At 47.8% G+C, this 134892-nt stretch overlaps 7 protein-coding genes across 15 annotated transcripts; 3 read left to right on the forward strand and 4 right to left on the reverse strand.

The window, feature by feature from the left end:
• The first annotated feature begins 1067 nt into the window (after positions 1 to 1067).
• On the forward strand, positions 1068 to 39023 carry ZDHHC18 (zinc finger DHHC-type palmitoyltransferase 18). Of its 6 annotated transcripts, none has more exons than XM_049878396.1 (10): positions 1068 to 1465; positions 11342 to 11502; positions 26233 to 26382; positions 27917 to 28054; positions 28165 to 28213; positions 28848 to 28950; positions 30434 to 30546; positions 31374 to 31473; positions 33836 to 33913; positions 38196 to 38232. In XM_049878396.1, exons 1-9 carry the CDS (start codon positions 1149 to 1151, stop codon positions 33875 to 33877), a joined length of 1173 nt encoding a protein of 390 aa, XP_049734353.1. In that variant the 5' UTR covers positions 1068 to 1148; the 3' UTR covers positions 33878 to 33913; positions 38196 to 38232. The 6 variants fall into 6 exon arrangements, with proteins under 6 accessions (XP_049734353.1, XP_049734352.1, XP_049734350.1 ...); XM_049878395.1 differs by lacking the exon at positions 38196 to 38232 and adding an exon at positions 34458 to 34510; XM_049878393.1 differs by lacking the exon at positions 33836 to 33913 and having other exon boundaries at positions 38196 to 39023.
• Positions 39024 to 39408: 385 nt separating this feature from the next.
• On the forward strand, positions 39409 to 40941 carry SFN (stratifin). The gene has a single exon (XM_049875910.1). It carries the CDS (start codon positions 39539 to 39541, stop codon positions 40283 to 40285), a length of 747 nt encoding a protein of 248 aa, XP_049731867.1. The 5' UTR covers positions 39409 to 39538; the 3' UTR covers positions 40286 to 40941.
• Positions 40942 to 47965: 7024 nt separating this feature from the next.
• Positions 47966 to 60108, reverse strand: GPN2 (GPN-loop GTPase 2). The gene is made up of 5 exons (XM_049878400.1): positions 58812 to 60108; positions 58106 to 58262; positions 56176 to 56336; positions 54809 to 54939; positions 47966 to 51105 (listed from the first exon to the last, which is right to left on the reverse strand). Exons 1-5 carry the CDS (start codon positions 59220 to 59222, stop codon positions 51033 to 51035), a joined length of 933 nt encoding a protein of 310 aa, XP_049734357.1. The 5' UTR covers positions 59223 to 60108; the 3' UTR covers positions 47966 to 51032.
• Positions 60109 to 60133: 25 nt separating this feature from the next.
• Positions 60134 to 66807, reverse strand: GPATCH3 (G-patch domain containing 3). Its single transcript, XM_049878398.1, has 7 exons — positions 66343 to 66807; positions 64244 to 64668; positions 62509 to 62683; positions 62097 to 62156; positions 61392 to 61513; positions 61155 to 61282; positions 60134 to 60354 (listed from the first exon to the last, which is right to left on the reverse strand). The coding sequence occupies exons 1-7, from the start codon at positions 66791 to 66793 to the stop codon at positions 60138 to 60140; spliced, it is 1578 nt and encodes a 525-aa protein (XP_049734355.1). The 5' UTR covers positions 66794 to 66807; the 3' UTR covers positions 60134 to 60137.
• Positions 66808 to 81352: 14545 nt separating this feature from the next.
• NR0B2 (nuclear receptor subfamily 0 group B member 2) lies at positions 81353 to 83469 on the reverse strand. The gene is made up of 2 exons (XM_049875911.1): positions 82902 to 83469; positions 81353 to 81902 (listed from the first exon to the last, which is right to left on the reverse strand). Exons 1-2 carry the CDS (start codon positions 83440 to 83442, stop codon positions 81661 to 81663), a joined length of 783 nt encoding a protein of 260 aa, XP_049731868.1. The 5' UTR covers positions 83443 to 83469; the 3' UTR covers positions 81353 to 81660.
• A 16646-nt stretch (positions 83470 to 100115) lies between these two features.
• NUDC (nuclear distribution C, dynein complex regulator) lies at positions 100116 to 115712 on the forward strand. Its single transcript, XM_049878405.1, has 9 exons — positions 100116 to 100307; positions 103199 to 103276; positions 112335 to 112538; positions 112634 to 112699; positions 113464 to 113586; positions 113680 to 113874; positions 114733 to 114816; positions 114913 to 115031; positions 115445 to 115712. The coding sequence occupies exons 1-9, from the start codon at positions 100227 to 100229 to the stop codon at positions 115494 to 115496; spliced, it is 1002 nt and encodes a 333-aa protein (XP_049734362.1). The 5' UTR covers positions 100116 to 100226; the 3' UTR covers positions 115497 to 115712.
• Positions 115713 to 115817: 105 nt separating this feature from the next.
• KDF1 (keratinocyte differentiation factor 1) lies at positions 115818 to 128340 on the reverse strand. Of its 4 annotated transcripts, none has more exons than XM_049878403.1 (4): positions 128276 to 128340; positions 119680 to 120749; positions 119023 to 119097; positions 115818 to 118495 (listed from the first exon to the last, which is right to left on the reverse strand). In XM_049878403.1, exons 2-4 carry the CDS (start codon positions 120716 to 120718, stop codon positions 118413 to 118415), a joined length of 1197 nt encoding a protein of 398 aa, XP_049734360.1. In that variant the 5' UTR covers positions 120719 to 120749; positions 128276 to 128340; the 3' UTR covers positions 115818 to 118412. The 4 variants fall into 4 exon arrangements, with proteins under 4 accessions (XP_049734360.1, XP_049734359.1, XP_049734358.1 ...); XM_049878402.1 differs by having other exon boundaries at positions 128215 to 128293; XM_049878401.1 differs by lacking the exon at positions 128276 to 128340 and adding an exon at positions 127610 to 128000.
• Positions 128341 to 134892: the final 6552 nt, after the last annotated feature.

Here is a 134892-nt window from a genome sequence, read left to right on the forward strand (position 1 = left end):
AGTGTGCATGAGTTACTTGAGTCAAGTACACTATCCCCCTCCACCTCCTAAGCCAGAATTCCTCGGCTACAGGCTAAGAGCAGGACTTCCCAAGACAGGACCTAGGACAGCAGGAGGGAAGTGAGTGGGCAAAGACTTAAGCAGAGCCCAGGGCAGACCGGGTGATGGGCCAAGGATGGTGCTGCTGGAACCATTGGAGTGAATGAGTCTTGCTGGCTGCTACAGACTCCTAAGCCATCACCCCAGAAAGTTTTCCTACCATATATATATATGTGCACATACATTTGATAAATGATCAACTTAGTCCCCCATTATCAGAAGGAAGCAATTGATAGCAGAAGAAAACTAAAATAATGTGTGTCGTTGTAAGCTTCTACCTTTGTGTAATTTGTTACACAGCAATGGAAAACCTAGAATTCCTGAAAACATCGGAGTCCTCATGCATGAACTCTTACATTAGGTGATACCTAGGAAACTCTAGGTCTGAGTGAAATCCCAGAACTTTGTCCAGGGCACAGAGCTGGGTGAGGAAGGCCAGAAGGCGTACGCCACACCCACTGGGCACTCTGAACTTCAAGGCAGCAGTTAAGAGGCCTCTGGCTTTCAAAGCAGATGAGCCTCCCCACCTCACTGCCTCCCAACACGCCTGTCCAGTCAGGCCTCAGAGACCAGGGAAGCCTGGCCCTGGAATTACAAACTGCCAGAGGTAGATCACGAAGTCCAAAGCACGAATCTCTCAGCGCTTGGCAGAGTGCATAGGGACACAGTGGATGCCCAACAAATGGTTTGATCGAAAAAGGGCAGAAAGAGCCTTCGAGTGCTCATCTGCTGCCCCCCTCGTTGTGCAGAAGGAAAAGGGCGGCTCAGGAAGCGGCAGGGCCTGGCCAGGGTCCCGCAGCCGGTCAGGGCGGAAAGGCCAGGCCTCGGGTCGGTGGGCACCCGGCCGGGCGCCATGGCGGGCCCAGGCGGAGGGGGCGCTGCGGCAGGAGGCCGGCGCGCGACGGCAGCGGGCGGGGCGGAGCCGAACGGCGCGGGGCCGCCCCCAGCGAGCAAGCGCCGCGCGCCGCCGCCTCCACTCCGCTGCTCTGCCCGGTCCCGGTGCGGCCCGGCCGGCCCGGGGGCGCGGAGCCGAGGCCGCGGCCGGCTGCATGAAGGACTGCGAGTACCAGCAGATCAGCCCCGGGGCCGCCCCGCCGCCCGCCTCCCCCGGGGCTCACCGCCCCGGTCCCGCCGCGCCCCCCGGCCCGGGCCCCGGCCCCCAGCCGTCCGCCGCCCCCGCCCCGGCGCGCTGGAGCAGCAGCGGCAGCGGGAGCCTCGGCCGCCGCCCTCGGCGCAAGTGGGAGGTGTTCCCCGGCCGCAACCGCTTCTACTGCGGCGGCCGCCTCATGCTGGCCGGCCACGGCGGCGTCTTCGCGCTCACGCTGCTGCTCATCCTCACCACCACGGTCCTCTTCTTCGTCTTCGAGTGAGTTCGGGAGCGCCCCGCGCCCCGCCCCTCTCAGGGGCCCCAACCCCTCGGGTCCCCTCCACCCCCTGCCGGTCACCCCCATACTGCCCCCTCCCCCCTTTTTGCCAGGCACTGCATCTTCCCTGGTCCCCAGCCGCGCACTCAGTCCTCCTGGGGCGCTCCACCCTTCCCAACCCTGCCAGGCACCCTCCTCGCCCCTGCGCCTCTACGCATTTGCCCTTTGGCCTCTCCTGGTCACCTCTACCCGTCCCAGCCACCCCATCCTCTCTGGCCCTGTCCCGGCACCCCCACCCTCACCTGCCCTTCCTTGGCACCCTGCCCCTGCCAGGAATCATATCTTCCCATGGCACTCCACAACCTACTATCCTCTCTGCCCTCTCAGAATCTGCTCCCCAGGCCTTCCTGGCTCCTCTTCTTCACCTGCCCCTCAGACCATTTCTTGCCCATCCCCCAAACTTCTTTTGTATCTTTTCTTTATATCCGTTCCAGGCAGCTTCTAAATTTCTCCCTTGTCTTTTGGCTACATACACCCACACCATAAATTTCCTAGCCATCTTCCCCTTTCCTTCCAGGGTCCCCTCTGTCATCTCTTTACTGTCAGACCCTCTCTGTTTTCTTTCAGTCATTCTCACCTAAGGCATATTCTCTCAAACATCTCTCAGCCTCTGAGGCCTCCCTTCCCTCCACATCACCTTCCTTAGTTTCTCCAGAGCTTTCTGTCCTTCTTTCAGTACCCCCAGGCACCTCCCAGTCCCCTGCTCCCACCTCCTGACCTCCTGGCTTTCTCTCTCTTCTCAAAGTTCTGGAGCATCCTTCTGGCCTGTGCATGTCACGAACAGCTGCAATGCCTTGTTATTTTTTAAGAGTGAGTCCAGAGTGCTTTCATGTGACAGGTCATATTTGTCACCACAGGTTTCTGACCTCTCGATCTCCACAGTGAGCCGGGGTTGGCCCATTGGAGGACAGTATCTCCATTTCATTGATGGAGGGATGGATTTATTACTTTACCTGGGTCATATAATTGTATCAAAAGTTTTCCACCCCATCCTGTCTCTGGCTTGAGCCACCTGCTACATGATTACTTATAAAAACCCGGAACCCAGTGCTATCGAGTCAATTCCGGCTCATAGCGACCCTATAGGACAGAGTAGAATTGTCCCGTAGAGTTTCCAAGGAGCACCTGGTGGGTTTGAACTGCCCACCTCTTGGTTAGCAACCATAGCACTTAACCACTACACCACCAGGGTTTCCTGATTACTTATACACACACACATATACACACGAGCACACCCTGCCCCTGTGCTGGGTGAACCCCATCTTCTCCCTAGTTCTTTCCATCCTTTGTGATCATCTTCCTTCATTATACAATGTGGTCAAGAATTCTATCTTGGGAGCAAACAGATCTGGTTCAAATCCCAGCTCACCACTCACTAACAGTGTGACTTCTGGGAAGCCTCTTCACCTCTCACAGTCTCAGTCTCCTCACCTGTAGAATGGGGTTTATAACGGTACCTACCTCCTAAGGTTGTCATGAGGGTAGCATGAGGTAATGCATGTGAAGCTCTCAGCCCAGTAACAAGCACTTACTGCTGGCTGCTGTTATTACTGCTTGTCTTTATCAAAGGCATGTAACTGAGGTAGGGCTGCCACAAATACACCAGCCCCTAGGTGCTCTCTGCCAGATTGTGTATCCTCAACCTTGGGTTTCACTTTGAAACATGGTAAAGACTTCCTGTGCATTGGCTTCGCCCTTTCACCAGACACTCTGCCGTTCCTTTCAGAGTCAGGGTGGATGAAGAGTTCAGGAATGATTTGACAAGCTGATGGGGAGCTCCCAGCCCCCAGAAGGGTCCCTGGGCTGAGTTTCAGATCCACCTCACCTGGCCGCCCATGTGGGGGTTTAGAAGTGTCTTCTTATCCAGTATCCCCATTTCTGAGCAAGAGGTGCAAGGGCTGCAGCCAAGGCAGGAGGAAGTGGTACTTGTTGTGGTTGGACCCCCATGATCCTGCAGGATGGGATTCGTTCAGTTCAAGAGCAGGGCCTTCCGGGCTGAGTGGGTATCTTCACTGGTGACTGATTTGTTCCCAAAGAGGGAGGAAGCAAGACTTCTGGGTTCCCGAAAGGCTATGAATCGCCTTGCCTTTTGTCTCCACTCCATGTTACTTGGGGTGGTGGACTTTGTAGGAGGGTTTGAGTTTGGGCCAAGAGTGCTCACCTGGGCCTGGGCTGGGGTGAAACCGCAGCAGAATCTGGTGTGGCGGGAGTGCTCTTGGTGAGGGCAGGGAAGCTAGGTGGTCACTCATACTCCCCCATTGCTCTGCAAGAAGGCGAAGGTGGCCATTCCTGCCATGAATGGTTTTGCTTCATGGTTCGTTGTATTATCATGCAGGGCTCCCAGCTTCTGCCGTACTTCCTAGTCCCACAGAGCAGCCAGAGTGAACCTTTAATTCTAAGTCAGATCCTCCTTGGCTTCCCATCTCTCCCACTCCCCCAGTAAGAGCCAAAGCCCTGATGATTTACTTCCCTCTGGCCCCTGCTCCCTCTTCATCCCTGTCCTCTTCCACTCACCCCTGCCCATTCCCCTCCAGCCACATTGGCTTCCTTATACACTCCTACCTTAGGGCCTTTGCTCTGCTTGGAATACTGTAGAAATGCCTTCTCATCCTCGACCCTGTGCTGCTGCACCCATTTAGTCATGTTGTTTTGTGGGCATGTCTAATCTTTGGCTGAAGGGTGAATCTCAGGAGTGAACTTCAGCACTGAGTTAAAAAGGTGTCTGGAGGCCATACTCCCAGGGTTTCTACAGTCTCTGTCAGACCAGTAAGTCTGGTCTTTTTTTGTGAGTTAGAATTGTGTTCTACATTTTTCTCCAGCTCTGTCCAGGACACTCTATTGTGATCCATGTCAGAGCAGTCCATGGTGGTAGCCGAGCACCATCTAGTTATGCTGGACTCAGTCTGGTGGGGGCTGTGGTAGTTGTGGTCCATTAGTGCTTTGAACTAATCTTTCCCATGTGTCTTTGGTTTTCCTCATTCTTCCTTGCTCTAGATGGAGTGGGACCACTGGAGTATCTGAATTGGCCCCTCCGAAGCTTTTAAGACCCCAGACACTACTCACCAAAGTAGGATGTAGAACATTTTCTTTCTAAACTATTTTACGCCAATTGAGCTAGAAGTCCCCAGAGAGTGTGGTTCTGCACCTTAACTATCTTGCCCATTCATATGCATATTGCCTTGGGCCTCTGACTGGGTGGAACCAGTAGACCGAGGCTCCCTATCCATCATTCTGCTTGTCTGGCCTGGCTTTTCTCCCCTCAGCTGCAGCATAATCTTCCCTTCAGCCATTACAGACAACCACCAAAGCAACCATCCAAGAATCAAAAATTTCACTTCCCAAACCCCTGCTTTCTTTTACAAAGTCCCATGCTTTTATGAGTCTGGAGCCATTGCAGAGAACCCTGCTTCTGATGCCAACTATAAAAATGGCATGGCGGTGGTGTCTGACCTCCTTTAACTTCACAAGGGGGAAGGAGAATCAAGATCAACAGTCCAGGGCTGATTGCTATGAAGCAGAGGTCAGATATGCCTTCTCTCTCTGCCATCTGTACCAACTCTGAGAACAACTGTCCCTCCTTGCTCAACTTCTCTGATGGGTTTGATAATTCATTGCAGTGGCCACACAGAGCTCACAGACAATACTCACGACTATGGGGTTTATTAGGGAAGTAACAGGTTACAATCCAGGCCCAGGAACACTCAAGGATACAGTTCTTCCATCAGGAGAGCCTCTTCCCAGCTGTGTTAGCAGGCATGCCTCTCCCTGGCATTAGGCCTCTGCCCAAAGTCATTCAGCTTTCTCTCTCTGGGCCAGGAAGCCCACCATGCCATCTCTTGGTGCCACCGCTTCTCACCATTTTCAAGCCTCTGGGGTGGCTCATTTCAAGCCCAGCAGAATGGCAAAACCGATCAGTCCCTTTGGTGAGCTACAATTACCATATCTACACAGTCCCGCCCAATCACTGGGGTGGGAGTTACAAGACCATGGCTAGAAAGACTACACAAAGGTGATCCATCACACCGCAAATACCCTACCTTAGGTTTGTTGTTGTTAGGTGCAGCTGTGTTGATTCCAACTCATAGAGATCCTATATACAACAGAACGAAACATTGCCTGGTCCTGCACCATCCTCACGGTTGTAATGTTTGAGCTCATTGTTGTAGCACTGTGTCAGTCCATCTGTCGAGGGTCATCCTCTTTTTCACTGGCCCTCTACCAAGCATGATGTACTTCTCCAGTGAGTGGTCCCTCCAGATAACACATCCAAAGTAAGTGAGATGAAGCCTTGACATTCTTGCTTCTAATGGGCATTCTGGCTGTATTTCTCCCAAGATTGATTTATTTGTTCTTCTGGCAGTCCATGGTTGTCTTAGTCATCTAGTGCTGCTATAACAAATACCACAAGTGAGTGGTTTTAACAAACAAATTTATTTTCTCACAGTTTAGGAGGCTAGAATTCAGGGCACCAGCTCAAGCAGGGGAAGCATTCTCTGTCAGCTCTGAGGGAAGGTCCTTGTCTCTTCGGCTTCTGTTTCCTGGTACCTTGGAAATCTCCGTGTGGCTTGGCATCAGTCTTCCCCCATCTCTGCTTCTCTTTGCTTCCTTGTTTACTCTTTTTTATATCTCGAAAGAAATTGACTCAAGACACCCCCTATACTAATCCTGCCTCGTTTACGTAACAAAGAAAACCCATTCCCAAATAACATTATAACTGCAGGCATAGAGGCTAGGATTTACAGGACATATTTTGGGGGGACACAATTCAATCCATAACGATGGTATATTCAGTATTCTTTACCAACACCATAATTTAAATGCATCAATTCTTTGGTTTTCCTTATTCATTGTCCAGCTTTTGCATGCATGTAAGGCAATTTAAAATACCACAGTTTTGGGTCAGGTGCATCTTAGTCCTCAAGGTGACATCTTGGCTTTTGAACACTTTAAAGAGGCCTTTTGCAGCAGGTTTGCCCAATATGTCATATTTTCTCCATTTATCATGATGTTACTTATCGGTCCTGTTGTGAGGATTTTTGTTTTCCTTATGTCGAGGTGTAATCCATACTGCAGGCTGTAGTCTTTGATCTTTATCAGCAAGTGCTTCAAGTCCTCTGCACTTTCAGCAAGCAAGGTTTTGTCATCTGCATGTTGCAGGTTGTTAATGAGTCTTCCTCCAATCCTGATGCCAGGTTCTTCTTCATATAGTCCACCATGCAGATTAAATGAGTATGTTGAAAGGATACAACCCTGACACACACGTTTCCTGACTTTAAACCGTGAAGTATCCCTGTGTTCTGTTTGAATGACTGCCTCTTGGCCTATGTACAGGTTCCTCATGAGCACAATTAAGTGTTCTGGAATTCCCATTCTTCACAATGTTATCCATAATTTGTTACGATCCACGTAGTCGAATGCCTCTGCGTAGTCAGCAAAACACAGGTAAACGTCTTTCTGGTTTTCTCAGCTTTCAGCCGAGATCCATCTGACATCAGCAATGATATCCCTTGTTCCACGTCCTCTTCTGAATCCGGCTTGAATTTCTGGCAGTTTCTAGTTGATGTACTGCTGCTGCCACTTTTGAATGATCTTTAGGAAAATTTTACTCAAGTGTGATATTAATGATATTGTTCAATAATTTTTGCATTCTGTTGATCACCTCTCTTTGGAATGGGCATGTATATGGATCTTTCTCAGTTGGCCAGGTAGCTGTCTTCCAAATTTCTTGGCATAGACGAATGAGCGCATCCAGAGTTGCATCCATTTGCTGAAACATCTCAGTTGGTATTCCGTCAATTCCTGGAGCCTTGTTTTTTGCCAGTGCCTTCAGTGAAGCTTAGACTTTTTCCTTCAGCACCATTCATTCTTGATTATATGCTACCTCCTGAAATGGTTGAACATCGACCAATTCTTTTTGGTACAGTAACTGTGTATATTTCTTCCATCTTCTTTTGATGCTTTCTGCATCGTTCAACATTTTGTCCGTAAAATCCTTCAGTATTACAACTTGAAGCTTTATCATTTCTTCAGTCCTTTCAGCTTAAGAAATGCTGAGCACGTTCTTCCCTTTTGGTTTTCTAACTCCAGGTCTTTGGATGTTCCATTATAATACTTTGCTTTGTCTTTTTGAGCTGCCCTTTGAAATCTTCTGTTCAGCTCTTATACTTTATCATTTATTCTGTTCATTTTAGCTACTCTAGTTTCAGAGTCTCTTCTGCTACCCATTTCGGTCTTTGCTTTCGTTCCTGTCTTTTTAATGACCTTTTGCTTTCTTCATGTCATCCCACAACTCATCTGGCGCTACTCAGAATGAGAAGAAACAGCTGCAAACATCCCTTAGTAATCAGAGCGTGGAATATATGAAGTATGAATCAAGGAAAATTGAAAGTTGTCAAAAATGAAATGGAACACTTGAAGATCGATATCTTAGGCATTAGTGAGCTGAAATGGATTGGTATTGGCCTTTTTGAATTGGACAATCATATGTCTACTGTGCCAGGAATGACAAATTGAAGAGGAACAGTGTCTCATTCATTGTCAAAAAGAACATTTCAAGATCCACCCTGAAGGATAACACTGTCAGTGACAGGCTAACATCCATAAGCTTACAAGGAAAACCAGTTAATATGACTATTATTCAAATTTATGCACCCACCACTAATGCCAAAGATGAAGAAATTAAAGATTTTTACTAACTTCTGCAGTCTGAAATTGATCAAACATACAATCAGGATGCACCGATAATTACTAGTGATTGAAACGCGAAAGTTGGAAACAAAGAAGAAGGATCAGTAGTTGGAAAATATGACTTTGGTGATAGAAATGCCAGAGAGCGCATGGTAGAATTTTTTAAGGCCAATGACTTACTCATTTGAAATACCTTTTTTCAACAATATGAACGGTGAGTATACACATTGACTTCATCTGATGGAATACACAGGAATCAAATTGATATTGTCTGTGGAAACAGACGATGAAGAAACTCAATATCATCAGTCAGAACAAGGCCAGGGGCCAACTGTGGAACAGACCGTCAATTGCTCATGTACAAGTTCAAGTTGAAGCTGAAAAGTCTGTGAGAGCCAAATTACAACCTTGAGTGTATCTGCCCTGAATTTAGAGACTATCTCAAGAGTAGATTTGACACTTTCCCTAGTAGCACTATAAAAAGCAAACCACCCCCTCTCTCCTATCCCCTCTACCCTGATTTATTGTTTTCCGAAGCACCTGCTACCATCTGACATCCTGTATATGTACTTGTTTGTTTCTTGCCTGTCTTTCTCCATGAGAGCAGGGCTTTGTTTTGTTCACTGCTGTATCTTCAGTGCCTGGAACAGTGCCTGGTATGCAGTAGGTGCTCAGTACAGTAAATATTTGTGAATGAGTTAATGGGCAGAGCATATGCTGGGAGCCCAGAGATCCCAGTCCTGTCTTTGGCTGGCTAGGTGCCCTTGGACCTGGCTTTGGCCCTTGGAGTCCCCCTCTGTGTAATCAGGCACAGGACTCGCTGGTTCCTGAGGTCCCTACTGGTCTCAGATGTCAAGTTTCCTCTGTCCTTCAAGAAGTCTAGTTGTACAGGAACTGGTCGTGCTGCCATGTTGTGACACTGGCTAGTTCCATTTGAGCATCAGGCCCAAGGACCACTAAGATGTGTCAAGCAGAGTGTGGCCTGCTTGGAGCCCTTTTCTCGGCCATCTCTGCTCCTCAGGGAATGTGTCTCTAGAGGCCAGAGCCTCAGGCAGTGGAGGCTCCAGAAACGGTGCCTAGGTGCTCACAGGGCCCTCCACTGGGTGTGGTGGTTTGGACCCTGCTACTGTGCCAGTCTTTAGGCCCAGACACTGAAACCTTAGGCTACTAGACCCATGACTGGCTGTGGCCTCCCAGCAGCAGTCATCTCCCAGCTAGCAGCCCCTCCCCCATTAGTGCCACACTGGCTCTGGGAAAGAAGGTAGCAAAGGACAGAGGTTAACAGTAAGTATGATGCAGAAGTCAGACCTGGCTTGAATCCCCGCTTCAACACTCCTGAGCTGTGTGACCTTGGGCAGCTTACTTAAGCTCTCTGAGCTTCAGTTCCCTCATCTATAAAGTGGGGAGCATACCTCAGAGGGTTGTGGTGAGGATTTAATGAGAAAGTCCATGGAAAGCGTTTAGCATAGTACCTGGCACATAGTAATTATTCTGTACTTCAGATATTATTAATAATGACTTATTAATTAAGGCAGTATCTGGCACATACTAAGCCTTCAAAAGATGGTAGGTATTTTTCCGTCCCCTGGCACCAGGGGAAAACGATCTTCATTCATTCAACAATTACTTATTGGGTATCTTCTTGGTGCCAGGTACTGTGCAATGTGCTGGGAATAGTGAACAAGAGTGGTAGTCTTTCCCCTCAGAGGAGTTTATGCTGTAATAGGAGAGACACAGCCAGACCCTAAACGGGCAAGTAAGTAAGTGAAATTTATAAAAAATGCTATGCAGGAAAGAAAAAGCACATTGTGGTAGAACATTGCGGAGAGGCCTGCTTTGTAGAGTTGTCAGGGAAGGTCTTTCTGAGGAGGGAAGAGCATTCCAGAGAGAAGGAACTTCAAGTGCAAGGGCCCTGAGATGGGAAAGAACTAGACTTGTTCCAGGAACTGTCGCGAGGCCAGTGTGGCGGGAAGCAGCAGGGCAAGAAGAGAGTTGTGTGGAATGAGGCTGGAGGAGCCTTTGGTAGGGTCCAGGTCATGCCTGGCTTACAAGGCCGTGGTGGGGAGTTTGGATTTTATGCAGAATATAATGAGAAGCATTGGCAGGTTTTAAGCAGGGACATGCCATGATCTGACCAACACTTCCAACAGGCAGCTCTGGCTTCTGGATGGACAGTGGAGTGGCAATTAGACCTGATAGATTTGCTTCATCACAAAAGCCACACCCCTACCAGTGTCCAAGACTTTTAGAATGTTCCAACCCTAAGATGAAGGAGGAGTGGGGGGCCCTGTCATAGGCAGCCTGTCTGGTAGAAGAGGAGGCGCGACCATCTGGCAGACATAGGCTATTCCCCAAGCCAACTAGGGCCAGAGAGAACTGCCTTGGGGACATCAGTCCTTGGGTGACAGTGGCAGTGGCCGAATCATGCTGTTTCCCACCCTTCACCTGGGTGGCCCCTACTCATTCTTCAGATTTCAGCTTAGGCGTTATCTCCTTCAGCGAGCCCTTCCTGGCTGTCCCACTGCCTTTCCCTCCCCAGTTATAGCATAAATGCTTGGTCCACAGTATGCTTCCCTCTCTCCCAGTTACAGCAGCCGTCACCTTGTGTGGCAATTCCCATTTCCTTGTATGTTTTTTTCCACTAGACCATAAGCCACACTGGGGAGGACCTCTTTTTCGCTGTTATTATTCCCACTGCTTATTGAAAGTGTTGCCTAGCATTTAAAGTAATTTCTGTAGAAATATTTGTGGAGTGAATGAATGAATGAACATCGTCAGGGATGGTTCATCTCAAGTGCCAGTCCAGTTAATTGGTAGTGGCTGCCTGATGCTCTGTGTTTAGGATTCTGAAGTGGCAGCTAAGTGTAGGGGTTAAGAGTGCTGAGGTCTACTAGTCACATCTGTTGTGGGCTCAGGGGCAAAGTGCAAGGATCAATTAGTGATGTCTGCTCCCAGCACTTGTAGGAGGAGTGACAGCACTCACCAAAGGGCTTAAGCTCAGCCTCAGGGAGAAGCTCTAGTCAAGAATGTGGTGGTGTTTGCTGGGAGGAGAACACTGGTCTAGACCTGTAGCCATGTGCCCAGTGAGCCCTTGGGGTTCTGCTGACCTGTTTCTCCCTCTCTCATTCCAGCTGTCCTTTCCTGGCCAGCAACCTGACCCTCGCCATCCCCATCATCGCCGCCATCCTTCTCTTCTTCGTCATGAGCTGCCTGCTACAGACGAGTTTCACTGACCCTGGGATCCTGCCCCGGGCCACTGTCTGTGAGGCAGCTGCCCTGGAGAAACAGATCGGTGAGTCTCCCTACTTCCACACTCCACAGCTTCACGTTCCCTTACTGGAAGAGGCCTGATTTCCTTTTCTCAGCTGTGTTGGAAACTAGGGACACAGCAGTGAGCAAGCCAGGCTGGAGCTGATGTGGTGTGGAGGGAGACAGATGTTAAACAAATGAGCAAATAAATAAACAAGAAATATAGCAAGCAAAGATCACGATGGCAGCAACCACATGCTGAGTGCTTACGGGGGGTCTGGCACTGTTTTACATGTTCTCATTTGTTGTTGTTGTTAGGTGCCATCAAGTTGATTTCAACTCATAGCAACCATATGTGACAGAGCAGAACTGCCCCATGGGGTCTTCTTGGCTGTAATCTTTACAGGAGCACATCTCCAGGTCTTTCTCCTACAGAGCCACTGGGTGTGTTTGAACAGACAACCTTTCAGTTAGCAGCTGAGTGCTTAACCACTGCAACATCAGGGCTCCTTATGATCTCATTTAATCTCCCATTAATTCTATGAGGTAGGTACTGTTGTTACTCTCAGCTTACAGGGAGGTTAGGTAAATGGTCTAAGCTCACACAGTGGGAGGAAGAGCTGGGATGAGACCCAGGCAGTCTGACCAGAGCCCCTGCTCTAAACACTTCACTATACACTTACCCATTCGCTCTTCAAACATGTATTGAGCCCCTACTATGTGTCAGCGCTTTTCTAGGACGAGGTGACATGAGCCCTGAATGGTGCAGAGGGGCTGGTAGTATGAGGATCTGGGACAGAGTGTTCCAGGCAGAGGGAGCAGTAGAGGCAAACGCCCGCAGTGGGAACAGGTTGGGTGTGTTTGAGGAATGGCAGGAAGGCCAGCGTGGTCTCCAGGTGACCCTCATTTCCTCCCAGACTATTGTGTGGATTCCCCGGGGTGGCAGGGCACTGGGGCCAGGGCCTTAATCTCAGCTTGCTCCACCCCAGCTCCTTCCTGCTGAGAAATGACGTGGGTATTTGCACACCTTGGGGGTTTCCGGCCAGTGGTTGACTCCTTCCCCTAACAGGGTGGCTTTCAGACAGGCTTTTAAATACCCAGCTAGCCTGAAGAAATCCAGTGGCCTGTAGACGTCAGAGCTCTGCTGTATCCATCACAGGAAATTATCTCGCTAATTCTCTGGAGCTTGGGGGGTGGGGGGCGGGGAAGAGGAGGTTCCCTTCTGTTCATTGTCTCATTCTGCTCAGGCCTGGCCTCTGCCACACCCTCAGTTGCTGTCTTCCTCTTGCCTACATCCAGCTTCCTTCCCTCTTGCACCTCTGGGCCTCTTGGCCCCCCAGATTCTGCCCCTTGAGAATCCCACAGTCTGACCTGGGCTGGTCTGCCTGGCAGTTGGGAAGGCTCAGATGGCTGCCCTGTTTCTCCTCCCTGTCAGGTCAGGGCTAATCATGAGGCAGGATTATTGTCCAGCTCAGCCTGGGCAGAATCCTGGCTACCTAGGATCCTCTGGTGTCCTGTGAGCTGTTTGAGTAATGACAACAGTAATCCCTGTGTTTGGGGGAAGCTTGACCAGGCCCTGAGTGCTTCTCACCCATTATCCCTGCAAATCCTCACAACCTGGAGAATTTAACCCTGTTAACCTGTTATGCTGATGAAAAAACTGAGGCAGATGATGCCACAGCCAGGGAGCACAGGAATGTTTGTCTCTAGACCCCCAAGCCGCTTGCTTTCTCCTGAGTTGGTGGCACTGGCACATCCCCAATCTATATGTGCCCACGCCCTCTTTTTCATTCTTATGTTTGACTTTAGTGTCCCTTTCTCTGGGAGCCTCCATGACCCCATGTTGGGTCAGACCCTCAATCGCATGTTCCTAGAGCACCCTGTGCTGCGTGGTGGTCCTTATGGCGAGGCCGGAGCAGGTCTCTGCGGCATCTGCCTGCCTTCTTGCTGCACAGGGAAGGTATGGACTGTGCGTCATGTTCACCTCATCTGCCACGTGGGAGACTCAGGGACTATTGGCCAAATGGATGAATGAATAACTGAAGAATGGATGAGCCCCTTTGCAGACCTTTCTTGCTGTCTTGAGGTGATTTGTTTAGAGAAAATTGGAACTTTTCCCAGTTAGGTATTATGAATCTGTTCATTTATGTGCTGATTGTCTATGCTGATTTCTGACAGCAGGGGAAAGGGGCACAAAAATGGCCCTGTGAATACTCCCTCTGGTGGTTTCCAGTCCAGTTCAGGCCGAGGTGGAAAGCCTGATTGGCAGCCATAAGTGATACCAGGCTTTGGAAGAGGATTGGGGGAATCAGGAGTATATGTCAGCTAGAGGCCTTGGGGAGGCTTCATGGAGAGGTGGTACTGGAGCCTTAAAGCTTGGGTGGAATTCAGGCATGGGAAGATGTGTGAAGAGAGCCCTCCAGGCAGATGGAACACAAAAAAGAGAGTACAGAAGTGGGAAGGAAGAGGGACAGGCATGGACCATTGAGCAGGTTGTTTGGCTGGAACACCAGGCATACTTCAGAGAATTGGGGAAATTGTGGCTGGGCCCTGACTTGTAGGGCCCTGAATGCCAGGGCCTTTGACTTTCCTTTTAGAATAATTGCCACACCTGAAAAATGGCATATTTGGGGGCTTTGGATTCTCAGGCTTGAGCAGGAACCAAATTTTGCAGTGTGGCCAGAGGGCTTCTAACCAAGGTGAAACATATTTTCATGAGAAGGACTGAGGTCACTGAGCCTTTTGAGAAGGTTGGGGGCCAGCTCTTAGGCGGGTGGTAGTGGTCATATAAACATGGCACTGATCACCTGGGCCTGGGCACGTGCAGGCATTGTGGGTTTCTCACTTCCGCCCTAGAGGCCAGCAACTCCAGCCCAACAGGGTTCTGGCCCAGGGCTCCCACTTGCAGGGACTGTTGGAGGTAGGGCGACTAACTGGACCCAGTTTGCCCCGGACTATCCCAGTTTTGGCACTGAAAATCCCACTTCCCAGGAAATCCCTCAGTTCCAGGCCAACTAGTCCAGTTAGTCACCCTTTACTATGACCTGACCTGTCAACCGGTAGGCCATGCCGCTGGAGCACCGTGTAGGTCACACAGAGCCGCAGCACTCTGGGCAGCTGGAGAAGAAGTAGGAGATGAGAACATTGCCCCCAAGAAGCTTCCAGCCTGATGGGAGATGGTAGAGATATCCAAGTCCAAGTGACAGATGCTCATCTAGACACAGTCAGCTACAGTCTGTGTAACAGATACAAAAGTTGCCTCTCCCCTCTGCTTCCACACAACAGGTCACAAACCCCCGTCCTGTCTGCTTCCAGGATGTCCCCCCTGGATTCTCGTCCTCCTGAAGCCCGCTACCTAGGCAGACGTGCCTCATTAACTACCTGGATCCGCTCAGGGTTCTGCCCACCAGCCCCTCCACCCTGGTCTCTCCCTTCTGTCAGAGTTGTCTCTCCAAGACCCAGATTTGGCTTCCTTGGCTTGGAGTTTAGGTGATGACTCAAGTGCCTTCAGCCTTGTTTCCGGAATATCAGTCATTGAAATGTATTTTTAAAGGAAAATTTGTATCGCCCATGTAAGTGGAAAGCCAGGATTGCTTGCCCTGAATAGAAGATAATCATAAAAACAAAAACATAACAATGTGACTGAATTCTTGCTGGTTACAGTTGCCTGTGGAAAGTAGTCAATTTGAGGCTATGCAGTTAGCAAGTGTGACATATTAAGGTGGAGACTTTCTCTTTAATTGAGTCAGAGGACTGAAGGGAAATTGAAAAGGGAATAACTTTCCCACCACGTGATTCAATGTTGCTTAATGTCATGGGGAGGAAACAAATCGTCTCCCACCTTCCCTTTGCTCGCCCACAGGGGTCAGAGTCCTGCTCAGGCACTCTTGCCTGGCAGACAGTGAGACCCTGGGCAGTGGGCTCCCAGCCGGCCCTTCCCACCTCATCTCCCACCACTCCCCAGCACCCTCCAGCCACTCCTGACAGCCGCAGCCCCCAGGCACACTATGCACAGAAATGCCTCTGCCTCTGCTTTGCACATATGTCCTGTTCCTGCCCTGGTGAGCCTGGCATCTCATTCTTTCTGATCCAGCTTAGTTGCCACTGCTTCTTTTGTAGCTTTCCTCAACTCTGCCTCCCTGCCCTGACCCCACATAACGAGTTGCCATCAAGTTGATTCCAACTTAATGGCGACCCCATGTATGTCAGAGTAGAACTGTGCTCCATAGGTTTTCAATGGCTACTTTTTCAGAATTAGATTGCCAGGACTTTCTTATGAGGCATGTCTGGGTAGATTCAAACCTCCAATCTTCCAGTTAGCAGCTGAATGTATTAACTATTTGCACTACCCAGGACTCTCACACCCCACGTGTTCCCCTCCCGCCCCCCTAGTATTCTCAAGATATTGTGTATATACAACAATAATACCATTAATTGGCTAGTTATAGGCTAGACCTTTAAGTAATTATTACCAATTTTAGAAGTAAGGAAACAGTCAGAGAGGCTGCGTAGCTTCCTCAAAGTCACAAAGCTAACAAGTGGCTGAGCTAGGTTTCAAAATCAGACCAGGCTGGCCCCAGTGTCACCACGCCACGGTGACTCACAGTGGCTGTTACACTGACTCTGTAATTATCCACTTCTTGTCTGTCTCTGCCCTGAGGCTGAGCTCTTCCTGGCTTCCCAGGCCTGACACCAAGCCTGGTGTGCGGCAGAGGCTCTGTAAACCTCTAGAGTTAACAAGAGCGGTCAGGTGCAGGTTTCAGTGACCCAATACTCACAGCCTGGGCACAGTGGCTGACCTTGAGCTGGCTCATCACCAAGCTCATGAGCCTGTAGGGAGACCACAGCTCTGCAGTTGTTTCCTCCACAGGTGGCCACAATGGAAGGGCAGAGGGCAGTCAGGGCCCAGCAGAGGGGCACAGATCACAGGCTTTCCCTCACTAAAGCCATTTCGGTAGAGTGTGGCCAGCCCCAAGGGCTTCTGCGTAAGCCACCGGGCTTCAGTGACAGCCCTAGCCCTTCAGGCTCTGATGGCAAAATGCCTGCACGCTCCTCTCTGAGGGCTGTCCTCCAGGGTAAAGAGGCCCACAGCATGCCTGTAGCATCAGGAGGAGGGCTTGGGAAAATTCATTCGCTTCTCACAGCCACTCAGTAAGGATCAGCCTTTCTCCTCCGGCATCACCTACCCAGGGTCTTTGGTCTCCCACCTGGGAGGCAGCAGGGGGCCTCAACAGCTGTGGGGGCACCTGTCACTTCTTGGGGAAGAGAGTGACATAGCCGAAAGGGCCCTGGAGTAGATCTTACATTCCTTTAGGGGAGGTGGCGCAAATGGTTACGTGGTTGGCTGCTAACCTCACTCTTCCCCCACCGCCCAGAGTTGTCTCAGAAGACAACTCTGGTGATCTGCTTCCAGAAGGCCACAGCTATGAAAACCCTGTGGAGCATAGTTCTACTGTGCAACACATGGGGTTGCCATGAGTCAGAACTGACTCAAGGGCAACTGGTTTTAGCATCTCTTGGTATCACTCCCTCCTTCCTTCCTTCATTTCTTCAACAAATATTTTCTTACCATCTGTGGTGTGCCAGGCAGGCACATGTACTTTCCCGTTACTTCTCCCCTCACCTGCCACTCCCAGGCCTAGTTCAGCACCCTGCACATAGTAGGTGCTCATGCTTGAAAGAATGAACAAATGAATGCCTTGGAAGACAGGGTTCTAATTTCAGTTTCACCTTGTACTAGTGGAGTGAACTTGGTTTCTCCATCTGTAAAATGTGTTTTTATCCCCTTGCTCAGCCCAGTGGATTCGTTTGTGAATCCAGTGAGGCAGGGAATGTCAATACACTGAGAATCATTTTGCTCTATTGAAACCTAAGAGATGTGAGCCTTTTGGTCAGGAATAGCAAATAGATTTGTTCTAGGCACTAACAAACTGCCATTGGCCGTGGCTGCCAGGAGGATTGGGTTGAGGAGAGTTCTGAGGGCAGATCCAGGCTGTGATTGGTCAGCACTGTCGGCTGTTGCTTGTCCGTTCTGCCATGCAATCAGGCTCAAGGACCCTGCAACTGGGAATTTTCATTCAGCATCTGGGTGGCACTCTTGCTCCAGTGCAACACCTTCTCCTTCTCAGCCTTCCCAACCCTCGGCAGCCTGGGGAAGTTGAACATGGAAAGCTTCACTTCCTCTTTCTTTTTGCCTTAGTTCCAAACAGGAGGAAGCCTGTCTTAGTCATCTAGTGCTGCTGTAACAGAAATACCACAAGTGGATGACCTGAACAAACAGAAGTTTATTCTCTTACAGTTTAGTAGGCTAGAAGTCCGAATTCAAGGTGTCAGCTCCAGGGGAAGGTTTTTTCTGTTGGCTCTGGAGGAAGGTTCTTGTCATCAGTCTTCCCCTGGACTAGGAGCTTCTCCTTGCAGGAACCCAGAATCCAAAGGACGTGTTCTGCTCCCAGTGCTGCATTCTTGGTGGTATGAGGTCTCCCTGTCTGTCTGCTGACTCCTCTCTTTTATATCTCAAAAGAGATTGGCTCCAGACACCGTCCAATCTTGTAGATTGAGTCCTACCTCATTAACAGAACTGCCACCCATCCCACCTCATTAACATCACAGAGTTAGGATTTAAAACACACGAAAATCACATCAGATGACAAATGGTGGACAATACTAGGAATCATGGCCTAGCCAAATACACATATGTTTTGGGGGTACATTTCAATCCGTGACAGAGCCTGACGGTGGGAGGCCAGAGCGCGTGGGTGGGAGTCCCCTCCCTGGCTTGAGGAGAGGCTTAGGCTGGTGTCTTGCCTGGGCAGGGCCTGTGGGAATCCAGTGAGGACTTCCAGTAACTTCTGTCTCAGTGCTGAAGAGGGTGGTTGGTGGCTTGTGTTCCGAAGGTTTCTTTGTAAATAGTTTTGTGGAATATAGTGTTTCATGGAAACAACAATAATGGCTAATATTTATTAAGCTCTTGTCAGGTGCTAGACAATTTGCTAAACCCATTCTGTGAATTCTCCCCTAATCCTCCCACTGGCTCTGTCAAGTGAATTCAGTTATGCCTCATTTTATTTCTGTAGCAGATGAAGGCACAGAGAAGTTAAGTGACTTGACCAACGTCACATAGTTAATAAGTAGTTGGGCCCAGATTCATACCCACATCTCTGTCTGGCTCCAAAGCCTATGCCCAAGCCCTGGGGAGATAGCAGTAGGTGGGAGGCCAGGAACTGGAACCCCAGGGGCTATGGGGCAGAATTAGGAGTTTGGTTTCAAATTACATCAACAGCTTTGGAAAGAGCTGGGGGGTCCTGTGCATGCTGGAGTATTACAGTGGGAACTGTTAGGACAAATGTCAGTGGCTCTCATGAATCTAGGGCTGGGCTCACGGCCGTCCTCACAGCATCTCATTCAGCTCTCACCACAACCTTATGAGGTTGAAACTGTGGTATCCCCGTTTTACAGATGAGGAGACTGAGGCTCAGAGAGGTGAAGGGACTTCTTAAGTAGCAAGTAGGTAGCAGAACCAGGATTTGAACAGCTGTAAATAAGCACTTACCAAGTGCCAGTTCCTTTACATGCACTAAGCCTCTCCTCAAGCCAGGGAGGGGACTCCCACCCACGCGCTCTGGCCTCCCACCGTCAGGCTCTGTCACGGATTGAACTGTACCCCCAAAACATATGTGTATTTGGCTAGGCCATGATTCCTAGTATTGTCCACCATTTGTCATCTGATGTGATTTTCGTGTGTTTTAAATCCTAACTCTGTGATGTTAATGAGGTGGGATGGGTGGCAGTTCTGTTAATGAGGTAGGACTCAATCTACAAGATTGGACGGTGTCTGGAGCCAATCTCTTTTGAGATATAAAAGAGAGGAGTCAGCAGACAGACAGGGAGACCTCATACCACCAAGAATGCAGCACTGGGAGCAGAACACGTCCTTTGGATTCTGGGTTCCTGCAAGGAGAAGCTCCTAGTCCAGGGGAAGACTGATGACAAGAACCTTCCTCCATGCACTATTTCTGATCCTTACAACCCTTTAAAGTAGTTGTTATTTATCTGCTTTTACAGATGAGAACTGACTCAGAGAGGTTAAGTAACTTCTCCAAGGGTACCAGCTCATAAATGGAAGGGTCGGGATTTGAACCCTAGGCCTACCTGTGTCCAAAGTGTGTTTTCTCTCCTCTTTGCCTGCTGCTTTCTGGTTCATAGGCCTAAGACTGCCTATTTATTACACTGTCCCTGCTCTCAGGGGTGCACAGTCTGGTTGGAGAGACAAGGTACACACACAGAAGTCCTGTCACAACGCGACACTGAGCAGTGAGTGTGCACAAGGCAGGAGAGCTCACTGCAGCTGAAGTGTCAGGAGCCGTGGGAGGCCAGGCAGGGCTGAGTTGGGTCCTGGTGAGCAGAGAACAGGAGGGGCCAAGGCATGGCAGGAGCAGGGGCAGGAAGACCACGGTACCAGGGACTCGTGGGGGAAGCATAGTGGGAGAAGCAGGGGAAGGGAGGTTGGTCCCAATTGTGGGGGGCTCTAAATGTCAGGACAAGAAGTTTGTCCTTTATCTGGATTTTTAGGGGAGACCAGTGTTTTGAGCTAGGAAGTGACTCGAAAGGGAAGTTTAAAGGAATGCAGCAGTGTGTGCAAGGTGGGCTGAAAGGCAGAATGACTGGGAGCAGGGAGCCTTCTTGGAAGGCTGTGCAGTGACAAGGGCCTGAGCTGGGCGGGGCCTTGGGGGTGGAGGGTGAAAGATTGTGAAGAAAGAACCTGACCAGACCTGGTAACCGGCCAGGCAGGGATGAGGGAGAAGGAAGGGCTCTGTAGAGACTCCAGACTGGGCCCCCTGGCTCTGCCACTCACTGGCTATGTGACCTTGAGCAAAGCCCCTAACCTCTCTGGGCCTCTGTTTTCTATTTGTAAACTGAAGTGTTGGAATAGATAGAGTCAGTGAAGTTATTGACTACCTACCATATGTCAGGAGCCCTGGTGGCACAGTGGTTAAGAGCTCAGCTTCTAACCAAAAGGTCAGCAGTCCAAATCCACCAGCTGCTCCTTGGAAATCTTGTGGGGCAGTTCTACTCTGTCCTGTAGGGTAACTATGAGTTGAAAACAACTCAGCAGCGATGGGTTTAGTTTTTTTGTTTTTGTTTTTATTATGTGTCAGGAGCTGTGTTATATGGTATCTGAGGTTCCTTCTAGCTCTTAGACCCAGGCAGGGATAAACAACACCCATCATGACTCTTTAAGATTTACAAGCCTCAAGCACAGTCTTTCGAAACCTGGGTTCACATTATAGTTCTGACATTTACTAGCCGTGTATCCTTGGCCAAATCACTTAAACTCTCTGAGCAAGTTTCCTTAGAGATGATGGTGATAGTCATACCTGGTGGGGATGTTGTCAGAATTAAACGAGGTGATGTGTGTGAAGTGCTGAGCACATAGTAGGTACTTAGTGAAGTATTCTCTTTTTCATTCCTCCTCCCTTATTTCTCAGTAATTCTATGAGCTAGTAATAACAGCACACACTTATGAAGCATTTGGCTTATGCCACTTCACATATATTAACTCATTTAATCCTCACAACAGCCCTATGAGGAGGGTACTATTATTATCCCCATTTTAGTGACTGAGGAAGCAGAGGCACATGGAGGTTAAATGATTTGCTCCGTCGTACATCTAGCAAATGGTATCATTAGGGAAACCCGACTAGTAAGAGGCGGATCCAGGATTCATGCACCGTTCTACTTGTTTCACAGATGAGAAAACTGAGGCTCAGAGAAGTTTATTTGACTTCAGCTTCACACACAGCCAGCCAGTGGTGAAGCCAGGTTTCAGAGTGGATTCATCTGTCTCTAAGCTCCCTGCCCTTCACCATGCTGCTGGTTTTAAAGGGAGATGGGTAGATGCTTCATTCCATTTTAAACATGCTGTGGTTGAGGTGATGCCGAAACTGCCCAGCAAAATCTCTATTTGGTGATTGGAAATGTGAGACTGGAGTCTGTTTGCTTCACTGCTGTATGCCAAGCACCTAGCGTAGTGCCTGGCACATGGTAGGTCCTCAGTAAATAATTATTAGAGGTAAGTGGCCAAATCGGAGATACTATCTGGGGAGTCAGTCCTGTGGAATCCATGGCTGGGAGAATGGCTGAGGGCTGGAGATCATACAGGTTGCCCTGTGTGACTCTCTGACATCTGTCTGGAAAGGGGCTGCTGCTTTGGGGACCTTGGTCCTCTGGGGTACGGAGAGGCCTACTTGGTACATACGACAGACCTACCTGGCCAAGACACCAGCTGCATGACCTTGGACATGTTACTTAAAGCTTTCTTTGTCTCATTTTTTTTTTCTTGTTAGGTGCCAAATCATAGCGACCCTACGTACAAATAGGACAAAACGCTGCCGAGTCCTACGCCATCCTCGTAATCGTTGCTATGTTTGAGGCCATTGTTGCGGCCCCTGTGTCAAATCACCTTATTGAGGGTCTTCCTCGTTTTCGCCGACTCTCTGCTTTACCAAGCGTGATGTCCTTCTCCAGGGACTGGTCCCTCCTGTTAACATGTCCAAAGTATGTGAAGTCTTGCTGTCCTCGCTTTTAAGGAGCATTCTGGCTGTACTTCTTCCAAGACAGATTTGTTCATTCTTCTGGCAGTCCATCGTATATTCAGTATTCTTTGCCAACACCGTAATTCAAAGGCATCAGTTCTTCTTTGGTCTTCCTTATTCATTGTCCAGCTTTCACATGCATATGAAAAAAAATGGCTAAGGTCCGGCACGCCTTCATCCTCATAGTGTGACATCTTTGCTTTTTAACACTTTAAAGAAGTCTTTTGGAGCGGATTTGCTCAATGCAGTATGTCATTTGATTTCTTGACTGCCGCTTCCATGGGCATTGATTATGGATCCAAGTAAAATGAAATCCTTCACAACTGTCACATCTTTCTCCGTTTATCATGATGTTGCTCATTGGTCCAGTTGTGAGGAGTTTTGTTTTCTTTATGTTGAGGTGCAATCCATACTGAAGGCTGTGGTCTTTGACCTTCATTGGTAAGTGCTTCAAGTCTTCTTCACTTTCAGCAAGCAAGGTTGTGTTATCTGCATGTTATTGCAGGTTGTTAATGAGTCTTCCTCCAATCCTGATACCGTGTTCTTTTTCATATAGTCCAGCTTCTCTGGTTATTTGCTCAGCATACAGATTGAATAAGTGTGGTGAGAGGATACAACCCTGATGCACATATTCCCTGATTTTAAACCACATGGCATCCCCTTATTCTGTTCGAATGACTGCCTCTTGAGCTATGTACAGGTTCCTCATGAGCACAATTAAGTGTTCCGGAATTCCCAGTCTTCCCAATGTTATCCATAATTTGTTATGATCCACACAGTGGAATGCCTTTGCATAGTCAGTTAAACACAGGTAAATATCTTTCTGGTATTCTCTAAACTTGGCGTGAATTTCTGACAGTTCCCTGTTGATGTACTGGGGCAGCCATTTTTGAATTATCTTCAGCAAAATTTTACTTGCATATGATATTGTCTGATAATTTTTGCATTCCTTTGGATTACCTTTTTTTGGAATGGGCATAAATATGGATCTCTTCCGGTTGGTTGGCCAGTGGCTGTATTCCTGATTTCTTGGCAGAGATGAGTGAGCACATCCAGCTTTGTATCTGTTTGTGAAACATCTTGATTGATATTCCGTCAATTCCTGGAGCCTTGTTTTTCGCCAATACCTTCAGTGCAGCACGGACTTCTTCCTTCAGTGCCATTGGTTCTTGATCATATGCTAATCTCCTGAAATGGTTGAATGTCGGCCAGTTCTTTTTGGTAGTGACTCTGTATTCTTTCCATCTTCTTTTGATGCTTCCTGCGTCATTCAATATTTTGCCCATAGAATCCTTCAGTATTGCAACTGGAGGCTTGAATTGTTTCTTCACCTCTTTCAGCTTGAGAAATGCTGAGCATATTCTTCCCTTTTGATTTTCTAACTCGAAGTCTTTGCACATTTTGTTGTCATATTTTACTTTGTCTTCTCCAGCTGCCCTTTGAAATCTGTTCACATCTTTTAGTTCATCATTTCTTCCTTTTGCTTTAGCTACCCTATGTTCAAGAGCAAGTTTGAGAGTCTCTTCTGACATCCATTTTTGTCTTATTTTTTTTTCTTTCCTGTCTTTTTAATGACCTTTTGCTTTCTTCAAGTATGATGTTAGGGAGTTGTGGGATAACATCAAGGACAGACTGAATTCACAGACTGAATATACATGTAATCAGTGCCCAGATCAAGAAACAGCACATGACTGGTGTCCAAGGAGCCCCCTGGTGCCCTTTCCAATCACTGTCACCCCTCCAAGGGTAACCATGGTGCTGACTTCTAATCATAGATTAGTTTTGTCTGTTTTAGAGCATTTAGGGTCTGATTTCTTCACTTGACCTGGCCTTTATGAGATTCATTCATATTGCTGTGTGTAGCTGAGGATCGTTCATTTTCATTGCTGTATAGAATTCCATTGTGTGAATAGAAACCCCCTTGCCATCAAGTTGATTTCAACTCATAGCAACCCCATAGGACAGAGTAGAACTGCCCCATAGGGTTTCTAAGGCTGTAGTCTTTACGGAAGCAGACTGCCACATCTTTCTCCTGCGGAGTGGGTGGTGGGTTGGAACCACTGACCTTACAGCTGAGAGCTTAACCACTGCACCACTAGGGGTCTTTTGTGTGAATATACTGTCCTTTTTTAATCTATTCTATTATTGATGGGCATAGATACTTCCAGTTCTGGCTGTTATTAGAATTGCTACTGTGAACATTCTTGTACAAGTCTTTTGGCTCATATCATACCATGCACATGTCTGTTGGGTAGCTACCTAGGAGTGCCTAGGAGGGGGCATTCATGGATATGACATGCTCGGCTTTGGTAGTTATTGCCAAATAGTTTTCCAAGGTGGTCATACGAGAGTTTTTTACATTTTCACCAACTCTTGTGTCCGTCACCCCCCCCTTTTTTTTATTTTTCATTTTAGCCATTCTGGTGCTTGTGTAGTGGTAACATATTATGGTTTCAATTTGCATTTCCTGATGACCAGTGAAGGTGAGCACCTCTTCATGTGCTTATTGGCCATTTGGATATCCTCTTTCATCTTTTTTCTATTCAGGTCTGACTTTTTCTGTATATATTCTGGATGGAAGTCCTTTGTCAGATAAACATATTATAAATATCTTCTCCTTTGAAGGTCACATTTTTATTCTTTTAATGATGTGTTTAGAGGAACAGAAGTTCTTAATTTGAGTATTATCCAGTTTATCAAATTGTTCTTTTATGATTAACTCCTTTGTGTCTTCAAAAGGAGTCTTTGTCTACTCCAAAGTCACAAAGACGTTCTCCTATTTTTCTTATGCAAAACTTTGTTATTATATCTTTCTTATTTAGAGTTGCAGTCCATCTGGAATTGAATTTTGTGTGTGGTGTAAGGCAGGGGTATACATGTACTTTTCCCATGTATATATCCAGTGGACCAGCACTGTATATTGTGAAAGACCATCCTCCTTCCTGCAGTGTTGCCCTTGTCATAAACCATATGATCTTGTAGCTGTAGGTCTGTTTCTGGATTCTCTCTCTGTTACATTGGTCAGTGTTTTCACCCTCGCACCAAAACCAGGTTGTCGTAAGTACTATACCTTTATTATAGGTATTGATACATGGTGGGCCAAGTCCTGTGGCTTTATTCCTCTTTGTCAAGAGTACCTTGGCTATTCTTGGCCGTTTGCATTTCTGTATGAATTTTAGGATGAGTTTGTCAATTTCCACAAGAAACCTACTAAGATTTTCTTATCAGGACTGTGTTGAAACTACAGATTAATTTAGAAGGAATGAATTCCTTTACAATATTAAGGGAAGAATTAGTATGACGAATTCCTATACATTACCTGTCTAGATTCAGCAGTTGTCGATAGTGTGTCGTATTTGTTCTACACACACACATGCACATATATTTTGTTTGTTTGTTCTTATTAAACCCCATCATAGTAAATTACAGTCATCATAGACACTTTTCCCATGAACGTTTCAACATGTCTCTTCAAAATCTCAGGATAGTCTCCTCCATACCACAATTCCATTTTCACACACTGGAAAATTATTCCCTAATTTCTAGTCTATAATCAAATTTCCTCACTTGCCCTCCAAATATCTTTTGTTGTTCTGAGTTTTTTTTCCCCCAAAAAAAAATCCAGGCAAGGGTCATGCATTGCATCTGTTATGCCCCCAAAATCTCTTAATTTACAACCATCTCTCCTCTCTTATTATAAGTGACATTGACTTTGTGTAGAGATCAGGCCAGTGGTCTTGCAGGTGTTCCACATTCTAGATTTGTCTGATTGTCTCCTCGTGGTGTTATTTACGTTGTTTCCCCACCCCCGAACCTCCTGGAAACTGAAACTTACATGTGGCCTTGATTTGATTCTGATAAACCTCACTAAACCTTCCTGGGGTTTCCTTCTCTGCTAGCCCTTCTCAGAGTGAGTTGTGTTAAGGGCAGCAGGCAGGAGAGTGGGTATGTAAAGCTTTAGTGCCTGCACACAGCAAATGCTCAGTACAAGTACATGGTAGCAGCTCTTACTGCTTATCCCTGCCTTAGACCAGGCATCTTACCCCAATGTTTGTTCCCAGGAAATAGGTTCCCTAAGGCTTCTCCTGTCCCAGCCAGGCAGCAGAGGCTTCGCTGCAGCTGGGGCTCCTGGCTTTGTGCTGCCTTGACCATCCCCCACCTTTCTCTCCTCCCACCTTCAGACAACACGGGCAGTTCCACGTACCGGCCGCCCCCTCGGACCCGAGAGGTCATGATCAATGGGCAGATGGTGAAGCTGAAGTACTGCTTCACCTGCAAGATGTTTAGGCCACCCCGGACCTCACACTGCAGTGTCTGCGACAACTGTGTGGGTGAGTGGGAGCCAGCGGGTTGGGATGCAGTGTGAGGATCCCTGAGAGAGACCAGATCCTGGGGATGAGGGGCCAAGGGGGAGACAGTCTGAAATATCCAGGGCTGGGCAGGAAGTCTGATTCCCCCAGATTTTCTCTACCTGAGGAAGGTGAGGGGCTCTGAATATGGCCAGAGGTGTCCTGGCTTCAGCTCAGGGTTGGTGGATTCCTTTCCCCCAGTTCTGATGTGTGGGGCGGACACAGAGAGGCTCTGAACCCCTTCTCCCAGGCTCAGCCTGGTCCCCAGTAGGTCCAAGTTTCCAAGAACCAGAGGCTAGGGCAGTAACACTCCAGATGTGTTTGGGCTGAGAAGAGAACGCTGTACCATCTGGTGGCCCAGGGCCAACCATACTAAAGGACTTTGATCAGATTCCCAGGGTTTGGAAGGGACAAGAATCTAGGAACAGAGGAGTTTAAGCTGGAGAGGTGTAGAGAATGTAACCAGGGTTGGGATCTCGGCTCCTGTCCCCACCTGCAGTGGTTGCTGGGGAACCAAATTCTGTTTGGTCCCCTCTCCCCATTCTCCAGAGGCCATGTGGCTCCTATGGGGACTGGGGGTGGCCCCTGGGAGGGTGTTGTAAGAGAAACGCTGTGTGCGAGGACTGGGGAGCTGAACCATGGTGACTGTGCACAGTTCTTAGGGCGGTGAGCTCATGAGGCCAGCTCAACAAGAGAACAGTAGGGAACACCCATGACGGCAGGCCGTGGAGTGGGTGACTCAGTGGGCATCATTCATCCCTGAGAATCTGCTCCACCCACCCCCTGCAAAGGGCGCTAGCCCTGGCATAAGATCTCCAATGGGCCTGTGACCCACATTCCTACAGGGGACTTTCCTCACTAGTCTGGGTGTGACTCCACTTCCGGAGACATAGCACTGCTGTGAGCTCAGCCCTCTGACCTGGCCCAGCAATGCTGCTGCTCCAGGAGTTACCTAGCGGCCCAGTCCCTGCCCTGGCCTCTAGTTACAGAGAAGAGACGGTTCATTGGCTGTCTGTGTATGGCCGAGGTAGCAGGTCAGGCGACATGTACTTTTTGTGGGTCTTCTCTGTACCAGGCCCTGGGGCTTCAGCATGGTTTGAGGCCAACACAGCCACCACCCCGTGGAGCTTATAATCAAGCAGGGGTAATTGGCCAACTCATCAATGTTAAAAACACACACGGGCACAGTGCTGCCAGAGAAGTGCCAGGGCAACAGGGGCAGATGACGGGCCCCCACCTCGCCTGGGGTCAGAGCCTCTCTTAGGAAATGGCTTTGAAGCTGAGACATGAAGGAGGAATCTCTGTTCACCAGGTAAAGAGACAGGAGAAGCAGTGTGAGCCAGTGGGAACAAGTGTACAAAGGGCCAGCAGCAGGGTGTGTCCAAGGAACTGAGAGTTGGCTAGTGTGGAGAGAGTGAATGGGGTGGGAACACCCCAGCTGGGGGTGAGGCCTCCAAGCACCTGTGCTGGCTGTAGGCCAGACAGATACTAACCGTCTCCCCTTGTCCTTTTCCAGAACGGTTTGACCATCACTGCCCCTGGGTGGGCAACTGTGTGGGAAGACGGAACTACCGCTTCTTCTACGCATTTATTCTCTCCCTCTCATTCCTGACAGCCTTCATCTTCGCCTGCGTGGTCACCCACCTGACATTGCGTGAGTCGGGGGAGGGGGGCAGGAGGAGCAGACCAGCTGGCACTGCCAAATCAAGGGGCTGTGGTCACCACCTGTCTGAGCTGTGTCCCCTCCTGTTTCTTCCTTCCCAGGCTCTCAGAGAAGCAACTTCCTCTCTACTCTGAAGGAGACACCAGCGAGATATCCTTTGTCAGCTAGTTGGCGCCCTGGTGGAAACACGAGGCCCCATCACTGTGGCGGGTCCCCACGTCTCATCTGTAAACACAGGGGATTGGTGTAGAACGCATGCTTGTCCAATAGAGTCCAGTACACCAGCTGCTTCTGTTCACAGTACTCTGTGCTGATCCTTACTGGTCCATTGCGGGATCAGGGTGGCCACTCCCAATACTCCGTGCGGATCCTAAATGGCATATTATGGGGCCAGGGTGGCCAAGAGCTCTCAGGAGTCACAGTCCTCTCTTCAGAGGCTTGGGAGAGAGCATGTCCTTTAAGACACCACCAAGCTACCTAGAACATGTCATTCCTGCAGTTCTTTGTGTCTCATTTCCCTCTGCCACACAGCACCTTGGTCTCATCCTTCTTTTGAGGGTGGCTCCCACACCCTCCTTAAGGCTCAGGAGATGAGCCTTCTGAGAAGTGGCAAATGAGCTAGAGGAAGGGCTTGGTTACAAAACATTTCTCCTTTCTGGGGAAATAGTTCCATAGGAGGCTAGGTGAGAAAGGCCAACCACGATCAGCTCCCAGGCCCAGGGGAGGCTCCTTGCCCCACACCCGCAGCTCTGACCCCCATGTGAGTCCTTGACTTCCTGCCCACTGTGCTGGAGCTGGTGATCTGCTTCTTCTCCATCTGGTCCATCCTGGGCCTCTCAGGGTTTCACACTTACCTCGTTGCCTCCAACCTGACAACGAACGAAGATGTGAGTAAGGCTGGAGTGGGCGCCTTGCTCCTGGGCAGGATCCTCTGAAGGAGGCAGGGCTGAGGGAGGCAGTAGCTGCCATGGTGCAGCCCTGACCCAGAGACTGCTGGGAAAACATGGGCGGAGGCATGAGGCAGCCACATTTCTCCTTCCAGGGTCACAACTTCTGGGGCTCCTACGTGCCTTGGACCCTCAGTGCTGGTGCTGAAGGCCCCAAGTTGCTTTTCTCCACAACCCCATGAGGGGTGGCACACACACCATAACAGTCATTGTGTGTGGCCAGCACATTACTGTTTACAGAGTTCATTCAGCTCCCGTCATCTCTTTGGGGCATTTTGCCAACCCTGAGGCAGAAGTAATGGGGGTGCATTTTCCTCATTTGACACATGAGTGACTTGTCCCAAGGTCACATGACTTGGAAGGGGCAGAGCCAGGATTGATGCCCAGAAGTCACGACCATGTTTTCTGTGCTCTGTCACGCTGCACTTAGAGCCAGCAGAGACTTGACTGTTCTCAGGATGTCCCTAGGGCTCCCAGAGGTATCCCTATAGAAGGGAACAGCCAGGACAGGACAGTGGGTCTCCATTGACACTCCCTACCTGCTGTTACACAGACCTCCACCAACAAGCATTGTTTGAGCACCCACTGTGTGCTTAGCCCTGGGCAAGACCTGACCTCCCCTGGCCATCTTCGCAAACAATAGAAAAGCAAATGAGAGTATCTCTTCCAGAGGTCACCATCTGATGCAGATCAGAGACCTACCATCTGGTAGAAAATACATTCTTTGACCTTCACCTCTCATTCTGGGAAACTGAACCCACATGACAGTGTGTCATGAGCTGGGTGATGGGTAAGGAGCAAAAATGACATCAACCAGCATCTTCCACAGTGGTTTCCTGGATCCTGATTCTATAAGATGTTATTAGGGGCTACACGCAAAGGGGCATTGTGGCCACATTAGTTCAGAGCACTGGGTTAGAGTCAAGCGGGTATTCTTTACTGCAAACTCCACAGCATCTTCAGTAGCTGACTGCACAGAGCTAGGATGGCCAGGATCTCATTTAAGGCTCCAGCAAGGCTGTCAGAGAGTTGGTATCATTGCTCCTGTTTCTCAAATGAGGATTGAGACTTAGTGATGATCTGTCCGGGGACATACAGCTGGTTGGTGGCAGGGCCAACGTTCACAGCCAGGTCAGCCTGAGCCCTCTGCCCTTGTACTGCCCTTCCTCTTGGGTGGCTGGCCAGGGGAAGGGAAGATTCACCCAAAAAGTTTTGTGAAAGCTTCTCTTTAGCTCTGCTCTGTCTTCTGTCCTAGTTGGGGGCTTCCTAATCTGTACAGGGTCCCCCACATCCTCACTGAATGGCCCTGGGTTAAAGTCATGTCCTCTTGTAGTCTAACCAGCTTTCCCCAGCCTCTAGACCTCCCTCCTAGAAAAGTGAAGCAAAGGGAGGTACCTGACCCAGGCCGCCTCCTTGCTTGTAGATCAAAGGCTCGTGGTCCAGCAAGAGGGGCGGTGAGGCCTCCATCAACCCGTACAGCCATAAAAGTGTTATCGCCAACTGCTGTGCTGTGCTCTGCGGCCCCCTACCTCCCAGGTAAGCAAGAGAGAAAGGCCACAGTGTTTGGCCTGGCAATGGGGGATGGCCCTATGAGGTCCCACTCGTCTCAGAGAGGGTCTGGGTATGAGCTGACCCCCCCCCCCCACACCACAGACACCCTCTGTCAGCGATCCTCTGGTGACGGCACTCAGGGCCTTTGTCAGATAAAAGTTTTGTGGAGATTTGTAATTTTTAATCCCATGTGCTCATTGTAGAAAAAGTTAAACACAAAATTTTAGAAAGAAGTGGATTAGATATTACATGTAATCCTACCCACCAGGGATAACTACAATAAAAATTCTGGCCAAGCTTGAGCAACGCTGCCCTTCTGGTGCCTTAACTGGGTGGGGCCTCCACCCTCTATCCTGGCAGATAACCGAGGTGGCTCAGCCCTGCTGGAAAGCGCCCTGTGTCCATCCTGACACCAGGGGGCGCCAGAGTGCCAGAACGGAAGTTAACTTACAGACCACACTGCTGAACTAAGACTTCACCACAGACTCCCCCCAACACCCCTGCCACCCATCCTGCCTTGGGGAGAGACACAGTAGAAATCTCACTGTCCCCAAATGCCCTTTCATTGCTTTAGACAGGTGGATCAATCCAAATAAACTGTGGCCAACAGCGAGGTGACGAAAGGGTAAAGAGAGACCTTCTAGAAAGGCAGGGTCTTGAATCTCCAAGTTGAGAGCAGCTCCCTTGTCCTCAGACTTTCTGGGGCTGGGACTTTTCCTTGAGTGGACCCTGTCCTCTGCCCTCTGGGCTGCTCCAGTAGTGACTGTGGTGTTGGACAGAGCCCTCATGTGTCCCTGCTTTGTGTTTGGAAGCCTGATTGACCGGAGGGGATTTGTGCAGTCTGACACGGTGCTGCCCTCGCCCATCAGAAGTGAAGAACCAGCCTGCGGAGCCAAGCCTGATGCCAGCATGGTAGGAGGCCATCCTTGAATGGGGCTCAGTACTTGCCACCTGCTGGCCTGTCTGCCCTTCCGCACTCACCTGCTGCCCTCTACACCTGCTGGGACCCTCCCCATTCCGCCTGAGGGAAGCAGAGCTGCCAAAGACTCAAGTCTTTTCGTATTTATTTCCCACCTCTCCCCAAACTGTTCCGTGGCTGTACCTTCTGCTCCCCAAACCCAGGTCCCCATGGCCTTGGGCACTAGATTCCCCCAGCTGATCAGTGGCAGGAATGACGAGAGAGGCCAGAGCCTCTGAAAGCCACCAAGGGGACCACGCCTGGTCTCTGCCTGTGCCAGGATGAGCCCTATGTGAATGAGGGTGTGAGCTGAGGGCAAAGCCGCCCAGTCAGGAGAGCTCCTGGAGCCTTTCTAAGCCAGGTCCTCGGGGCGAAAGGTGGGATAATGAGCAAAGTCAGCTCTGGACAATGGGCTGGGCTGTGGGAGAGGAACCCTCCAAGCCTCCGCGGGCTGCTTTGGTGTGTGGGCTTCTTGATTCTTTTTGTGATATATATATATATATATATTTTTTTTTGTATTGAGTTGGCCAATGAGATAGAGCTGGGGTTCCAGGTAGAGAGGGTAGAATTGGGAGTGGGAGGGCAGCCGTCTATGTCAGAGGAAGCTGAACCAGTCAGCCAGCCAGGCACCCAAAGCCTCAGCTCCTTTGCAGTTCCTGGGCAGTGCACTAGGAAGGGGGCCTTGTCCTCCCCCTGCCTATGGAGGGCTCTCCAAGGGATCCTAGCCGGCCCACTCCACGTCCCTCCCAAGTCAGGCCTGGGCTCCGGCAGGTTATAATCATGCTGGCAATACTTGAAACGGGTTTATTAATGCTGGATATTTTGCACAATTCTATAGACCTCTTTTCTACATAGCATTTTTTAAATAGAAGGAAGAAAAAAAAAAAAAGCCACATTGCTGTCTGTGTAGTGCCAGGTTAAAGGTTATCAGAAAACAAGTTGGTTTTAATAACTTTATTACAGGAGACCTTCTGGCTATGAGTGAGCGAGTGTGTGTGTGCATCTGTGTGTGCCCGTGCACGAATGTGGCTGGCTCCCCCTTCCCCACATCCCCTGGGCTGCCCCCTCCCCGCTGGGCCCCTTGGGTGACAGGCGGCAGCAGTGGAGCGGCCTGTGCCATGGGGGTGGAAAGCATGTGCATTGGTTTCTAGAGATTCCTGGTTCCCCCTGGGGCTCAGCCCCCACCCTCCTATTCGACTTCAGACAACCAGCAGGGGGGACTCTGCCACCACCCCACCACCACCCAGCCCCCAGGTTACGCTTCCAGCTGAGACCTGCCCAGACAGGCTGAGGCAGGGCGTGGTGGGTGGGGTGATGGCAGTATGGGGAGTGGCTGCCATCCTACAAGCCACACATCCCCCTCCCAGATCTGAGGATGGGACCTAGTACCAGGGACTAGAGATCAAGGTGTCTGCTAGCTGGGGGCTTCCATCCAGAGAAGAGGAAGGAAGGGGTGGTGGCCAAGGCCAGTGAAGATTGGCCTAAACCTAGGCTTGAAACTCATAGGATGTCCTTCTCTACTGGGAGCTATAGTGTCTTATCAAAATAGATAGAAAATTGTCCCTATGTCTCCCTCCTTTGCCCTTTAAGTGGGTGACACCCTTGGAAAGTGACACAGGAAGCCCCCAGATCTTGCCCTTCTTCACTCCAGAGGCTAGTGTGTCATAGGGCTGGGAAATGGCAGCCACAGAGGAACCTGTCTGGGAGAAACAGCTTCTCCCCAGCCTCAGTGCCCTGGGTCATCGCTGCTGCAGTGGCCCTGGGAGGTGGGGAGGGGGCCCCACCTGTCTTTTATTTAAGCCAGTATTCTTTGTTCCTTGCCTGTAATAAAACTTTTGTTTTTAAGAGTTGATTTGCTTTGGTTTGGTTTTTATTTGCTTTTCCTTTGCTGAGGCCCCAGCTGACAACCCTCTGTTCTTTCAGCCAAACTTGGGTCTTTCCTGGGGAGACAGAGAGAGGCAAGCAACCTGGCGATGTGACCAAAGTTCCCACCTCACTGGTGCTCTCTCTGGTGGAGGCAGAGCAGGGAGGGCTGCAGCTGGGCCCCCATGGGTGTGAGAGATGGGCTCATCCTGTCCCCTGTTCATCTCCTCCACCTTCCCCTGCCTCGGGGGCTTAGAGACCCTCAAGCTCATCTTCCCCGCTGCCTTTCCTCCTAATTCCCACTTACTTGTCCAGCTAAAAAAAAAAAAAAATTATGAGACAGTAGATTCCAATTTGAGAGCAGGACCTCCCCAGCTACCCCCCACCACCTGGGCAGCAGGGCCTGTTCAGACAACTCGTAACACTGGCCCACCTCTCTGGTATCTTCCCCAGGAGGACACCTGTCAGGATTTTGCCATCTCCTGCACAGCCTGAGGGGAGCTAACAGGCCCCTTTGCAGAGGGTTAGCTGGTAAGACTGTATCTCTCCTGTTGGCCAGCACTGCCCACTCCCCTCACACGCCATCTCATCCTCATCGCATGCTCACCAACCCCATGGATCCCACTCATCTGTCTGGTGTGTGGTGTGGTGTGGTGTGTATGCTGGCGGTGGTAGGACCCCCAGGGCTGCCCCCTAAGCAGGAGGGTCAGGGTGGAGGGGCAAGGCTAAGCGCCCAGCCCCATTCTGGACTGAGGAAATATCTTCACACACCCGCTCTCCAACTGGAGCAGGAGGTCAAGGGTGAGGCTGGGGTACCTGCTCTGAGGTGCTTGGGCCTGTTCTGGTGACGTCCTGGTGTGCAGGGTCCCTCGGTCACTAACACTCCTGCGTCCTGGCTTTCTATCCCTGCTGAGCTTTCTCACCTGCCTGTTTTCTCTCCTGCTTCGTTGCCTGCTGCCCCAGCCCTGGCCCTTCTCTGGTGGAGAGGCAGGTACTATGGCAGGCCTCCTCTTGCCTCTCAATCCCGCTAACCCTCTCTCTTCTCCTTCTTTGCTGCCCTGCCGGGGATCTCCAGTGTTTGCTGGGGCTTAAGGACCTCCTGAGGACCGCTGCTCTCTGCCTCTCCAGGAGTGGCCTGGGGGGAGCCAGGCATCCGGCACCTCTACCTGTCTAACCTGTGGCCCATCTCCACCGTCTGTGCCTACAGGGTCTGCTCCCTAGCCTGCCCCACAAGTTTGCTCTCTAGGGCCCCTCCCATAGGGGCCAGGGGCTGGCCTCTTTGCCCCTGCCCCCACTCCATGCCAGTCAGAGTGTAGAAAGCCATATGCAGCTGTCAGCACAGTGCAGGCACCCTGCTGAGACTCTCCCTCCACACCTCTGCTTTACTCCCTCTTCCCCAGATTGGAAAGATGTCAAGACTAGGAATCTTGCCTTACAGCCTGACCCCCGCACTAAGTAAAATAAAAAGAAACAGGTATAGCCATAGTCAAGCTGAGCAGGTTTCTTCAGGAGCCCTCTGGGGTGTTGATGACGCTGCTGAACAAGTTTGGTGACTGCTCTAAGCACAACTGACTTGCCGCTGTTCCCACGGCCCACTCCACCCCCACCACCTGGAGTAGGTAGGAAGCCAGGAGGCTGCTGCCCCTGTGCTCCAGGCGCTGGGGTTGAATGAGCCCTGCATCACCCAAGCTCTGCTTTGCCCCTGTTCTCCAGAGGAACTAGAGGAAGCAGGCCAAGCTAGGGAATCAGCTGAGCCCAGGGCTGGGGGCTGCTTATCTGCTGTCCTGTACCCTGCACCTTTTTTTTAACCAAAATAAAGATTCCCCTCTTCTTGCCATGTCCTCGCTGTCTGGTGCCACCTTCACTTTGGGCCTGGGGTGGGGCCTGCAGTGGGTATGGAGGAGAACACCTGGCTTACCTCACCTCGAGCTTTGTTCCAGCCTGTCAGTGCTGCTCTGTACTAGGCTCTGGAGAGTAAAAAAAGAGAAACAATGAAGCCAGAAGGAACAAGGGAGGGGTGGCCTTTGCCCCTCCAGAACTCCTGGTCACGGTTCTAGAGACCACCCAACCCCCAGCCTTAGCTGACCTCTGAACTCTGAAAGGGCCCAGCCCAGGCTGAGACAGAAGGATTAACTCCTTTGTAACTGTCAAACACCCCTGAACTGAGCCCAGCCCAGGGTAAAAATCTCACGGAGCCGTCTCTCTCCAGCAGCCGCTCCGCATTGAGACACACACACACAGTGTGCCAAGAGCTAAAAAATAATTACAGCTACCAGCTACCAAGGACTCGGCAAGTGCCAGGCCCGTTTTCTCACCTTAACCTGTGGGGAAGGTAGTGTCAGCCTTTTTACAGATGAGGGAACTAAGGCTCAGGGAAGTCACAGGACTTACCCAGGATCACCCAGCTGATAAAGCACCCAGTCCAGGATTTGAACCTGATCTCTGCCCAATCTCTGACCTGTCTGCACTACCTGAGGAATGAATGAGGCTTCTCCAGGAGGATGAGCATCTCAGGGGGAGAAACCCTAAAAGAGAAGTCAGAGCCGGCAAGGGGCTGAGAGGTAATACGGGCTGGCCTCTTCATTGTACTGACTGGATAGCTGAGGCCCAGAGGCAGGAAGGGACTTGCCCAAGGCCTGTAACAGAGCTGGGATGCAGTTCCACACCCTGACCACATTCCATTGTCTTTCCCCAAATTCCAGTCTTCTAGAGTGGATTGGTCTAGGAGATATGGGGTCCTTTAAACCATAGTGCCTTGAGGAGAAAGAGAACAGCTGAAGTCACTTAAAATTTATCCAGTGTTCCCACCCAAAGGCAACTAATGCCATAAGCTCTTGGCTGGATAACTCTGGCTCACAACTCACCAGGGGAAGAAGATGCCATAGCCCCCTCTGGTCACCTATTGAGTTTGATCATTCCATGACAAAAATGTCCTAGAAAATTCTTTCTGGAATCTGACCAGAATCCCTCTTGCTACAATGAGAGAGCCCTGTCCTCTGTTCTCAGTGAAGTTAAATAGCAACTGGTTGCTGGGTTTGTGTGTCACAACCCTTCAAAGTCTGTTATTACCAGCTAAGAAGAATTGGTTGTGGGCCCAGAGGCCTTGAGCCTGCCGGTGGGATGGACGCTATGCAGAGGGGTGGGGAGGTGGGCAGGATGAGGAAAGCCCCTTTGGGCTGCAGCCCCAGCTCCTATTCTGCTGACTCAGGTGGCTGACTGTGGAGCTCTGTGCCCTGCCAGGGCCTGCTGCCTCCTGCCCACCTGGGCTCCTAGACTTGGGAAATGGAGGCCCGGAGGCAAAGGGAGGTGCCTGAGACAGGAACTGAGTCAGGATCAACAGGCCAGAGCCGGCCAGAGGTATCAGGCAGCAAGGCTCCCAGATTCCTCTATGAGCTTCAGCAGATGGGGGCCAGGAGTGAAGGGGCTTCCCTTCCCCCTCTCAGGGCTGTGCTGAGGGCATGGAGCTTGTGGTGAACCACCACCAGGTCTCCTGGTTTAGGTGGTGAGGAGAGAATGCTCCCTCTCTGGATATAGAAACAGCTCCAAAGTTCCTAGACGTGCCAGGCTCTGCCTTCGAGCTTCCTAGTGTACCAAGATCTCCAGCTTTCCCCTAGGACTTGGGAAAGCCCAAGCTGGCTGATGAGTGCCAAGTAAGGTCCTTGAATGTCCTAGATGGTGAAGGAGAAGGCAGGGCTGAGCACATCTGACCACTTATCCATCTTGAGAGGGGAGCCTGTGGGCAAACCCTTTTTACCCCCATGGACACCCGGCTGGACAGGGTCTGGTCTTCAGCAGAGGCCTGGTTTGGGGCCCTTCCTCATTTCATAGAATCCTGCTCCATGTTAGTGCTTTGTGTGTATGTTTACAATAAAGCTGGCTGAGTTTTTTCACATAATAATAGTTACCATCCACTCTGCTAAGTGCTTCGATGAACTCATTTGAACCTCAGAAGTCCCATTTTACATGTATAGAAACTGAAGCTCACCTAGGTTAAGTAACTTGACCAAGGCCACACAGCTTATACGAATTGAGCCTAGGCAGTCCCATTCCAAAGATTCTAGACTCTCTCATTAAAAAAAAAAAAAAATGTTCATGATTGAAAATTTGGAGAGAATAGGAAAATCAAAAGGAAAAAGAATCACTCAGCATCACTACCTAAAGATGCCGTCTGTAAGCTGCTGTTTTGGTACATTTCCTTGCCATCGTCTTTTGTGTCAGTGCTTTGATTTAAGCAAAAGCCTTTGGGAGGTCAAACCTAAGTTCCCTGCCGCCTCCTTAGAAAATCTGTAGCATCAGCCTTGGCATGTCTCTACTCTCCCTCGTGGCAAAGAGGCAGAGCTCAACTTTGGGCCTCAGAGTTCTGGCCTAAGTTTCCCTCCAGGAGGGGAAGGTGGGTGTTCAGACACTAAGAGGAACCAGGGGAGGCCCAGGCCTATGAAATGGTCTGGCTTCAAGGATTAGGCTGGTAGAATCCCTGAAAGGGAAGCCCCACCCCAGACTCCCGTCTGAGCTTTGGCTAGGGGTAGGACAGATAAGCAGGAACCCACCCTCATAGGCTCAGCGCCAATACCCTTAGGTGAAACTCTTGGCTGACTCAAGGACAGGGGCCCACTGAGCAGGGATAGAAGGTTGGCAAGGGAGAAGTCTCCATCTCTGAGACCTCTGTCAGGGGTCAGAGGTGGGGCCCTGGGCAGTGGCACAGGGAAACTTCTGAGAGGCAGGTTTGGGGAGACAGCACTCAGCTGGGATTTCTGCCCCATAAACCAAAATGGTATATGTCACCACCACCTTCTCAGCCTATCTTTCTCCTCAGGTTGCCGGCATCCCCCCTGCGGGACCAAACAGGCCTGAGCACCCAGGTGGCCTGCTTCCCAACCTCTGACAGAAGGCAGGCTGAGTCAAGCAGGAAAGTGGGACAGCCAAGGAGCTGGGCCCCCACCCTCCATGAGCCCCACTGATACATGATGGCAGGCAGCTTCAGGAGGGGGGGGCATCTGGCCTGCCATCGAGAGCCAGAGGGTAAATCCTCAAACAAGTGGCAACAGGCCACTGACTTGAAAGAGAAAATTGTGCTGTGATGGGGAAGGTGTCTGACAAACCTACTGGGTGACTAATTACAAAGGCTGGGTTGGAGCGTCAGTGGCCGCTTCTTAAATACCTCATTAAGTGGCACCTTGAAAGCTGCCCACCCCTGCATTCTGGGAATTCAGAGGGGACAGGACCCTGAGGAGCAGGGATGGATTACCCAATAAGCAAAGTACACACAGGCTTACTTATGCTTACTTACTAATCTGTAGTGCACAATTTACATGGATTTCACCACATTAAAGAGCTGTGTGACCCTGAGCTAATCTCACCCTTCTCTTATACTCAGTTTTCCCATCTCTAAAGTGGGAATAATAATCACAGTGCTGCACATTTCACAGAAGGGTACCAAAAAAACAAACCAAACCCACTCCCCTCGACTCGATTCCGACTCATAGTGACCCTACAGGGTAGGGTAGGAGTGCCCTGTAGAGTTTCCAAGGAGCACCTGGTCGATTCAAACTGCTGACCTGTTCGTTAGCAGCCATAGCACTGAACCACTACGCCACCAGGGTTTCCCACAGAAGGGTAAAAAAGGGATTAAATTAGGTTGTGGCTGTGAAGATGCTTGGGAATCTCTACAGCCCTACCGAAGCATGAGTTACCTCACCTGAACCAAGGGGGAAACATGTCCAGCAGGATTAGGAGCCTCATTCTCTTGAACCTGGCTTATGGGTGCTTCGGTGGCTAGAAGGTCACTACGAAGGAGGATCCGATTTGAGAAACTGGGGAGCTACCTAACATGGGCATGTAATGGCAACCCTGAACAGAGGGGGCAGCCAGGAGCCCAGAAAGGTGCCTATGCAGGTGGGGCCCACGCCCACATTTCTGACGCTGACTGTCCTGATGACTCACCCCCTTTTACCTTTAAGGAAGAGCCGGAAAGGGTGTGGAGAGGAGAGGGAGGCAGGTCCAGGGCCCCAGTCCCACCCCCTACCCCTCCCCACCCTCCTCTGGGCCAGGCCACCCAGCCAAAAGGCAGGCACAGAGCAGGAGAGCCACAGAGCCCAGTCCGGCATTGGTCCTGAGGCAGCCAGTTAGCTCGCCACCTGTCCATCTGTCCCTAGAGCCATGGAGAGAGCCAGCCTGATCCAGAAGGCCAAGTTGGCAGAGCAGGCCGAGCGCTATGAGGACATGGCAGCCTTCATGAAGGGAGCCGTGGAGAAGGGTGAGGAACTATCCTGCGAAGAGCGCAACCTGCTCTCAGTGGCCTACAAGAACGTGGTGGGTGGCCAGAGGGCTGCCTGGAGGGTCCTGTCCAGCATCGAGCAAAAAAGCAACGAGGAGGGCTCAGAAGAAAAGGGCCCTGAGGTGCGAGAGTACCGGGACAAGGTGGAGACTGAGCTCCGGGGTGTATGCGACACTGTGCTGGGCCTGCTGGACTCCCACCTCATCAAGGAGGCTGGTGATGCTGAGGGCCGGGTCTTCTACCTGAAGATGAAAGGTGACTACTACCGCTACCTGGCCGAGGTGGCCACAGGTGACGACAAGAAGCGCATTATCAACGCAGCTCGGGCAGCCTACCAAGAGGCCATGGACATCAGCAAGAAGGAGATGCCACCCACCAACCCCATCCGCCTGGGCCTGGCACTGAACTTTTCTGTCTTCCACTATGAGATTGCCAACGTCCCTGAGGAGGCCATCTCGCTGGCCAAGACCACCTTTGATGAGGCCATGGCTGACCTGCACACTCTCAGCGAGGACTCCTACAAAGACAGCACCCTCATCATGCAGCTGCTGCGAGACAATCTGACGCTGTGGACGGCCGACAGTGCTGGGGAAGAGGGGGGCGAGGCTCCGGAGGAGCCCCAGAGCTGAGCCACGCCTGCGACCTGCCCTGCCCTGCCCGCTCCAGCCCCCACCCCCTGCAGAGAGGACTAGTGTGGGGTGGGAAGCCTGCTCCTTCTCCCTGAGTGCTTTGCCCCCAGCTCAGGAAGGCTCCGTGGAGAGGGACCGGCAGAGCTGAAGCCACCTGGAGCCAGAATATCCCACACTTCATGTGCTGTCAGGTGCTCTGACCGCTGGTCACCCCACCCGCTCCTGCTCTCTGCACCCCCTTTCTCCCGCCCTGCCCGGGAGCCGGGCCTCTTCGTCTCCCCTCCTGCCTCCCTTCTGCCCCAAGATCTTAGGAATTGAGGAGTGTCCCACCCTTGTGGCTGAGAGCTGGACTGTATGGTGGAGGCTGGGATGAGTGTGTGTCTGTGTGACTGAGTGTGTGAGAGTAAGACCAAGGATGGGAGAGAGGGAAAGCATGTCTGCTGGGTGTGACCATGTTTCCTCTCAATAAAGTTCCCCTGTGACATTCCTCCTGTCTTCCAGTTATTGGCCGTGGGCTGGGACTGGGATTGGTGTATAGTCTACGAGTCCCTGACTTTGGACCTTTGACTTAGAGTCCTGACCTCCCATGGGGCTGGCTCATGACCCACAGGTGGGACTTTGGGAGCAGTGACTCCAAAGGAGAGCCCGGGGTTCAGCTCTCTCCAACAGGGTGACCTTGGGCTGGTCCCCGCTGGGACAGGTGAACGCAAAGGCTGCGCGGCGACTCTGGCTGAGGAGAGGTGAGTGGGTGCTGCAGCGCACGAGGCCGGAGAGCTCAACCTGAGAGGGCGTGAGTCTCAGGGCAGCGACGCTGGGGGACGCTGCGGTGAGCGGCACTGAGGACCCCACGTCCGAAAGCGGAAAGGAGTCCCAACAAGGGCCCAGCTCTAAGCGGAGGGAGGACGACCTGAGGCAGGGCTACGAGGCCGCCATGAAAACCCCAGATCTGAGGAGAGGCGGACGCCCCCCCCAGCCCTCGGAGATGGGGACAAAATGACACGGGGCTGGCAGGAAAAACGCAGAGCTGCGGGGAACCGAGGCCGGTCCAAACCGACCGCGCCCGCCGTCGCCGCACCATGCAGCAGCAGCACGCCAGGGCCTGCGACCGCTTCGCGCACTCCCGCCCCTCAGCCGGCGGCTGGAGGCGGGGCCGCGGCCAAGCCTGCCCAGTCACAGGAGGAAGCTGACAAGGGTACCGCCCCTAGGGCCCAATTGGCCAGTGAGGAGTGGGTGGCGGAGCGCGGGCGGCACGACCTCGTGCTGCCCCCCGGGGCCCAGCGGAAGCTGCTACGCGCTGACTGAGAGGCGCTCCCCACCCGCCCAGCCCCGAGGGGCGGTGCTTTCTCGGTTTCACTTAAACGAGTTGTCACCTGCCCAGCCCGAGAACTGGGCTCTCAGAGCAGCGGGACGGGACGGGACGGGGAGGGGCGGGGTGGAAAGTGCAGTTCCAGCCCTTTGAGTCATCTGCACAGCCGGCGGTGCCTGGACCGGGGCTGGCGGGCAGGATCAGCTGAGTCCCCGGGTCCAGCCCTTCGGCTGGAAAAAGTCACCAAATCGCCCCCACCACACCCCAGAGTCCAGGCAGCCCTGAACTGGTCTCTAGGAGACTTGAATCGTGCCCCTGACTGGCTGTGCGAACTTGGATAAGCCACTGTACCTTCCTGAGCCTCAGTTTCCTCGTTTGTAACATAAGGGGCTTGCCCTAAAGGCTGTGTAACTCAATAAAAGTGAAAAATGTGGGTTCTGGAGTCAGACTGTCTGAGTTTGCATTCTGGCCTGCCTTGGGCAAGGCTTTTAACCTGGCTCACGTTTGTGCCCTCATCTGTAAAAAAGTGGGAGTTAAAAACGGTACCCTCCTCTTAGAATTGCTGTGCAGTTTCATAAAATAAGTGCACACAAAGTGCCATAGTACACGTTCAACAAATATTAGCTGGTATTAATCCAGCGTCAACGGTCTAGCATTTGTCGCACAATTCTGTGCCAAAAGCAAAATAATCAGGCCTTAGCCCTGAGGAGCAGCTTTACTGCCAAAGCTGACTTGCATGCTCGCTGGACCACTGAGAACGCTGGTTGGCCTGACATCAACGGGTGGCTCCTCCAACTGGCAAGATTGCTGGAACTCAGTCAGCCTCATCAAGTTCCTTCCCCAGAGTTGAAGTTTGGCCACATCACGGAACTCAAGTGAAGGACTCTCATCAGAGCTAATTCTACAGGGGAAGCTGGCAGGCCCACTTTGGTGCCTTCTGGGTCCCCGGTTTTCTCCTTTTTTTCCTGAAGATGTGCTGGGTTTGTTTCAAGGTTCCAAACCAGGCAGAAACTCTTATGGCAAGTGACTCCCCCAAAGCTTTGGAGGTGACCCGGTTTCTCTCACCAGACAGGTCTGGTGACTTTCTCTTAACGGGGCTGGTCCTGAGAAAGGAACTTCTTTCTTCCATTTCAGTCTCTAGCATCTGCCTTTTGGACTTTAGAGAACTCTGACATGGTTGGCCTATAATGGGGAAATAAATGAGCTACCTTAAGGCAGCATGTTGGTACTGAAAGATTTCAAAGGCAGTGGTGTGGACTGGCACATCACCAGATCAGATGGTTGTTAGGGTGGGCTAGATGCAAGCTGGTTTAGGTACCAACTTTGACCATAAGTGTCCCAGACCTTTTGTCCATGATGCATTAGAAAAAAATCTTCTCTCTCTAGAGCTAGAATCTTTTTTACTTTTACCCAAGGTGGGGTCTCAATGAGCATTTCTTGCCATCTTTTCCTGGCCTAGATTTGACATTTAAAACGCTTCTGTCTCACTGCTACTGAGTTGCTGTTAGGTGGTGTTGAGTTGGTTCTGACTCACAGCGACCCAATGTACAACAGAATGAAACACTACCTAGTCCTGTGCCATCCTCACACTGATACTAAGTACCAACCAAAAAGATAAACTCATTGCTGTTGAGTGGATTCCCGCTCATAGTGACCCTATAGGACAAAGTTAAACTGCCCCATAGGGTTTCCAAGAAGTGGCTGGTGGATTCAAACCACTGACTTTTTGGTTAGCAGCTGAGCTCTTAATCACTGCAGCACCAGGGGTTCCTACTGGGTACAGGGGTCTTTTAAAGGGTGATGAAATGTTCCGGATATAGATAGTGGTGAAAGTTGCACAACTTTGTAAATATATCCCAAATTACTGAATTGTATGCTTTAGAAGCGCGAATTTTATGATATGTGAACGATATCTTCATTAAAAAAAAAGAAAATCAGTGCCAGAGGCGAAGCATATAAGAATACTAAGTTCCACTGGAAATTTCATGGTGGCTGTCTTGGTCATTTAGTGCTGCTATAACAGAAATATCACAGGTGGATGGCTTTAACAAAGAGAAGTTTATTCTGTCATGGTCCAGTAGGCTAGAAGTCCAAATTCAGGGTGCCAGCTCTAGGGGAAGCCTTCCTCTCTCTGTCAGTAGGAAGGTCCTTGTGATGTATCAGCCTTCCCTTGGTCTGGGACCATCTCAGCGCAGGAACCTCAGGTCCAAAGAACATGCTCAGCTCCTGGCACTGCTTTCTTGGTGGTATGAGGTCTCCATGTCTCTCTGTTCACTTCTCTCTTTTATATCTCAAAAGAGATTGGCTTAAGACATTATCTAATCTTGTAGATCTCATCAATATAACTGCCATTAATCCATCTCATTACAACATAGTGATAGGATTTACAATACAAAGGGAAATCACATCAGTGACAAAAGGGTAGAAAATCATACAATACTGGGAAACATGACCTACCCAAGTGGACAGATATTTTTAGGGGACACAATTCAATCCATGACAGTGGCCATTCTCCCCTTCTCACTATTCTCTCCACTTGATCACTTTTTTTTTTTAACCTTTTTCAAATTTCAGAGCCCTGGTGGCTCAGTGGTTCAGAGCTGGGTGGCTAACCAAAAGGTCGGTAGTTTGAATCTACCAGCTACTCCTTGGAAACCCTATGGGGAAGTTCTACTCTGTCCTATAGGGTCGCTATAAGTCAGAATCAACTTGAGGCAACGGGTTTGGTTTCCTTCAAATTGCAGGTCAAAACTTGACTAGCCACTTTTCCTCTCCTTTTAACATACAGAGCTTTGGCTATACTAATCCTTTACGTTTATGTAGATATTTATTCAGCTATGATTTTGTATCTACCTATTCTGCCTCTGGGTTTATAGCTACATCCCGGGATTATTTCTTATCTCCTCAATTACGGAGCTCCCCAAGAATGAAACTTTGTCCCATGCTTCTGCCTTTCTTCCCACAGTGACTCCAGCAAAGCTTTGTGTACAAGACGATACTCAGAACTTAGGTTTAAAACTATCCTTCCAAATGCTTGGAAGAAAGGTTTAGTGCCAGTCCAGCTCTTCTGCTGTGAAAATTGAAATACAGCTGGTTCTGGAATGAGGCACGGCTCCTAGTCAGAGGTTGGGCTCACAAAGATTGCAGCAACCCCAGCCCTATCCTTTTTGTGCTACCAGATTGTGGTCCAGGAAATGGAGCCCAGGGCCTGCAAAGATCTTCTCCCAAGAGGATTTGTTGAGTGGTATGAGGAACACTTGCAACCTAAAATTCTCTAGAAAAGGTATTTACTCTTTCTCGTATCTATAGTTACTTCAGACAACAAAGTCCAAATTGGCTCTGTAGATCCACAGGAGGTGACAGGCCAAGACTGCCTTCTCAGAATCAGCCAGGCATCCTACGGGGCCAAGGTATGGGGTCAGACAGGCCACTGTGGCTCCTTCCAGAAAGGCCAGATACTTCTCCCCCTCACACACATATCCAATGTCTTCTCAGAGAAGTTTCTGATTTCAGTTGCCTGTGCCAACATTGCTCTTCTGACCAATAGTGCCCTACTCCTGCCTCTTCCTAGAGAATACAGTAATAAAAGCAGCTGGCATGACTACTGTGTGTCAGGCAGTTTCATACCTTAATCCTCACAGCAACAGGCATTATCATCTTTGTTTTGCATATGAGGAGACTAAGGCTAAAAAAAAAAAGGCTAGGAGCGGCTAAATAACCTACTAACCAAGGTTATACAAACACTTAAACATGCTCAGGGAGAACTGGGTCAGACTCCAAGCCCATGCTTTTAGAACTACAGAGGTTATTTTCAAACTGCTCAGAGGATTCCCTAGAAGTTTCCCAGTGGTTAGGGTTTCCCCTGTTTCCACATACTTGGCTAAAATAGCCACACATATGTCTGTTTTGCATATTGTAGTTTCATGAACTAAAAATAAGTTTGAAAAGAACCACATTCTGCTATGCTGCCCTGCTCCGTTCCTGGACTTTCTAAGAATCAAGAAAGCCTCCTTACTCTGCTCCAGGGCCCAGCAGATAGGAACGGCCTTAAATGGCAGTGGACCAATTTCCTGGCTCATCCACCAAGTTCAGGCTGCCATTACCTGGTTCCAATCCCTTTAAGTTCTTCACCCTGTTCACAGAGTCCACCCCCACACGCCAAATCCTTGCTGTGTGTGGGGGGTAGGGCGGGCAAATTTCTGCAGGGGAGGTCCTCATCTCCTCAGAAACACCCACCCCCCATCCCCAGCTACCCACTGAGTCAAGAGCCAGGAATGTCTGTAGGAGCAGCAGACAGGTATGTCGCCCTGGGGGTGTCAGAGGCTGATGCATCTCTCATCTCCACCCAATCTTCTCTGTAGCATTCTCTGGGAAGTTTAACTCTTTATTTGTCCAGAGATAAAAGAGGGAAATCCCTATTCATGTGACTAGGTATAGCATTGGATACCTCAGATTACGGCATTCAATAAATATTTGTTAGGAGGGAAGGGAGGGAGGGAGGAAGGGAGGGAGGAAGGGAGGAAGGGAGGAAGGGAGGAAGGGAGGGAGGGAGGGAGGGAGGGAGGAAGGGAGGGAGGGAGGAAGGGAGGGAGGAAGGGAGGAAGGGAGGGAGGGAGGGAGGGAGGAAGGAAGGAAGGAAGGAAGGAAGGAAGGAAGGAAGGAAGAAGGCAGGCACATTTTCCCCTTTCTTCCTCCAGAGAAAAACTTACCTGAAATTTCTTTGTCAGACTGTAGAGGAGACTGGCTTTTAGCTTAGCATACATTATGTGGCCTATGGTGTGACTTTGTGAGTTGGGGGCTGGCTAAAAGAGGACACAAATTTAAATTGTCCTGACACCATTGAGGTATGAATAATCTAAGACTCTTCCTTCTAAAGGAGAAAGGAAGAAGAGGTGGGCAGCCCAGAATAGGCTGGGTGAGGGCTCAACAGCCAGGAGCAATAAAGGAGAAAGAAAAGGAAGGAGGTGGGGGGAGAGGGGCTCCTCTGCTTGTCAGAGAATTTCCAGTCTAGGATTCTGAGATAATTGGGCCTCCCCACTGCTTTGAAAAACAGGGTGGGCCTTGGTAATGTTGGGGTGAGTTTGAAGCCTCTCCCCTTCCCCTCCCAGGAGTGTTGGGAAGGGACAGAAAATCCCTAAAATCTACCTTCCCTTCCTCTTTCTTACATACCCTAATGAAATCAGACTTCCTATTCTCAGCCAACTGTGGGTATTTTGGGAATTCAGAAACAGCTGAGAGCAGAATGGGTGTGTTTCAGGTCTGTGGACTTTAGGGCCCTACCTCTAACCTAAGCTTCTTTGTCTAGGCTGGAAGCCTTCCCAATTACCTGTGCTCCCTGAGTTAGGAATACTATCTTCTCGTCTCCAATTCAACTCAAGGAAACACCTGTATCCTAACATCAGTGGTTACCAGTGATGACCAAAAAGGTCCTTCTAAGGCACTCCAGAAGTTATTTACAATTACCCAGTGAGGTCTGTAAGCGAGAGGACCACCTTCATACACTGTCAGTGAAAGGGTGAAGTCACTTTTCTGGAAAGCATTTTGGCAATATGAATAAAAGCTATTTCATTTGTAGAACTTTATCATAAAGAAAAAATAAGAGACTCAACGATTTGGATATAAAGATGTTAATCGCAGTACTATTTACAGTAGCAAAAAATTGGTAATGACTTATAAATAGGTTAAGCATGGAAGTCTGGATAGGTAAACAATGTTATAGCCATACAATGAATTATTATTATGTAGGCATTCTAAAGTAGGCATTCTAAAGGTGTCTCTCTCCACACACACACACACACTTGTTGCAAGAGAAGAAAGGAAATTTTATATTTATGTATCTCTTTTAAATGGGCTAAATGCCCTGGATTGGCACTTTTTAATGCCACATTCCACTTTAAAATGATATATAATTCAAGGCAACTAGTATGGAATGGAAACCCTGGTGGTGTAGTGGTTAAGTGCTACAGCTGCTAACCAAGAGGTCAGCAGTTCGAATCTACCAGGCGCTCCTTGGAAACTATGGGGCAGTTCTACTGTTCTATAGGGTGGCTATGAGTCAGAATCGACTTGACAGCAGTGGGTTTGGTTTGTTTTTTTTTAGTGGAACATTTTCAGTGAAAGAAAATCTTGTTTTGAGTCTATAAATTTCAAGCATCATAAATGGTCCTTTGTCCCACCAACTCCGGATCTAAAACAATCAACAAAACATTTGCTTTAAATCCTAGAGAAATATAAAACTTTCTAGAAAAAAAAAATTTTTTTTAAGCAGTAACTCCTTCCTCCCCCCCCCCCCCACTGCCCCCCAGTTCCTGGTTACCACTAATCTGCTTTTGTCTAAGTCTTTATACTTTTTTAAAATAATTTTTATTGTGCTTTAAGTGAAAGTTTACAAATTCAGTCTCTCCCACAAAAACCCATACACACCTTGCTACATACTCCCAATTACTCTCCCCCTAATGAGACAGCCCACTCTCTCCCTCCACTCTCTTTTCGTGTCCATTTCGCCAGCTTCTAACCCCCTCCACCCTCTCATCTCCCTTCCAGGCAGGAGATGCCAACATAGTCTCAAGTGTCCACCTGATCCAAGAAGCTCACTCCTCACCAGCATCCCTCTCCAACCCATTGTTCAGTCCAATTCCTGTCTGAAGAGTTGGCTTCCGGAATGGTTCCTGTCCTGGGCCAACAGAAGGTCTGGGGGCCATGACCACCAGGGTCCTTCTAGTCCCAGACCATTAAGTCTGGTCTTATGAGAATTTGGGGTCTGCATCCCACTGCTCTCCTGCTCCCTCAGGGGTTCTCTGTTGTGTTCCCTGTCAGGGCAGTCATCAGTTGTAGCCAGGCACCATCTAGTTCTGGTCTCAGGATGATGCAGTCACTGGTTCATGTGGTTGTGGCCCTTTCTGTCTCTTGGGCTAGTAATCGCCTTGTGTCCTTGGTGTTCTTCATTCTCCTCTGATCCAGGTGGGTTGAGACCAATTGATGCATCTTAGATGGCTGCTCGCTAGCGTTTAAGACCCCAGACACCACTCTTCAAAGTGGGATGCAGAATGTTTTCTTAATAGGTTTTATTACGCCAATTTTAAGTCTTTATATTTTTAATTGCATACCATATTAACTGAAAAAAGCAAATCACGAAGTAATTATAAAATATCCCACATATATATCCTGTATCCCTACATATGTACAGAAAAATAAAACAAGGAAGTAGGCTATGTATTTATATATATAAAAGTACATTAGAGGTTACAAATATTAGTGATTATTTCTGTGTCATGGTATTATGTATGACTTATAGTTTTCTCTTCAATTTCCAAAACAAAAAGAAGCCTTCAGAATGGTTGCCCTGTGGTGGCCATGTTGGAAGATGGTCTTTCACCCCCCATGTCTCAGCCTAAACAGGCTTCGCCAGGAACCCAGCCCTTTCTCCCTCCTGCATTGTGCCGTTCCCTCCCCATCATGTAGGTGTATGCACAAGTGAACAGAAATCTACTTTGATATCAGTGGGAGGCAAACGGAAGCTATTTACCAGAGAAGGAAACACCCTGTTGTCACACTAAGGCCTGAAAATAATGTTGTGGACTATTCCCATTCTTCTCCACTCCATGATTGCAGAGAATAAATGCTGAGGATGCTTGGATACAAGGTCATGAAGCTCTACTGACGCCGTCTAGTCCCCACGCCTGCTTTGCTTTGGTGCGAGCGAGGGCCTCGGTGAGGGGTGCACATCAAAATCTGTGACCACAGCACCCATCTCACACCCTAGCTGATGAAGGATTTGTCCAGCAGTCTGGGCGTCAGCATTCCTGGGCTCCAGGCTCCATAAATGACTCACAGCCAGCCCCAGGCTGCACCTCTTGGCCTCAGTTTCCCGGGCTTGCTCTGTTGACACTCTCCACCTACTGTGCGGGGCGTTAATAGGGCTGACGTGCTTTGAACTCAGATGAAAGAGGCTATGGGGACAGCACCCCAGTTATTATCCCCCGTACAGCCAGGCGTGGGAGCTGAGGTCGCGGCTTTTATACTGTTCCGGGCGCAGGAGCCTCCTCAGAGCCCCTTCACTCTTCTGCCTTGTGCTCTGGCTTCCAAAACTGGGAGGCAAAGCTGTCACCCCCACCCCAATGCCACTTCAGAACAGATTTTACTAAACTGAATTCTCCAAGTGCCCAAACCATCAGTGAATGATCTTCCTCTTGACTTAATGCAGCCATGCTTCCCAGATGCCTAGATTCTTTCTCCTGGTTGGCTACAAAATCTTGGGGATAAGAACTGTGACTTTTCACCAGCAAGTGTATCAAAGGAGGGACACTCGCAATTAGGAAGTCAGCAGAGTGGGCTAGGGGACGGCCAGGCTGATCGAAGTTCTAACTCATCTGTCTCCTCACTATAAAACTGGGCTTGGTAACATTCCCTAGCTTGTGTATCTCTAGGGGCTGCTGTGAGAACCACATGAGGACCATGTGTGTGAAAGCACCTCATAAAATGCCAAGCCCTTCATGTGTTAACAGGCCCGAATATCTGCAAAGAAGACTTGGGACAACAGCCTTCCCTAGTCCATCTGTCACCCTCTGCCGCCAGGCTACAACTGCAAAAGTGAGCCTGGGCTGCCACCTATTGGCAGAAAATATGAACTGCACTCAACCAGATGCAAGACCAGAGGAAGCCAGCTCCAGTATTTTTCAACTTAAGCCATCTGGACAATTTTTACTATACTCTCATAAAACTGTCATATTATATACTTAATATTTCTTCTTTAAATAAACTCACATTATATAAATAATTTCATTTTAAAGTAAGCTTTTAATCACTACTATAAATGGAAAACTAGTAACACTTGCCAAAAATAGAAAAAAACTATAAAATAAATACAATGAAAATAAAACAATGTGTTTAAAATCTAGCTAGAAAGTGCTGCCTGTGAGTGCTCAAGCTTGAGGCTGGCTCCCTGTTAAAACTGATTAAGAAAAGCACAAGACTGGAAACTGAGTGTCGATCGTCTAGTACGATGCTGTTTTCTGGGAAACACTGCCTGCCCTATAGGAAGAAACAGACTCTGGTGAAGAGGCAGCCACTGGAGGGAAGAGAGAGACATTCTTTGTTCTGTCCCGACCCCCTACGCCTGGATGGTTAAAGAAAGTTTGGAAGCCACAGTGAGTAGAAAATAAACTCTTGTAGTAAAGCACATTCCATCATTGCCTGAGTAGGCCCAGAGCTCATGAGCACCAAGGATGTGGGTGGGTGCTCTGCTCGGTGCTGTTTGACACCATGTTTGGCTTTTCTTAAGAGCAGTCCTTTACAGAGCTGTCTTCTCGCCAGCCTCCAAGGTCTGGCTGGGAGGACCTGCTCTTGGTTCTGCAGTCTGCTGAGCCGTCTGCCGCCCACTGGGAGCCTCCACTTTCCCCAGAGCTGTGGTGATGAGTCTTGCTCTCAGGGCCCAGCCTGTGGCTACAGCTGCATGGCTTCCTGCTCCACTGACTGGTCCGAGGGTGTCAGGTACTTCTCCTGGATGCCCAGAGTGCTGCAGGAGGGCCTGTCAAGGCTGATAGCATAAGCAAAGGATGGGAAGCTGGTCTGGGCAGGACCTGACCTCCATGATGCTCGCCCCCCAACCATGTCTGGCATATTCCTGCCAGCCCTCTCCCTTCCTCGTAATTATAGCTTCACGCTACAGGCAAAAGGGGCCAACTGGGCCTGAGAAGCCCCCAAAAGCATCTGGACCCATGTGCTCCTATAGCACGTGCCTCCTCCCCATGTGGCTGAGGATCAAAGCACTAACCCTACAGCTTTGGTTCAGTGCACATGCTCTGGAGCTAGACTGCAGGGGTTCAAATCCTGATTTTACCACTCCCTTTTTCAGCTGAAGAGTTGTTGTAAGGATTAAATGAGACAATAAGAATTGCCTAGCATATCTGGCACAGAGTTGGTGCTCAATAATTATTCGTGACTTCTATTTTTCTCACAAGGGAAATAACGTACAGGAGCTCAAGGAAAAGTGACAAAATTCCTGCGTGGGCTGTAGGGTGCCTCCTACCCCTCCCTGGGACAGCAGGGGAGTGGAGCAGGAAGTCACACATCAGATTAACCTGGAAAAAGACCGTAACCCTGCAGATGAAGCACTGTGAGGTTGGCTGGCCTGAGGTCTGGGGTATGACTAGATGGTGGTCAGCCAAGAAATACAACTTAGGACATCATGGCTGTTCTACTAGATGACCCCAATGTCAGAACTGGAAATAACAACCAGGGAAAAATAGGTTTGAACTTGGGGGTGCCGCTCTGCCTCCTTTAACCCACTGCTGTCGATTCTGACTCATAATGACCGTATAGGACAGAGCAGAACTGCCCCATGGGGTTTCCAATGGTGTAATCTTTCTTCCACAGAGCAGCTGCTGGGTTCAAACCGCTGACTTTTGGCTAGCAGCCGAGTGCTTAACCACTGCACCATCAGGGCTCCTTCTGCCTCCTCCAGAAGCCCCAATTTCCTCATCCATAAAAGCGGGTTAATGATTAAATGAGACCCTGCAAGTGAAGAGCTTGGCCACCAAATGATGCTCTGAGTACCCAGACCTTTCTTTACCATTCATTATGGGGCCATCAATCAAATCCATCTCACCCCCATGGGGACCAGTCAGGGGAACCCCCTTATTTCTGTTTTGCACATGTGCAACCCTACAGCAGTCAGCTGTGGCTCTCGAGTTTAAAAAAATCATAGTCTTATGAACACTCTTCATTAGTGTTAATAAGGATTTTATCAGCTTATTTTGGTTGCAGTTTCTAATTTTTTTTAATGTTTAGGCAATCTTTTCCACCTTCCCCAAATCCTAATTTTTATAGATTCATTAATACTGAACAAGTGCTTTGTCATGTTTCGATTCTCTGTATATGCATTCTTTTCAGGTGTATTAAACAAAAAAACTTTAAAAAAATCCACCTCACCCCTACTCAAAATTACTCTCCGGAACCTGTGCCCCTCGCCTTCATCTTCCTCAGGAGGAACCAGCCCATTCCTGCCCATGTTGGCCCCGAGGATCACTCACTCCCCTTGCTTGACGTGGAATAACCTGAAAACCTTCCTTGTTTGAGGCCTGAAGCTCCGATTCCTGAGCAGGGCACACGAAGCCCCTAATTCTGCCCACCCACCTGTCTCGCCCTGTTGCTGCTCCCCAGCCAGAAGCCCTGACCTCTGCCCATGAGTCATGCCATGCTACTGGCAACCCCCAAAATGTCTCAGTCCTGAACCCCCACACCTTCGCAATACACTGTTCCTTCTGCCCTCAGTTCCCTTTCCCTCTTAATTAGCCTGGCTAACCCTCGCTTTGAGATGATGCAACTCAAGGGCACAACCTCCCAGAAGCTTTCCTTTCCCCACCATCTCCAGCAGGGCTGACCATTCCCTTCTTGGCCAATCCCCGCCTTATACACACAGTGAAGTCGACTTTAAGTGGGTAGGGTGGGGGTCAGGGCCTAAAATCAGCATAAATGTCTGTGATCAAAATTACCCTTGAAAATTCCTTAAACCATTCATTAAATATAGAGTACATGGTTTTGTGAATACAATCCTGTATAATATGTACGAATGCATAAGGTACAATGCGCAAAATATAACTATTTAAATTGCCCCCTTCCGTTTTTTGCTGAGCACATGCAGTTGAAATGTGCCGACATTAACTGCCCGTGTGAGACAGCTCCTTGGTACCTTCATCAGACACTGCACACTCTATAGCCATTGTTTATGACTTGTCTGTCCCCTGGTGAGCTTTGTTTCTTACGTGCGAGAGGGCCTGACACAGATTAATAAGTGCTGGTTACAATTATTTCCCTTCATGCCCAGGGACTCTGGAGCCCCCCTTTGTGTCTAGCATCCTGTGTTCAGATGCTCTGAGACTATCAGCCTAGAGGGTCTGGACTTCCCTGTCCTGCCTCGTGCATGGCCTGTGACCTGAGGGACACCCTGCCCATGCCCTTGGCTTCACCTCTACTCGTCACTCACCCAGCCCTAATTCTAAATGTCTAGCTGCTTCCTGGACATCTTCTCTGGACGTACCAGGCCCCCTCACACATAGCACACCTGTCAGCTTCCATCCCTTCCACCCCCAGGACAAACCTGACCCCTCCTCTTAGCCTTGCCTCAGTGACCAGCACAACCACTCACCCCAGAGTCCAAGCCAGAAACATGGAGTCTAAATTTCACTCCACTCCATCTCTCCCACAACCAGCCAGTCACTAACTCTCGCAGTCTCACTGCTGTGTACCATCAAGTCAATTCTGACTCATAGCAATCCTATGTCGGACTCCTAGTCTAATACCTTAATACTTTCCTAGTCCACACCCTTCTTTCTACTCTCACTGTAAATGTTTCATCCCTTCATCTCTTCTCACCTAAAGAGAAAGCAAACTCTCCTGTTCCCAAGCGCATCCCTCAAATGCATTTTTCCAGTTATGAACTGAACTGTGTCCCCTAAAAATAGGTGTTGTAAATCCTACTATACCTGTGGTTACGATCCCATTTGGGAAGTTGTTTTGTTATGTCAACAAGGTGGTATTAGTGTAGGATGTGTTTTAAGTCAATCTCTTTTGAGATATAAAACAGATTAAGCAAGAAGCAAGCACAGATGGGGGAAGATAGATGCCAGGTCACACGAGATCTCCAAGAAACAGAAGCTGAAAGACAGAGAAAGCCCTCCCCTGGAGCTGGTGCCCTGAATTCAGACTTCTAGCCTCTTAAACTGTGAGAAAATAAATTTCTGTTCCTTAAAGCCACCAATTTGTTGTATTTCTGTTATAGCAGCACTAGATAACTAAGACACACACTCAGAGGCTTTTTTCTAAAATATATATGTAATCAGGCATTCAACAATACTAGGCTGGCTCCCCACTGCCCACTTACGAGCTGAAGTCCATGCTCTTTAGCAGGGCACTCGGCTCTCCATCGTCAGCCTTGCCTACCTCCCCTTCACACTCAACACACCAAGCAACCTAGCCCCCTGTACTTCTCCCTGCCCCCTCATTTCTGGGGCTCTGTATTTGTTGTTCCTTCTAATCAATTTCCTCCCTCCTCCTCAGGTACAGCCAACTGAAGCATGTGAACATGAAAGACAATCACCAGGGAGCCTGACGGGTCAACATGAAATCAGCCATCTATAAAGCTGTGGCTATCCCTGAGCCCCATGTCTCACCCTCTTGGCTGTAGCCAGGAAGAGGGTAAGGCTAGAGAGCAAGGATACGAGGAGAAATGGAAGTCGGCTCCCACTGCAGCAGACATCATGGCCTCCAGACTTCGCTGCTCTTGGACTCCGAAGCAGTAGCCATTGGCTTTATCCACAGCCTGCAGCACTCGCTGGATGCTCTCCTTGTCCTGGGTGGGGAAGACAGAAACAGCTCCGTGAGTGACAAAAGAGGTGTGCAGGACTGAAGCTGTACCAAACGGGTCACACTCTACCAACACACCACCCTGGATCTTGCCTCCTGATGCCTTTCTACACACAGCTTCCGTGGCCTGGCGTCCTTACACCCCCAGTGGTCTGGCTAAATCTCACCTTCTCTGGTCACCAGCCCACCCAGATCAGAACAGATACACCCCCCTTATGCACACCCACACTGCCTTGGGTTGCTCCCTCTGGTAGCTCTGATCTTGCCATCTTTTTAAAAAAATATTTTATTGTGTTTTCGGTGAAGATTTACACATTTTAGGTTCCCATTCAACAATCTCTATGCAAGTTGTTCAGTGACATTGGTTAGATTCCTCACAATGTGTGAACATTCTCATTATTTCCATTCTGGTTGTTCCATTTCCATTAATCTAGTTTCCCTGCCCCCTTACATTCTCATCTTCGTTTTAAAGTAATTGTTGACTGGTTTGTAGATCTTAGAAATGCATATTAACTCATCTACCTCCTCTACTTGACCATGTGCCCCTTGAGGTCAGGGACTTGTTTAGTGAGGCATCTCCAGCCTGGTACAGTCCTTAGCTAACAGCAGGCACTCAGTAAACATCCATGTTATGTAACCTGGCTATAACTATTTCCTTATCCATACGGTAGCACAGTGGTTAAGAGCTACAGCTGCTAACCAAATGGTCAGCAGTTCATATCCATGAGGGGTTCCTTGGAAACCCTATAGAGAAGTTCTACTCTAGCTATATGGTTGCTATGAGTTGGAATCAACTTGACAGCAACGGTTTTTTTTTTTTTTTTTTTTACTAACAGTGGTTAAGAACAGTCCATACCTCACAAAATAAAAAAAAAATATATATATCACAAGATAGGAAGGGACAAATTAAGATAATGCATGTTCAGTCTTTGGCACAGTGCTTGGCACACAAAAAGCCTTCAGTAAGTGTTAGTTGTTACAGTTAACGTTACAGGGTTCAACTTTTTCATTTTAGAGGAGAAAGGTGTGGCATTAGAAAAAGAAACAAGTTAGCTCAATATAGAACAGACAGGGTCCAAGTCTGCTCACCCTCTTTACTAGAATCCTGCCCACCACAGTCCCTGATCCTGAAACCAAGGGGACCCAAAAACAGTCAGACCTGGGACAAAGACCACTGTCTGGGTCCACAGCCAAGGGGAAGAGGCCTCCTAGTTCCCAGTACCTGGATGTTTAGAGGAATGAAGGAGACCAGGCTATAGTCTTCAATGAGCTGCACCAGTTTCTCGTTGAGCCGGCGGTAGTGGCAGAAGAATGGGTCGGAGGTAAGGTGGTCAAGCAGGTAGGAGAGGTCCAGGACCTCTGTGTAATAGTCCAGGTTGAAGGCTAAAGTGAGAGATTAGCATTGAGAAGCAGCTGGCATCAGGCCAAAGACTCGAGGAGCACACTTTCTTCCTTTGCTTTCATTCATTCATTCATTCAACCAATACTGAGGCAGTGAAATGAGGTAAGAAGAGAATATTTGGTTTTACCTACGAGCTCTGCCATTTACCAGCTCTGCTCACCTCATGGGGCTCTTGTAAGGATTAAACGTGATTAACTCCAGTACAGACAAATGTTTGACTAATGACAGTAAGTAATGACAGTGAACATGTACCAAGAATCGTGCTCGAGCTGGAGCCAGAGTGGTGAACATGGTCCCTGCTTCATGGAGCTCACAGATAGGTAGTATCCCTAGGGCTTGGCGCACAAACTGTAAAGACTCCATAAAACCTGTTGCTGTCGAGTCGATTCCAACTTATAACAACCCTATAGGACAGAGTAGAACTTCCCCATAGGGCTTCCAAGGAGCAGGCTGATGGATTTGAACTGCCGACCTTTTGGTTAGCAGCCTGAGCTCTTAACCACTGCACCGCCAGAGCTCCATAAGTGCTGACAAAATAGCAGGGTGGCCTCTTGGGTAAATCACTTTCCCTTTCTGGACTTGTTCCTTCTCAATATAAAATGAAGAGGCCAGGGTAGACAATTCTGAGGTCCCCGGTTCTGGTCTAGGAATACAAACTTCCTGCTAGGAGAAGGTAAGTGCCACTCCACCTCCTGCAACTGTCCCTCTCTGTCTGGAAAACTAGAGCAGTTGGGCTGCTTGCCAGGTCTGCCCCAAAGCAAGCTGGGGGAAGCAGGCGGACAGAGATCCGGCAACTCCCTGCCTCTGCCTCCAAGCTTAAGAAGCAATTGGCTGATTAGAAATTGACTTCCCCGATCTTACAAGAAAGGATGCACTAGGCATTCCAATACACACTTGCTGGATTGCCTGACAGGTACATTTCTCCCTAAGAATTAAGAAACTGGGGCCACGTACACTTGGGACTGGATTTCATCTAAGCTAACATACTAGCTATGTGATCGACCTTGGGCTAGTCATATACTATCTCTAGGCCTCAGTTTGCTAATCTCACAAGAGCAGTGTCTTATGTGAATGACTGGGAAGAGTCAGAGCTAAAGGGGTCTAGGACCATCATGTAGCCATCTGGGCTGGAGGCTATGAAGGGGGAGAGGAACTTAGGAAGATTATATATCTGAGTAAAAATAAAACAGGGCTTCTGTGCTTGGCAAGAGAGGGACCAGGACCATGGGCTAAGGAGGCCCCTACAAGGAGCTGACATACCTCCATGTCCTGACTGGCAGCCAGTCAGCCTTCTTGGAGGAGGCCCCTCGTTTGTCAATTTCCTAACGACTTCTTTCCTTGTTCAGTTCTGGTCATCTCAGCTATCTTCTCTAGGTTCCTTTGTCGCTGGAGATACTATCTAGGGTGCTGATGCTCCTAGCTTAGCAGAGCACTAAGTGCTGGCTATTGGGCCCCTGCCTCATATCAGCTTGCTTCTCCCTCAAGTCTACCCCACTTTGACAAATGGAACCCCCATATATTCACTGGCTGGGTCTGAAACCTGAGTCATCCTTAATTCTTCTGTCTCCAAAACCCAGAACATTATCTGGCACAGAGTGGCCCAAAATAACTGGGAGAGGTCAGAGCCTGCCTGTGGCTATTATCATCAGGCCATGCATGGTCTGAAGCTGCTTCTTCTAGCTGACATCTGTGCTTAACCCCTGCCCAGCTGCTGCCCTACTCCTTGCCTGGCGGGATCAGGGGCCCTTACCCAGCTTCCCATAGTGTTCAATGAGGTCCATCTTGGAGAGGAGGTTGACATGGGGCAGCTCCACATGCAGCATGGTGGCCAAGGAGGTACACAGTACTGAAATGAACTTGGCTGGGTCTGTGCAGTAATGAGAATCCACGAGGTGGACGGCAGTCAGCTGGGAGGGAAGGAAGAGAGAGTGAGAGCAGGAAGGCACGGAATGTTAGGGTCTCTCTCTCTCAGCAGACTGGGAGCTCCTGAGGACAGAGTGCAAGCCTTCCCCATTAGTCTTCCTGCTTCTGTTTTGTACTAATATCCACCCTAGTTTCCTCCTCCCAGGGGATATGGAACATTTTTTCTTATAAGATGCCTGCATCGAGCCAGCCAGTGAGCAACTGGTTCACTTCCCAATGCATATGACTCCATTCTTCACCCTTATTTTTGCCTGCCAACTCACATTACCATACCACTGCCCACATAACCCCTTCCATACTTGCAATAATCCAGAGTTCGATAATACCCATTTTACAGATGAAAAAACTGAGGTTCAGACAGGGAAACTGACTTACCCAGGACCACACAGCAAGTCAGTGGCAGAGCCAGAACTCGAACTCACACCTGTTTTACTACAAAGCAACTCGGCCCCGCTGTGTGACACGGGGACGTGGCATCTGCCCTCCTCCCCAAGCCTCATCTGCACAATGGGCCTGCCTGACCCAAGACGCACCCTGAGGTCCCACTGCGCCATCTGCGAGAAGATGCTGCGCAGGGCGCCGTGGTGTGTGCAGAGCTCCACCTGGCCGGGGCAGTCGAAGAGGAAGTAGTGGTCGCGGAGGGGGCTGAGCTTGGCACGCAGCCAGTCCAGGTTGGCCTCCAGGTATTCCATGCAGTAAAGCAGGCCGCCATTGGGCCCAAGCTGCAGGGCGTCCATCACGTCAGCCAGCCCCACCAGCTCTCCCACATCCACAGCGCACTCGTACGGTAGCCCCTCGTTAGCCGGGTCCAGATTCACCACGGCCACGCGCCGGCCCAGAGCGCGCAGGAACTCACTCATGCCCAGGCAGTACGTGGTCTTCCCCGAGCCTGGTGGACCAATCACCACCTGCCCGAAGGCTGTGGTCGGGGAGGCCCCCGCCATGGGCAGAACGCGGCTGCGTGCGGAGCAGAGCGGCCTAGCGGGAAAACGGCGCAGGAGCAGGGCAAACCACGAGATATGAGGGCGAGGGGACCCCCAACGCGCACTTCGCTGAAGGCCCGCCGGAAGTCCTAGGGGCCGCCTAGGCAGAACAGCCCAGGGGCCGACCGATGCAAAAGGAACAAAAGGACCGGCACTCGACTTCCGGGCGACGTCGGAAACGGCAGGGCCGGGAGAGGAAGTCCCGCCCACACGACGGCGACGCAGAGCGGCAGGGGCGTAGCCAAGCAGCCGTGGTTTTCCCCACTAAGTGATGGGCCAAGGTGGGGCCTAGGGAGGAAACTGAGTTTTCCCGACCTTCTTCCAGGCCCACGTTAGAAGAGAAACAGAAAGATCTAGTCGTAAACTTTATTCTCCTTTTACGTCGCAGGCCTGGGCCTCCTCCTGCGGAGTCTCAGCTGTCTGGTCCGAGAGAGGGACAGAGGAGTAGCGGCAGTGGACGCCCCAAGACCGTCTCTTTCGGGCCCACAAATCGTCTTCCTCATCCGGTTCCCTTTAATTCTCTTTTTGGGCTTCTTGGCGACTCCTTCATAGCTCCCGAGGAAGGGTGTGCTGATAACCTTGGTTAATCCAGTTTTTCAAAGTACTGGGGAGGCAAAGGGGGCAAGCCCAGAGGAACTAGGGTTAGGAGACCAGTGAAGAGAGGTCAGGAAGCCCTAATATCAAAGGGGCAGGTAGGGGGCTTAAAAAAAAAATGCCCTTGAGGTAGAGAACCAGAAGGCAAGTTGAGAACAGGGCACTCTGAACAAGGTGCATTCTGTCTGCTGCAGCGACTTCTTTCCAACCGGTAGATACAGCTGGGCAGAGATGGGATCTTGCAGTTATGAGTGATCCTGACCAAGGAAGCCCCTGACCTTGTTACTTGGGTCCTGAGGCACTGTCCAAGGCACAGCTGGAGGCCCTCACAAAGGCCGTATCTGTCCGAAACTTCATACTAGTGGGTGGCTGGCGGCGGAGCAATGACTCCTGCTGGTCCTGGGGCAGGGGCTCATCATAGATTGTGGAGATGAGCCCTAAGCCAGTTCCACGGGGCCTCTTCAGTTGCCCAAGTGGCTGTAGCTTCTCTCCATGGTACCTGGATAAAGAACTCTCAGTGAGAGGGCTACTGTCTCTCAGAGCCCAGTAAAGGGAATAGGAAGGGACAGGGAAATAGCTACAATATACCTGGTTTGTCCCAAAGGCAGAACCCTTAAATCTGGATCTTCATTCTTTAGCTCCCTCATCTATCCATTAACAGTGCAAGCATCCAAGGCCTCACATACTGCTTTCATTCTGTTACCACTCTGCTCAAGGACTATCAGTGACTCCCTAAGGACAATCACATTAAATCAAGTCCCATCTTCTCAAACTGAGGGGTAGGGGGAAGGACTCTCACAAGGAATCAATAATTCAGGCAGTCCCAGGGTTACTGACAAGATCCATTCCTAACGGTGGCTTTAAGTTGAATTTGTAAGTCAGTAACAGGAGCATACAGTTCTCATTCAGCCTCACTTTAGTGCCAGCAAAGGCTCAAACCCTTTTCCATGATTTAAAAGCTGCACGTGCAGCAAAAGAAGGTGATTATGATGAAGGATTTATTGCAGTGGGGGGTTGGTTCACTTGTTCAAAGTGAGGGCAAGTTTACATGATTCTAGAGGACAAGTACAAGTTGTCGGTAAGTTGGACGTTCATAACGCAGGGACTGCTGTACTGTTAAGCCTTAAAGCCTAGTCTAAAAAAAAGACAAAGTACCAGACCTACTTTTTCCTTCTAATTCTCTTTTGAAGTTCCTCCAGTAGTCCCCAGCACCCATCCCAAAACTAGTGGGAAGATGGAAACCAAGGTATAGCCGAAAGGCTGGTTCAGGCCCCCAGGAAGCCCCACGGCCACACTCACCCTAATCCACGCTTGCATCTGGGGTGCTGGCCGTCACTATCCAAGGCCTCAGGCACCCCCGAGCACCTGCTACCCAGGCCCTGGCCCTCAGCCCAGCCCTGCCGTTCCATCACCTTTCGCCCAATGCCCTGCAGAGGGAAGAGACAAGACTCAGACAGGGTTCTTAGAGGGGAAAGCAAAGAATGGGGGTAGGGAAAGAAAAGAGAGGGGGGTTAATTGAGTTGGCACAATGCTCACCTTGGTGTGGCGCTCAAAAGTGCCCACCTGGCACTCAATCACGGAACCATGCTCCTGGCCATCTCGTAGTCTCCGTTCCAGACGCATCTGGACAGAGTCTCGGGCATCTTTGTCTCCACCATCTAAGAAACCAGAACCCAGTTTGGGGGCCGGTTCTTCTCAGCAGAAGGCAGGGAAAATCAGGTTTCTAGAACCCCCTCACAAGAGTTACTTATTTATTTTTATGGAGCTCTGTTATATTACCTTATCTTGCTCAGTAGCCTGGGAGTTGGCCAAGAGTAGGAACTATGTCTCCACTCTTTGATAGATGAGGAAATTGTGGTGAAGAGAAGTCACAGAGCCAACAAATGACAGAGCTGAGATTAGAATCCAGGTCAGTTTTGACTCCAGAATCTCAACTCTTAACCAGAGCCTGGGCTCTTGACCATCCTGCTCTTCCAGGGCCTGCCCACCAGACCCAGAGCTCCCTGAGCGCTGTCCCCAGGTGTCCTTCCTCCTCCACAAAGCTTATGAGGCTCTACCCACAATCGGCACTGAATATACCCAACTAGAGATGTTTGGTTTTAAGAGAAACTCTTTCAGTGGGCTACCCCAAGGGATGGTCCCTTCCCCACCCCGTCTCAGTCTCTGCTACGCAGGTCTGACTATGTCACAAGGCTGGGTCATCAGTTCTACCTCCCAGTACTACAACCCCTGGCCCATTACCTCTGTCGTAGTACACACTCATGTCCACGTCCCAGTCATCAGCTGTCTGTTCATCAAAGTCTGCAGAGACATAAAAGCATGCAGAAGAGTGGGGTAAGGATGCTCAGTTCTGTTAAGAGCTAAATCTAGAGTCAGATACATGTTTTAGAACTTGGGGCTTTTGTTTGTATTTTTAAATCTCTCCTCTGAGGAGAGGGTCATTCAGAATTGGGGCTGGCATTTTTCCTCCACCCCACTGATCCCCCCACCCCTAAAAAGAATGATTAGTTCCTCCTAAAAAATAAAGGTAAACCTCTTCCTTAGCTTTTTGTTTGGACTCACTGCCAGGGAACCTACCGCATGAAACAGAGAGCCCCAAGAGAATGCAGCAGGTACTGTCTGGGTGCAGTGCCCGTCTGGGTGCTTGCATTACCTCCTTCTTCCTCCTGCCAGAACTGGGCGTCAGTGTAGAACACCAGGCCAGAGCCACCCTTCTCCCACTGGAGCTCGATCTCCTCCTCAAAGAGCCGCTCAGTTGTCCGCTCCTGCCTGGTCACATCCTCATGCAGCGCTTCATGCCGCTCCCATTCCTCACACCGGTCATCATCCTGGTGGAAGGAGGGACAGGAGAGGTCACCTGTTGCTCTGGCTTCCTGACCTCATGCCCAGAAGGGCAGCTCAGGACACAGGCGTCATGTGAGGCTGGCCCCTTGGCTCCATTCCTTCACATTTCTCTGAGAAGCAGTACGAATTTGGCCCTGGAGGCCTGGCCCAACGTATCTCCATCCCTTGTTTCTCAACATACTTTGCCCTTTCCCCCGCAAGCCTGACCCATTCCCGTCTCTGCACTTTTGGCCATATTGTTCCCCCTGCCTGAAATATCTGCCCTCCTCTCCTCTACTGAGTTGAACCCTCCTCATCCCTCAAGTCCTACAGTCTACACGAAGCCTGCCTACACTCGGGCCCACAGCGCATTCTCCGGTCTCTGTACGACTCGGTGGTAATCAGTATGTACTGTCTGGTCCTCTACACATTGTTTCACAAGGAAAGGAGAAAGAACAAAAACTAACACTGCCTACTGTGTGACTTGCCCTTCATATAACATCCCAACAACCCTTTGAAATAAGTACCATTACGGCCATTCTGCATATGAGAAAACCTAGCTTCAGAGAAACAGTGAATCACTCAAAATAGTACACCAAAAGAGAGTGGCAGAGCCTGTGTTCAAACCGAGGTTGCCACACCATGCAGCCTCTCCAGGTGCTGGGACTCTCTTTACTGAGATTTGAGGCTTTTTGAAGGCAGGAAATAGGTCTTAGCATGTCTTTGGAATCCTGGACAAGCTCCTGGCTTATAGCTGCTTGACTGGACTTGTGGAATGATGGGATAACGCTCAGCTCAAAACTGTGTGGGTCCCTGTTCCCGTTAAATCCCTAAGAGGCTTCAGAATCACTGCTGCAGACCAGATGCTGGCAAAAAGTCAGGGTAGTACCACACTAAGGATGTAGTTCAAATGTGTTAACAACGCTGGGCTGGGAACTTTGAAGACATGGATGAACTATTTTTATTTAGAGTATAAATAAATGCATTAAAAAAAAGTTTCCCCAACAAATCACAGCTCACCTGATTTTATGGATGGACAACCAAGTTTAGAGAAAGGAGTGGAAAAAATGTCTATTTCACCGATAACAAGGTTAGAGTGGAGGCTAGTGTTGAATCCACAGACCCAAGGTCAGAAAACAGAATTGACTTCTCAACTATATATGAAAGCACATGGAGGTTAGAGACCCAGCGAGGGGGACTGGCTTCACATCTCAGCTCTGTCTCTACTTTCAGAGATGGTCTGAGAGAAGTCACTGCACATGTCTTGGTTGGCAGGTTTTCATTTATGAAATGGGACCCTCTTTTCATTCTTTCTGAAGGAATGAAAAGGGAACCCCTCTGAGAATCTTCTGATAATTGTTGTGGATTCCCTCCCTAAAGAAATGCATATATGTACATGCAAATGCAGTATTACACTCAATGTCAGGGAGTTCTCATACTCCTTCGAACCTCCTGAGGACCCCAGGTTAATTAGGAACTCTTGTAATATACAATTAAAGCTTGGTATTCTTAATGCTCTGGCCTCTCCAAGCTGCCAGCAAGGATAGGTGCCTCACTGTACTCACATCATCTGAGGGAGACTCGTCCTCCTCCTCCTTTTCCCCTTCTTCTTCTGGCCCTCCACAAGGGCTGGCTGGTGTATCTACCAGGCAGGCTCCCTGGGGTATTTCCTCACCCTCTGCCGTGTACACAAGCTCTTCCTGTTCCACAGTCTCCGAGTCCTCGTACTCAAAGGGCACATTGCCATAACGCCGGGAGGAACCTGTCTTGGGGAACTGGAGCTGCAGCTGGGTGATGATTCGGGGCGGTAGGCGGCAGGCCCGGATGAACTCCAAAAAGACCCGCAGGGGAGTCCCCACATTTCCATTGGGCATCAGCACCGGTGGGTTCAGCTCCGGCAGTTGTCTCAGATCAGCCAGGGTGAAGACTTTGCTCTTGGCCTTCTGACTCTGCAGCTCTTTCCGGGTCTTGAAGGGAAAGGAGTCCAAATCTTGGGAAGGAGAGAGAAGAATGGATCTTGAAATCCAGAAAGCCTCCAGCAACACTTGGGCCAGAAATTGGTCAAAATTTAAATTCCTTAGCCTAATGCTGTTCTTCTCTTTCCAACATTTCAGAGTCCCCTCCTCCCCTCCCTGGCCAAACCCACCTAGCAACTTCTTGCCATTTCTCATCATCTCAGACAAACACACAAGGTTTTCCATATCTGGTTCCTGCTGACCTTTCGAGCCTCAACTGCCACCAACTCCCACCCCTTTCACACCCTCATACCACGTATTCCAACCACACTGAATGATTTAACATGTCCTGAAAGTTTCATGGGCTTTCACTGCTCTGTGTCTTTGCAAATGACCCAATAAGTTAGTACCTGGAAGATCACCTAAATAAGCCTCTCTCCTCTTTTTTTTTCTTTTCTGCATTACTGTGGTAAAATGAGTTTTATGTGGCCTTTTGCTCTGGTTCTTTGGAAAAACAGCTTGAGAGATTTTCTCTCTAAGCCCCAAGCAGTTACCTTTGCCCTAGTTTTCTACCCTGGTGGGCTTGTTTCTTTTGTCCAGGCTGATTGACATTTCCTGCATAAACTGTAAACCACTGGTAGTTTGATACTTTTTGTCTGGCCTGCGCTGCAGCTTCCTCTGTGACTGGTCAATATACTTATGTAAATGAAGTGACTGTAGCCTACTAAGCAAATGAAATGTCTGTGGCCTACCAAGAAGGCCATACCTTAAAATTGACCAGGAGTTTGCTAGTATATGTAGCCAAACCCATAGAGGTTGGCAGACAGAAAGAAAAGAAGGAAGCAGAAAGGAGAAAAGGCAAAAGAGGCAAGAAGACAGAAAAAGCAGAAAGAGGCAAAGAACCTCCTAAAAGAGCTGTAACACAGGTCAAGGGCTGTAACACTGAAGACAGCAAGAGGCCCAGAGGGGGCCCAGTGGCAGAGCCAGCATTGACAGGACCAGAAGGAGCTGTGTGCCAGAGTCACTGGTGACAGCAAGCAGGCAGAAGGCAGAGAGGCCTGTCCCGAGGGGGCTGAAAGGATTCCTACAAGGCTGAGAGGGGGCAGGCTGAGAGGGGGTGGGCTGAGAGGGGGCATGCTCAGCAGAGAGAAGGGCTGGCTTCCTTGCACAGCGAGAGAAGCAAAGAAAACTGTCCTGCACTAAAGAAAGAAGGGAGATGCTCTCCACTTCAGGGAAACCTTCCAGACCTTGCCTACATGTTTCCTGATCCCAAGTTGTACCCTGTTACTTCTTTAATACGCCACTTAAGTATGGCCTGTGAGTTCTGTGCGGCCATTGCAACAGATTATTGAAACCGTAAGAGAAGGAGAGAGTGCCCTGCGAGGGATGAATGGTGTCAAAACCGGTAAAAAGGTTGGAGAGTGGAGGTATGTTTGACTACCACCTCACAGGGATCAGCCTTGGGCTGACCTTGATTCTCATCATCTCCCCTGAAGTTAGACAGGCTCTGATGCTACTACTACCATTTTACAATTACACTCAAGTTCAAGTTGAGCCTAAAGCTCTGTCCAGAAATGCAAGAAATGACCTAAACTATTAATGAGTCGGAACCAGAAAGTGTGATTTATTCTTATCACTCCCTACTTCCCAGGAAAGGTGCCTCTGTTCCAGGAGCCGTTGTCCCTGTCTGTTGTCTTTCTCATTCATACCTGATGCCTCGGTAGGTAGCCGAAGTCTGCGGATGAGACAGCGACCCGGCAACCAAGTCCCCTGAGAATCCAGCCACTGGCGGCCCGAGTACATGCGAAGAAACCTCTGGGCCTGAGCCGCTCCGCGTATGGAGATGACGCAGCAGCAGGTGCGAGTCTGGACCGGAGCCGGGTCCCGGGCGGAGAGAGCACGGGCATCGGCGTCCGAAGTCTGAGCGAGAACCTGGCCCTCAGCGGCAGGATCGATGGGAGCTAGGGCAGAGTCGGGAGCAGCCCGAGGAGGGGTTAGCTCAGGCCGATGCCGATAGTGGAAACAGAGGAAGCCACCGCCGCGCTGTTCCCGGAACTGGCTAAAGTAGCTCCGTAAGTGGGCCGAGCGCAACTCCGCGGGAATACCGCTCACTACCAAGTAAAAGGTCTGCTCCGCCTCTGCTTCGCTGGGCGCCGCCATCTTGGGTTGTCACATGATCTGCTGGAACCAACTCTCGCAAGAACCTCGCGAGCCGTAATGAGGCTTCTTGCGTAGCAGTATCTTGAGCCTCACTATTGGTTAGCCGGCATTGTTTGGATTTGCAACAGGTAGTTGGCAAGGTGGGTTTTAGTGGGGAAGGACCTGGGGAAAACTTCGGGGCGATTTGGAAAAACTCACCTGAGAGATGAGATTATAAAGCTCTTTCCTAAGGCTCTGATGAGGATCAACTAAGAAGCCTGCGGGAGGGGCAATTTTTAAGATTCGCTGTTGGAGATTTCCCAAAGCTGATCTCAGTTCTTCCTCATTTCAGAGCCTTTTCAGCCATTTTTTATTCCGAAACGTATTGACCTCCCACGAATCAGTAAGAAAAAAACAGAAAAATAGGCCGAAGATATTTCACAGAACAGGAAACAGGCACGTCTAATTAACGATGAAAAGTTAATCAGCGTTATTAATCATCAAGGAAATGCGATGAGACCTACTTCACGTGCACCAAGTTGGCAAAAATTAAAAAAAAGTCCTCAAGTGTTGGTGACCATGTGGAGCAACTGGAGCTCTCATGTACTTTTGGTGTGAGTGCAAACTGGTAAACCACCTTGCAAAACAATTCGGCATTATCTCTAAAGCTTAAGGTGCACATAGCTTTGACCCACATGCTTATCAGAATACTTATATATAAATATTCATAGCTGGAGTGTCTGTAAAAGCAAAAAATTGGCATTTAGTACTAATAATTTCCGATATATTGAATGAAGAAGCAAGTCGCAAAATACATGCAGACTTATTTCATTTTATGAAGTTCAAAAAATAAAAACTAAAAATATTTTTTAGGGATACATAAATAAATATGTTGTAAAACCATAAAGAAAAGCAAAGGAATGGTTAGACTAACCCAAGATTCAGTGTAGTGACTATGGGGGAAAGTGAACTTGGAAGTTAATGGTAAAAATGTTCTATGAGACAGTGATGAGGGTTTGTTGTACTGTTACTCCTTATACTTTACATATATTTTATAAATTTTTTTTTTTACACAACATATAATAAAAACTATCCTAAAAGAGAAACGTAACTCGTATTTTGAAAAGCAAGTGGTTACTTTGGTGATCACAAATATACACCCATAAAATGAAGAAAAATAAGTGTGAATGAGTGGTTGGATCGTTGTGGGTAGGAACAACATACATGGGTTATAAAAAAGTGCTGTATATCTGCTGGAGTTACCGCAAATTGCGGATTCGAGCTGCCTGCTGCAAAGCCAATACTGAGACAGGAGGAGGTAAGCAGCGAGAGGGCTTTATGGAATACCAGTATTCAAGAGATAGAGGGGGTTAGATTTCTCCCAAATTCTGTCTAATTTTAAAGAGCTAGCAGAAGGGTTTTATAGGGGGAAAGTTAGGGTTTTTAAGCACGTAGCCCACAGATGGTCTTATACATCATAAAACAACTACAAGAAACTATTAAACTAAAGATGTTCATGTCAGACATCTGGACCCTAATCTGTATGTTTGTAACACACTGAAAAAAACTCACGTAAGAATCTCTAGGCTAGTGGAACTGTTCTGCCAAGTCCACTCTGGCTGAGATAGGGAGCAAGAAAGAAAGTTGCAGATTAAAAATGTCAGGCAGCTTTTGTAGCTGCCGTCTTGCAGGCTGAAGGCCGTTTCTCAAGAGAACAAAGAAGAGAGACCAAGGCCACAGGAGCTGAGAGAGCTCCACACCCCTTTGGAAGAGACTGGTGCAGCTGGTGCAATAAAAAATGATTTTAGAGATTACTTAGTGCATCATTATGGCATTAGTTATGTCAAGCTCTCCATCACCCATTGTGAATAGGAGAAAACATGTTGTAAGGTATTAGGGTGTTTGCTATGTTAAGTGGAACGGGCTGGTGAGCCACGTCTTGAACAGAACCTGTGCCATTTTCCAAAGACTAGAGATTAATCACAGCTTATACAGCTATACTAAAACAAATGAAGATATATTCCCTCTACTTTAATATTAAAACACTGGAAAGAATGTACTTTCTCTACTTCACTGGTGTTAGTGTAAATTGGTACAGTGACTTTGGAAAACTGGCAAAGTCTACTAAGTTGAACATACATTCTCGTTCTTGTTTTATAGCAAAATAACTGCATACATCTGTGCACCAAAAGACCTGTGCAAGAAGGATCCTAGTAGGATTATTTATAATAGCCCAAAATGGGAAACAACCCAAATATTCATCAACAGTATAATGGATAAATTGTGGTTTTAATGGGATGCTTTTTTTTACCACAATGAAAGTGAATGGATTACTTCTACCCAGAGCAATAAAATGAATTTCACAGGCATAAAAATGTTGAGTGAAAGAAGCCAAATACAAAGGAGTACATGCAGTGTGATACTATTTATATAGAGTTCAAAACAGGCAATCTCATTTATGGTATTAGAAGCTAGGGGCAGTGGTGACCTTCGGAGAGGAGGAAGAGTGCGGTTGTGGGGGGTCGGTTTCTAGGGTGTTGCTACTGCTCTACTTCTTGAGCTGGATGGTGGTTACAGGGATGTGTTCATTTTGTGATAATTCATCACGCTGTACACTTAGGATTTGCGTACTTTTCTTTTTTTCATACAAAAAAGTTTAGTCAAAACTAAACGAAGTTTAAAGAAATCTGGAAATTGAAAAAGAAGTGCTATAGAGGAGACAATATAGCCCAGAATAAAGATGATGTTCTCTGGATAAGCTGTTAGATGGCCCAAGAAGTTGTTCATTTCTGGATCCTTCCCCATTTGTGGGGCTAAATTTCCAGGACCTAGAATGTTACATAGTAGGCTTTTAATAAAATCCTCACTGACAGAATGAACATCCCTGACACTAACGTGCGGATGCGGCCCTCGGCATTTCAGGGGAATCTTTCCAGGCCGTTCAGGGAAAGTGGGGCCACTTCCCTGGGGGGAACACACAGGCCAGATTGCTCACCAGTAACCCAGACCCAAAAGAAACCAAGATTTCATTTTCACACTCGTACTACCTCATAATGGAATGTAGAGGAGAAGGCGCTTAGGTACTGTTTATTCTCTAGTCCATCCCTGACTTTTTAAAAATGTAACACTGCTTGGTGTTTAAGAGTGTGGGCCTTGAAGCCAGACCACCTGAGTTAAAATTCTGGCTCTGCCACTTATTAGCTATGCAATCTTTTTTTTTTTTTCTTGGCTGTAATTAAAAAAAATTTTTTTTACTGTTCTTTAAGTGAAAGTTTACAAATCAAGTCAGTCTCTCATACAAAAATTGATATACACATTGCTATGTACTCCTAGTTGCCCTCCCCCTAGTGAGACAGCACACTCCTTTCCCTCCACTCTTTTTTCATGCCCATTTGGCCAGCTTCTGACCCACTCTGCCCTCTCATCTCTCCTCCAGACAGGAGCCGCCCACATAGTCTCCTGTGTCTACTTGATCCAAGAAGCTCACTCTTCATCAGCATCATTTTCTATCCAATAGTCTAGTCCAATTCCTGTCTGAAGAGTTGGCTTTGGGAATAGTTCCTGTCTTGGGACCATGACCTCCGGGGTCCTTTTAGTCTCAGTCAGACCATTATGTCTGGACTTTTTTGCAAGAATTTGAGGTCTGCATCCCACTGCTCTCCTGCTCCCTTAGGGGTTCTCTGTTGGTTCCCTGTCAGGGCAGTCATTGCTGGTAGCTGGGCACCATCTAGTTCTTCTGGTCTATATAGTGTCTGGTTTACGTGGCCCTTTCTATCTCTTGGGCTCATAATTACCTTGTGTCTTTGGTGTTCTTCATTCTCCTTTGCTCCAGATGGATTGAGATGAATTGATGCATTTTAGATGGCCGCTTGCTAGCGTTTAAGACCCCAGACGCCACTCTCCAAAGTGGGATACAGAATGTTTTCTTAATAGATTTTATTATGCCTATTGATTTAGATGTTCCCAGAAGCCATGGTCCCCAAACCCCTGCCCCTGCTATGCTAGCCTTTGAAGCATTCACTTTATTTAGGGAACTTCTTTGCTTTTGGTTTAGTCCCGTTGTGCTGACCTCTCCTGTATTGTTTGTTGTCTTTCCCTTCACCTAAAAAAGCTGTTATCTGCTATCAAATTAGTGAAAACCCCTCTCCTTCCTTCCCTCCCTCCCCACTCTCGTAACCATCAAAGAATACTTTCTTGTCTGTTTAAACTATTTTTCAAGTTCTTATGCTAGTGGTCTCACGCAATATTTTTCCTTTTGCAACTGACTAATTTCACTCAGCATAATGCCTTCCAGATTCCTCCATGTTATGAAAGGCTTCTGGGATTCATCGTTGTTCTTTATTGATGCATAGTATTCCACCGTATGAAAAAAAAAAACATAATTTATCCATTCATCCATTGATGGGCACCTTGGTTTCTTCCATCTTTTTGCTATTGTAAACAGTGCTGCATTGTAAAGGCTCTTATTTCTCTAAGATATATTCCAAGGAGTGGAATTACTGAATGGTATGGTAGTTCTATTTCTAGTTTTTAAAAGAAGCGACAAATTGATTTCCAAAGTGGTTGTACCATTTTATATTCCCACCAGCTGTGTATAAGTGTTCCAGTCTCTCCACAACCTCTCCAACATTTATTATTTTGTGTTTTTTTGGATTAATACCAGCCTTGTTGTAATGAGATGGAATCTCATTGTGGTTTTGATTTGCATTTCTCTAATGGCTAATGATTGTAAGCATTTTCTCATGCATATGTTAGCTACCTGAATGTCTTCTTTAGTGAAGTGCCTGCTCATATCCTTTGCCCATCTTTTAATTGGGTTATTTGTCTTTTCGTAGTTGAGTTTTTGCAGTATCATGTAGATTTTAGAGATCAGGTGCAGATCGGAAATGTCACAGCTAAAAACTTTTTCCCAGTCTGTAGGTAATCTCTTTACTCTTTTGGTGAAGTCTTTGGATGAGCATAAAACTAAAACCAAACCCAGTGCTGTCGAATCGATTCCAACTCATAGCGACCCTATAGGACAGAGTAGAACTGCCCCATAGAGTTTCTAAGGAGCACCTGGTGGATTTGAACTGCTGACCCTTTGGTTAGAAGCAATAGCACTTAACCACTATGCCACTAGGGTTTCCTTGGATGAGCATAGATGTTTGATTTTTAGGAACTCCCAGTTGTCTAATTTCTCTTCTGTAAGTAATGCTTTGTATACTGTTTATGCCATGTATTAGGGCTCCTAGCATTGTCCCTATTTTTTCTTTCATGATCTTTATCGTTTTAGATTTTATATTTAGGCCTTTGATCCATTTTGAGTTTGTTTTTGTGCATGGTGTGAGGTATGGGTCTTGTTTCATTTTCTTTTTTTGCAGATGGATATCCAGTTATACCAGCACCATTTGTTAAAGAGACCGTCTTTTCCCCATTTAACTACTGACTTTGGGCCTTTGTCGAATATCAGCTGCTCATATGTGGATGGATTTATGTCTGGAGTCTCAATTCTGTTCCATTGGCCTGTGTATCTGTTGTTGTACTAGTACCAGGCTGTTTTGACTACTGTGGTAGTATAATTGGTTCTAAAATCAGGTAGAGTGAGGCTTCCCACTTTGTTCTTCTTTTTCAGTATTATTTTACTTATCCAGGGCCTCTTTCCCTTGCATATGAATTCGTGTTTTGTTTCTCCATCTCATTAAAAAATGTTGTTGGAATTTGGATTGGAATTGCATTCTATCTATAGATGGCTTTTGGTAGAATAGACATTTTTACAATGTTAAGTCTTCCTATCCATGAGCAAGGTATGTTTTCCCACTTATGTAGGTCTCTTTTGGTTTCTTGCAGTGGTGTCTTGTAGTTCTCTTTGAATAAGCCTTTTACGTCTCTGGTAAGATTTATCTTCTTGGGGGCTACTGTAAATGGTATTGATTTGGTGATTTCCTCTTCCATGTTCTTTTTGTTGGTGTAGAGGAATCCATCTGATTTTTGCATGTTTATCCTGTATACTGATATTCTGCTGAACTATTAGTTTCAGTAGTTTTCTTGAGGATTCTTTAGGGTTTTCTATGTATAAGATCATGTCATCTGCAAATAGAGATAGTTTTACTTCTTCCTTACCAATCTGGATGGCATTCATTTCTTTATCTAGCCTGGTTGCTCTGGCTAGGATCTCCAACACAATGTTCAATAAGAGTGGTGATAAAGGGCATCCTTGTCTGGTTCCCAATCTCAAGGGGAATCCTTTCAGACTGTCCCCATTTAGGATGATGTTGGCTGTTGGGTTTGTATAAATGCCCTTTATTATGTTGAGAGTTTTCATCATGAATGGGTCTAGAACTTTGTCAAGTGCCTTTTCTGTATCAGTTGATAAGATCATGTGGTTCTTGTTTTTTTTTAATTTATATGATGGATTACATTAATTGTTTTTCTAATGTTGAACTATCCCTGCATACCTGGTATGAATCCCACTCAGTCACGGTGAATTATTTTTTTGATATGTTGTTGAATTCTGTTGGCTAGAATTTTGTTGAGGATTTTTGCATCTAAGTTCATGAGGGATATAGGTCTGTAATTTTTTTTTTTTTTTTGTGGTGTCTTTACCTGGTTTTGGTATCAGGGATATGCTAGCTTTATAGAATGAGTTTGGGAGTGTTGTGTCCTTTTCTATGCTCTGAAATACCTTTAGCAGTAGTGATGTTAACTCTTTTCTGAAAGTTTAATAGAAATCTGCGGTGAAGCCATCCAGGCCAGGGCTTTTTTTTTTTTCTGTTGGGAGTGTTTTGATTACCTTTTCAATCTCTTTTTTTGTTATGGGTTTATTTAGTTGTTCGGCCTCTGTTTGTGTTAGTTTAGGTAGGTAGTGTGTTTCTAGGAATTCATCCATTTCTTCTAGGTTTTCAAATTTGTTAGAGTACAATTTTTTGTAGTACTCTGATATGATTCTTTTAATTTCAGTTGGGTCTGTTGTAATATCACCCATATCATTTCTTCTTCAGGTTATTTTCTTCCTCTTCTGTTTTTCTTTTGTCAGCTTGGCCAGTGCTTTATCAATTTTGTTAATTTTTTCAAAGAACCAGGTTTTGGTCTTGTTAACTCTTTCAATTGTTTTTCTGTTTTCTATTTCTTTTAATTCTGCTCTAATTTTTATTATTTGCTTTCTTCTGGTGTCTGAGGGTTTCTTTTGTTGCTCTCTTCCTATTTGTTCAAGTTGTAGGGATAATTCTTTGATCTTGGCCCTTTCTTCTTTTCGTCTGTGTGCATTTATTGATATAAATTGACCTCTGAGCACTGCTTTTGCTGTGTCCCAGAGGTTCTGATAGGAAGTGTTTTCATTCTCATTGGGTTCTGTGAATTTCTTTATTTCATTCTTTACGTCTCCTACAACCCAGTTGTTCTTGAGCAGGGTATTGTTCAGTTTCCAAGTGTTTGATTTCTTTTCCCTGCTTTTTCTGTTATTGATTTCTACTTTTATGGCCTTATGGTCAGAGAAGATGCTTTGTAGTATTTCCATGTTTTGGATTCTGCTAATGCTTGCTCTATCCTAATAAGTGATCTATTCTGGAGAATGTTCCATGTGCACTAGAAAAGAAAGTATACTTGGCTGCTGGTGCGTGGAGTGTTCTGTACATGTCTATGAGGTCAAGTTGGTTTACTGTGGCGTTTAGATCTTCCGTGTCTTTATTGAGCTTCTTTCTGGATGTTCTGTCCTTCACCGAAAGTGGTGTGTTGAAGTCTCCTACTATTATTGTGGAGCTGTCTATCTCACTTTTCAATTGTGTTAGAGTTTGTTTTATGCATCTTGCAGCCCTGTCATTGGGTGCATAGATATTTAATATAGTTGTATCCTCCTGGTATATTGTCCCTTTAATCATTATATAGTGCCCTTCCTTATCCTTTGTGGCGGATTTAACTTTAAAGTCTGTTTTTGTCAGAAATTAATATTGCCACTCCTGATCTTTTTTGATTGTTGTTTGCTTGATACATTTTTTCCATCCTTTGAGTTTTAGTTTGTTTGTGTCTCTAATTCTAAGGCGTGTCTCTTGTAGGCAGCATGTAGATGGATCATGTTTTTTATCCATTCTGCCACTCTCTGTCTCTTTATTGGTGCACTTCGTCCATTTCCATCCAGCGTAGTTATGGATAGGTATGAGTTTAGCACTGTCATTTTGAGGTCTTTTTTTGTGTGTCGTTGACAGTTTCTTTTTCCCACTTAATTTTTTTGTGCTGAGTAGTTTATATATTGTCCTTTCCTCTTATTCGTTGTAGCTGATTTTGTTTCTGCTGAGTCTCTATTTTTTTCTTGTATTTTATTTTGGTAAGTAAGATTTTTAGTCTCCTTTGTGATTACCTTAATATTTACCGCTATTTTTCTAAGTTTAAACCTAACTTTTATTTCTTTATATCTCCTTGTCTTCCTTTCCATATGAAAGATCTACGACTACATTTCTTAGTCACTGTTTATTGTTTTAGTGCCATCTTTTTTTACATAATGACATTGCTGTTGCCCTGTTTTGAGTTTTTTTTTTTTTAATCTTGATTTATTTTTGTGATTTCCCCATCTGGGTTGACATTTGATTGCTCTGTCTGGTATTCTAGTCTTGAGTTGATACCTGATACTATTGATTTTCTAACCAAAGAGCTCCCTTTAGTATTTCTTGTAGTTTTGGTTGGGTTTTTACAAATTCCCTAAACTTCTGTTTATCTGGAAGTGTCCTAATTTCACTTTCATATTTGAGAGACAGTTTTTCTGAATATATGATTCTTGGCTGGCAATTTTTTCCTTCAATGCTTTATATAAGTCATCCCATTGCCTTCTTACGTGCATAGTTTCTGCTGAGTAGTCCAAGCTTATTCTTATTGACTCTCCTTTGTAGGTGACTTTTTGTTTATCCCTCGCTGCTCTTAAAATTCTCTCTTAATCTTTGGTTTTGGCAAGTTTGATCATAATATGCCTTGGTGACTTTCTTTTAAGACCTACCTTATGTGGAGTTTGATGAGCATCTTGGATAGATATCTTCTCATTTTTCATGATATCACGGAAGTTTTCTGCCAACAAATCTTCAACAATTCTCTCTGTATTTTCTTTTATTCTTTCCCATTCTGGTACTCCAATCGCTCATAGGTTATTTCTCTTGATACAGTCCCACATGATTCTTAGGGTTTCTTCATTTTTGAAAATTCTTTTATCTGATTTTTCTTCAAATATATTGGTGCCAAGTGCTTTATCTTCAGTCTCACCAATTCTCCCTTCCACTTTCTCAGTTCTGCTCCTCTGACTTTCTATTAAGTTGTCTAATTCTGTAATTTTATTGTTAGTCTTCTGAATTTCTGATTGCTGTCTCTGTATGGATTCTTGCAGCTTACTAAAATTTTCATTATGTTCTTGAATAACCTTTTTGATTTCTTCAACTGTTTCATCTGTGTGTTCCTTGGCTTGTTCTGCATATTGCCTGATCTCCTTCCTAAACTCGTTCCTGATGTCTTGAAGAGTTCTGTATATTAATCTTTTGTATTCCACATCTGGCAATTCCAGGAAGGCACCTTCATCCAGAAGATCCCCTGATTCTTTGTTTTGTGAGCTTGTTGACACGATCATGGTCTGCTTCTTTATGTGATTTGATATTGACTGTTGTCTCTGAGCCATCTATAAATTATTGTATTAGTTCATTTTATGTTTGCTTACTGTATCCTAGCTTCTTGCTTTGTTTTGTTTTGATATGCCCAAATAGGTTGCTTGAGTGCGCTAGCTTATTTTCACCTTTGAAGCTCTAACATCCTGTCACCAGGTGGCTAGAGCCTAGGAGCCCATTCACTTTTCTTGTATGGACTCAGCTCAGGTGTCCAGGTAGTTGGTCATCATGTGTGTGGTACAGGCTCTGACCTACGGTCTTGGAGGGGCAGGGGTGATTGGTGTAGGTACCGGTGTCTGGTTGCAGCAGGGGGTCACACCCTGAACAAGGCAGGGGGCTAACAACCATCCCCTGAGTGTCTGTGAGGAAAGCATGTCCCTGGTCCCTAGAGCGCACAGGTGGGTGGGTTCTGCAGACAGACCATGGGCACCCAATGCTTTTGGTTGTGAGGACTGGGAGGTACCAGTTATCCTTGGACCCCTGTCATGGGTGACAGGGTGATCTGAGTGGAGCCACCAGTCCTTAGGCCCCTGATGTGGGTAGGTGAGGACCCTGTTTAATAGACAAAGTGGTGTCAAACATCAAACACCCACTTCTCCACCACACAGCTGAAACAGTTGCAGTCAGCCAACAAGGGTCTAGTCTCCTGAAATAGGCCCACACAGGTCCATGAAGGTGGGAAAGGTATTCAAAATCCACAGATTGTTTATGCCTGGGCAGGAGTTGTTTCTGTCCTGAGCTCCCCAGGTTAGTGGAGCTGGCAAATTATCTTTTTCCTCAATTGTGAATTTATTACTTCTCCAAGGCTGGGAGAATGGCTCAGAGTGCTCATCAGGGTCTATTTCAGCCTCAGGGAAATCAACAGCCACTAAAGCCAGCTTGGGGATGGGGACACAGTAAAATATACACAAGTACTTAGCTCTTGCCGAGAGTGCCATTCTTCTCTGGTTCTGGAGGTGTGCGCAGGCTGTGCAGCTGGTTGTTTCTTCCTGAGGAAACTGCGGCTGAACGCTACTATCAGCCCACTGCAGTCACTCCTGGGAATGGTGCCTGGGGGATCCCGGCGATTCAGGTCCAGCAACTCCTCTCCGCTTCTGAACCGTCTCTCCCTCCTCCTGCCACTCAGTCCACTTTCTAACTTTGCCTTTGATATTCAGGGCTCCTAGCTTGTCATAAATATAATTGTTTCTTTTTTTTTTTTTTTTTTTTGGTCTTTGTTTTAAGAGGGATCACTGGAAGTGTCTGGCTACTCTGCCATCTTGGCTCCACCTTCTAGCTGTGTAATCTTGAGCAAGTGACTCAATTGTGCCTCAATTTCTTCACTTATAAAATGGAGGTGATGATAGTACTAACAGCACATAGCTATTGTGAGAATTAAATAACATAATCCCTCTAACTATTTAGAACACAGTTCTCAGTACATGTTAGCTGGTTATTGTTTGGTAGCTACCCAGGGTGAGCAGCTGATACCTTTGGGTCTCCCCTGGACATGCCCTGCCAGGAATGGGAGGTCTGCTTTGTTAACCCTGTTCCCTGAAGACATTATTCTCATTGCTCCACCAGTTTCATGGGAATTTCTCTTTTCTTCTGCCTTGTTTCTCAATGTGGTCTCTCCCCACCTCCCCAGGTTCATCTCTTTCTTCCCTGGACCCCTTGCTCTCTAATACCTCTGTGCCTTTGCACATATCATTCCCTCTGTCTTGAATGCCTAGCCTTGATTTGCCTGGCAAACCCCTATTAATTCTCTTTAGCTCAAATCAGTCATCACTTGGATGAAGCATTTTTCTCACCTTCAGGCAGATTTAACCACTTTCTCTTCTGTACTCCTGTTGCCTGTTGTATATCCCTGTATCACAGTTGAGATCATTCTGCTACAATTTCTTATGTGTCTTCCTTTGCCGCAGACAGGGAGTTCTAAGAGGGCAGGGTCCCTGCCTTTTTTATTCTGTGTCCCCGACATCTAGCACAGGGTCTGGTACAAGTGGACGTCAAGAGATATTGAGGGATAGAAAGAATGGATGGAGGGTAGTGGGGGTTGGCTTTTTGATTCTAGAATGTGAATGCTCCAAGGGCAGGATGTGACTGACAGTCTGCTTAATAAGCAGTCAGTGATTTGGCTAGTGAAGACAGAGATAACCGTGGCAATAATAAGGTACCCTAGGCTGACCCAGAGCCACTGCCATGCTCCTGCTTCCCAATGAGTCATTCCTGGGGACCTCTGTCTTGGCCGGGAGGTAGACAGTCAGTAGATAGTGGCTGAGCTGGCTCCAGATTGCCTGATCCCCACCATGATTCACTCCGGCCTAGGCTGGTGGGGAGAGCCCAGCCACAGTGTCACAAACGCGTGTGTTTGAATCCCAAGGCAGGCGGTATCAGCCCAGAACCTTGAGTAAGTTATATACCCTTTCTGCCTGTGTCCCCCTCTACCCTCCCTGAGAGATGAGACACAGATCCCATCCCCATGAGCCACTGATAATGGAGACACATTCAACCACCTTGGGGAGTCTTCAGTCTCATGGAGAAAGCATTATTGGCTTTACTGTATTGTAGAATAATTATCTCCTTAGTTTTGCCCTATTTATTTTTATGTTCCTAGCACAAGGCCTGGGGCTAGGGCACAGGGAATGACACAAAAGATACAGACAAGTAACAGACAAGAGTATAGATCCCCAACCTTGTGGAGGAGAAGGGAAGAAATTTGGAAAGGAGCAAGGTAAAGTCAATAAAGGAAGCTATGTGGATGATAGAAGCATTGAGTAAGAAGGCTAGGTTGGGGAGTGGAGAGGACTGCTTTTTAGAGGTTGTTTAAGGCTAAAGGAAGGGAGGGGTGGGGCAGGAAGAGTTGGCCTGAGGATTCGGAGAGGTGCAACGGCTAACTAAGGGTGCAGGTAGCTAAGGGCATAAAAGATATGTTGTTTTTAGGTGCTAGGGGCCATCCAGTCAGTTCTGACTCATAATGACCTTATGCACAACAGAATGAAACACCACCAGGTCCTGCACCATCCTCACAATCGTTGTTATGCTTGAGCCCACCGTTGCAGCCACTGTGGCAATCCAACTTGTTGAGGGTCTTCTTCTTTTTCACTGACTCTGATGTCCTTCTCCAGGGACCGATCCCTCCTGATAACATGTCCAAAGTACGTAAGATGTAGTCTTGCCATCCTTCCTTCTGAGGAGCATTCTGGTTGTACTTCCTCCAAGACAGAATAGCCCAGAGTCCCTGAATCTACTCAATTTGACTCCATGAACTTTAAAATTCTGTTTAGGAAACTTGAACCAATTACCTTCTGTTTGTCCAGAATGGGGTATTAGAAGAATAAAAACCAAGCATACCTCAGCCCTGACAGCTGACTGGGGAACAAGGCTTATGCTCTTGAAAGAGTGGCCTCAGGAGTCTGCAAGATTGTATGTGGTGGTATGAACCAGACTAGAGAGGGCAGTCCAGGGAGAGGCAGCTGAGCGCCTGAGGTCTGGGTGATCTGGTGGGGGGCGGGGTTGGCTCAGGGCTTGTTTTGGGTTACCAAGGATGCTTCACTTTGGGGGTTTGGATAGATCCTAACTGGGGGGAGGGCACATTCTAGATGGAGTTGTTAAGCCAGGCCTGGCCTGGCAGGAGGGCAGATGTTGGAGTCACTGTGGGGAAAGGGGCTTATTGGTTAGTTGAGGCCTCAGATGGCAGGCAGAGCAGTTTGGTCTGGATTTGCAGGTTCTGGACAGACTCTGAAAATGTGCAGACACAGGTCTGCCTCCTTTGGGGAGTGCTTTCCCCTTTACTGTAACATACCGATGATGAAGAACATGCCCTTATTTGGGGGTGTCTCCTATTGTGTCCCCCACCCTCAGAGCAGGGGCATATGTGTGACTGTCCAGCTTGGGTGTGCATCTGCTGTACGTCCCTAACTGAGTGGATCTGGGCTGTGCGTTTCCATGCTATGTGTGGGTGTTGGGTCTGTGTCGGTGTGTCTAAGTTGTAGCCTTAGTGTGTGTGTGTCAGAGTTGTAGATCTGAGTTGTATGTATCTTTGTTGTGGGGCCTGAGTGCCTCAGTTGTGTGTTTCTGTCTCTTTCTGGGTGCCTGAGTTGTGAATGGGTGGTTGGGTAAGGGACAGAGGTGGCCTTGCTACTGGCACTGGTGCCCATACAGGGTACATGGCCATTCCAGGTGTAGTCCCTATACTGGCTGAGCTACAACTCCTAGACTGTTGTCCGCAAGTGAATGACCTTTCACTGAGCAATAATTAACTTGGCCCCCGTGAGAAGAATCCAAACTGTGGTGGTGAGGGGGGATGGGGCCTGGTCACTATGAGTCAGAACCAACTCGACAGCACCTAACAACAACAACATGACTATACCACTGTGGACCAGCTAAATCTCTGTCTATCTTGTCTTCCAAGCAGGTACAAGGCTTACCTCCTCCCATTGGGGGAGCATGAACCACTCTCGTTCATTAACTGCAGGAATGGGGAAAGTGAATTATTCTACTATAGCAGTTCCAGAGGCCTTGTCTGTTTCAACTTGGGAATGGGCTGCTTCATTTGCCTGATTGGCTATGATCAGACTCTTAGTGAGGGGAGTGGGAACCTGTAGGGGGTAAGGACCAGAGAAGGAGTCAGTGGGGGTTTGGGGATGGGGGAGAAGCCCCTGCTCCAAGGATAAAACCAAGGAGGTACGGGGGTTTTGAACTAATCCTGTCCCCTGAGTTCAGACCCAGATGCAAAATAAATCTTCCCAGAAAATGAAATCATCAAGCCATCCTGAAAAATTAATACCTCAATTCCCCAAGGCCCAGCTCCTGTACCTGTTATGGCTCCTTCCCCCCGGACTCCCTCTGAAAGGGGCAGGATGGACCCTGGAGGTGAGATGGTCCCTTCCACACGCACAAACTACAGTATCAGACTCTGAGGGTGTCATACCTTTTATTACAAAAACCAATAACTTAAGTGAGTTCTGTACAAGGCAGTAGACTTTTGGCCCAACGAGCAGCCTAAGTGTCCATTCTCATCCCAGACAGGAGAGTAGTCTTGGGCCAGAGGCCCTGGGGACCACCAAGGGCTAGCCAGACAGCTGGAGCACTGTGTCCAAACCAAAGAAGCCAAGGCAGGGTGGAGCTGAGTGAAGGTCCCATAGCCCATCTGGCTAGACTAGGCGTGGCTTGCTGTCTATATAGGCTTGCCCCCTTCAGAAGCACTGGGTGACTCCTGGGGTCAGCCAGGCTGAGTCAGTGCTGCTAACCTCTGCCCAGCCTACACCTGATCTCTGCCTGGGCCGGAGCAAGTCAGCTCAGCAAAAGCATGTCCTCTAGAAGGCCAGCCATGTCGACGTCTCCAATGACAGGGCGAAAAAAGAGGTCCCCAAGCAGGCCAGGTGGGATGGACTTGAGGGTGGAGGCCATGAGGAGGATCCGGGCCAATCGGCCTTGGCCTATTGGCCACCAGGCCTCCAGGACCTCACACAGCGCCTGGTGAGCCTCCTGCTGTAGGTACCCAATGTGGGAGGGGGCGAGGAGGCCTGGCACATCTGTGGGCAGACAGGGTGAAAAGGACTGGTGAGCACCCCACTCCCAGCCATCAAAGGGCAAGGCTGCCAGCAGACACCTCTCTGCCTCCTTTGCTCAGCCTTTGAGGCCCAGTCATGACCTCCTCCTATTCGTTGCTCACTTTATTCATCCATCTATGTATAGAGGGGCAGTATAAAGTAATGGTTAAGAGCTGCTTGGGTTTGAATCCCAGTGCTGTCAATTATAAGCTATGTGACCTTAAGCAAGTTACCTCATCTCTGTGCCTCAGTTTTCCCTATCTGTAAAATGGAAGTAATAGTACCTAGTTCATAGGCTTATTTTGAGGTTTAAATGAGCTAGTGTATGTAAAACCCCTAGAATAGGGCCTAACATACAGTAAGTATAATATGAGCATTCACTACTATTATTATAATGAATTACTGTAAGTAAGCATTCTGTGAGGCCCTTTGGTGGGGAACTCTCATCTCAGATGCTCTCCAGATTAAAAGAGCCCTATCTCCAACTTTTTGCTTGTATCTCCAACTGGTGCTGTCCTGGTGAGTGTCACTAAGACTCCCTCCCTCTCCCGAACACGCCCTTTGTTCCTCCCTTCTATGTGGTTTTTCTGAACCCACGGAGTTCTACCTTCAGAGAAGCTTACTACACGGTCTGCCCCTGGAGATGGGATCGAAACACAGCTGCATCTGCCCGTTCTCACCCCATTCCTGCCTTCCCTAAGGGTAGGGAAACATTTTGGGTACAGAGTAACAAGGGCCAGTCTCTGGAGCGAATAGACCTGAGTTCCTGATCCCTGTCTTGCCCCTACCTGGCTGCATGACCTTCAACAAGTCACCTAGCCTCTGTGGGCCTCTTCACTGAGATGAGTATTTAATGATAATATGGACCCAATGAGATAAAGGATGTCAAGCCCTTAGAAGGTGCCTTCCCTGGATGAGCCTTATCCACCTCCCCCTACCCCAAGCCTTGACCCATCCCTCCAAGAGTGTCCGGAGGCTCACCAGGGTTGAAGAGGATGGTCTTTTTCAGGTAGGCATACTCTTTGGGGCCCAGCTCCAGGCTCCAGAAGGACTCCAGGCAGCACTGAAGCCACTGTACTGCAGCCAGGGAGGGCTGGGGCCTGTCAGGAAGCTGACTGCTGCTGCCACTGCTACCAGGCTCCTCCAGCAGGATCTTCTTGAGTATGCTGGCCACTGGGACCTCGGCCACCTCGAAGGTCACAGTGTCTTGGGCCAGCCCAAGCAGGAAGAGTGGACCCCAGCAGTCCCGCAGCAGCCGCCGCTGATCCTGGGGGGGCAGCTGGCAGAAGGATGGCAGGTTCTTAAGGAAGGCCACCGTCTTGCCCAGAACATCCAAGGCCTCTTGGCAGGTACGGTGGGGAGTACACAGGCGGACAGGCTTGTGCTGCTGGCACAGGCAGCGGCTATGAGTTGGGGGGACGAAGGGCCTGGCCCTGAGGCTAGGGCTCAGGAGTGCATGCAGGATGGCTGGGCGGCCGGCAGCACCCTGGCATGGGCAGGCCGCTGGCTGGCTGGAGCTCATGGTTGGGATCTGTTTCTCCTTCTTCCTAGCTCTCCCGCCCTCTGCTCTGAGCTGTGGGTGCTATTTATATCCCCGAGGGCGGGAGGGGGGAATGCCCAGACAACCTTGACTCCTGGAGTCATGTTCATTGAAAAACACACACACACACACACACACACACACACACACACACACACACACACACACACACACTGACCCTGGCAGGACTGACAGGGAAGTGGCAGGGGAGGGGCACAGTGGGTGCTCCATGTGGCACTGATATCACTTCTGTCAATGAAAGGGCCGGTGCAGGGCACAAGGCCGCCTGCCAGCTGACCCCACTGCCCCTTATCAGGCGACTCAAGCGGATAAACAGGGTCATTAACCCAGGCTGTACCAGGGCACCAAGGCCTCAGGTGCGCAATCAGCAGGTGACCATGGCAGGTGTCCCTACTGGTGCCCTGCTCTTGTGTGCACGCAAGACCAGGGCTCTCACTAAGCCAGGCAGCCAGCCCAGAGCTGCGCAAGCCTTGAACGCAAGCCCAACCTGGAAATGCCTTATCGCTGGCTTGTTTGTCTAACCTTGGGGCCCTGAGCCTGTTGTTGGTAAGTAACAGGCAGTGGGGGAGGGAGCCAGGACCCTGGGAGGCTGGAGGACTGTGCCCACTATCTAGAGGCCCCTTCCCTGACTCCAGCTCTGGGGGCCTGTCATGGATTGAATTGTGTCCCCCAAAAAATTTGTGTCAACTTGGTCAGGCCATGATTCCCAGTATTGTGTGGTTGTCCTCCATTTTGTGGTTGTAATTTGATGTTAAGAGGATTAGGGCAGAATTGTAACACCACCCTTACTCAGGTCACCTCCCTGATCCACTGTAAAGGGAGTTTCCCTGGGGCGTGGCCTACACTACCTTTTATCTCTCTCTTTTTTAATTTTTATTGTGCTTTTTTTTTTTTTTTTTAAGTGAAAGCTTACAAATCAAGTCAGTCTCTCAGACAAAAATTTATATACACCTTACTATATACTCCTAATTGCTCTCCCCCTAATGAGACAGCACACTCTTCCCTTCACTCTCTATTTTTGTGTCCATTTGGCCAGCTTCTGACCCCCTCTGCCCTCTCATCTCCCATCCAGACAGGAACTGCCCACATAGTCTCATGTGTCTACTTGATCCAAGAAGCTTACTCTTCACCAGTATCATTTTCTATCCCATAGTCCGGTTCAATCCCTGTCTGAAGAGTTGGCTTTGGGAATGGTTCCTGTCTTGGGCTAACAGAAGGTCTGGGGACCATGACCTCTGGGGTCCTTCTAGTCTCAGTCAGATCATTAAGTCTGGTCTTTTTTACAAGAATTTGAGATCTGCATCCCACTGCTTTCCTGCTCTCTCAGGGGTTCTCTGTTGTGTTCCCTGTCAGGGCAGTCATCGGTTGTAGCCAGGTGCCATCTAGTTCTTCTGGTCTCAGGCTGATGTAGTCTCTGGTTTATGTCCACCTTTTATCTCTTAAGATAAAAGGAAAGGGAAGCAAGCAGAGAGTTGAGGACCTCATGCCACCAAGAAAGCAGCACCAGGAGCAGAGTGAGTCTTTTAAACACGGGTCCCTGCACCTGAGAAGCTCCTCAACCATGGGAAGGTTAAGGACAAGGACCTTCCTCTGGAGCCAACACCCTGAATTTGGACTTGTAACCAACTAGACTGTGAGAAAATAAATTTCTCTTTGTTAAAGCCATCCACTTGTGGTATTTCAGTTATAGCAGCACTAGGTGACTCAGAGAGGGGCCTGCAGAAATAAGCTCCTTTAGAATTCCCTCTCCCCAGCCTGGATTCTCTGAGCTCCCAAAAAGCCACATCTGCTGAGAAGCCCTCACAGATTAATAATAAAACATGGCTGCCATTTACTGAGCACCTACTACATGCCAGGTACTTTGCACTCTAATATTCAGAACTTCCTTATGGGGCAAGATTTTTACTTTGTGAGACTTAAAGAGGTGAAGCCATTTGCCCAAGGTCACGCAGCTAGGAAGGGACAGAGCCCAGATCTGTCTGACTGGGAAGTCCTTGTTTGTTCCCTTCAGCCACTGGTCCAATCATGCAACCAGAGCTGGTGGCTACCTGGGTGAGCACCCACTTTGCTGCTGCTGGGTCTGCAGGTGATGCCCACTTGTGCTCTGGGCAGAAATATTGCCCTGCCCACAACATGACTCCTCTGTCCTGGGCATCTGTCTCACGGTGGGGTGTGGGGTGGGGGAGGAGGTGAGGAGGTCCTCACCTGTGTCACATCCCTGCACCTGGGCAAGCTCAGCCTGGCAAACCTTTTGCTTTCAGAGTATAGGGCAGCCTGCTACCCTGGGAAGGGAGAGATACGTGCTGTCACCACCTAGCCTGGGCATCTGCTCCGGGCTCCATCACATTCTGGCTGTGTGTCCTCTGTGGGCCCCCGGCACCTCATTTGGGGCAATAATACCTGCCAGCAGAGCTGCTGTGAGGACAAAATGAAATCCTGATTTCAAGTTCCAAGCAGCTTCTGGCACACAGTAGGGGGACTTTACTCCCCTTTTCCTCTGCCTAAGGAACTAAATACCTGCAGAAAAACAGGCACACATCTTTCATTTAATTGTGAATAATCTTGGTTCCTTGAATTTATAAAGTTCCTGTCATGTCCTTTTATCTCGCTGGATCCTCACTGCATCCCACTGGAGGAGATTCTGGAGATAGATTGCCTAGGTTCAAATCCTGCTGCATCACTTCCTAGCTGAGTGACCTTGGGTAAATCACTTTATCTTTCTGTGCCTCAGTTTCCTCCTCTTTAAAATAGTGGCAAGAATGGCCAGAGGTGGATACTGGTTTTATGGGGCTTAGAACGTCTTATACAAATTGCAGGGTCCTCTTTAAGAAGAGAAAATTAGATATCAATGTGAATATTAAGCATGCGAAAACAAATTGCTACGAATTATAAATTTAAAATAAACTGACAGAAAACACAAACAAACCCAGGAGAATAGCAAGATATTTTTATTAACAAATTTCCTGATAATATCTGCCTACATATTTTTAAATTGTGGTGAAACATATATAACATAGAATTTGCCATTTTAACCATTTTTAAACATACAATTCAGTGGCATTAATTACATCCACAATGTTGTACAACTATCACCACTATATCCAAAATTTTTTTTGCCTACAATTTTTAGCTACACACTCTTTGTTCACCTCTTCACATGTCAATGATTTATTTGCTTTTATTTCAAAACAATCACAAACTTATGGAAAAGTTGGAAGTACAGTACAGGGAAGTTTTTTTCCCCTGAACCATTTGAGAGTAATTTGTCAATCTCATGTCCCATAATTCCCTGTAATATAAGGCAAAATCAGGAAATAGCCACATACTTTCTCCTACAAACCACAATAAAACCACAAAAATCAGGAAATTAACACTGAACATTGAACATTGAACATCTGTATTAGTTTCCTAGCGCTGCAATAAGACACCACAAATTGGGTGATTTATAAGAACAGAAATTAGTTGTGTCACACTTCTGGAGGTTAGTAGTCCAAATTCAGGGTGTTGACAAGGTGATTTATAAGAGCAGAAATTGGGTGATTTATAAGAACAGAAATTATTTGCATCACAGTTCTGGAGTTTAGTAGTCCGAATTCAGGGTGTCAACAGGGCCATAGTCTATGAAGTCCCTAGGGGAATTTCCTTTCTTGTCTTTTCCAGCTTCTGGTAGCCCCAGGAATTCCTTGGTGTGTAAATGCATCTTTACAAGGGAGTTTTTCCTCTGTCTCACTGTGTCTCTTCTCTTTTATAAAGACATCCATCAGATTGGATTAGGACCCACCCTACTCCACTATGACGTCATGTTAATTTAACTGATGACATCTTCGAAGACCCTATTTCCAAACAGTGACAGGCTCCAGGGTTAAGACTTCAATATATCTTTTTGGGGGACACAACTCAATCTGTACCACCAGCTAATCTTAAACCACATTTTAATTTCACCAAATGCCCCAGAGAAATCTGTGGCACTGAGAGGACTCGGTCCAGGATCTTACATTGCATTTATTTGTCATGGCTCTTTAGTCTCTGGCAGTGTGGAAAAGCCCCTCAGTCTGTCCTGGTCTTTCACAACTTTGACGCTTTTGAAGAGTAGTAGTTATTTTAAAGCCTGTCTCTCCATTTGGGTTTCTCTGAGATTTCCTTGTGATTGTTGTTGTCGTTAGCTGTCTTCCAGTCAACCCCAACTCATGGCGACCTCATGCACAAAGGAACAAAACACTGCCTGGTCCTGTGCCATCCCCATGATAAGTTACAGATTGGCCTACTGTGATCCATAGGCTTTAATTGGCTGATTTATAGAAGTTGATTGCCAGGCCTTTCTACCTAGTCCATCTTAGTCTGGAAGCACCTCTGAAACCTGTTCAGTATCATAGCAACACCTAAGACTCCACTGACAGGCAGGTGGTAGCTACGCAGGAGGTGCACTAGATTGGATTTGAACCTGGGTCCCCTGCCTGGAAGGTAAGAATTCTACCACTGAAACACCAATGTCCTTGTGATTAGATTCAAGTTATGTGTCTTTAGCTGGAATATTACGGAAGCGATACCGTGTTCTTCTCAGTACATCTTCCATTTGTCCATGGTTACTCTGGTCACTTGATTAAGGTGGTGTGTGCCAGGTTTCTCCACTATAGCTGCTCTTTTCCCCTTCACAATAAATGAGTATTTTGAAACTATGTAGATGTTCCATCGCATGCTTCGAATACATGCATGCATTTGTATATGTATTTATAGCCATATGAACTCACGGCCTCAATTTTATTCAGTGGGTTGTAGTCCGTTATTACTGTTGTTGTTCATTCTGTCCAGTCAATTCTGACTCATGGCAATTCCATGTGTGCAGAGTAGAACAGCTCAGAGGGTTTTCCAGGTTGCGACCTTTTGAAAGCAGATTGCCAGACCTGCCTTCTGAGGCACCTTTGGGTGGGTTCCAACCACCAACCTTTCTCAGCTAGTAGTCGAATGCTTAACTGTTTGCACCACTCAGGGATTTCTAATCTATTATCACTATTTATTTTAATGCTCAGGTTTTCACATATTTGGCCAATGGAAGCCCTTTTAAGCGGAAGTCTATGCCCTCTTGACACGTCCCCATCATTCTTTAAAAACTTCTCTATTCTCACGACCATCAGCCATTAGAGAAATGCAAATCAAAACTACAATGAGATTCCATCTCACTCCAACAAGGCTGGAATTAATCCAAAAAACAAAAAAATAATAAATGTTGGAGAGGCTGTGGAGACATTGGAACACTTATACACTGCTGGTGGGAATGTAAAATGGTACAACCACTTTGGAAATCGATTTGGCGCTTCCTTAAAAAGCTAGAAATAGAACTACCATATGATCCAAGAATCCCGCTCCTTGGAATATATCCCAGAGAAATTAAGAGCCTTCACACGAACAGATATATGCATACCCATGTTCGTTGCAGCACTGTTTACAATAGCAAAAAGATGGAAGCAACCAAGGTGCTCATCAGTGGATGAATGGATAAATAAATTATGGTATATTCACACCATGGAATACTACGCATCAGTAAAGAACAGTGATGAATCTGTGAAACATTTCATAACATGGAGGAATCTGGAAGGCATTATGCTGAGTGAAATTAGTCAGTTGCAAAAGGACAAATATTGTATAAGACCACTATTATAAGAACTCAAGAAATAGTTTAAACAGAGAAGAAAATATTCTTTGATAGTTATGAGAGTGGGGAGGGAGGGAGGGAGGGAGGGAGAGGGGTACTCACTAATTAGACAGTAGATAAGAGCTACTTTAGATGAAGGGAAAGACAGCACACAATACAGGCGAGGCCAGCACAACTGGACTAAACCAAAAGCAAAGTAGTTTCCTGAATAAACAGAATGCTTCGAAGGCCAGAGTAACAGGGGTGGGGGTTTGGGGACCATAGTTTCAGGGGACATCTAAGTTGATTGGCATAATAAAATCTATTAAGAAAACATTCTGCATCCTACTTTGGAGAGTGGCATCTGGGGTCTTAAATGTAGCAAACGGCCATCTAAGGTGCAGCAGTGGGTCTCAACCCACCTGGATCAGAGGAGAATGAAGAACACCAAGGACGCAAGGTAATCATGAGCCCAAGAGACAGAAAGGGCCACATAAACCAGAGACTACATCAGCCTGAGACCAGAAGAACTAGATGGCACCTGGCTACAACTGATGACTGCCCTGACAGGGAGCACAATAGAGAACCCCTGAGGGAGCAGGAGAGCAGTGGGATGCAGACCCCAAATTCTCATAAAAAGACCAGACTTAATGGTTTGACTGAGACTAGGAGGACCCAGGTGGTTATGGTCCCCAAGACCTTCTGTTAGCCTAAGACAGGAACCATCCCCAAAGCCAACTCTTCAGACAGGGATTGAACTGGACAATGGGATAGAAAAAGATGCTGGTGAATAATGAGCTTCTTGGATCAAGTAGACACTTGAGACTATGTTGGCATCTCCTGTCTGGAGGGGAGGTGAGAGGGCAGTGGGGGTTAGAAGCTGGCGGAACGGACACGAAAGTAGAGAGTGGAGGGAAGGAGTGGGCTGTCTCATTAGGGGGAGAGCAATTAGGTATATATAGCAAGGTGTGTATAAATTTTGTCTGAGAGACTGACTTGTTTTGTAAACCTTCACTTAAAGCACACACACACAAAAAACCCTTCTATTTTCTGATAAGACATTAATTCTCCAGCCCTGGCCCTGGAGATCAATCAGTACTCTAAGGAGCTCTGATTCAGTCTTTTAGTGGTGAATGGTATTTACAAATCACGATGTGGGCACTAGAATTGTATTTAGAAACCAAGATCCCTTCATTACTATTAGGATATCACTGCTCCCAGGCCCTCCCAGAGCTAAGAAATGAATGTACACTCATGCACACACACACACACATTTACATTTATTTCTGTGTCTATTTATACATACTGAAGAACATGAGTTCAGATCAATGTCTCCAATTCCAATCCAGTACAACAGGACTCATTCTAGTTTTCACCCTTTCTGTATCTGCTAACCGAAAGGTGGGCCGTTCAAATCTACCAGCCACTACTTGGAAACCCTGTGGGGCAGTTCTATTCTATCCTATAGGGTCGCTATGAGTCAGAATCGACTTGATGGCAACAGGTTTGTTTTTGTTTTTTTCTCTGTCACTGGAGCCCTGGTGGCACAGTGGCTAAGAGCTCAGCTCTAACCAAGAGGTTGGCAGTTCAAATCTACCAGTTGCTCCTTGGAAACCCTATGGGGTAGTTCTACTCTGTCCTATAGGGTCACTATGAGTCGTAATCGACTCGGTGGTGATGGGTTTTTCTGTCACTGAGAAATCTGATTCCCATTATCCTTAGTATATTTACGCAATTGATCAGGTCCGTACTTGTAACCAATCTCTGTTTCTGACTCCTACCTCTCTCCTATGAATGCTCTCCTTACCCAACTTGAGCTCTGACAGCTCGTGCCAGGCTGCCGCCTCATCTTCAGGACACCTGCATGCTGCTGAGGCTCTGTCACACAGTGCCATGCCAGGCCACTATACTGTGTAAACACCTTCCTTGCCTGGCTGGGGCTCTGACATCTGTTCTGGGTGCCTCCCTCCCCGCGCTGGTGCAGAATTCTACCTAGTTTTGCTCTACCTAACAATTTTAGGACTGAATTTTTCAGGAAGGGAGAGAAGAGGAAGAGGTAGAGCTGTCAATGGTTTTAAAAATAAATTTCTAAGCCAAACACCTCACGAGGGTTGATTTTCTGGATTTGAAGGCTTAGGACCATACTCTCATGGGACAACTCAGTTAAATGGCATAATATAGTTTATAAAGTATATGTTCTACATCCCAATGGGGTGAGTAGTGTCTGAGGTCTTAAAAATTTGTGAGCGGCCACCTAAGATACAGGTATTGGTCTCATCCGGAACAAAAGAGAAAGAAGAAATCCAAAAACTCAGAGAAGAAAGTAGTCTACAGGACTAATAGTCTACACAAACCACAGACTCATCTACCCTGAGACCAGAACTATGTGGTGCTTGGCCATTGCTACTGACCATTCTGATCAGGGCCACATTAGATGGATTCTGATAGAATGGGAGAAAAATGTAGAACAGAACTCAAATTCTTAAACAGTCCAGACTTACTGAACTAGTTGAGGCTAGAGGACTGCCTGAGACTATCACCCTGAGATACTCCTTTTTTTTTCTTTTTTTGAAACAGATTTATTGAGATATAATTCTATAGCAAACAATTCACTCATTTCAAGTGTACAATTTAGTGGCTTTTAGTATATTCACAGAGTTATGTATCACCAGAATTTTAGAATATTTTCATTATCACATAAAGAAATCCCACACCACTTAGCCATCATCCCTAATTCTCCCATGACCCCCAGCCTTAGGCAACCACGAATTTACTCTTTGAGATTAAAAAAAAAAAAATTTCTATTGTGCTTTAAGTTAAAGTTTACAAATCGTCAATCTCTCATACAAAATCTTATATATACCTTGCTACATACTCCCAGTTGCTCTCCCCCTAATGAGACAGCCTGCTCCCTCCCTCTACTCTCTCTTTTCGTGTCCATTTTGCCAGCTTCTAACTACCTCTACCCTCTCATCTCCCCTCCAAGCAGGAGATGCCAACATAGTCTCAAGTGTCCACCTGATCCAAGAAGCTCACTCCTCTCCTCACCAGCATCCCTCTCCAACCCATGTCTAGTCCAAACCCTATCTGAAGAGTTGGCTTTGGGAATGGTTCTTGTCCTGGGCCAACAGAAGGTCTGGCGGCCATGACCACCAGGATCCTTCTAGTCTCAGTCAAACCATTAAGTCTGGTCTTTTTATGAGAATTTGGGGTCTGCATCCCACTGCTCTCCTGCTCCCTCAGGGGTTCTCTATTGTGCTCCCTGTCAGGGCAGTCATCAGTTGTAGCCAGGTGCCATCTAGTTCTTCTGGTCTCAGGCTGATGTAGTCTCTGGTTTATGTGGCCCTTTCTGTCTCTTGGGCTCATGATTACCTTGCGTCCTTGGTGTTCTTCATTCTCCTCTGATCCAGGTGGGTTGAGACCCACTGCTGCACCTTAGATGGCCGTTTGCTACATTTAAGACCCCAGATGCCACTCTCCAAAGTAGGATGCAGAATGTTTTCTTAATAGATTTTATTATGCCAATCAACTTAGATGTCCCCTGAAACTATGGTCCCCAAACCCCCACCCCTGTTACTCTGGCCTTCGAAGCATTCTGTTTATTTAGGGAACTTCTTTGCTTTTGGTTTAGTCCAGTTGTGCTGGCCTTGCCTGTATTGTGTGCTGTCTTTCCCTTCATCTAAAGTAGCTCTTATCTACTGTCTAATTAGTGAGTACCCCTCTCCCTCCCTCCCTCCCTCCCTCCCTCCCTCCCTCCCTCCCTCCCTCCCTCCCTCCCTCCCCACTCTCATAACTATCAAAGAATATTTTCTTCTCTGTTTAAACTATTTCTTGAGTTCTTATAATAGTGGTCTTATACAATATTTGTCCTTTTGCAACTGACTAATTTCACTCAGCATAATGCCTTCCAGATTCCTCCATGTTATGAAATGTTTCACAGATTCATCACTGTTCTTTACTGACGCGTAGTATTCCATGGTGTGAATATACCATAATTTATTTATCCATTCATCCACTGATGAGCACCTTGGTTGCTTCCATCTTTTTGCTATTGTTACGTGCTGCAACGAACATGGGTATGCATATATCTGTTCGTGTGAAGGCTCTTAATTTCTCTGGGATATATTCCAAGGAGTGGGATTGCTGGATCATATGGTAGTTCTATTTCTAGCTTTTTAAGGAAGCGCCAAATCGATTTCCAAAGTGGTTGTACCATTTTACATTCCCACCAGCAGTGTATAAGTGTTCCAATGTCTCCACAGCCTCTCCAACATTTATTATTTTTTTGTTTTTTGGATTAATTCCAGCCTTGTTGGAGTGAGATGGAATCTTACTGTAGTTTTGATTTGCATTTTCCTAATGGCTCATGATCGTGAGCACTTCCTCATGTATCTGTTAGCTATGAAAGTCTTCTTTAGTGAAGTGTCTGTTCATATCGTTTGTCCATTTTTTAATTGGGTTATTTGTCTTTTTGTAGTTGAGTTTTTGCAGTATCATGTAGATTTTAGAGATCAGGAGCTGATTGGAAATGTCATAGCTAAAAACTTTTTCCCAGTCTGTAGGTAATCTTTTTACTCTTTTGGTGAAGTCTTTGGATGAGCATAGGTGTTTGATTTTTAGGAGCTCCCAGTTATCTACTTTTTCTTCTGCCTGTGACACCCTTTAAACCATAAACCAAAATTATCCCTTGAAGTTACCTTTTGGCTGAATAACAGATTGGCTCATAAAATAGAGAATATCACCTGTGAGTAATGAACTTCTTTTAAAAAATCATCCTTAGGAGACCAAATGGTCAAAAATCACTCTAAAGCAAAGATGAGAAGGGGCAGGGAAACCAGAGCACTGGAAATGGTACAACCAGAATGCAATGAATGAGAATGATGACACATTGTGAAAAATGACTGCAAACCACCTAACTATATCCCACCAAATCCAAACTAAATGTATCCCCAAATTAACTTCTCCTTCACCAGAGTCCAAAATTCCTGTGGCCTCTCCAACATCATCCGATTTGCGAGGAAGTGTGATAGAGGGGGAGGTTAGAGTGGGAAGAAACAGTGGTCTTAACTGATTGCAGTTAAAAAGTCTTATTTTTCCAAATTCAAAAGAAAAAAAATGTATTTGATCCTGTGAAGACATTGCTGGGGCCTCACCCAGTGCCTTGAATAGGGCCATGCAAGTGTGAGGTCCTGTAGTTCAAGCTTCATTGCTTCACAGAAAATCCGCCTCTGGTGGTGCCTATCCTGGGCATTTACAAGGCTCAAAGGAGGTGTCTGTGAGGACATGAAGGACCTGACACACAGCAAGTACTCCACAAATGATGGTGATTATTATTACTGTTGTTGTTGCTGCCGTCCTCATTTTCTAGGAGGCTAGAGGAGAAGGAGACCCAGAGCAGGGATGAGGCCCTTCTGCAGGTGTCATGGCAAAGCTGGGCTGGAAGTTGGGTTCCTGGCTCTAAGTCTTGAGTTCTTTGCACTGCAGTGGATTGTGTTTTCTGAGCCCTTTGTGTGGCCTAAAGGCCAGGGTGACAGTCCTAGAGGTCTTGGAGGGTGAGGAAGGCCTCAGTCATTTGTTCAGAGGGGTGGAGGCATGTGTGGGGCAGAGAGTCCATCAGCTGCTCTCTGACCAGGCCCTACCCTTAGTCTGATGAGGGGAGGGCAGAGTCCTGCCCTCAGAAGCCCTCTGCCTGATATGGAAGACAGTCCTGCCCTGGGGAACCCCAAATCTGATTGAGTGACCGAGGCCAGCCCTCAGAGACCATAGTCTGAAGTAGGAGATGAGCCTTGCTCTTGGGGGCCCTCAGTCTGATGGGGGAGACATAGGCCAACCCTCAAAAGTCCCCATTCTGCAGAGAGAGATACAACTCTGGTCTCAGTACCTCCAACTCTGATAGAGGAACCAGGACCCCCCGTATCACTGGGGGGAGAAAATACAAAATAGATTGGTGGAGCTGAGTAGCTTGAATTGGGAAGGTTTTCTGGAATCCCCGGCAATGCAAACGATTAACACACTCAGCTGCTAACCAGAATTCTGGGGGTTTGAGTTCACCCAGAAGAAAGGCCTGCTGATCTACTTCCTAAAAATCAGCCATTGAAAGCCTTAGGAGTCATAACCATACACCTCACTGGGCTTGAGAGCTAGGAATCATAGTCTTGGGGGACATCTAGGTTAATTGGCATATCAAAATCCATATAGACTGTGTTCTACATCCTACCTTGGTGAGTAGCGACTGAGGTCTTAGAAGCTTTCAAGTAGCCATCTAAGATAAAACAATTGGTCTCTTCCCATCTGGAGCAAAGAAGAGTGAAGAAAACCAAAGACTCAAGGGAGCAATTAGTCCACAGCCAACATTAGCTTGAGACCAGGAGAACTAGATGGTGCCCAGCTACCACTAACAATTGCTCTGACTGGGACCACAATAGTAGGTCACGGACGAAGTGGGAGAGAAATGTAGAACAAAATTCAAACTCATAAATAAGACCAGACTTTCTGGTTTGATAGAGACAGGTGGAACCCCGAGACTATGTCCCTTAGGCATCCTTCAAACTTCGAGTTGAAATCACTCTCGGAGATCACATTATAGCCATACAATAGACAGGTCTATAAAATGAATGCCCTGAGGCATATACACCTCAGAACAATCAACTATCTGTGAGATCTAAAGGGCAGCATTTGCCCAAAAGCAAAGTTCAGAAGGAAGTAGGGGCAGGAAAGCTGGGTGGATGGACACGGAGAAGCCAGGGAGGAAGTGGGGAGAGTACTGACACATTCAGGGGTTTGCAACCGATGCCACAAGACAAGCTGTGTACAAATTGTTGAATGGGAAACTAATTCGCTCTGTAAGCTTTCACCTAAGCAACAATAAAATGTCCAAATACAAAGACAGAAAGAAAACCCTGTGGAGCACAGTTCTACTCTGACACACATGGGGTCACCATGTATTGAAATTGACTCAACAGTTTTTTTTCTTTTTTCCTTTTTCTGAAGGAAAAGTTAATGATAATATTCTCTCGTCTGTACAGTACTTTACATTTCTAAAGCACTTTCACAATTATCTCAGTTAGTCCTCACATAACAATGGGGTTAAGGTGTGACTATTCAAGCAGGAGCAACAATCATCATTCTAATAATTGTAATGACTGCCACTTATTGAGCACCTGTGCCAGGCACGGGGCTGCATATTATCTGTAAAATTAAAGAGAGACCAATGAGATAAGGTGTTTGAAAATGCTTTACAGTCCCATGACCAGGGTGCACATGTTTGCTCTTGGTGTGTACAGAGGCCTCAGACTGGTGGAGGTGCGGCTGGGAGATCTGGAGTGCAGAGGGCCTGGCTTTAGGCTTGGAACTGGGAGATAGCCAGCACTAGGCAACTTCTCATTCCTGGAACGCGTCATGCACCTTCATGCCTCAAAGATCTTGTTCATGCTGTTCCTCCTGCCTGGGATGCCTTTCCCTTGCCCAGTCTGTTTGGTAAGCTCCTGGTCACCCTTCTTGGTCTAACTCAGTGTTACTGTCCACAGCCTTCCCGCCTTTCCCTCTCCACCTCTCCAGCAGCATAAATTGCTCCATCTCTGAGTTCCCAGGTCATCTAATCCACACTCCTAATATAGCATTTAGCTCACAGTGCTTGTTATGCATTGAATTGTGTTCCCAAAAAAATGTGTCAGCTTGCCTAGGCCATGAGTCCCAGTATTGTGTGGTTGTCCACCATTTTGGAATCTGATGTGATTATCCTGTGTGTTGTATAAATCCTAACCTTTACGATGTGAATGAGGAAGCATTAGAGGCAGTTATGTTAATAAGGTAAGACAGAATCTACAGGATTATGCTGTATCTTGAGTCAATCTCTTTTGAGATATAAAACAGAGAAGCTAGCAAAGAGGAGTGAGACTTCATACCATCCAGAAAGAAGTGCCAGGAGCAGCACATGTTCTTTGGACCTGGGGTCCCTGCGCAAAGAAGCTCCTGGACCAGGGGAAGATTGATGACAAGGAACTTCTCCCAGAACTGACAGAGAGAGAAAGCCTTCCTGGGGAGCTGGAGCCCGAATTCAGACTTCTAGCCTCGTAGACTGTGAGAGAATAAATTTGTTTGTTGAAGTCATCCAATTGTGGTATTTCTGTTACAGCAGCACTAGATAATTAAGACAGTGCTGTACTTACACACTTAACTGCTGGTGGTAGTGTTCAAACATTGATATGGTCAGAGGTCATTAGAGGAGGCTGACTGGTCATCTAGACGCCATCTTGGGCAAAGTTTATCATCTAGGTGAATTCTTCTGGGTCTAAGATCAGGGCTGGTTTCTCAGGGAGGAGTCACATAAAACAGTGATGGGAATTGACTTATAAAGTCAGAATGCCAATTTAGGGAGGCAGAACTCTAAGACGAAATGGGTAAGTGTGTCGGCTCTGGGGCCAGGCTGCCTGGGTTTGGATCCTGGCTCTCCCTTCCAGATATGTGACCTTGAGCACGTGACCTCTCTGTCCCTATATCTCACCCTCTAAATGGGAATGATAAGAGCATTTACATCATAGGAGCATTGTAAGCAAAAGTCATGGACATTTAATCTATATATCAGGATTAATAAAGACTTCGCAGAGGAAGTAGCATTTGGACTGAGACCTGATGGATAATAATGAGTTGGCTGGCAAAGGCTTAGGAATCAGGACAGGACATTTTAGGAACTGAAAGAAGCCATTGAAGAGGGAGCCTGGTGAGTAAAGGTGGGCTTGGGACAAAATGAGACTGGCGAGGTAGCCAGGGCCCTGATGGTGTTGCTCCTTAGAGGTCGTGCTTGAGAGTTTGGAATTAATCCTGAATGCTATGGCTATCCACTAAAGGGCTAATTTTAAGCAAGGGAGTAACAAGATACGTTTTACATCTTAGAAGGATTGCTCTGGCTGCTGGGTGGGGGATGGATTATTAAAAGGGACAAGAAAAGTAGTAAGGGGACCAGTTAGGAAGCCACAGGAGTAGCTGTCCAAATAAGAGATGTACTGGCTTAGGCTGATGTGGCAGCAGCAGAGATGGTGAGAAGGCAACAGAATCAGGATGTATTTTGGGGAGAGACAGACAGTACTAATAAATGAGTCTAGAACTTGGCTGGAGTCTCTGAGTGACACAAATGGTTAAGTGCTCAACTACTAACCAAAAGGTTGGTGGTTCGAACCTACCCAGAGGCACCTTGGAAGAAAGGCCTGGCAATCCGCTTCAGAAAAGTCAGTCTTGAAAACCCTAGGGAGCACAATTCTACTCTGGAATACATAGGGTCACCATTTTAGTTTAGCATTGGGCTTGAGAAAATGGGTGGAGGTTTTGCCTTTGGCAAATGAGTGCTTGAATGGGGCACTTAAGTCAATGGGGAAGATTTTGGGAAGAATTAATTTGTTGTGTCTATCCAATGGCATACAACAACATGAACAAGGCCCGCTGCCGTGAAGTCAAATCCAACTCATACCAACCCTATAGCACAGACTACAACTGCCCCATAGGGTTTCCAAGGAGCGGCTGGTGGATTTGAACTGCCGGCCTTTTGCTTAGCAGTCGTAGTTATAAACCACTGCACCACCAAGGCTCCACAACAACAAAGGGGGAGTATTAATGTTGGCCATGTTAGTTCTGAGATACCTACTAACTCCAATGGAGGTGTCCAGGTGGCAGTCCAATAGACGAGCCTGGAGCTCACAAGAGGTTTGGGTCAGAGATGTCAATTTGGGCTTCATTAGCATGTAGTTGGTAATTATAACCATTGCATTCAGTGAGATCACCTAAGGAGAGAGTATAGATAAGAATAGAGGAGAGAGCAGTGGCTAGAACCTCCAATATTTACAAGTCTGCGCAGCACAAGACACTGAGAGAGTGTTAGAGAGGTGGAAAGAAAACCAGGTCCCTGTGGTGACACAGAAGCCTAAAGAAAAAAAGAATTTTCAGAAGAAAGAAGGGGTCAACTGTGTCAAATGCAGCTGAGAGGTCAAGTAAGATAATAGTGGTCCATTGACTTTGACAATGTGTAGGCCATCTGATCTTCATCAAACCTCTTAAGAACAGACTAATTAGAATAAGTTGAAGACCAATGGGAGTTGAGGAAGTAGAGAAACAAGTATAGCAAACTTCTAAAAAAGCTTTGCTGTGAATAAGAGCTAAAAAGTGGGGAGGTAACTGGATCAGAAACTCAGTGCACAGACTATTAAAAAAAAGATACTAAAGCATGTTTGTAAATTGATGGGAATGATCCAAAAGAAATTTGTGATGCAGGAGATTAAAAAAAAAAAAAAAAGGATAATTGCAGGGTTAGGATCCCTGAGAAGACTAAGATGGTGAAATTCATTGCATTAGTAGAGGGACTGGCCTTAGGTGACTGGGACCTGTCCCTCACATTAACAGGAGTCAAAGTAGACTAAAGGGCCGGTTCCATGATCACGGAGTCCGAAATGAAAAGGTAGAACCACTTATTAAAAAATCATTAAGAATTTCAAGACTGTGCCAGCAGAGCATCAAACCAAGTGCGAGGCTTTTCAGACCTGGGACCCTGTGCGGCTTTGGCTGCTCATGAAGCCAGCCTTGGTCAAGTATGTGATGATGACAGAAGTAGGCTGTCGTTTGGGCAAGTTTCTTTTTTCTGGGTCTCAATTGCCTCATGGAAGGGTTGGAAGAGATGATAAGGGCACTTTCATCTCAGCTCCACCGTTCTACAAGTAGGGAACAAGGCAAAGGACCAAAGTTTGTGCCTTTTTCACTTCCAACCCCCCCATATTTGAGCCCAAGGCTTTCTGGAAGGCTCCAAAGCATCTGGTGACCATAGCAACTCACGCCAAGCTCCCCAACTCTGGGCTCCGCCCACCACTTCTTGGATTCGCTTATTGATAGGCTCAGAAAGCCGACCAATGGTCGGCGAAGCGGGCTGCTTCATGCGCAGTCAATGGCCGAGAGAGCGGAGGAAGGCGGGAAGGGAAGGGGAGAAGGCGGGCCGGGGCGTGTGGCAAGTGCGTATTTCCTGCTCCGCTGCGGAAGGCGGAGTGGAGCCGTTGGGCCCGAGGCGACCAGGAGGAGCGTGGATCGGCGGGCGACAGTGCTGAGCGCGGATTTCTTAGCGCGGAAAGGGACAGGCGCGATGGGAGGGGAGCAGGAAGAGGAGCGGTTCGACGGCATGCTGCTGGCCATGGCGCAGCAGCACGAGGGCGGCGTGCAGGAGGTAACCGCCCGCGCGGCGTCGGCCCGGCCTGGTCCGGCGGTGCTGGCCCATTCAGGCGGCCCTAGCCACGCTCTCTCAGCCCTTCTCTGCCCTCGAGGCCCGAGAGCTTCCTCCGGGCCTCACTCGCTTCCGGGACCCCCACCCTCCGACATTCCCACCGCTCTTGAGCTTCCGGTCTGGCCTCCCAGCCAGCGTGTCCCACTCCTCGGGTGTCAATCCCGGCCCCATGGCGCCCTTCAGTAACTTCTAACAAAGTAAACGTGGCATTCCTGACCCGACCCTTTCAGATTCTTCCCCCAGAGCCTTGGTATATGCCCTTGGTCTTACACATGCTTCCAGCCCCGGTACCCCATAGGTGGCTGCTTCCAGAGAGCATCCCTTACGACGAGCCATGCCAGACTCTCATTTGCATCTACCACAACTTGTAGTGAGTCGATGAGTGTGTGCGGGGTGTGTGTGGAGCGATGATGTTAGCACGTGGTTTTTCAGGGTGTGAATGGGGGAGTAGGAGGCTTGTTCTCGCAGTTGATTTCCACTACCTGGGAAGCTTGGGACCGTCCCACCTTTCCAAGCCGCATTTTTCTTATCTCTTAAAATGGAGCTGCAAATCCCTGTTTTCCTGAATCGTTGTAGGAGAGTGGTATCTTGAAGAGCAGTGAGGAGTTATAAATAATCAGGCTTGTTCATTCAGCCAGTGTTTGGTGAATAACGTCTGTCAGACACTCACTGGAGCCCTGGTGGCACAGTGCTTAAAAGCTCAGCTGCTAACCAAAAGGTCAGCAGTTCGTATCTACCAGCTGCTTCTTGGAAACCCTATGGGGGCAGTTCTACTCTGTCCTGTAGGGTCACGATGGGTCTGAATCCACTCTGTGAATGAGTTTTTTTTTTTTTTTTTAAGACACTTTTTTTGGACTCATTGGGCTGGGTCCCGGGGATACGGAGGTGAGCAGAAACTTGTCCTTGCCCTGAAAGAGCTTACAAAGAGCTTTTTTAAAAAGCATAAAGCATGCTGAGCGACCCCGCAATAATAACATGTAGTCTGTGAATGGTAAGGATCAACTAGTGTAGATTCTTGAGTTGGTTTTTTGAAGCAGAAATCTGGAAAGTTAGAGGTAGAACAGTTGTTAAAATCAGTCCAAAGCTTCATTTTATAAATAAAGAAATGGAGACCCAGTGACTCCTGACCTCCGCGAGACCAGACTCCGTAGGCCGTTGTACTTTCCACAGTCCTTTTGCTGATTTTCTTCCTCAGTGGGGACAAGTTTTCATTGACCTATCCATTTCCATTCTTTCACTCAGGTGCCTGTTGTGACCAAGGGCTCCCAAGCCCTTTGAGGTGTGGGGGGTGTTACTAATTTGCAAGTGTGAAAAGGCTCCCCCTCCCCCTGTTCCCCTAAATTGTTGACACAATACCAGGTTTGAGAGAGTTCATTTTTGAGAGAATTGATAACATGTCTACCACCCACCCACTGCCCTCAAGTATGAGTATGAGATAACATGTCTAGAAGTTTCAGTTCCCTATTGAAATTATTGAGGTAAATTCTAGCATCAGATTTAGAACCCTTGGGCGAGTAAAATGGCTTGAATGTGCTAACTCTAGATCACCATTAGATCTGTTCATTCAACAAATATTTTACTGAGCATATACTCTGAGCCTGATATGGTGCCAGACATTGGGGATGTAGACAGGCTAAGTTAGTCGTTCCTGCTGTTAGGGGTTCATCCTTTAGCAGTGGGTCTGTTGTGCTGTGCCATTTACTGCTAAGGGCCTTACCTTCATTACCTCATTTATTCCTCACAAGGTGCCCAGAAATGGGTCCTGCTGCTATTCCTGTTTTACAGAGTTAAGAAACTTCCCCAAGGTCACACAGCTGATAAGTATCAGTCTGAAACTAAAACCCACGTGTCTTAGTCATCTAGTGCTGCTATGACAGAAATATCACACCAGGGTGGCTTTAACAAAGAGAAGTTTATTCTCTCACAGTCCAGTAGGCTAGAAGTCTGAATTCAGGGCACCAGCTCCAGGGGAAGGGTTTCTCTCTCTTTCGGCTCTGGACGAAGGTCCTTGTCATCAGCCTTCCCTTGGCCAGGGGCATCTCAGCACAGGAACCTCAGGTCCAAAGGATGCGCACTGCTCCTGGCACTGCATTCTTGGTGGTATGAGGTCGCCCTGTCTCTCTGCTTGCTTCTCTCTTTTATATCTCAAAAGAGATTGGCTTAAGACACTGTTTAATCTTGTAGACCTTGTCAGTATAACTACCACAAATACATCTTATTACATCATAGTGATAGAATTTACAACGTAGAAATCACATCAGAAGATAAAATGATAGACAATCATACAACCATATAAGGGAATCATGACCTAGCCAAGTCGACAGATATTTTTGGGGGGACATAATTCAATCCATGACACCATGCTCTTAATCACCTGGCTACACTGGTAACCCAACCAGAGTCAGCTGGTCTTGACCTTCTTTTAAGTGGTTTCATTTGCGCCCCCCCGTGCCCCCCCCCCCCCCCCCCCGCCCCAGTTCTGCCCTGGTAGTTTAGCCAGCACTACTGATGGGTTTTTTTTTATTTTTCTGGAGAGGAAGGTTGGGCCCAGACATTTTAAGCTCTGGATACAGAGAACTGAATGTTTCACATCCTCAGGCTACATGTAAACACACACAAGAAGTGAGACCTCCCAGATGGTCCAAAGTTAGAGTAAGCTTCCTGGTGGGAGTGACTAAGGGAACTGGAGGAGGGAGATGTCTCAGTTGAGAGGCTCCAAGGTGAGAGAGTTAAGTCCCAAGCTCCCTCCTAGACTAAGGAAGTTGGCTTCTATTTAGTTGAGAGCCTCCCAATATGGCGTCTCCATAGCTTTAGTTTTCTCTCTTTTCTTTCAGCTTGTGAACACCTTCTTCAGCTTCCTTCGACGCAAAACAGACTTTTTCATTGGAGGAGAAGAGGGTATGGCAGAGAAGGTGAGCATTGGGGGCTGCTGTCCCTTGAGCAGCTCTGTCTCTTCAGAAAAATTCACCTGGCCTTCCTTTGGTATAATAGTAATCTCTAGCGGAAGCAAAATGCCAAGGGCAAGGGGGAGAAGGGATGCAAGTTGTCATTTTTTGAAGCTCCACTGTTAACGATGTACTTTATCCACGTGATTTTCATATGATCCTTAGAAGTTCTGCAAGAGAGGTAGGTGTTACTATCCCATTTTTACAAATGAGGAAAGTGGGTCAGGGATCTTTTGCAACAGAAAAATGGGCAATTCTCAGAAGACTGACAAGTTTCAGACTGACAAAAATCGAAAAGAACATTGCAGTGATGTAGAAGAAAGGACACTTTTTCAGACATTGCTGGTGAAGGTAAATTATTATAGCTTTTAAAAACTTGAGAATATTTCAAACATAAGCAAAGGTAGAGAGAGTAGTCCCAGGAATCCCTGTGTAACCCATCCCTTTGCTACGACAATCGTTAACTCCTGACCACTTTCCTTCAGGTTATTTTGTAGCAAGTTCCAGGCATATTTTTGGATTTGCAAATATTTTGTGAATACCTAAAAAGGATAATTTTTAATCAACATATCTTTAATGCTAATTGATTATAAATTTTCCTTAAAAGAAATTAAAAAAACAAGAATAAACCAGTTGGCTATCAAGTCAGTTTTGACTCATGGTGACTCCACGTGTGCCAGAGTACTGTAGAGCTGTAGTCCATAAGGTTTTCAGAGGTTGATTTTTTGGAAGTAGATTGCTAGGCCTTTTTTTCCATGGCATCTCTGGGTGGACTCGAACCGCCAACCTTTAGGTTAGCAGCCGAGCGTGTTAACCATTTGCACCACTCAGGGACTACATCTAAAAAGAAATAATAATAAAAAAAAGAAATAGCAAATGGTAATTCCTTAAATATCATCCAGTATCCACTTACGATTCATATTTCCCCCAATGCTTTGCTTCTTTATTTCTTTAAAACAGCCTTATTGAGAGAGAATTCACATATCATACAGTTCACCCATTGAAAGTGTACAATTCAGTGGCTTTTGGTATATAGGTTTCCCCTCCTATCCAGAAGTACAGCATTCCTATTACAAACCTTCATAAGCTGAAATGCAGGAAAATGAAGTAATTACTACTACGAAATTTTTGAGTGTTGCCAAATGCAAAAAATAACCTACCAAATCATACCAAATACCACATGAAACCTAAAATAAAACTAACATAGTAAAAACAGAAATGATAAATAAATACACAGCCTATATAAAGTAGATGCTGAATGTAGCTCACGGGGAAGGAGCTTGGTGATGCCACTCTTGGGGTGCAAGCTGCCTCTTTAACACCTCGCTGCAATGCTGAATGCTATTTCCGCTTTTCATCTTTTTTTTCTAGAAGTGAAAATCCTCTTTGGATTTCATTCTTTTAGCAAAAACGGTATTAATGTAGATCTTCCATAAAAGTGAAGTGGTATAAAGCGAACTTTCAAAGAATGGGGGATATCTATATTCACTGATACATGTATCCATCACTGCAGTCAATTTTAGAACGTTTTCATCACTTTAAGAAGAAACCCTGTGTCTTCTAGCTATTATCTATCTACCCCACCCCGTCCAGTCGTCTCCAAAATCTTGTGTGCTGCCGTTGAGTCAATTCCAACTCATAGTGACCCTATAGGACAGAGTAGAACTGCCTGTAGTGTTTCCAAGGCTGTAATCTTTATGGAAGCAGATTGCCGCATCTTTCTCACATGGAGTGGCTGGTGAGTTTGAACCTCTTACCTTTCGGTTAGCAGCCGAGTGCTTAACTACTGTGCCATCAGGGCTCCTTTCCCAACCCTTAAGCAATCCTCACCAATCTACTTTCTGTCTCATAGATTTCTGTATTCTGGACTTTTATATGAATGGAATGATAACACTCTGGTTGGTTGTGACTGGTGTCTTTCACTTAGTATGTTTTCAAGGTTCATTCATGTATCAGTACTTAATGTTTTTATGGCTGAATAATATTCCATTTATGGGTATACCACATTGTGTTTATTCATTTGTTCATTGATGGACATTTGGGTTGTTTGCACTCTTTGGCTCTTATGACTAATGATGCTATAAATATTTGTGACCATCTGTATATATTCTTTGGAGAAATGTCTACTGAAATCCTTTGTCCATTTTTTAATTGGGTTATTTGTCTTTTTATTATTGAGTTGTAAATGTTCTTCGTATATTCTCGACACATGTCCCTTATCAGATGGAGGATTTGCAAATATTTTCTCTCATTCTTTGGATTACTTTTTCACTTCAATGGTATCCTTGGAAGCACAAATGTTTAAAAAAATTTTTTTTTTTTTAATGACTCAGCTCTTCTCTTTTTTATTGTGCTTTAGGTGAAGTTTTACAGCACAAATTAATGTCCACCTCCGGACAGGAGCTGCCAGTTTAGTCTCGTGTATCTACTTGAACTAAGAAGCACAGTCTTCATGAGTATTATTTTACGTTTTACAGTCCAGCCTAATCCTTGTCTGAAGAGTTGGTTTCTGGAATGGTTTTAGTTCTGGGTTAACAGAGAGCCTGGGGGCCATGTCTTCTGAGGTTCCTCTAGTCTCAGTCAAACCATTAAGTCTGGTCTTTCTACATGAATTTGAGTTCTGTGCCCTGCTTTTCTCGTGCTCCACTGGGGACTATCTGTTGTGTCCCCTGTCAGGACAGTCATTGGTGGTGGCTGGGCACCATCTAGTTCTTCTGGTCTCAGGCCGATGGAGTCTCTTGTTTATGTGGCCCTTTATGTCTCTTGGGCTAGTATTTTCTTTGTGTCTTTGGTGTTCTTCAGTCTCTCTTGCTCCAGGTAGGTTGGGGCCAGTTGATGCATCTTAGATGGCCACTTGCAACCTTTTAAGACCCCAGATGCCACCCACCAAAGTGGGGTGCAGAACGTTTCCTTAATGAAGTTTGTTATGCCACTTGACTTAGATGTCCCCTGAAACCATGGTCCCCAGATCCCCACCTCTGCTACTGTCTCCCACGAAGTGTTTGGTTGCATTCAGGAAACTTCTTAGCTTTTAGTTTAGTTCATTTGTGCGGACTTCCCTTGTGTTGTGTGTTGTCCTTCCCTTCACCTAAGTTAATTCTTGTAAATGTTTTTAATTTTGATGAAATTCAATTCATTTGTTTTATTTTGTTGCTATCTAAGAATCCTTTGCCAAATCCAAGGTCATGAAGATTCACTGCTGTTTTTTTCATGGAGTTCTATAGTTTTTACTCTTATATTTAGGTCTTTGATCCACTTTGAGTTAATTTTGTATGTGGCGTGAGGTAGGGGTCCAAGTTTATTCTTTTACATGTGAATAGCCAGTCTCAGTACCATTTGTCTCTGTACTGTTTTTTTATTTCCCCATCGAATAGACTTTATACCCTTGTGCAAAATCAGTTGACCATAGATGTATGGGTTTGTTTCTGGACTCCCAGTTCTATTCCATTGATCTGTATGTCTGTCTTTGTGCCAATAGCATACTGTCTTGATTACTGTTACTTTGTAGTATGTATTGAAATTGGGATATGTTAGTCTTCCTACTTTGTTCTTTTTTCAGGATTGTTTTGGCTATTTTGGGTCCCTTGCAATTCTCAAATGAATTTTATAATCAGCTTGTCAATTTGTACCAAGAAGTCACTGGGGATTTTAATAGGAATTGTGTTGAATCTGTAGATCAGTTTGAGGAGTATTGCCATCTTAATGCTGATGTTCCAGCCCATGAACATGGAATGTTTTCCATTTATTTAGGTCCTCAATTGATTTCTTTCAGCAATATTTTATAATTTTCAAAGTGTAAGTTTTGTACTTTTATCAAATTTATTTTTATTTTATTCTTTTTTATGCTATTGTGAATGAAATTGTTTTCTTAATTTCATTTTCAGATTCACTGCAGCTTACTGTTTTTTCTTTGATTCAGGTTCCAGACAAGGTCCCCACATTTCATTGGTTGATAGGAGGAACCTATGGATTAAGAGACATCTTTTTTTTTCCCCCTTGCAGTTTATTTGTTGACGAGACCTGGTTTTTTGTTCTGGCAAGTTTCCCATAATCTGAATTTTGCTTATTGCGTATCTATGGTGTCATTTAACCCCTTTGTCTTTTTTATTTCCTGCATGTTGGTAGTTAGATCTAGAAGCTTGATCTGATTCAGTTTGGGGATTTTTTTGTTCCCCAAGACTACTTCATTGATGGTCTTGTGTGCTCCATCGGGAAGCCCATGTTGCCTGGTTGTTTCGCATGTGATGTTGCCTAAATTTATTGTTTCATTATTACAGGTTTGTAAAATGCTAATATTCTATCATTCTTCCCTCCTTTATTAGCTGTAATTCTTCTAAAGAAACTTTCCCTTGTTAGCTGCTTACCTGAGAGCATACAATATATTTACTTACTTACTGTTTTGGGTGTAATTACTCGGTTTCCTAGCATCTTCCAAAGGTGACCAATGAGGTGAATGTTTTTCCCAGTGTCGTCATAAACTCATGGACTTAAATATATTTTGTGTTTCAATCCATTTCAGTTATTTTTATTGACACAGTAGCATGCCATTTGTGATCCCTAGTGAGTCGGTTGAGGCGGAAATTCATGTCAAAGGAGGTAGTCTATTTTGGCTCCTGATACTAGCATGGGACACCATACCAGCATCAGTGCCACCAGTGTAAAGCCATGCCGCCATTTCTTGTGCATGCCCCCTCAACTTTCACAAAGCCTCTGGATCATGAGATGTTTGTGTTTTTTTATGCCTTACTGCACTTCCCCAGATCCTCTCTCCCTACTTTTAGGTTGTAAAAATGGCCTGGGGGAGGTATCTGACCTCCTTCAATGTCACAAGGGGAAAGGCGAACCAAGATTAACAGCCCAATGCTGATTCTTGTGAGGCAGAGGTCAGACACACCTCTCTTGTTCTCCATCTCTACCAACTCTTGACACCAACCATCCCTCCCACGGCACTCTCTACTTCTCTGCTGGGTTTGATAATTTATTGCAATGGCCACACAGAACTCACAGACCATACTCACCATTATGGGGCTTATTAGGGAAGTAACAGTTACAATTCAGGCTCAGGAACACTTAAGATTCAGTTCTTCCATCAGGACAGCCTCTTCCAGCCGTGCTTTCAGGCATGCCTTTCTCTGTCCCTCAGTCTCTGCTCAAAGGCACTCAGCCTTCTCTTTCTGTGGGAAGCCCACCATGCCTCCTGCAGGTCTCTCTTTCCTTGGTGGTGGTGGGCTCCTCCTTTCTGCTCTGGAATTGGCTCTCTTTTCAGACAGAACTGATCAATCCCCTTGGTGGCCGCAGTTACCCTATCACACAGTCACCTGGGTGGGAGTTACAAGCCCATGGCTAGAAAGGCTGCACACAAAAGTAATCACAACGTATAGGTGAATCTGCATCCTCTTATTTCATTGTCTTTGGCTCTCACTTGAAGGTTCTTCCTTCTCATGTGTCATTGAAAGGCAGCATCATTTCAGCAGAGTGTTTAGATTTCCATTTTGTACAGATAGAGTTCCCTAGTGGATTAGCATTTTCATAAAAACAGTTCCATAAAATTCTCCCCTCCAAAAAAATGTTTGAGGTACTTTGGATGCTACAAAGATAAATGAGTTAAGGATCCTGCTTTCAGGGGGCAGTGAAGCATGGCCTCAGATAATTACAACTCAGGGAAGAAAGTACTTATAAGAGGAGTTGAGGTAAAATTCTGTGGAGTTCACGGGAAGGAGAGAGAACACTTAATTTGGTGAGACTCAGGAAGGGTTTGGGGGAGGATATGCCATTCAGTCTGGCCTTGACAGGTGAAGTAGGATTTGGACAGGTGAAGATGGGCAGAAGGGTGTTTCTCGGTGTAGGGAACTTCTAAGGCGGTAGCAATAGCATTATGAACAAAGAGCCTAAATCCACCTGGGAAAGAGTATAGCTGTGCTGATTTGAGGGCTGAGGAGGCACTCCCAGGAGATCAAGGTCAGTGAGGAGCGGTCCAGGCAGAAGGATGCATGTAGAGCGAGGCTGTGGGGCTCAGGCTTTGCAGTGCAGGCCAGGGAGAGCTGTGATCAGTTTTAAGCAGAGGCTGCTGATGGTTTTGCTGGAGGCCCAGAGCCTAGGGGAGAGGGATAGGCCTGGCCTGAGGTGGCGAGGATAGTGGAGTGGCATCTGTGGTAGGACCGGTACCAGGTGGGTGTTCACCAATGACTCCAGTCTCTCCTTAGGCACCTGGATGGAGGGACGTGATGTTACTCCTTGAGATGGGAGCCACAGGAGGAAGAAAAAGTTGATGAGGGGGCTGGCTTGGGGGTGTGGGTAAGCAGACCATGAATTGGCTCTGGGGCTCATAGCAGTGGTCCCCGGTGATGTTCTGGGTAGCTGCAGCACCAGGACCTTTTGGATCTGTGCCTTAGAGGCAAGCCTGCCTACCCTTCACTCCAGCTCACCATAGGCATCCCCACAGCCGATAGCCTGTCAGTATTTCCCCAGGGCCTTGTGTCAGGGGAAGCTTGGGAAGTGAAGAGGGGGTTGGGGTCCATGTGCATCACTCCAGTGCCCTGGTTTCTCAGTGTGGGGTAATATGAGAATTCCTCACGTAGGGCGGAGAATCCCTGCCAAAATTAGCCACTGTTATTTACTGTTTGGAGTGGGTCAGTTGTGCTGGGGGAGCCCCCATACTCCCCAGGGTGGTCAGGTTCAGGACTTCTGGACCAGCTAACAGCTAACTTCTGTTCATGCCCCTTCCGATTCAGCCTTTATACCTCTCCTCAGCAAGGTCTTCCCTGGCCAGGCTGGTGGTAACCACGCTTTACTCCCCCACCAGCCTAGCATGGGTCAGGTGAAGCCTGTGCTCAGGTGTTTCCACTGGCATTCAAGTCTGTCTTCTAGAGCAGGCCTTCTCCCCATTTCCCCACCCAGCTGGGCTGTGGTTCCCAAAGATGTGCCCAGCCTCAAAGGCTTGACCCAGTGGCACACTGCTGATTGGTATCTTCGGATGGGCTGCCAGACCACCAGGGGTCTCTGGCTAGAGCTGGGCCTAGGTGAAGCTAACTGAAGGGGGCTTCGAGGAGACTGGGAGGAGGAGGCAGAGGCTGCTGCGATTGGCCCTGACTTCCTGGCAGTTCAGACTTGCCCTCACCTGACCCCTGAGTTAACTTCCAGGAGCTAGGAAGGTACAGGACAGATGGGCTGTGACATAATTCACTAAAGCTGGGAGAGAGGAGGGCCCTGCTCCTGCCTCTCCTGGGCCAGTGGCTGGCAAATGGCTCGAGTTCAAGGTCTCTCCAATTAGGGACTTGGAACCAAGGCTGTGTAGTGGAGCAGCCCCCACCGGCATGATTATCTCGTGACTGATTCTTTGTATTCACAGCAGAATGGCCTTCAGGAGGCTTGTTCCTCTCACTCTCCATTTTACTAACCCTTTTGGCTTGGGGAGTGCTTTTGGTACCCTTTAACCCTACAGAGTGTACAGCTACTCAGTGAGGCATGAGGCTGGGGGGGTGGGGGTGGCAGGAGGAATTGGCATCAGATGAATGACAATCTATAGGGCATTTGGCAGAACACTAGGTCTGGGAGCCCATGGGCAGCTCCTGTCACCCTAGGTCTCACGTGGGCCACCAGCTCTTGCAGATACCTCCCTCCTTTCACTTCTGGCTCAGGAAGGTGCTTAAAAGACGGTTTATTGACCACTGATCACACGGCAGGCACTCTGAGGGTTCTTCCAGGGATGTGTGTGTTCGTGCGGGCGAGTGTGTGTCAGAGACTGAAGAGGCACGTGAGCTATTCCTAGGTTGTGAGTAGGAGTCTGCCGAGTGACCTGGGAACAGGGATGAGGGCATTCTAGGCAAAGAACAGCATATGCCAAGACTGCTTTTAGAAAGAACAGAATAGAGGCAGAGAGAGTTAGGGTCACACAGGTAGAAAGAGTAGACCAGGAACCCAAACCTAGGTGTGACTCTCAGCTGTGCATGAGGATTGGACAGGAGGCCTACTGATGTAAATAGCAAGGTGGAGCCGTCTCCTATTTTATTTTTATGGCAGAGAGAGTATTTGTCACCACTCCCTACCAACTGACATTTGGCTAGCCCTTGCAAGGCAAAGGGTGCCAATACTTTATGTGGCTTTCATGTGGCAAGGACCATGCCAGGCTCTTCATGGGTGCTGTCACATTTGATCCTCATGACAGATGAGGAAATTGAGGCTTAGAAAGAGTCAAAGTTGCTCACTTGTCCAAGGCCACACAGCCTGGTAGTGACAGGTAGCACCTGGTGGCAGGGAGGCCAGGTAGCAGGATGTGGAGAAACATCCCGAGCAGGCTCAACAGGAGAGAAAGCATTTGAAATTGATAGTTTGCCAGCATGAAGAAGAGACTAACCTCTTCCTTCAAGAAAGATCTCTGTTTTTCTGTTCATGTGGCGCTTCTGGGAGTAGTGCTGCCCAGCGGGGAGATGGGGTACATGCATGTTCTTCCCATTTATCATCACTTATCATCCAGAGGGCAGGGCGGTGTGAGCCCGAGAGCTCAAGGGGGGCTTCTCAAAGTGCTTGGGGCTCAAGTACGGCTCATAACCGCTTCACTGGATATCCAGAGCTTTAGAGCACTTACATTTTGGTCTGACAGCCCTGTGAGATAAGGATTAACCTTCATGGATGAGGAATCTGAAGCATTAGAAGGTACGCAGTTTGCCATTAGCAGGTTACAGCAAAGATTAGAACGCAGGTTGTCCACCTTCACTGTCTATGCTCTTGGTTACTAGGCTGTATTAAGAAAAACAAAACAAAACACTGTAAATTGAGCCAGGCAAAGGGTGCCAACACTTTATATGTGGCTATGATGTGGCAAGGATTGTGTCAGGCTCTTGATGGTTTTCTTTGCAGGTGTTCTCGTTAATGCTATGAACTAGGTGTATTACCCCTGTTTTACAAATAAGGAAACTGAGGTTCTGAGTGAAGTGCCTTGGCCAAGCATATGGCTGATAGAGGTGGGACCGGACTCCAGGACTGGGGACATGGTCTCCCGCCCTGATGCCTTCTCTTCCTTCCCTAGCTCATCACACAGACGTTCAACCACCATAACCAGCTGGCACAGACAGCCCGGCGGGAAAAGAGAGCCCGGCAGGAAACTGAGCGGCGGGAGAAGGCAGAGCGGGCTGCCCGACTGGCCAAGGAAGCCAAGTCAGAGGCCCCTGGGCCCCAGATCAAGGAGCTGACTGATGAGGAGGCAGAGAGGCTGCAGCTGGAGATTGACCAGGTGAGAGTGGGCTTCCCTCCCCCCACCTCCCAGACCCTCATTGACACTGGAAAGTAAGGGGCCCTCTTTGCCAACTGCTCCGCCCATTGCCACAGAAAAGGGACACAGAGAATCATGAGAACCAGCTCAAGAATGGCAGCCTTGGCTCACCAGGAAAGCAGGTAAGATGGGCTAGAGGGGCTAAGGACTAGCTAGGGGCAACTCCCCAGCCTTCACCTCTCTGGAATGCCTTCCCTCTCCTCCTTGGGTTCCAGAATCATCCTCGTACTTCAGGATCTGGATTAAAAAAAAAAAAAACCCACTGACCTTAAGTCTGAGCAAGAGAGCCAAAGAGCCAGAGAGGGCAGTGCCTGCACAGTACCATCCAAGGTGCCTGGGGTCTGTGGGCTAGACTGGCGCTTTGTGGTAGGCCACTCAGAACGGATCTCCAGGGCATGCCCCTCAGGGCCCCTCCCACTACTTTTTTTTTCTCCTCTGACTCTTGAGTCCAGCTTTCCGGGCAGTTCTCAGGACATTCATTTGGCTTTCAAAAGGTTCTGGGCTGAGACGAGGAGGTCTCCAGCACAGAAAAAGAAATGAATTATTTGGCAGCAAGGTTTTATTTCAGAATAACCCTGCTCAAGGCCACCTCAGTGATGGTGTTGTCTATCCCAGTCTGTACTAGGCTCTCTTCCCATCTCCCTCAGCTCGGACTGGCTGGGTCCTCTGGGTCTAACTCTGACTGTCACTGTCCCCTAATCATGTCCTGTGTCATGGTGTAACAAACGGTCTGAGGTCCTCTGAGGCAGAGAACAGAACCTGGAGTAGGCAAGGACCAGGTCTCTTTCATTTTGTGGCTGTTTGCCCAGTGCCAGCCCTGGGCCTGGCCCAGGTAGGGGCTCAGTCTGTGTCTGTCAAGTCACTGAGCACTCCTGACTGTGAGCAGAAGGCTGAGGAGGACGAGGACGAGGAGGAAGATGAGAAAGACAAAGGGAAACTGAAGCCCAACCTAGGCAACGGGGCAGACCTGCCCAATTACCGCTGGACCCAGACCCTTTCGGAGCTGGATGTGAGTGGCGGAGCCAGGGATGGAGGTGAGGGAACCCGTGTAGGGTCCTGGCATTCCCCGGCGGCTGTTCCTGACTGCCCCTGCCCCATGCAGCTGGTGGTGCCCTTCTGCGTGAACTTCCGGCTGAAGGGGAAGGACATGGTGGTGGACATCCAGCGGCGGCACCTCCGGGTGGGGCTGAAGGGGCAGCCGGCGATCATCGACGGGGAGCTGTACAATGAGGTGAAGGTGGAGGAGAGCTCGTGGCTCATCGAGGATGGCAAGGTGGTGACGGTGCATCTGGAGAAGGTGCGAGGGGCCCGGCCTGGGGCCTGGCACTTCTGCCTGAGATGGCAATGGAGGAAGAGGGGAGGGTATCTACTTATGCACTCAGGGACTGTGCTGGGTGCTGTTGGACATACTTAATCCCCACAGTAGGACTTTTAAAGTAGGTCTGTCCCCATTTTACAGTCAAGAAAGGGGCCGCTCAGAGATCTGTCCCAGGTCCTACCTCTAGGAAGGGGTAGGGTAAGTCTGGTACCAAAGCCTCTTTCTTTCGATTAGGTATGTGCATTCAGTTCAGCAAACATTTGAACACCTGTGTGCCAGGCACTGTTCTAAGTGTTGCAGAGAGAACAGTGAACAAAACGGAAAAATCCGTGTCCTTGGGCGACCTATACTCCCTCCCCCACTTCCTTCACAGGAAGAGGGGACACAGACACCAGTAAAAAAGGTGTCTCTGTAAAGAGTCAAGGGTCTAAGGAAAGCCTCCATAGCACTTGAGGCCCTCTCCCAGCCCACCTGGCCTTTCTGCCCCTCCCGTGCCCTTCCTCTTGCAGTTCCTGACTGGAATGTCCTTCTCTGCCTTTTTTACCTGGTTTATTGCTTGTCCCTTAAGGCCCTCTTTCTCTCTCCCCTGGATGAATATCTGCTTCTATATTTTATTCTTCCACTTACCATGCTGATTCATCACAGTTTGTCTTCATGTCTGTCTCCCCCAGCCACTGGGGAGGGCAGGGACTGGGCCTCACTGATCTGGACCCTTGATGCCCAGCACAGGCCTGCATGGATATCAAGTGCAGGAACTGGGTGGGAGAGAGTTTGGTTCTGGGAGGGTTGGGGGTGGTTCCCAGGGCACAGAGTGAGCTCTCCTCTCCTTCCTTGCAGATCAACAAGATGGAGTGGTGGAGCCGCTTGGTGTCCAGTGACCCCGAGATCAATACCAAGAAGATCAATCCTGAGAACTCCAAGGTGAGCCCTGACTGGTTGGGAGAGTTATAGCAGAGAGGTGAAGGGTCTGGGTGGCCCCAGAGCTTCACCCATCCCTGTCACACTGCCTGTCCCCAGCTGTCAGACCTGGACAGTGAGACCCGCAGCATGGTGGAGAAGATGATGTATGATCAGAGACAGAAGTCCATGGGGCTGCCTACCTCTGATGAGCAGAAGAAACAGGAGATTCTGAAGAAGTAAGCATTTCAGAGATAGGGATGGAGGGGGTGGGCACCTGGAGGCCTGGGTAACAGCAGGAAGTAAATCACTGAGCCTGCACAGGAGCTACCAACCCCCCTTCCAGGGTGAGCGAGTCACGTTTATGGCTTTATGGCCTTGGCCTGCCTCCCCTAATCACCTGCTAAGGTCATCTTGAGGGCAAGGCCAACTCAGGGTAACAGGCAGTCGTTGCCACCCAGGAAAACAGCCTGGATGCACCTCATCTTCCAGCCTTGGAGCCCCGGAGCCCCACCCCTGCCTGGCCTGGGTTGGTAGCCCTCCAGGTTGCTCAGAGTCCTTAAGAGATTAGCCCTGACTTGAGGGGCTGGGAGAAAGGGGCTGGGTTTGGGGGAGAGGTGTCCTGTTTTACCTTTTTCCTCCTCCTTCCCAGGTTCATGGATCAGCATCCAGAGATGGATTTTTCCAAGGCCAAATTCAACTAGCCTGTTTTCAACCCTGAACTCTCTTGCAACTCAGATCCCAGCCATCCAGCTTCCTTTCCCCCCCTTCCCTGGGATTCAGGGGCCTCAGGGCTTAGGCATGCATGGGACTGGCCCAGGCCCACAGGTCCCAGGGCATCGTGGGGGAAGGGCTGGGGCCTTGGGGGTCTCTTCCTCTCCAGTTGGTCTACTGTTACATTAAAGCTACTTACCCCACTCCGTCTGTGTCCTTTCCTCCCTCTGGCCTTTGCTTGGAGAACAGGCCTCTTGGGTTGCTCCTAGGAGCTGAATGCTTGACTTCTAGCCCAAACTCTGCCATGTGACTTGACTCTTTCTGGGCCTCAGTTTCTCCTCATTAAAGGGAGTATTAAAACAAAACTTGGTATGCGTATGATTCTGAGCAAAAGTGAGTTTTTCAGGCTACAGGGACTAGAATGTACATCAGATTCTCAGAGGGCCCCTTGACCCAGCAAAGTTTTAAGACCAGCTAGGCTTTTGATTGAATTTTCATCTCCAAGAGAACTTCCACTGCGGTTAGTCTGTCGTCTGGCCCTGGATCAGTTTCGCACCCTTGTTTCCCAGAGGTGGAAGAGAAGCTAGGGCTGGGGGGCCCTGCCCAGCTGGGAGGTGGGGTGGGGGATTGCCCAGGCCCTGGATCTGCTGTGTGGCACAGGGACCTGGCTGGGAGAACAGGGTTAAAGTCCGTGGGCCCCATTGTTTGTCTCTGACCTGGACCTCTATAGACTTTAGGCATCAGAACCAGCCATTGGGGCAGGCCCAGTCAGCTGGCTGAGGTGCTCCCGTCTGCCTGGATCCTGCCCCACTTTGGCCAGAGGGTGGTGATCATTGAGTACAGGGGGCCACAGAGGTCATAGCAAGAATGTCAAGGCTGACCTTCCCAGAGTGCTCTGCTCTGTGGGCCCTGGGTGACCCTCATTGAACTTCTGGAACACAGTATGTCCCTTCCTTTTGGAATTTCAGTATAGCTTAGAGAGGACATCAGAGAGATGGTGTGGCACCTAGTTTTGTCTATTTTCCAAACTTTGATAAACCTTTTTTCTGAAAATGCCAATAAGAGTACCCAAGGCTGTTTGGAAAGTGCTGCTGTAGGGCTGAGGCTGGGGTGAACTGCTTCTACTCTGCAGCCGTAGCTCTGGGCTCCAGCATCCCGTGGTCATTGCAATCTTATATTGAGGCCATGATCTGGATGAGACCCAAGAGCCTAAGGGAAGGGGCTGGCTTAATGTCATAGCCCCCATAGGAAACTGGTTAAGTAGAGTTTGTCTAGTCACTTTCCAAAGGGTTCCCTTGGGGACAATAAAAAGGGCTGTAGGTGAAGTGGGGATGAGGGATCCTAAATACCTTCCAGCTTGTTAAGAATGAGCCCACGGACTTGCCCTGGCCTCCCTGCCAAAAGAGGACTTAGATAGTCCAGTGTTTGCATGGAGCAGCTAAGTGGGATCCTCCTGAGGCCAGCAGGGCTCCAGTGCCCAAACAAGGGGGCCCTGGTGCTGCCTCCAGGAGGTCAACTTGCTAGCTTTGGGGCAAAATATCCAGGTTCCCAGCTTTCAAGCCTAGAGCCACAGTTACTGGCTGCATGACCCACTGAGTTCCTTGGCCTCTGAATCTTCTCTGAAAGGACAATGACTCCATCCCACCCCATAGTTGTTGGGAAGGCCGAGAAGAGAACTTTGTCAGCACCAGGAGGAGTGTAGAGGAGCAGCAGGACTGGGCTGGGGCTGACGAAGGTAGAGGAATTTAGGGGAGTGGAAGAGATGGCCAGAGGCAGGCCAGCCTGCGGCAGTGGGCTTGGCAGGGAGGCAGGAGGCGTCCAGATAGGCCTGCCAAGAACTTCTCAACAGTGACAAACCACTTGCTAACCGTTTTCAGGTACAGACACTCGGCCTTTCATCTCCTGGAACTCGGTGACCTTGAGAGGTGGGCATTATCATTGGTGTCGTACTGATGAGGCAACTCCGAAAGTGCTCCTTCTGACTTCAACCCCACGATACTGAACCAGGCTGGGTTCTATCCTGTCTCCTGCTCCGGGAAGCAGTCAGGGCAGTAAGACAGACAGGACGGTGCCACAGCTGAGATGACCAGGGATACATCTATTACCCTTGTAGTTGCAACTAGCCACGTTAGCATGCAGAGCATCAGCAAAGAACCAGATACAATGTTCACGTAGGTCATCTCCCCTAAGTGGGCACTGCCCACAGGATTCCGTAGAGGCCCTGCTTGCCCCCTAACCCCACCCATGTAAGACAAGCTTCTTTTAGCTGCTGGGGCCCCCCCAGGAAGGGAGAAGTTTACATGATCAGTTAGGGTGGCATGTTAGGGGGCAGGGCTTTAAACCTGTTCATTCAGGTTCCAGCCCCTGGTGAGAATTTGTATTTCTAACAAGTTCCCAGGCAATGCTAATGCTGCTGGTTAGGGACCAATTCTGAGAACCACTAGTAGAGCAGTGGTTCTCAAAATTTTATTATACCTAAGAATCACCTGGGGATCTTATTAAAATGTAGATTCTGATTCAGTGTACCTGGGGGGGTGGAAATGCAAATTCTCAGCAGGGGTTCCAACCAGAATCAACCGGTTCCAAGCCCTGTATGGGGGTGGAGTTGGGATTCAATCCCAAAAGGTAACTCTTTTTCCATGACCCAGGCCACCTGAAGGCCATGGGCAAGAAGGAACAGGCCAGGTAGGGTTCGGGCCAGCTGGAGATGCAAAGGCGATGTGGACACCATGGCCCAATGAAATGCACGTGGTCCAGGAACCAGTCAGCCAAGGCAGGAGGAACCAGAGTGGGCACTGCTCCTAGGCTCATGGCCCAGACACGCCCAGAGGGTCCTGGTCTCCCTTTCCATTCTGTAGACAATGCTTTCTCTCAGAAGGGGCTGCAGCCGCTGGGCCTGGCAGAGGTTAGCAGTACACCTGAAGCAGGGGTGCCCCTGAGGAGTCTGTGTCCGTGCCCTGGAAGGATGAGTCGTGGCTGGTTGGGTACCCTGGGGGAAAAGGGAGAGGAGGAAACAGGCTCAGAGAGGGGAAGGAGCTCATCCAGGTCCACAGCTAGGATTTGAGCCTGGGGCAGACTGATCCTGGCTGTGTGACCCACTCAGCTTCTCTGAGCCCCAGCCTCCCCCTCTGTAAAAGGGTAATGACTCCACACCCAGGGGATTATTGTGAAGGCCACGATAGCAGTAGAAACCACACATGGTGCCTTTCAGCACCAGACCCTCTGCTTTCTACCCCCAGCAATCTGGGCTTAGGGGCTGGAGTCGGATCTTTTCCAGTTTGCCAGTCCTGGGCACCTGGCCCCTGCTGGCTCAGGACCACCCTATGAATCCTTCCCAAATGAACTGCTTTAAGCCAGCCTGCAGGATTGGAAGGGAATTTGTGGGTGCTCAGCCCCCTCGTCCCTTTCTATTCCCATCCTCACCCACCCCATGAGGAAGCTGGGAGAGGGGCATGTGGAAGGCCTCTAGGGCAGTCCCCCTTCCTCTCCGCACTCCTCACTAGCCCAGGACCAGACCTGGGGCTCCATAAGGCCTCAGCTTCCTGGCGATGGCATCGGCGGTCGTCTCCTGGGAGATCTGCACTGTCAGTTCTAGGGAGGGAATGGGGGGGGCAGAGGTCATTTTCACCTCCTTTCAACCCCACCCCCCACTCTGCCCCCAACCCAGTGAGGGAGGGGCCACCCAACCCTGGACAGGGCTGGGAAGATAATGTTTAAAACAAAGACACATGGGTAGACAATGTGTGTGTGTGCTGCACGCAGCAGTAACTATGTCAAGGATTTGGTTAGGCCAAGGCAGATCAGAGATCCAAATTCATATAGGTTCCTGGGCCTTGTTAACCAGGCTAGGCCTGGAATCTACTCTGGGGGTAGATAGAAGGATCCTATAGGTGGGTTTGCTGGTGGGGAGAGAGCCTTGTCCTCTCTGGGGGGCAGCAGAGCTCCCAGGTTTGGGATGCCCCTCTCATCTCTTCCCAGAATGGCTGAATTGGGAAGGGCCAGGGCAGGAGTGAGGGGTGGGATGCAGAGGAGCTGAGAGAAAAGAGGAAGAGGAGGAGGCAGAGCAGGAACTAGCTGGGAACTGAGCACACAGTGGCCAAAGCCCCCAGTTCAACCCTCCCTTGCCTAGAGTCTCCTCTGCTATGCCCCCCGGTTCCATGGAGCCCCACGTACCATCCTGGCTGATGCCTGAGCCCACCATGGTCTCATGACCACTGTCAGGGGCAGCAGCAGCAGAGGCAGCAGCCCGAGTTGAGCGCCCCTCCGTGGGCTGTGATCGGGCACGGCTCTTGCGGGTACTGATGCGAATGATGCCACGGACCAGGCGGCCCTCAGCATCCTGCTCGTCCAGGTGGTAGTCCTGCGTGATGCTGCTGATAAGGTCCGAAATCTTACTGGTCTTCTCCAGGAACACAGTGTCTGATGTACACTTGGCCAGCTCGTCAATCTGGTGTACACTGAACAGCTCTGTCAGCTTCTTGAAAATTAGCACGTCGATCTCTCGGCTCGACATGGAGCCACTACACATATCTGGCAGGTCTAGGTCCGACTCATGGAAGGAGTAGTACTCTTCCGAGCCTCGGGAACTGCTGGCAAGGGTGCTAGGTAGGCTGTGCCTTGTGGGCGGGGGCTGGGCCAGTGGCTCCTTGCAGCAGGAGTCCGCATCAGGGGCTGAGGAGGTGGCGTTGCGGTAGGGATATACAGGGATGCCTTTGAGCTTGACATCAGGGTAGCTGAAGCTACTGCCCATAGTAGACTTGAGCCGCTGGCCATCCCGGCGGTTGGGAGGTGCATGGTCGGGACTAGGGGGCACCCCATTGTGCTCCTTGGCCCAGCTGGCTTCTGTAGCCCCCTCAGCAGAGTCCCTGGCAGACAAGCAGGGACTGCAGCCCTGCACGCAGGCTCCGCAGCGCTGGAGGCAATCCCAGCAGCGGCGGAAGCAGAAGGCAGCCCGACACCAGTCCCACACCCAGGGTCGCCAGAGCTGGCAGCAGGCAGGGGGCTCAGTGGCTGCCTCAGCAGAGCCAGATATGAAGGTGAGGCTCTCGGGCCCATGGCAGCCAGGATCCTTGGGGTCTGGCCTGCGGGTGTGACGGCTTTGTGGGGGTTTAGGTGGCTCATCATACACCTCCAGGCATTGCTCTGTTGGCCGCTCCCAGGGTCCCAAACGGGCTGGCCCAGATACTGGGCGAGGGTGTCTGGGGCGGGGCATTGCTCACTGCATGGTTTGCTGGACCAGGCACCTGTGTGGAAGAGACCAGGAAGGGGTCAGGATCAGAGGTCAGAGGCAAGCTCCTGGGCTGGACTGAGAAGCTTCAGACTTCTGGTTTCTGAGAGGCCTGGGATGTGGCTGGGTGTTAAGTACGCCCGTAAACCCCAAACTATTGAGCTCTTCCCTCCCCAAAATGAAAGCCTTCTCTGTGGTCTAACCCAGATTTCAAAATCTCCTGGGATCCTACTTTCTGAGGTATGGGCTTCCCCACTTCTTCCCACTGTTGGTGAGCCCAGTGCAGAGCCTCTGAGGCAGCTCACCAAATGCCATTCCATATGACTTGTTATGGGCCCTGATCATTACCACCTTCCCTTCCTTCCTCTCCTCTTTCAAATCAGACACGGAATGAATGTAACAGATCCCTTGTCAGTATTTCAGTTTGGCTCAGACTTGCCCTCCAATCAACATTTAACAACAAGCACTATTTTGCTTCCTTTGATTAGCTGAGTTACAAAATACATCTTTCCTTTTTTGACATGTTTGCTAAGAAGCTGAGTTAAAACTTCATTCATTCCATAAACACTAAGCCTGGCCCTGTTTTGGGTCTGAAGAACCAAAGATAAATGAACTATGGACCCAGCTCTTGATAATCCACACGTGGCTTTGTAGGGAAAACTGGTAAAATAGAGAATGTAGGCTATATGAGACATCATGTGAGTAAATAAATCTACCTGAGGGAGTCAGGGAAAATTATGCAGCTGCGTATTTGAAAGAGGCCTTGAACACATGTAACGGTTTGCCAGGGAGTAACTATTGGTAGCCTGAATTTTTCTGAGACACCAATCCTTATCTTTTTATCCCTAATTTAATAGCACTGGGGTCCTGGGGCTGGTGATGTGTTACAAACCGGGGACTGGGAGTCAGGATATCTGAGTTTTAGTTCCAGCTCTCTGCTACTCATCTGTTAGTTTGTCACACTGTGATGGCTTGGATGGTGCTGAGATGCTGAAAGCTATACCACCAGTATTTCATATATCTGCAGGGTTACCCATGGTAGACAGGTTTCAGTGGAGCTTCCAGACTAAGAGAGACTAGGAAGAAGGACCTGCTGATCTACTTCTGAAAAAACTGGCCAGTGAAAACCTTATGAATGGCAGTGGAACATTGTCTGGTATAGAGTTAGAAGATGAGCCCCTCAGGTTGGAAGGCACTCAAAATATGATTGGAGAAGAGCTGCCTCCTCAAAGTAGAGTCGACCTTAATGACGTGGATGAAGTCAAGTTTTCAGGACCCTCATTCGCTGATGTGATACAGTGCAAAATGAGAGGAAACAGCTGCAAACATCCATTAATAATCGGAACGTGGAACATACAAAGCATAAATCTAGGAAAACTGAGAGTCGTCAAAAATGAAATGGGACGCTTGAAGATCGATATCCTAAGCATTGATGAGCTGAAATGGACTGGTATGGGCCAATTTGAATAGGACAATTGTATGGTCTACTATACCAGGAATGACAAATTGAAGAGGAATGACGCCACATTCATCATCAAAAAGAAATTTCAACGTCTATTCTGAAGTACAATGCTGTCAGTGATACGATAATATCCATACGCCTACAAGGAAGACCAGTTAATATTACTATTATTCAAATTTATGCACCAACCACTAATGCCAAAGAGGAGGTAACTGAAGATTTTTACCATCTTCTGCAGTCTGAAATTGATCAAACATGCAATGAAGATGTATTGATAATTACTGGTGATTGGAATGCTAAAGTTGGAAACAAAGAAGGATTGGTAGTTAGAAAATACAGCCTTGGTGGCAGAAACGACACCGGGTATCCCATGATAGAATTTTGCAAAACCAACTACTTACTCGTTGCAAACGCCTTTTTTCACCAACATAAACAGTGACTATACAAGTGGACCTCACCAGATGGAATTACACAGTAACCAAATCGACTACATCTGTGGAAAGAGACGATACAGAAGCTCAATATCATCAGTCAGAACAAGACCAGGAGCCTGACTGCAGAATAGACCATCAACTGCTCATACGCAAGTTCAAGCTGAAGCTGAAGAAAATTAAAACAAGTTCCCCAGAGCCAAAGTATGACTTTGAGTATATCCCACCTGAATTTAGAGACCATCTCAAGAATAGATTTGACACACTAAATACCGACGACCAACGACCAGTTGAGTTGTGGGATGACATAAAGTTCAAGTTCATCATACATGAAGAAAGCAAAAGCTCGTTCAAAAGACAGGAAAGAGAGAAGAGTCCTAAATGGATGCCAGAAGAGACTCTGAAACTTGCTCTTCAACACGGGGTAGATACAGTGATGGGAAGAAATCATCACGTGAAAGAGTCGAACAGAAGATTTCAAAGGGGAGCTCGAGAAGAAAAAGTATTATAATGAAATGTGAAAGACCTGGAGTTAGAAAACCAAAAGGGAAGAATGTGGTCACCAGTTCTCAAGCTGAAAGAACTGAAGAAAAAATTCAAGCCTCAAGTTACAATATTGAAGGGCTCTATGGGCAAAATACTGAGTGACGCGGGAAGCATCAAAAGGAGATGGAAGGAATAGAGTCACCGTACCAAAAAGAATTGGTCGATGTTCAGCCATTTCGGGAGGTAGCATATGATCAAGAACCAATGATACTGAAGGAAGAAGTCCAAGCTGCACTGAAAGCATTGGCAAAAAACAAGGCTCTAGGAACTGATGGAATACCAATTCAGATGTTTCAACAAATGGGTGCAATGCTAGAACCGCTCACTTGTCTATGAATTTGGAAGACAGCTACCTGGCTAACTGACTGGAAGAGATCCATATTTGCACCCATTCCAAAGAAAGGTGATCCAACCAAATGCGGAAATTATCGAACAATATCATTAGTATCACACACAGGTAAAATTTTGCTGAAGATCATTCAAAAGTGGTTGTGGCAGTATGTTCACAGGAAACTGTCAGAATTTCAAGCCAGATTCAGAAGTGGACTTGGAAAGAGGGATATTGTTGCTGATATCAGATGGATCTTGGCTGAAAGCAGAGAATACCAGAAGGATGTTTACCTGTGTTTCATTGACTATGCAAAGGCATTTGACTGTGTAGATCATAACAAACTGTGGATAACATTGCAAAGAACGGGAACTCCAGAACACTTAATTGTGCTCATGCAGAACCTGTAGATAGACCAAAAGGCAGTTGTTCAAACAGAACAATGGAATACTAAGTGGTTTAAAATCAGAAAAGGTGTGCGCCAGGGTTGTATCCTTTCACCATACTTACTCAATCTTTATGCTGAGCAAATAGTCTGAGAAGCTGGACTATATGAAAAAGAATGTGGCATCAGGATCAGTGGAAGACTCAACAGCCTGCAATATGCAGGCGACACAACGTTGTTTGCTGAAAGCAAAAAGGACTTGAAGCACTTTCTGATGAAGATCAAAGGCTGCAGCCTTCAGTATGGATTACAGCTCAACATAAAGCAAACAAAAATTCTCACAACTGGACCGATAAGCAGCATCATGATAAATGGAGAAAAGATTGAAGTTGTCAAGGATTTCATCTTACTTGATCCACAATCAACGTCCATGGAAGCAGCAGTCAAGAAATCAAACAATGCATTGCGTTCTGCAGATCTGCTGCAAAAGACCTCTTTAAAGTGTTAAAAAGCAAAGATGTTACTTTGAGGGCTAAAGTGTGCCTGACCCAAACCATGGTGTTTTCAATTGCCTCATATGCATATGAAAGCTGGACAATGAGTAAGGAAGATCGAAGAAGAATTGATGCCTTTGAATTACATGTTCGTAAAAATATTGAATATACCATGAAGTGCCAGAAGAACGAACAAGTCAGTCTTGAAAGAAATACAGCCAGAATGCTCCTTAGAAGGATGGTGAGACTTTATTTCACATTCTTTGTACACTTTATCATGAGGGATCAGTCCCTGGAGAAGGACATCATGCTTGGTAGAGTATAGGGTGAGTGAAAAAGAGGAAGATCCTCAGTGAGATGGACTGACATAGTGGCTGCAACAATGGGCTCAAACATAGCAATGATTCTGAGGATGGTGCAGGACCAGGCAGTGTTTTTTTACATGGGGTCACTATGAGTCAGAACTCTTTGGTTGGCACCTAACAACAGTTCCGGCTCTGGCACTAATAGGCTATGTGTCTTGAGCAAATCAGTGCTATCTTCCTAAACCAGTCACCACTCTCTCACCCAAGCACTGTCTAAGCTCCCTTTTGGCCACCTCCATTCCCTTCTACTTGCTGCAGCCAGTGAAAACTTTTAAAACACACACAAATCTGGAGAAACCTGGCAGACACCTACTTTAATCAAATGATCAGTATCACCAACAATGGGACAAACTGACATCGTGTGCCTCCTGATACAATGCACTAAGAAACACTTATGAAATATTCCTGCCAAAAATGTATTATCTGAATATAATCATAAGGAAACATCAGACAAGTTGAGGGACGTAACAACTAAATGAAATGTGTGATCCTGGATTGGATCCGGTATCAGGGAGAAAGATGGAAATACAGTAATATGCACAACTGGTGAAATCTGAAAACAGACTATAATATACCAGCATGAACTTTTCTGAATTTGATTACTGTATTTACATAAGATAATGTTCTTATTCTTAGGAAATATACATTGAAGCATTTAGAGTTAAAAAGGTATGATCTCTGCAACCTAATCTCAGATGATTAAAAAATGATAATAAGGCATGTGTGTACAGAGAGAAAGAGAAGAGGGAGGGAATACTGACCACTGGTGAACTGGGATGATGAGGACACAGGAGTTCTTTAACTGTACTTGCAATTCTTCAACCCACTCCCCAAGCCTCATTCAGCACTCCTTCTCCAAGGACCCTCCAGAATCCCTAGATGAGGAAGCCCCCACTTGCCTCCCGCCCCAGCCTTTTGCTGGGCTATTAGCTGAGTCAGCCTTGTACCCACTGTTTGAGGATAAGCCTATCTCCCCAAGGAGCAGCTGGTGGATTTGAACTGCTGACCTTTTGGTTAGCAGCCGGACTCTTAACCATGATGCCATCAGGGCCCCTGAAGTTGTAATAGGTGACTTTAAAAGCCTTCAGAACCCAGACAGGCAGTGGTTTAAAAACCTTCGCCTTGGTTTGAGCAATGTGGGGATGGGTGGAGGTTCATTCATTCACTCACTCAATTAACAAATATTTACTGAGGATCTGCTGTGTAAGAAACTGTTCTAAATTCTGTGGGTACAGTGGTAAAACAGAATTTCCTACTCTCAGGAGTTTCTAGCTAGTGAAAGAGTTAATTATTGATGGCTTACATTGTTCTAAGTGCTTTAGATGTAGTAACAACCCTATTTGTAGATATTATTATTATTGGAGCCCTGGTAGTGCAGTGGTTAAGAGTTCAGTTGCTAACCAAAAGGTCAGCAGTTCAAATCAACCAGCTGCTCCTTGGAAACCCTATGGGGCAGTTTCACTCTGTCCTATAGGGTCACTATGAGTCAGAATTGACTTGACGGCGAGTTTTTTTTTTTTTTTTGTATTATTATTATTACTATACTGAAGCACACATAACTTTGGACATGTTATCAGGAGGGACCAGCCTCTGAAGAAGGATACCATGCTTGGTAAAGTACAGAGTCAGCGAAAAGAGGAAAACCCTCAAAGAGACAGATTGACGCAGTGGCTACGACGATGGGCTCAACCATAGCAACGATTGTGAGGATGGTGCAGGACTGGGCAGTGTTTCATTCTGTTGTACATAGGGTTACTATGAGTCAGAATCGGCTTGATGGCACCTAACAACAAGATACTGAGGCACAGAAAGGCTAAATAACTTGTCCAAAGCCACACATCTATTTATACCCAAGCAGCTTGGCTCCAGACTCTTATCCACTCCTCCAGCCCATGTCTCAAAGGAGGACAGAAGATGAGGTGGGAGGGAGGGAGCCAGCTGCCAGCTCCATGGAGAAGACTTCGCCCAGCAGGGCCCACTTTGGGAGCCCTGAATCTTATGGGTTCAGGTCTGGATGAGGAGGGTGGGCACATCTATACTCTTTCCATCATACTGAGCTCTGGAGATCTGGGGTTGGTAAGAGCATCAAAGGGTTGTGATGTTGAGCTGGGTCATCCGTTCCTCCCCTATCCCCAAGGCTGAAAGACTCACTATTATTCATTAAATTCATCTGATAGTTATTGAGCATGTACTATTATGTGCCCAATACTGTACTAAATGCTAGGGCAACAGCAGCTAATGGGCCAGAACATGCTCCAGTCCAAGACAACTTTTGTCTTATTTAAGCCTCTCAATTGCCATGTAAGTATTAGCATCCCCACTGTACAGATCAGGAATCTGAACCTCAGAGAGATAAAGTGACTTGCCTAGAGACATCTAGCTGGAAAGGAGCAGCATTTGTCCTGCTCTGTACCATACATCTGGAGTGGGGGTGGCACAGAGAGGGGTCAAGACCCGGGATAAGGACAGGGCCTAGCCTCAGTTTCCCCTTCGCCTCCTGAACCCTGAACCCTTCTGAAGCCAAACCCAGGCTACTGCTTTCAGGCTACATTTTCACCTCCCTGCTGCTGTCCCAACCCCCCAAATCCTAGGAACACTGGTCACTTGGCTTAGTGAGGCTAAGAGTCCCTGCTAAAAGGCCTGGGGCAAGACTCTTAACCTCAATTTCCTCATCTGTAAAAAGGAAAGAAGTATCTTGATGGGCCACCGCGAGGCTTAAATTAGATACTGCGTGTAGGGCCTTGGCTCGGGGCTCAGTCACTAGGCGCCTAAAAGCACCGCAAGGATCTTCCCAGGAGCCAGCCGGTCCCGGGTCCGCCCTGCCGGGACTTCTCACTGATGCTTCCCCACCCTCTTTCTTAGTACCTGCGAGCACGCACACATTCAGGGGTCTGTCTCCACACCGTCTCTCTTCCCAGGGTTCCCAGCCCTGCTCACGAAACAGCTGTCGGGTATGGCGCCGGGCATCCGCACACCCTCGGTCTCCTGCCCCAAAGGCGCAGCCCGCGACTCCCCCATCCGCAGGCACCTAGTCCCGGCGACAACGGAGAACCAGAGCCCGGCAATGCCTCAGGGCGAGCAAAGCCCCGACGCCGGCACTGCCCTTGGAAGAGCACCAACTCTTCCAGCTGCAAGGGCCTCAGCCCGCTGGCGGACCCAGCCTCTCTCCCGCCCGACGCCCTTCCTCAGGGTGGGCACGGCCCCCTCCCCCGTCTCGACACTGCCCCTCGGGCGGACACGACTCCCGCCCCAAGACAGCGCCGCCCTAAGGACGAACCGGCCCCCCTCTGCCCGTCCAGCCGGGCGCCCGCTCAGGCCGCTGCTCGGCCCGGCCCGCGCACCCCGGAAGTGGGAGGGTGGCCCGCGAGGAACGGGTCTCGGGACCCTCCCCGGCCCGACCGCAACCTCGGGGGTCTCCCTATACCGGCCCCGCCCTGGTACGCGCCCCCTCGGGCCCGCGCGGGGCTTACCTATCCCGCCAGGTGAACCGCCTCCGGCTCGGCCCCTCCCCCCGCCCCCCTCGCCGCTCACCTGGGGCCCAGGTGAGCGTCTCGCGGGAGCGCTGCACGGGCCGCCGCTGGGGACACACTTCCTGCCTCCGCAAAGTGCCGCCGCGGCAGCTGCGTACCTGGGCCGAGGCCCCGCCTCCGGGCTTGAAAGCTGGGCCTGTAGACTTAGAGCTCAGCTGGGCCCAGTCGGGTGAGGCTTTATGGAGCTGGGCGGCCAGGCGCTGAGCCTCAGTCTCCGCTTCTCTTTAACGGGCAGGTAGTCCTAGCTGTCCCTGAGTGCCCGGAGCGCTTGCCAGGCTTTAAAGGCCCAGCTCCAAAGGCATGTCTCCTGGGAGGCTTTCCCTGACCCCACCTGGTTTTCTGTTGTATAGAACCCTTCTCTGTATTTCTTTGTCAGAATACTCACCACACTGTTGTTTTTTTGTTGTCTCCTCCTTTAGCTCTGATCTTGAAGACAGAATCTGGTCTTGTTCTGCTATGTTCCTGGTGCCCAGCACAGGGCCTGGCACAGAGGTTCTCAGCAAATATTCTCGATTAAATGAATGGCTGGGCTAGGCTGTGGTTTCTTCCTTTGCCCTGAGGTGCAACTGGGGGCCTGAGTCCCGTACTCGATGGTCAGTTCACCTTCTCCTCTGTTCGGAAAATCTGCAGATGTTAAGTACAAGTTCCCCGGTTCTGGGCTTGAGCAGGGTGGAGGAGGGGTGGGGCTTGCAGCCCTGAGAGACACATCCCGGACAGATCCCCCAGGGCAGCCAAAACAGGCCAGGATCACCATCTGCAACCCACAGCCATCTCTGCAAAGGGTAACACAGTCAGGTGGCTAGAAGTCGGTGCTCAGACTATCCTGGGTTCCTGCTCCCCAATTTCACAATAATAGTGCCAGTAAAAAAATGACTTTTAGGGAGCACCTCCAGGATCCATGCTAAATTCTGTATCTGCGTAGTATTATTTAACCTTTCTGCTAATCTGCGAGGTAGGGCAGGTATTGTCATTCCCATTTTACAGATGAGGGAACTGAGGCTTGGGGGGGGAATTATTTGCTCAGGCAGTTGGCACAAACTTGGCTTCCTTATCTGTGAGATAATAGTCTCTCTCTCCAACTGAGAAGATTAAACAGATAATGGATGTGAAGGGAAATAAAGGATGTAGGAAAAGGTAACTAAGATAAAGATTGGTTAACCAGTTGCCCCTTGAGTGGATTCCAAACTCATGATGGGCCCCATGTGTGTAAGAGTAGAACTGTGCTCCATAGGATTTTAAGTGGCTGCTTTTTCAGAAACAGATAGCCAAACCTTTCTTCCTAGGCACCCCTGGGTGGACTCGAACCTCCAACCTTTAGGTTAGCAGCTGAGCACATAAACTGTTTGCACCACCCAAGGATTGGTTGTTGTTGTTAGGTACTGCCTAGTGGATGTCAAAGATTGGTAAGTGGCAGGAATTCAGTACTGCCTAGCCCTCTTCCCCTCCACTCTATAACAAAGACACTTGATCTCCCACCCCTGAGCCCCCTTTCAGCCTCCCCAAGATGGAGATACTACTGATTAAGACAAGCCCTTTGTCCCTTTTGGGTTGCCAAGGTCTCTCCTTGCCTGCCCAGGGCGAGAGACTTCTTGGATGATGACTCCCCTAGCAGCTGGGGAGCTTCCTTCCCTGTCTCACCTCTTAGGGCACCGTCATGTCATCCCACAATTTGCACACGGTAGGTGTTCAGTTTCCATCAGAGAGCTTCCATGGCAGCCCCTCCACCACATCTGCTTCATTTTTCCACTTGGGGCAAGTGGCTCATTGTATTCTCATTTGGAGCTCAGAAAGTGTGTCACCACGTACAGTGAGCATCCATGTACCTTAAGATCTGTAAGTCCATTCCTGGGTGTTATGGATTGAATCATGTCCCCCCAAAATATGTGTTGTAAATCCTAACCTCTATGCCTGTGATTATAGTCCCATTTAGGAATGGGTTGCCTTTGTTATGCTAATGAGGCAGGATTAGTGTAGGATGTTCCAAAAATGGTGTGGGGGTGGCATCTGACCTCCTCTAACTTCACAAAGGGGAAGGAAAATCAAGATCAACAGCCCAAGGCTGATTCCTCTGAGGCAAAAGTCAGACATGCCTCCTCTTTCCAGCCCTTTTTACCAATTCTGACAGTCTGTCCTTCCCATGGCATACTCTACTTCTCTGCTGAAGACTCACAGACAATACTCACAACTGTGGGGTTTATGAGGGAAGTAACAGATTACAGAAGCCCTAGTGGAACAGTGGTTAAGAACTTGGCTGCCAACCAAAAGGTAGGTCAGCAGTTTGAATTCACCTCCTTAGAAACCCTATGGGGCAGTTCTACTCTGTCCCATAGGGTCGATGTGAGTCAGAATCAACTTGACAGCAACGGGTTTGGTTTTTTTTTTGCTTAACAGGTTACAGTTCAGGTTCAGGAACGTTCAGGATATAGCTCTTTGATCAGGACAGCCTCTTCTTAGCTGTGCCCACAGGCAGGTCTCTCCCTGACCCTTGGTCCCTTGCCCCCTTGGCCTGGCCTCTGCCCTGCTTAGGCAAGTGTTACAAAGCTCTTTTAGATCTGTTGGTAAGTGCCCAGAGGCATCCCACTCCTCCCGTAAACCCTGGCCTGAAGGTGCTCAGCCTTCTCACTCTGTGAACCAGGAAGCTCACTGTACCATCTCCTGTGGTCTCCTGCCTCTTCTGCCATCGTTTCTCTGCTGCCACTTCTCACCATCTTCGGTGTTATAGCTCTCTCTCTCTGTCTTCTGGTTCCAGGAATTTCTCAGCTCAGGGAAACTGGGTCCAAAGGATGCACTCCACTTCAGGCTTTTCTTTCTTGGTGGTGGTGAGTTCCTCCCTTCCACCACTGAGATGGTTCATTTTAAACCTAGCAGGATGGCAAAACAGACCAATCCCTTTGTTAGGGTTCCATGTACCTTATTTGCATAGTTCCACTCAATCACTGTGTGTGAGTTACAAAGACTATGGCTAGAAGGGCCATATTAAGTAATTCATTGCACTGCAGGTGTGTCTTGAGTCAATCTTGTTTGAGATATAAAAGAGATAAAACAAACAAGCAGAGGAGAGATGGGGTAAGACAGATGCCAAGACTCATGGAGATCTCCAAGGAACCAGGAAACAGAAGCTAAAGAAACAAGGACCTTTCTCCAGAGCCGAAAGAGAAGCATTCCCCTAGAGCCAGGACCCTGAACTCGGACTTCTAGCCTCCTAAACTGTGAGGAAATAAATTTCTGTTACAGCAGCACTAGATAACTAATACACTAGGGTATGGCCACAAGAAGCTCTTGCGCGGGTGCACCAGGAGATATACACAAGAATGTTAGTAGAAACATTGTTCATAACAGCCCCCAGCTGAAAACACCCAAATGCCATTGGCAGGAGAATGGATAAGCAATGGGGAATATTCATGCAAAGGAATGCTTACAGAGCTATCAAAAATGAACTACCACCCATCTGTCGGTTTGCCGCACTGTGGAGGCTTGTGTGTGGTCATGATGCTGGAAGCTCTGCCGCTGGTATTTCAAATGCCAGCAGTCACCCAATTCTCTGAATTGGACACAATTCAGGGACTTCCAGACTAAGACAGATTAGGAAGAAAGGCCTGAATATCTATTTCTGAAAATTAGCCAGTGAAAGCCCTATGGATCACAACAGAATATCGTCCCTACCAAAAATCATGAGGATGGCACAGGACTGGGCAGTGTTTCGTTCTGTTGTACATGGGATCACCATGGGTCGGCGCTCACTTGATGGCAACTAACAATAACAACAAGAAAATGAATAAAACACAGCAACATGGCTAGATCTTGGGAATAAATCGAGTAAAAAAAGCAAGTCCCAGAAGATGACATACAGAATGGTATCCTTTTTATAAAGTTCAAAAACAACTAGAAATATGACTAGGCTTAATATTGTTGTTGTTGTTGTTAAGTGCCATCGAGTCAATTCTGGCTTACAACAACCCTATATACAACAGAACGAAACACTGCCCAGTCCTGTGCCATCCTCACAGTCACTAGTATGCTTGATCCCATTGTTGCAGCCACTGTCAATCCATCTCCTTGAGGGTCTTCCTCTTTTTCACTGACCCTCTACTTTACCAAGCATGATGTCTTCCTCCAGGGACTGGTTCCTCCTGAAAACATGTCCAAGCTATATGAGAAGAAGTCTCGCCATCCTTGCTTCTAAGGAGCATTCTGGCTCTACTTCCAAGACAGATTTGTTTGTTCTTTTGGCAGTCCATGGTATAATCAACATTCTTCACCAATACCATAATTCAAAGGCATCAATTCTTCTTCAGTCTTCATTATTCATTGTCCAGATTTTGCATGCATATGAGACCATTAAAAACACTATGGCTTAGGACAGGTGCACCTTAGTCCTTAAATTGACATCTTTGGTTTTTAACATTTTACAGAGGTCTTTTGCAGTGGATTTGCCCAATGCAATGCATCGTTTGATTTCTTGACTGCTGCTTCCTTGGGCATTGATTGTGGATCTGCATAAAATGAAATTCTTGAAAACTTCAATCTTTTCTCCATTTATCATAATGTTGTTTATTGGTCCAGTTGTGAGGATTTTTGTTTTCATTATGTATGTTGAGGTGTAATCTATACTGAAGGCTGTGGTCTTTGATCTTCATCAGTAAGTGCTTCAAGTCCTCTTCACTTTCAGCAAGGAAGGTTGTGTCATTTCCATATTGCAAGTTGTTAATGAGTCTTCCTCCAGTCCTGATGCCGCATTCTTCTTTATTTAGTCCAGCTTCTCAGATTATTTGTTCAGCATGCAGACTGAATAAGTATGGTAAAAGGATACAACCCTGACGCACACCTTTTCTGATTTTAAACCACTCAGTATTCCGTGGTTCTGTTCAAACGACTGCCTCTTGGTCTATGTACAGGTTCGGCATGAGTACAATTAAGCGTTCTGGAATTCCCGTTCTTTGTAATGTTATCCATAATTTGTTATGATCCACGCAGTCCAATGCTTTTGCATAGTCAATAAAACACAGGTAAACATATTTCTGGTATTCTCTACTTTCAGCCAAGATTCATCTGACATCCAGCTTGAATATCTGGCACTTTTCTGTTGATGTACTGCTGCAACCACTTTTGAATGATCTTCAGCAAAATTTTACTTGTGTGCAATAATATTGTTTGACAATTTCTGCATGCAGTTGGGTCACTTTTCTTTGGAATGGGCGCAAATATGGATCCCTTCCAGTCAGTTGGCCAGGTAACTGTCTTCCAAATTTCTTGGCATAGACCAGTGAACACTTCCAGCCCTACACACCCATTTGTGAAACATCTCAATCCGTATTCCATCAGTTCCTGAAGCCTTGTTTTTCATCAACACCTTCAGTGCAGCTTGGACTTCTTCAGTACCATCAGTTCTTGATCTTATGCTACCTCCTGAAATGGTTGAACGCCCACTAATTCTTTTTGGTACAAAGACTCTGTATTCCTTCCATCTTCTTTTGATGCTTCCTTTGTCATTTAACATTTTCCCTGTAGAATTCTTCAATATTGCAACCCGAGTCTTGAATTTTTTCTTCAGTTCTTTCAGCTTGAGAAATGCTGAGCGTGTTCTTCCCTTTTGGTTTTCTAACTCTAGGTCATTGCACATATTAGGCTGAACCATGTGAAATTGCTGTTATTCAGCCTGTTTTGACCTACAAAAATGGCGATTCATATTGTTCAGCCTAATGTATATGTGAATAACTACAAAAAACAAAAAACAGGGGAATAAGGAACACAAAATTCAGAATAGTGTTTACCTCCTGGGGGGAGGCAGGGGTAAGGGAAGAGCCCGCAGATAAATTTACTTTTTAGTAGTGTGCTGGTTCTTAGGTTGGAGGTCGACTCAAAAGCTTTCATTTCATCATGAATGAATGAGCAAATAGAAATTTATGCTCTAACTCTAAATAATAGCAAAGTTCCCAAAGGTATGCAAATGTGTGATTGAGTCTGGAGTCTTGTTCTTTTACTGTTCATTTATTTATTTGTAAAAATTAAGGGACAATTTACATATAGTAAAGTTTACCCTTTTTATAACTACTACCCCTTTTTAGTGTAGAGTTCTGTGAGTTTTGAAAATACAGTTCCATAACTACTACCACAATGAAGATATATAACTGTTCCATCACCTGAAAAAAATTCTCCCAGACCTCTTTGTGGTCAATCCCTCCCCTCAACCCCAGCCCCCAGAAACTACTGATCTTTTTTCAGGCCCCGTAGTTTTGCTTGTGCCAGAATTTGTTTTACTTTTAAAAGTGCAAAGTTGCACTTCAAAATTCTAATTCGGTGGTATCTAAAATGCTGTAGATTAATGATATATAATAATACTTATTATATTATATATAATGTAATTATAAAATAAAATTAATATGATGACTGAAATAGCTCAGAGTTACTTTCTTTACCCAGAAAAAAAAAGAAAGAAAGGAAGGAAGGGAGAGAGAAAGGAAGGTAGGAAGGAAGGAAGAAAGAAAAAAGAGAGAAAGGAGCTATGGTATCTGAACTTCTGCTTGCCCCTTCTGGTGTGTGAGGGAAGCTTTCTCTGGAGCTCCAACCCTGCCTCTCACCAGCTATGTGACCTTGGACAAGCACTTCCCTTCTCCTCAT

This window comes from Elephas maximus, chromosome 3, assembly GCF_024166365.1.
Source record: "Elephas maximus indicus isolate mEleMax1 chromosome 3, mEleMax1 primary haplotype, whole genome shotgun sequence".
NCBI lineage: Eukaryota > Metazoa > Chordata > Mammalia > Proboscidea > Elephantidae > Elephas > Elephas maximus.

Excerpts from the sequence above, each read along its gene's own strand:
- ZDHHC18 (XM_049878392.1), top strand. The coding sequence starts at position 1,149 with ATGAAGGACTGCGAGTACCAGCAGATCAGCCCCGGGGCCGCCCCGCCG. Across the intron at positions 1,466-11,341 it reads GTCCTCTTCTTCGTCTTCGA|CTGTCCTTTCCTGGCCAGCA; the intron begins GTGAGTTCGGGA and ends CTCTCATTCCAG. Across the intron at positions 28,214-28,847 it reads CTGAAGGAGACACCAGCGAG|TGTGCTGGAGCTGGTGATCT; the intron begins ATATCCTTTGTC and ends CTTCCTGCCCAC.
- SFN (XM_049875910.1), top strand. The coding sequence starts at position 39,539 with ATGGAGAGAGCCAGCCTGATCCAGAAGGCCAAGTTGGCAGAGCAGGCC.
- GPN2 (XM_049878400.1), bottom strand. The coding sequence starts at position 59,222 with ATGGCGGGGGCCTCCCCGACCACAGCCTTCGGGCAGGTGGTGATTGGT. Across the intron at positions 56,337-58,105 it reads TGAACACTATGGGAAGCTGG|CCTTCAACCTGGACTATTAC; the intron begins GTAAGGGCCCCT and ends CTCTCACTTTAG. Across the intron at positions 54,940-56,175 it reads TCATTCCTCTAAACATCCAG|GACAAGGAGAGCATCCAGCG; the intron begins GTACTGGGAACT and ends TTCCCCACCCAG.
- GPATCH3 (XM_049878398.1), bottom strand. The coding sequence starts at position 66,793 with ATGGCGGCGCCCAGCGAAGCAGAGGCGGAGCAGACCTTTTACTTGGTA. Across the intron at positions 62,684-64,243 it reads ACGAGTCTCCCTCAGATGAT|GATGATGACCGGTGTGAGGA; the intron begins GTGAGTACAGTG and ends TCCTTCCACCAG. Across the intron at positions 62,157-62,508 it reads CTGGCAGGAGGAAGAAGGAG|ACTTTGATGAACAGACAGCT; the intron begins GTAATGCAAGCA and ends ATGTCTCTGCAG.
- NR0B2 (XM_049875911.1), bottom strand. The coding sequence starts at position 83,442 with ATGAGCTCCAGCCAGCCAGCGGCCTGCCCATGCCAGGGTGCTGCCGGC. Across the intron at positions 81,903-82,901 it reads GACCATCCTCTTCAACCCTG|ATGTGCCAGGCCTCCTCGCC; the intron begins GTGAGCCTCCGG and ends GTCTGCCCACAG.
- NUDC (XM_049878405.1), top strand. The coding sequence starts at position 100,227 with ATGGGAGGGGAGCAGGAAGAGGAGCGGTTCGACGGCATGCTGCTGGCC. Across the intron at positions 113,587-113,679 it reads AGACCCTTTCGGAGCTGGAT|CTGGTGGTGCCCTTCTGCGT; the intron begins GTGAGTGGCGGA and ends TGCCCCATGCAG. Across the intron at positions 115,032-115,444 it reads AAACAGGAGATTCTGAAGAA|GTTCATGGATCAGCATCCAG; the intron begins GTAAGCATTTCA and ends CCTCCTTCCCAG.
- KDF1 (XM_049878403.1), bottom strand. The coding sequence starts at position 120,718 with ATGCCCCGCCCCAGACACCCTCGCCCAGTATCTGGGCCAGCCCGTTTG. Across the intron at positions 119,098-119,679 it reads CTCAGGCATCAGCCAGGATG|AACTGACAGTGCAGATCTCC; the intron begins GTACGTGGGGCT and ends TTCCCTCCCTAG. Across the intron at positions 118,496-119,022 it reads GAGGCCTTATGGAGCCCCAG|GGTACCCAACCAGCCACGAC; the intron begins GTCTGGTCCTGG and ends CTTTTCCCCCAG.